The sequence below is a fragment of the Odocoileus virginianus genome, unplaced genomic scaffold (genome assembly GCF_023699985.2).
Source record: "Odocoileus virginianus isolate 20LAN1187 ecotype Illinois unplaced genomic scaffold, Ovbor_1.2 Unplaced_Contig_20, whole genome shotgun sequence".
NCBI classification, from domain to species: Eukaryota; Metazoa; Chordata; class Mammalia; order Artiodactyla; family Cervidae; genus Odocoileus; species Odocoileus virginianus.
This window is the reverse complement of record NW_027224337.1, coordinates 1,023,776-1,129,525: the sequence shown is the minus strand read 5'-3', so window position 1 is coordinate 1,129,525 and position 105,750 is coordinate 1,023,776. Positions and strand designations below refer to the sequence as shown.

The 105,750-nt window shown below is 49.8% G+C and overlaps 6 protein-coding genes, 1 long non-coding RNA gene and 1 pseudogene across 10 annotated transcripts; 5 read left to right on the top strand and 3 right to left on the bottom strand.

Annotated features, from left to right (window-relative positions):
- Positions 1–8,840: 8,840 nt before the first annotated feature.
- Positions 8,841–11,278, bottom strand: TIMM10B (translocase of inner mitochondrial membrane 10B). Its single transcript, XM_020896229.2, has 3 exons — positions 11,167–11,278; positions 10,873–10,968; positions 8,841–10,677 (listed from the first exon to the last, which is right to left on the bottom strand). The coding sequence occupies exons 1-3, from the start codon at positions 11,206–11,208 to the stop codon at positions 10,465–10,467; spliced, it is 351 nt and encodes a 116-aa protein (XP_020751888.1). The 5' UTR covers positions 11,209–11,278; the 3' UTR covers positions 8,841–10,464.
- Positions 11,279–11,382: 104 nt separating this feature from the next.
- On the top strand, positions 11,383–16,477 carry ARFIP2 (ARF interacting protein 2). The gene is made up of 8 exons (XM_020896226.2): positions 11,383–11,505; positions 12,310–12,450; positions 12,707–12,803; positions 13,764–13,882; positions 14,059–14,280; positions 14,818–14,975; positions 15,123–15,297; positions 15,741–16,477. The coding sequence occupies exons 2-8, from the start codon at positions 12,352–12,354 to the stop codon at positions 15,894–15,896; spliced, it is 1,026 nt and encodes a 341-aa protein (XP_020751885.1). The 5' UTR covers positions 11,383–11,505; positions 12,310–12,351; the 3' UTR covers positions 15,897–16,477.
- A 2,178-nt stretch (positions 16,478–18,655) lies between these two features.
- TRIM3 (tripartite motif containing 3) lies at positions 18,656–43,993 on the top strand. Its single transcript, XM_020896230.2, has 12 exons — positions 18,656–18,839; positions 27,210–27,375; positions 33,920–34,151; positions 34,377–34,528; positions 34,736–34,916; positions 35,197–35,929; positions 36,051–36,154; positions 41,305–41,472; positions 41,657–41,825; positions 42,078–42,148; positions 43,152–43,292; positions 43,416–43,993. Exons 2-12 carry the CDS (start codon positions 27,245–27,247, stop codon positions 43,566–43,568), a joined length of 2,235 nt encoding a protein of 744 aa, XP_020751889.1. The 5' UTR covers positions 18,656–18,839; positions 27,210–27,244; the 3' UTR covers positions 43,569–43,993.
- Positions 43,994–50,752: 6,759 nt separating this feature from the next.
- HPX (hemopexin) lies at positions 50,753–60,441 on the top strand. Its single transcript, XM_020896231.2, has 10 exons — positions 50,753–50,862; positions 51,232–51,302; positions 51,395–51,466; positions 51,887–52,008; positions 53,795–53,945; positions 54,646–54,858; positions 55,120–55,227; positions 59,603–59,733; positions 59,815–59,977; positions 60,098–60,441. The coding sequence occupies exons 1-10, from the start codon at positions 50,786–50,788 to the stop codon at positions 60,367–60,369; spliced, it is 1,380 nt and encodes a 459-aa protein (XP_020751890.2). The 5' UTR covers positions 50,753–50,785; the 3' UTR covers positions 60,370–60,441.
- On the bottom strand, positions 60,296–71,609 carry LOC139034035 (uncharacterized). Its single transcript, XR_011486503.1, has 3 exons — positions 71,523–71,609; positions 68,029–68,257; positions 60,296–61,980 (listed from the first exon to the last, which is right to left on the bottom strand). It is a non-coding gene; the product is annotated as an uncharacterized lncRNA (long non-coding RNA).
- On the top strand, positions 68,422–70,107 carry LOC110138843 (transcription initiation factor TFIID subunit 13 pseudogene; annotated as a pseudogene).
- Positions 71,592–94,796, top strand: APBB1 (amyloid beta precursor protein binding family B member 1). 4 transcript variants are annotated; one of them, XM_070464178.1, is made up of 14 exons: positions 71,592–71,687; positions 78,605–79,336; positions 85,823–85,998; positions 86,097–86,153; positions 86,237–86,322; positions 86,419–86,482; positions 86,901–87,050; positions 87,412–87,539; positions 87,933–88,098; positions 88,196–88,280; positions 88,713–88,796; positions 93,698–93,813; positions 93,958–94,134; positions 94,217–94,796. In XM_070464178.1, exons 2-14 carry the CDS (start codon positions 78,619–78,621, stop codon positions 94,382–94,384), a joined length of 2,175 nt encoding a protein of 724 aa, XP_070320279.1. In that variant the 5' UTR covers positions 71,592–71,687; positions 78,605–78,618; the 3' UTR covers positions 94,385–94,796. The 4 variants fall into 4 exon arrangements, with proteins under 4 accessions (XP_070320279.1, XP_020751892.1, XP_070320278.1 ...); XM_020896233.2 differs by lacking the exon at positions 71,592–71,687 and adding an exon at positions 71,857–72,055 and having other exon boundaries at positions 87,933–88,047; XM_070464177.1 differs by lacking the exon at positions 71,592–71,687 and adding an exon at positions 71,857–72,055.
- A 132-nt stretch (positions 94,797–94,928) lies between these two features.
- On the bottom strand, positions 94,929–99,488 carry SMPD1 (sphingomyelin phosphodiesterase 1). The gene is made up of 6 exons (XM_020896238.2): positions 99,008–99,488; positions 97,333–98,105; positions 96,620–96,791; positions 96,231–96,307; positions 95,877–96,022; positions 94,929–95,726 (listed from the first exon to the last, which is right to left on the bottom strand). Exons 1-6 carry the CDS (start codon positions 99,299–99,301, stop codon positions 95,317–95,319), a joined length of 1,872 nt encoding a protein of 623 aa, XP_020751897.2. The 5' UTR covers positions 99,302–99,488; the 3' UTR covers positions 94,929–95,316.
- Positions 99,489–105,750: the final 6,262 nt, after the last annotated feature.

Sequence of the window (105,750 nt, the reverse complement as noted above, 5' to 3'; positions counted from 1 at the left end):
GATGGACCTTTGTCAGCAAAGTAATGTCTTTGCTTTTTAATATGCTGTCTAGGTTGGTCATAGCTTTTCTTCCAAGGAGCAAGTGTCTTTTAATTTCATGGCTGCAGTCACCATCTGCAGTAATTTTGGAGCCCAAGAAAATAAACTCTGTCATTGTTTTCATTGTTTCCCCATCTATTTGCCATGAAGTGATGGGACTGGATGCCATGATCTTCATTTTTTGAACATTGAGTTTTAAGCCAGCTTTTTCATTCTTCTCTTTCACTTTCATCAAGAGGTTCTTTAGTTCCTCTTCACTTTCTGCATAAGAGTAGGTGTCATCTGCGTATCTGAGGTTATTTATATTTCTCCCAGCAATCTTGATTCCAGCTTGTGCTTCATCCAACCCGGCATTTTGCATGATGTACTCTATGCATAAGTTAAATAAACAGGGTGACAATATACAGCCTTGACATACTCCTTTCCCATTTTGGAACCAGTCTGTTGTTCCATGTCCAGTTCTAACTGTTGCTAACTGTTGCCTTTTGACCTGCATACAGATTTCTCAGGAGGCAAGTAAGGTGGTCTGGTATTCCCATCTCTTTAAGAATTTTCCACAGTTTGTTGTGATCCACACAGTCAAAGGCTTTGGCATAGTCAATAAAGCAGAAGTAGATGTTTTTCTGGAACTCTCTTGCTTTTTCTATGATCCAATAGATGTTGGCAATTTGATCTCTGTTCCTCTGTGTTTTCTAGATCCAGCTTGCACATCTGGAAGATCTTGGTTCAGGTACTGAGCCTGGGAGATTTGGGAAAGTAGGAATCCTGAGGGTGCCGTGGGCAGGTGTAGTCCATATGCTTGTTTATCTATTACTGAGCCTGTAAGTTGCTGTGGGCACCAACAACAGGGGTGTTTGGGACGCCCCACCCCACTCAACACGCACTTGCCTGTATCCATCTAGACTACCACACCTTTATCAAAAATTCCAAGTAAGACAAACTCCTTGATCCAAGCGAGGCTTAACTCGCTTGGAGAATTTTGAGCATTACTTTACTAGCGTGTGAGATAAGTACAATTTTGCAGTAGTTTGAACATTCTTTGGCATTGCCTTTCTTTGGGATTGGAATGAAAACTGACCTTTTCCAGTCCTGCGGCCACTGCTGAATTTTCCACATTTGCTGGCATATTGAGTGCAGCACTTTCACAGCATCATCTTTTAAAACTTGAAATAGCTCAGCTGGATTCCATCACCTCCACTAGCTTTGTTTGTAGTGATGCTTCCTAAGGCCCACTTGACTTCGCATTCCAGGATGTCTGGCTCTAGGTGAGTGATCACACACCATCGTGGTTATCTGGGTCATGAAGATCTTTTTTGTATAGTTCTTCTGTGTATTCTTGCCACCTCTTCTTAATATCTTCTGCTTCTGTTAGGTCCATACTGTTTCTGTCCTTTATTGTGCCCATCTTTGCATGAAATATTCCCTTGGTAGTTCCCCACCCCTACCCCTGCACACATCCCATGTCTAATTGTTCAGCAAAAATTCTGTGAAACTGTAATTTCAAAATATATCCAAAATCCAAGTATTTCTCACCACTAAGAGCTAAACCCAAACCCACTAAGTCACTAAGATGGTGAAGGAAAGGGAAGCCTGGCGTGCTGCAGTCCGTGGAGTCCCAAAGAATCAGACATGGCTGAGTGACTGAACAGCACCAAAGAGCTCAACCTTGGTCTAGGCCACTATCACCTCTCACCTGGATTATTCCACTATCTTCTAACTGGTCTCTTGGCTTCCACCCTTGCCCATACAATCTGCTCTTTTTAGACCTGCCAGTGACCTTTTTCAAATACAGGCAGATCATATCACTGCTCTGCTCAAACTCACTAACGCTTTATCATCTCATTCCCTCAGGAAGTCCTACAAGTTGCTATTGCTCAGCTGGCTACTACCTCTGTGAACTCTGTCCTTCTCTGCCCATTCACAGAGTCACACCCAGCATGCTGCCACCCCAGAGCCTTAGTAGAGTGCATCTCTGCCTACCGATCATTTAAGAGACAGACAAGTTTTCTGTGGCGGTATAACCAACTGCCACAAACTAAGCAGCTTGAAAGCAGCACCCATTTAGTATCTCACAGTTCTGTATGTCAGTGCCCTCAGCACAGCTTGAGTGGGTTCTCTGCTCAGGATATCATAAGCCTGAAATCTAGCTGTTGGTTGGACTGAGTTCTTGTCTGGAGTCTCTGGGGGAAAATCCTCCTCCAAGCATATTCTGTTTTTTTGTGCGTGTGTGTATGGAAATGCAGAGTCTTAACCATTGGATGGCCAGGGAAGTCCCCAAGCTCATTCTTGTTGGCACTTTTCAGTTTCTTGTGGTTGTGGGATGGGGTCCCTGATTCCTCCTGGGCATCAGGTGCCACTCTCAGCTCCACCCAAGAGGCCACTGGTCTTTCTTGCCATATGGTATCTTCATCTTCAAATCAGGCACAGTGCCTCAAACCTCTCTCATGTTTCAAATCTTTCTCATGTTCTCTTCTGCCCGCCTTTTATATATTTATTTATGTATTTGGCTGTGCCAGGTCTTTGCTGTAGCATGTGGGGTCTGGTTCCCTAACCAGGGATCAAACCTGGGCCCCTTGCATTGGGAGCGTGGTCTTAGTCACTGAACCACCAGAGAAGTCCTAAAAATTCCCTGCTTTTAAAATGTGGTTAGGCCTGGCCTATCCAGATAATCTCCTTTTCTTACAGTCAAGTATGTCATATAATACAACCTAATCAGAGAAGCAAAATCTGTCAAATTCACAGTCCTGGGGCTTATACATGGTGTGTACACAGTCGGGCGTGAAATCTTGGGCACCATGTTAACATTCTGTCTACTACACGTATGCTGTAATAACAAAAAGACCCCCCAAACACAAGGGCTTAAACAGGATAGAGGTTTACTTTTTCGCTCATAGAACTGTTCAAGTATAAGTACTCCAGGGCTTAAATGGCAGCCTTTGAGTTGTTCTGCCTTCTTCCTGGAAGTGGTCCTTGTCTTCAAAGTCCAAGAGAGTTCACCAGCATGTGTGTTGAGCCCCATCCCAAGTAGTGAGATGGGGGAAAGAGCAGGAGAAGGCATACCCTTACCCTTAAGAGCACAGTCTAGCAATGCACGCATCATTCATCACATGGATACCCCTAGCTGCAAGGAAAGCTACAGAATGTGATCTTTATTTTCAGCAACCATCTATCTGAGTTAAAGTCAGGGGTTCATTAGTAAAGAAAGAAGGGGACAATGGATGCTGGGGACAACTAGAGGATATAGTACAGTGCACACTCTTCTCCCAGATGTCCCCAAGGCCTGCTCCCTCATTTCAAGGTTTGGCTTCAAGAGACCTCATTAGTGAGTTCTTCTCTGACAACCTAGCATAAAATAGCAACAGTATCCCCATCTTCCTTGTCCTTCTTACTCTGCATTAATTTTCTCCATAGCACTTATTATCATCTCATATCAGTCCATACTTAATTGCTTATTGTCTGTTTCCCCTGACTAGAAGTCTAAGCTCCATGGTGACAGATTCTGACTGCTCTCTGCTCTCTCTAGTGCTAGGCACCATAAGTAGGTGACCAGAAAATATTTGTGGAACAAATGCATAAATGTACAGCAATCTTTATTAATGAGAAAGAGATCAGACTCTGGATATCAGACTGGACTGAAAACTTGACTCCACCAATTACTAGTTGTGAGACATTTTTCTGCAGTTTCATTTTTCTGTGTGTAAAACGAAGATAATAATAGTACTTACTTTACAGTGTTGTTGTGAGAATTAAATGAATTGTTATATAAAATGCTTAAATTAGAGCCTGGTAGATAATAAGCATGTGATATAACTGATTTGTGCAAACTATATATTTTTGTTGTTGTTTATGGCTCTCTACCAACTGCTGTGGACATAATGGTGAATGAGACATAAAAACGTTCAGTAAGGGCCATATGAGGAGAGGATAGGTTGCAATTTTAAATAGGGTAATTAGTAAAAGGTGGCATCTAAACAGGAAAGGAAAGGTGGGAAAGAGGGCAGCACTTCCCCCTGTCTATTGCCTGGTTAATTCTAATTTATCTTTCAAGTCTCAGCTTTAGAATCACTTTCCCCGGGGAAGTTCTTCATCCCACGCAGTTAAGTTAGTACTACTGTCTGTTCTCATTGCAATGCATATTTCTTCTTCATGACATACATCACAGTTGTGGTTACTTGTTCTATATTGACCTTCACCATACCCACATTAAGTTCTAAGAAAACGACTGCGTCTTTCTCATTCACCTCTGTATCTTCAGGGCCTAACAATGTTGGTAAAAGCAGTCACTCAAGTATTTGTGAATTATTATAAATATATGGAATAATGTGGGGCATACCCAGAAAAACAAAGAGACCAGAGTTAGCAGGATGTGTCTGAACACTACAAGTAAACTAATTCTTTTATAACCAAGGATAAGAGAGTCAAAAGCTGGCTCAAGATAAGGCCAGAGCCCATCAGAGAAAGCTTCAGCTGTGAGGAGTCTGAAGGTCATGGAAGGCATTAAGTAAATGAGTACCATGGTTAAATTTCTATTTTACAAGAATCACTCTTGGTTAGTATGGAAAGTGGATTGGCAGTATGTCCCAGCAGCCATTCTTTTCTTTCTTAGTAACAGAACCTCAAAGTTAAAAAAAAAAAAAAGCTTTATTTATTTATGTATTCTTATGGCTGCACTGGGTCTTTGTAGCTGCACTCAGGTCTTCTCTAGTTGCAGTGAGCCGGAGCTACTTTCTAGTTGCAGTACACAGGCCTCTCATTGCTGCGATTTCTCTTGTTGTGGAGCATGGGCTCTAGGTGCCCATGCTTCAGTAGTTGTGGCATTCAGGCTTAGTTGTCCTGTGGCATGTGGCATATTCCCAGACCAGGGATCAAACTCATGTCCCCTACATTGGCAGGCAGATTCTTCACCACTGAGCCACCAGGGAAGCCCCAGAACCTCCCACTTTTAACTGGGTAAATGACTAGTAAGATGAAAGACAACATTTCCCAGCCTCCCACATAATAAGATCTGAATAATTTGCTGCAGACAGAGGTTTTTGGGTGTTGACTTATCTCATTAAGGAAGGAAGATACAAAAAGTGAAATTTTGAATGAAAAGAACTTCAAAATCATTGGCAAAATGTCAGATTTTGCCAGACAGCAGATTCATTTCTGTCCCTTTTGATTAAAAGCCTTTCTCTTATTATATAAATAGTTGATTGAGCTAGGAAGAGACTGAAAGATACTCATTCAACAAATATTTATCAGGCACTTTTATGTGCCAGGCAAGGTGATAAGGATACAATGGTGAGCAATACAGACAAGGACTCTGACCTCATGGGGTTTATAATTACCAAGTGTACAAGCGCTACAAGCCAAAAGCAGAAGCATCTATGGGAACTGGAGTCTGGGATGAGTTATTTGAGGAAAGTGTTTGAACTAAGTACTCAAGAATGAGTAGAAATGAGGTGGGTAAAGGGGGAAAGCACTGCAAGTCAGGAAACAAGAGGTACAAAGGCAAAAGCACTGCAAGTCAGGAAACAAGAGGTACAAAGGCAAAAGCACTGCAAGTCAGGAAAAAAACAGGTACAAAGGAATCAGGTATGACAGGTTAGAGGAACTGAAAGGCCAGGGTGGTTAGAACACACAGACAGTGAGGTGTGTGGTTCATTTCAATTCAGTTCAACTCAACAAACAGTATTAACTGCCCAGTGTTTGACAGTGACTGACAAGATTAAGCTGAGGTAGGCAGGGGCTGGATCATGCAGGGCCTTGTAGGTCACATACAGAATGTGTTTTTATTCTAAAAATGGGGAGCTATTGCAAGGTCTTAAGCATCAGTTTGTGTCTTCTGGCTAACACATGGAGAATAGATTGGAGGGCTGCAAAAGTGAGTATGAGAAGCAGCAGGAATTGCAATAATCCTGGTGAGAGATTGTGATGATGAAGAGAAGCAGACAGAATCAGGGATTTTTAGAAATTTAATCTGATAGGATTTTGGCAGTTGAGTGAAGGGATGAGTGAGGTTTCTAGTTTCTGCAACTGGTTGAATACCAGGCATAGGAGGAAAAGTTTATCAGAAAACATGTTGAATTGGGATGTTTTTGAAACACCTAAGTGGAGACATCAATCAAGTAGCTCAGAGGAGAGATATGAGTCATCAGTAACTAGGGCTCAGCATGAGGATGAAACAATCCCAGAAAAATTAGACTGAGAAAGAACAGGACCTAGAGAAACTTTTAGATTTAATGGGTGGAGGCAGGTAATCCTACAAAGGAGGCTAAGAAGATGTGGCCAGAGGTAGTAGTAAAACCATGAGTGGAATCACAGATACCAGTGAGAGTGTTGATGAAGAACTAGTCAATAGTACCAGATGCCATTGAGAAATGAAGTAAGCTGGGGAAATAGCCACTGGATTCAGGGCTGTGAAGGTCACTTGGTGAGCTAGGGTGAGCTCACAAACTATCTCAATAAAGGTTGCTGTGCTGTGCTCAGTCGTGTCCAACTCTTTGCAACCCCATGGATTGTAGCCCACCAGGTTCCTCTGTCCATGGGATTCTCCAGGCAAGAATACTGGAGTGGGTTGCCATTTTCTTCTCCTCAATAAAGGTTACAGAAGTCAAAATAGAGTGGGAGAAGGAGTGGGAATAGATAGGACCTAAGTATTAATATCCAACTGTTCTGAGAAGTTCAGCTGTAAAGTGGAAAAAAGTACATGGTACCTGAGAGATAAGAGGGGTCTGTTTGTTTTAATGGGAGCCTTCAGCACGTTTAGACACTTACGATAAGAATTTAGTAAAGTGGGGACAAGACAGAGGTCTCCAAAGAAGGAAGGACTAAGACTCAGGGCCCAGGCATTGGCACTGGCCTTGAGAAGGGATGCCTGTCCTGTTTAAATGGGAGGGAAAGAGGAAAATGGTGCAGATGGAGATGGGTGACCAAGTTGAGTTGCGAGATGTTATCAGAGCTCCTAATTGATAGCTTCCATTTTTGCCTGTGAAGTAAATATATGAGTTTACTTGCAGAAAGCGGACAGACTGGTGGGGATAAGAGGCTTAAGAATATTGGTTTGAAATAGTCATTGCAGGGAACAGGAGAAATGACTAGAAGGATCTAGTGGGATTACAGGGGCAGAGACTCCATTTGAAGTTAACCATGAGCTTCCCTGGTGGCTCAGACGGTAAAGAATCCACCTGCAGTGTGGGAGACCTGGGTTCAGTCCCTGGGTTGGGAAGATCCCCTGGAGGAGGGCATGGCAACCCACTCCAGTATTCTTGCCTGGAGAATCCCCATGAACCAGAGGAGCCTGGCGGGCCACCGTCCATGGGGTAAAAAAAGGGTTGGATGCGACCGAGCGACTAAGTACACACAGCACACATGGATTCAGTGATAAAAATTTGCTCTATAGTGATTTCCTTGGGCAGTTTTTTTTCTTAAGACTCATTCTTTTGACATGAACATTATCTCTACAATTTGTCCCCAGTCTCTGTGTGTCTGCTTTTTAGTATGAAGACAGAATCCCCTATAGGTGGTAGGTAGCACAGCTGGGGTTGGAGTGTATGGGCAGGAGGTGGGGAGGGGTGACCCCATCCCATAGCTTTTCATTTGGCTGAGCTGGGTCTCAGTTGTAGTATGCAGAATCTTGGCTCTTCACTGCACTATGTGGGATTTTTCAGCTGAGGCATGCAAACTCTCAGTTGTGGCATGAAGGATCTAGCTCTCCAACCAGGGACTGAACCTGGGCCCCCTGAATCGGGAAAAAGTCCTAGCCACCAAACCACCAGGAAAGTCCCCCTTGGTCAGTTTTTAGATGTCCAAAGGCAGGCACAAATGTTTCATTTTTATCAAAGTCCAACAGAGATGAAAGGAAATTCAGCTTATTCGAAAAGAATGACTAGAATGAAAAAAAAAAATGGTAGAGGAATAGTTCATTAAACAAAGTGGAAGGAATAGTCAGTGAATAAGATGCAATAGTGTTTTGAAGATGGAGCAGTTTAGGGTGGTGACAATGGCCAGCATATAACTAAGCGTGGCTAAGACAGAGCAGAAATCATTGGAGATTGGGCCAAGAAACTAATAGACAGAAACACAGAATGGACTGTCTGTGTAACATTTAAAGTATCAAAGGATGGATAGGAAGATGAAGGTCTAACTAGAGGAAAGTAGAAGAGTGGCAGTTATTAAGGATAAGTTCTAAGAGAGGGTGGTAGAGTTGAATAGGCCCAAAGGAATTAGACTTGACAAATGAGCGGGCAGTTAAGTTCTAAAGCCACAATGGCAAGAATAACCCTGTCTCAAGTATGTTTGTGAAAAAATGATAAAGCTTGATCAATGTTTATCATTGTGTTGTGCTTGAAATGTCACATTGCTTTCATTATGCCAATGGCTAACACTTTTTATGCCAAGACCTGAGGGAGGCTTCAGTGACAATAGAAGATGGATAGTAGGAGTAAGGTTCTTTTCATAAGTACTGAACATATTTATACACAGAAGAGATTGAAAGGTTAAGGAACTAACTCATGGATCAGATTGAGAAACACTTCTTTTTCCATACCTAGGGAAAGGATGACTGCAGATGAGCAAACAAATACACACTTTGCAAGTTCGAAGAATATAGACTTGGTAATTCCTTGGTTGTCTAGTAGTTATGGTCAGGGGTTCACTGCCTGGTTAGGGAACTAAGAACCCAGCAAAGGACAAAAAAAGAACATAGGCTTTAAGAGTCAGACAGATCTGTGTTGTTAACCCTTCTACAGCAATTACTCAATTATGTGACATGGGAACTTCTACAGCAATTACTCAATTATGTGACATGGGAACACAGATAATTCACATTGGAAGTTTATTGCAACATTTATTACATAAACATTGATGTGGAAGAATCTTTCGACCATCACCACAGTACTCCAGGTCCCTGTTCTCGTCTTTGGGACTTGGGAAATTCACAAGTGGTTTCACCTGCATGTATACTTTCCAAGAGACTTTTTTGGGCAAACATTAGGCCACTCAGTAGGAAAGTTCCCGGTCAACAACTTTTTTGTTAAGAAAGGTTCTTAACAAACCTGTACAAGATTTGTTCCGATAAAGAGAGCTACTTTTCTCCACAGGTTACTGTGTATAAGGTGGGCTTCTGGTACATACTGAATTCTTGCTTCCTCACCTGTTGAGTGAGGGTAATACCTACATCAGAACCTATACAAAATGGGTACTCAAAAGATATTTTGAAAGGCAGCCTGGTGGAGTAAAGAAAACATGGATTTTAAAGTCAGATCTGCATTTTCAGACATGGTCTGTTACTAGAGAATTTCAACATCCTGATATGTACAGGGGTGAAAATATCTGCTTTGTGGGTGGTTGTACTTAAAAAAAAAAAAAAATGGCTACCGTGGGAGCCAATGTCTAAGAACTACTTCCATTTTAAAAATAAAACATGGTCACCTGATATGGAGGAACAGAAGAAAAGTTAAAACAGCTAGAATGACACTAAAAGGACACAAGAATGGCAAGAAAACTCAGTGATGGAGTGATAGGTCATTCAGATTGTTGAATACAGAAGTAAATTCCACGGAGGGCAATAATAAGGAAAGAGCAGAGGGGTTGGAATTAGAAATCGCAGAACAGGCACAGTGGGAACACGTAGGGGTGGAGGAAGAGATGGAATTAGGAGATTACAGGCAGGAAGTGAAACATAAGGTGACATTTAAGAAGTCCTGAAGATTTTTACTTTCTTCCCTTTTCTTTCCATAAGCATCACCACCTACTTCTCTCTTAGGTTTTTATCCCTCAAGTCTGAGTGTATTGCAGAATATGGTTTCACAAGTTTTCCCCTTCCTGACTGCTTCTGAAGACAAGAACACAGATTTTCTTTATTTAAAGATTTAACTGCTCATCCTAAGAAGACAGAAAATATTAAGTGAGTAACATCTTGAGGAAGTGGTTGATGTTCCAGAACACCCCTGAATTCTTACAGGTTTCATCTCTGTCTGAGGCTACTGACTTCCCAGGAGGTAATGTCTAAAAGCCCTGTGGATTCTTAATCTGTTTTCCAAGATATCTCCAAGCGAGCCATTTCAGTCAGACAGATTTAAGGACAGCTAGATAGAGTTCCCATTTTCTATCATCGGGGCAACCAACTTGTTGCTATTGCCAGTCTTAAAATTGTACCCTCAGCTCTTGCTTTAACCAGATGCCTGGTTATAGGCTTTCCTTCTACATACAGAAGGCAATTTCTCTGCTTCCAGGGCTGAAGCACTAACTGACAGAATAATAAAGATGGTGCCAACAATGCGGGCAAACCTTCCTTGCCCAGAATATAAACCAAACAGAGGAAAAGTGGGTTTATTAGCTCCAGGAAAAGGAGCAACAGTACCCATCTCTCGGACAACTCCTCACTTGCTACACACAGGCTGCACCCAGCCCTAGGTCCACTGGCTCCTTCAATTCGAGGCTTCATCCAGCGCCTCCTTTCCCGAGGTTTGCGGATGGCGAGCTGCCGGATGGTGAGGCTTCGGGTTGTTCAGCAGCAGCATGTGGCACAGCTGAGGCAGCCTCGTAGTCTGCCATGCGGCGCTGTACCAGGGCAGGCATGAGCTGCACGTAGGCGGCCATGAGGCGGTGATTAGAATGGATCAGCTTCCCGGCACAGCTGTGCAGACATGCCTCCTAGAAGGAAGACAGGATGCAAGCAGAAGTCAACGGAGTCCTGTCAGGTCCTGCCGCAACTCCAGCCTAGGGGCGAGGGTCATAGAAAGGCTGGGGCCAGAGGTAGGGGAAGCGGCGAAAGACAGAAGCAGTATACTGTTAACTCTGAGGATCGAGGGTAATTCCCCTACTCGTTAGGTTAGTTCCCCACCTAACCTCCTCAGCATCCAGAGCTCGGTGGTGCAGGCTGGGCACGCAGCGCTGGAAGCAGAGTTCCGTCATCCGATTGTAGACCAAAAGGAAGTCCCGCAGCTGAGAGGAAGGGGGACAAGGAACTCAGTGAAGAGGGGCCACATTTTAATTCAAGGCCGCGCCGCCCGAGCTTTCCCAGGACCGCGCCCCACGGCCCGACTTTCCCAGCCCTCAGATGCTTGGCTATTTGGGGTTCCCGATATGCAGACAAGATGCTAGTTGAACGCATGGCCCTAAAGCGACTTAGCTCCCACTCACGTTTCTCAATTGCTGCTGCTGCTGCTGCTGTTGCTGCTCCATCACGCCACCAGCGTGAGCTCTAGGTTATTTCCTTTTCAGCTTCTCGATAACGCCCCGGAAGTGACGTCTACTAGCTCCCTAGGGACAGAAGGGTTGGCTCCAGGATCGCCCTGCCCCAGATGTTAACGTCACTTCCGCCCTCATAATCTGCGACGTGGCCGGCTTCTTCTGCCCGGGTGGGGACGTCACTTCCGCCGAGTCCCTGACCTGCTGCTAGGATCGCGACGGGAACTGGAGCCGGAGGTCCCCGCGCTGCCCGGGCCTGGCGCCCTGAGGGGAAGAGCGGCCCGGCCCGAGGTGAGAGGGACATGCATGGGCGAGTGCAAGTTGAATGCACGAACCTGACCAGAGGGCAAGATGCCTCTGAGCCCTGGGGAAGGATGAGGACACACCTGATGCCCAGGTGTATGGGGGGAGGGCGGAGACTCACACACCTGGGGAAACTAAACTGACTTTGGAAGGGATCACCTACCTATGTCCTGTGAAAAAAGAGGTTTTTCCCAGAGGTCAAGAACTTAGACCAACTGATTCAACTAAGGCCTCGGGGGGCAGGGCCCGAGGAAGACAAGGTGCATGGGATGGAGGAGGGGAAGACCACCTGCTGGAAAGGGGAAGAAACACGAAAGGAGCGTGAACAGCCAAACAGTGGTGAACATAACTGAATGGCAGTAGACACCTGAGCTCGGGGAAAGGGGTTAATCTCCTGATGGGGAGAAACACCTGTATGGGGATGAGCTTCTTGAGAACACATACTTTCTCTCTCTTGTTCGCTGCTGTATCTCCATGGTCTGAGATAGTGTGTGACACATAGTAGGCACTCATTAAATGTATGTGGAGTGATTAAATGCATGAATAATCAGCGGAGTTCTGGTAGGGTGTGGGGTTCATGGGGATGTGACCTCAGGTCAGGCACACTTGAGGCCTGGGTTTGCCTGTGTACAAATATGCACCTTGGAGGGGAGAAATGCATAGAGTTCAGGGAAGAATGGTGGCCAAACCCCAGAACTCTGAAGCCCTGGGACAACCTCTTAAATGGTAGGGGAGACCTTCCTCTTTGGAGTACTGGCCAGTTTCCAGAGCTGTCTGTGTTGGGCTTTGCAGGGCGCTGGGGTGGAGACCTTGACTCCAGTCCCTTCGCTCGCCATGACGGACGGGATCCTAGGGAAGGCAGCCACAATGGAGATCCCCATCCATGGGAACGGTGAAGCTGGGCAGCTTCCTGAGGATGATGGGCTGGAGCAGGTGCTTCTGGTTGATTCTTCATATTGTTTCAATTGAGGAATCTCAACTCATAAACCCTGAACTCTCACCTCTGTTCCAGTAACCTTCCCCTAACTTACCTAACTCCCTTCAGCCTTTTTACAAATCTTTGTTCTGATTTTGTGCAGACTTCCCTTGTGTGCTCTTTCTGTGATGCTTCAATCCAAGCTTGTTTTCACCCCCAAAATGCTTCAGCTGCCCCTATGTTCCTGAAGCCCCCCTCTTCTCTGGCCTATAGGACCTCCAGCAGGTGATGGTGTCAGGACCCAACCTCAATGAAACCAGCATTGTGTCTGGTGGCTATGGGGGCTCTGGTGATGGACTCATCCCCACAGGTATGAATGATCAGAACAGGACAGGGTGCTTGAGCGGAGATGGGGAGAGGGATGGTTCCAGGGAGCATCAAAAGTTCAAAGTGAAGTTGCTCAGTCGTGTCCGACTCTTTGAGACCCCATGGATTGTAGCCTGCCAGGCTCCTCTGTCCATGGGATTTTCCAAGGCAAGAATACTGGAGTGGGTTGCCATTTCCTTCTCCAGGGGATCTTCCTGACCCAGGGATCGAACCCAGGTCTCCCGCACTGCAGGCAGACTCTTTACCGTCTGAGCCACCAGGGAAGCCCTAGATTATGGGAGCATAGACTATGTCTAAGAACGCTTGCATTTTGTTTGGAGATCCTTGGAACCTCTGCTAGTATGAGCCTTATGGAATCTCAGCCCAAAGCCAGCTCCCAGAGTTGGCCTTCTGCTCCCACTTGCAGTTTAGCCCCACTTGTACCTTCCCCTGCTGTCAGTACCTAAGACAAGCAAAGAACTCTGTTTCACAGCTCTCCTTCTCCCTAACCTGCTCTAGAGCCTGAATCTGATTTGGAACTTTGTGAGGCTTCTCAGAGCTTTAATTTGACTCTTAACGTTTAGAAGAACAAACAGTTGTGAATCTCACACTGACTAGAATCAACATGGGAATTGTCAACTGGGTTTTCTGTTTGCCGGACTCACCCTCCATGATCAGTCACCCATACTGGGCCTACTTCCTGCTGTTTCCTCTACCCCTGTACACATGCCACTTCCTCTTCCCCCCTTTTCCAACCCTCACTTTAAGAAGCCAACGTGTATTGGGATTTGGGTCTCAGGGCACAATATAAGTTCCTCCTAGTGACCAAGAGAATCTAATTGTCTCTAGCTTCTGCTCCTTCAGGGAAGTCATTTTCATGTGCTGGGAGGGGAGTGTGGGGGGAACCACAGAGGTGTCTGATTGTATCTGAGAGAGACTGGTGTCAGAGAACTTGGTCCTTTAGGGTCTGGCCGCCATCCACCTCACAATGCTACTCCTGCTGGCCCTGGAGATGAGGTGGCTCGGGGCATCGCTGGAGAGAAGTTCGACATCGTCAAGAAATGGGGCATCAATACATATAAGGTGGGATTCAGGCACCTCTCCCTTCCCCCAAACTGCCCTGGGTACCTTTTCCCCATCTTCCAGATCCTAATATCCCAGCTGTGGCTGAGACTCAGAAGCCTGGGGATGCTGGGGTAGGTGCCTTTTGCAGGGGCAGCATGCTAGGGTCTCTGACCTGCTCTCCCACTTCCCATTAGTGCACAAAGCAGCTGTTATCAGAGCGATTTGGCCGAGGCTCCCGGACTGTGGACCTGGAGCTGGAGCTGCAGATCGAGCTGCTGCGTGAGACGAAGCGCAAGTATGAGAGTGTCCTGCAGCTGGGCCGGGCACTGACAGCCCACCTCTACAGCCTGCTGCAGACCCAGCATGCACTGGGGGACGCCTTTGCTGACCTCAGCCAGAAGTCCCCAGAGCTCCAGGTGCCTCGGTCAGGCCAAAGAGGGTGGGGGGGACTGGGCCCAGGCCCTCCCAGGCAGTCACCCCTCAGCCTCCCTCCCTCCCTCCCTCCTGCAGCCCAGAGGGAGAACCCCTCCAGGGTGGGCCCAGCCCCGCCCCCAGCAGCACTCACCTGTGGAGGCAGCCTAAGGGTTTGTACAGAGGTCCAGAAGTGGGCGGCGGTGGGGGAGGCGGCACACTAGGTGCCTCACAAGTAACCCTTCTCTGCATTGACGAGAATGCCTTCTGTGCTCAGCCTAATCAGAGCCCCTCCCTTGCCTGCTGCACTAGCTTTCCCTATTCCAGTCCTGTGAACTTATCTGAGACCCCCCCACTCCCACATTCCTGCCCCAGGGTGGCCCCACTAACTTTCTGGCTAAGAGAGCCTTGCTGGAGGCAGTCCTGACTTGTTCCAGTGTCATTGGCTGTTTCCTCCCAGGAGAGGAGGGGGAGGAAGGGCCCTTTAGCTCCAGCCAGGTGGTGACTGTTACTCAAGGCCTGTCCCTTCCTTCTGCCCGCAGGAGGAATTTGGCTACAATGCAGAGACGCAGAAGCTGCTGTGCAAGAACGGAGAGACATTGCTAGGGGCTGTGAACTTCTTTGTCTCTAGCATCAACACATTGGTAACCAAGACCATGGAAGACACTCTCATGACTGTCAAACAGTATGAGGCTGCCAGGTGTGGGCACTGGCAGGGCCTAGGGTTCTGGGAGTTGGCTGGCATGGGTGAAAGTTTGAGCTTTAGGGGCAAGAGAATTGAGAAAACTAGGAGAGTATGTGTGGAGTGCAAAGGGGTGGAGACCAGCCCATATCACCCCCTCCCCAGGCTGGAATATGATGCCTACCGGACAGACTTAGAGGAGCTGAGCCTAGGCCCCCGGGATGCAGGGACGCGTGGTCGACTCGAGAGTGCCCAGGCCACTTTCCAGGCCCATCGGGACAAATATGAGAAGCTGCGGGGAGATGTGGCCATCAAGCTCAAGTTCCTGGAAGAAAATAAGGTGCTAACCCCACCCCTTTGACCCAGCCCACCTTTCCATCTGTACCACTGACCTTCCCCTCAAACTCCCCATCACTGAATGGGGAAATACATCCTGGCTAGGGAGTGGGAACATCCCCCAGCCCACTCAATCCCTGGACCTTTCCCTGTCACCCTCCCTCTGATCCCTGGCCCTTTTCTACTAGAGGATTTGGCTGCTGATCCCAGGAACACAACTGGGAAAAAACCACCCCTTGAGCTTAGGTGCCAGAACCCTGGCCCAGCCAGTCAAGTTAGGTTTCTCCTATTACAAGGCTTTTATCCCTTGACTCTCTTGGTGGAGTTCAGCCCCCACTCCAAAAGCAGAATCAGAGCAGTCCGTGTGCCCCTGGTCTGGGTTCAGGCTCATAGCCCCTCAGAAAGGGTGTCTGAGTCCAGTCTCAGCTGACCCTGCTGGACCCCCAGATCAAGGTGATGCACAAGCAGCTGCTGCTCTTCCACAACGCCGTGTCCGCCTACTTTGCTGGGAACCAGAAACAACTGGAACAGACCCTGCAGCAGTTCAACATCAAGCTGCGGCCTCCAGGCGCTGAGAAGCCCTCCTGGCTAGAGGAGCAGTGAGCCACTCCAGCCCAACCTGGCTATCAAGAAGGACATCGGGAGGGGTAGTCCCAGGGTGGGGGAGATTTGGACATGGGACATCCCTTGCCACCTGCACCCTGGCTTGGGTTCCCTTTCCCTGGCTGGGGCCTGACAGGGGCCCTGCAGGCCCAGCAGCTGCAGCCCTGTCCTTTATCTTCCTGGCCACTGGGCTTCATTCCCAGATCTTTTCCTTTCACTCCACAGCCAAAGGCTATGACAAAACCACTCCCTGGCCAATGGCATCACTCCTCAGGCCTATCCCCAGTTTCTGGGGTGTGCCCCCTGACCAATGGCAGAGCCTCAAAAGGCCCTGTCAGCCAATGGCAGCTCTTCTTGGGCTCCCCTGGGCCAATGATGTTGCCTCCAGTACCCTTTGTCCCTCCTCAATGCGTGCCCATTGCAGAGAAGGGGACTGGGACCAAAAGGGTGGGGATATAGGGAGCCCCATTTTTGGCCATGCATCTGAATGGGTCTCCCCTCACCTGCCCACCCAGTTTAATTGTGCTTAGAGCCCTGGAAGATTGGGACCTAGCACTAGGAATAAACCTTTCATAAAAGCAGGCCCAGTGAGGTCAATTTGTGGGGGATTCTAGGAGGGTGGTCTGGGTGAATAAATGCTCAGTCTAATCATACATCAAAATCCTACTATTTCAGGAGAGCTGGGGCCAGATAGCTGAAGTCACACCTTTCTGGAGAGCCTAGTCCCCTCCCCCAGCCCCAGTAGGAGCCAAAGCTTTATTTGCCCTTTAGGCTTGTGCCAGGATAACAATGTATCTTAAAACACAGGGCCCAGAGGGGGTTGGGCCTACCGACCTCCTTCATCTGTTCATTCATACAGCAAATATTTACTGTACTGAATGCTTTCATTTGCCAGGCACTGCACGAGACCCTGGGGAGACATCAGGGAATAAAACACGGTCCCTGCCCACAGTGCTTATGGCCTAGTGGGGGATAGAGGCAAGTAACCAGGCAACTACAATACAGTGATAAATACTAGGATACAGAAGTACCGGGAGCTGTGGGAGCACAGAGGATGATGGTGGATGGAGCCTAGATTAGGATGGAGGTGGGGATGTCAACTTGAAAGCTGAGACCTGAGGGTAACTAAATGACAGCCAGGTAAAGAGTAAGGGGAAGAGCATCTTAGGCAAAGACGCCAGTGTATGTGAAGGTCCTGAGTAGGAATTGGGAGGAATTAGCTTGGCAGACATGAAGGGGGAATGGCTAGAGGATGGCTACAGAGGCAAGGTAGCAGATCATGCTGAGCGTTTTCAGGCTGCCTAAGGACTGCCCTTTGAACAGAGAGCTGTTGAAGCCTTATCAGCAGAAATTTGATGGCATGGGGGACATTTAGGGTTGAGGAAAGAAGTCTGTGAGGCTTAAAATAGTGTTCTACAGACCCAAGTCACCTCGTATAGGGTAGTCTCCTAGCCCTGGCCCCAAATTACAGAGCAATCATGAACCCTGAGGCTCATTCACAGGCACCAGAGCACCTGTGCAGGAACTGAGGCAGGTGAAAAGTCAAGGCACTTCCCAGGGTCCCTGCTGCACCCAGGTATTGAGCCCAAACCTGAACCTTGTGTGTTGCAAGAAAGCTCCCTAACAGCATCTTCGTTTAGTCCGGGTCCAGGTACCATTGCCCTATATCTCTTGGCCAAGGAATGCTCCAGAATTAAGCATTGTCCTCTACCTCGAAAGGTGCAGTTATCTGACAAGTTCGATTATTGAGTGGGGTGGTCCACATACAGGCCCCCCTCCAGCTTATGGGTCACTGGGATACTTCAACATGAAACGTTCTGAGGCTCCTAGTGACTGGAGCCAGGACCTACAAGCAGAACTCAAACCCTGTTTCCAGCCCTTTCTACCTGAGTGATCAGGGTTACTGTCTGGGGAGCCGAGGGCCCTCAGTTCTTTCCGTTGCAAAACACGGATAATGAAAGAAGCTACCTATTAAGATGATGAGTATTAAAGAAGATAATATATTTAAGGTGATCCCTTATGTGTCTGGCACATAATAAGCAGTCCCTGCTAACAGTTACACTTATTATTTTCCACCGGGACTAGTTTTCCACAATGCGATGATTCTGAGAATCGCTCTGGTCTTGGATGATGGAAGGGAGTCGCTGGATGGCCTGAACCATAATTTCCTCGCGAGGGGCTCCTGAGGGAGAGCCAGGCACCTTGAGCCAAATCAAGCCCCATCTTTCTCGGCCGTCAGCCCCTTCTCCCAGAGCCCTGGGTGCTGCCCTTCCACTTTGGGGCTCTTCCGTCGCCCAGAGATCCGCGCCGAGGCACAGGTGATCCCTGTCTCCCCCCGCTCAGCAGAGACCACACTAGCATAGTTCGTAGGAGCCCCCCAAGACAGCCTGGAAGGGCACCTCCAGGAGGCAGCCCTTACCCGCTCCCAGAGTCCGAACACCCTGCTGCCCAGCCGCCTTTTCGTAATGGAGCGTCCGCCCAGTCCCTGAGACCGACTACGCTGCCGTTTCCTGGAACCGTCGGGAGTCAGAGGCAGCTGGCGGGGATCGAGGATCCGGGATCCGGGATCCGGGATCTGGCTCAAGGGTTGCCCAGCCCGACCGCGAAGGAACCTCCCGCAGGAACCTCAGGGGAGTCGGGGGATCTGAGCGGGTGGGGTGGGGGCGGGCGGGGCCTCCGCGGCGGCGGGCGGGGCGTGGGTGGGTCTTCGGTCTCCGAGCCGACCCCTCCCCCGGCTGGTCTGCAGCCCCGCCCCGGCCCCTCCCTCCGGCCTGTGCGGCGGGTCCGGCGGCGGCGCCGGCGCGGGGACAGGCGGAGGCGCGGGACGTGGGGCGGCGCCGCGGGCACGGCCGGGCGGACGGGCGCTGGCAGCAGGGGCAGCGCCGCGGGCTCCTCGGAGTGGCCGCAGTCCGGGTCTTGGCCCTCCTATCCTGCCTGGCCGCGGTGAGTGCGACGGGCGGCCCCCAGGGGTGCGTTTGTGTTCCTGTCTGCCCGGGTGCGGGTCTGGATCGGAGCGGTGATGTGTCTGTCCGAGTGGCTGTGGGTGGGGGCATACATGCTTTTCAAAAGCTGTGCCTGTCTCTGTCCACGTGAGGCGTGTCCCTGTCCGTGAGAGCCGTGGGGGGATTCTTCGGGCTGTGGCTGCTCACGTGAGGTCCATGTTTGAGGGGGGAGGCGCGGGTGGATGGGTGATGGTTCCTTGGAAGAGCGCAGGGTTTGGGAGCTTGTGTATATTGGCGGAGGGTGTCGAACCGTGCGGCCGAGGATGATGGGGGGTGGGGGCGCGGGTGGGGTTGCTGAGTGGGACTCTGGAATCTAGTGGCCCAGCTTGTCTGAGGGTTCCTTTCTCCCTGGTGCAGACACTTCCACCCCTTGCTACCTCCTCCGTCCTCAGGCACCTAGAGGCCCATCGGCGGGTATAGAGGACACCCTTTCCTCCTCTAGCCCTGGCCTCAGGACGGGCAGCCTCATCTGGCGGTTGTTTCTTGTAGGAAAGGACCCTTCTGTTTCCCATGCAGCCAGGGCCCCGCCTGGAGGACCCCAGGCTCCTCCCTGGTTCTGGCCTCCTCCCTTCGGGACTTGGCTTCAGATCATGGGCTGCAATCCTGCAGGGACAGATGGTTGCAGGTTGGAGGGGCAGGCTGCACCCCAGGGAGGTCGGTCCGCTAAAGGCCGGTCCTGAGCTTGTTCTTGTGCAAGGGTCTCTGATGTGGAAAGCATAAACCAGGACTGGCCCCTGAAGGGAGATGAGATCTGGGAGGCTGGAGCAGGTGCAGAGGTCTTTTCACAGGTCTCTCTCTCCCTGCCTGTCTGTCCAGCTCATCAGTGCCCATTCATCCCTAAGCAGGGCTGTGATTTGCTGCAGAATTGGAATCAGCTGCAGGCCTGACAGGTGCCCTGCCTCCCTTGGCTTGCATGCCTCCAGTGACAGAGCACTTACTACCTTCTGCTATGGGGAAGCTTCTTTATGTTGAGTGGAGGTCCTTTTCCTTGGAACTTTGTTCCCTTGTCTTGTTATTGCCTTTGATTTTGCCTCTCTGTCTGGTGAGAGGGAACTGCAGTGATTTAGACATGGCTCTCTTGTCACCAACATATACTGAGCACCTCTGCGTGCCAGGTCTGCCTCAGCCTCTGAGGGGACAAGGGCATCCTTGCTGAGAGAAAAGCCTGAGCGAAGGCCCATAGTTTGTATAGTACTTGTGTTCAGAAAAATAGAGCAAAATCATTTTGCTAGGGTCGAGGGTGTTCAGAAGGAGTGTCATTGGTGACCTCAACTCAGCAAGAGAGGTAGACAACTACAACCACTGTCTAACACACCTAGCCTTGCTGTGAAAACCAGAAATCAAATACTCAAGGTTGTACAAGGTTGGATTTGATCATGGACACATATTACAATCTGTAGAGATCTTTGGCTGGACAGAGAACCTTGGGAATCTCAGATTTGGGGAAGAAAAAGATATGCCCCCCACACACACAGAATTTGCAAGTAAGGGGATGGAGTAGGAACTTGTCCAGAGTCTTACCTTGCATTAGTGAGGTTAGTGAGAGTCAGGACTAGCCCTTGAATCTCCTGACCTTTAATCAAGACACATTTTAGGAACAGAAGCAAGGATGTAGTCATAGCGTATATCTGAAAATTGAAGGACTTGAAGGAATTGAGAAGACTCCCAGGATTCTGGCTGATGGAGCTAGATGGATGGTGGTGGCTTTTATTGAGATGAGAGATGCAGCGAGATGAATAGGTTAGGGGAAAGTGAAGTCAGTTTTAGACTAGTCTCTAGCATCATCCCTGTACAGATATCCTAGGTACAGCTAGATATACAGGTCTGGGTTCAAAAAAATTTTCTGCATAGGAGATAAGACTTTGGGAGTTGTTAGCAAGTGGATGGTAACTGAAACCATGGGAGATGGTGAGATCTCCCAGATTATGAAAGTGAGGGGGAAAAGGCCCTAGAACAAAGCCCTGAGGAATTAGACAGATAAGCAATGGACAGTGAAGGAGCAGCCAGAGAGGCAAGTAGAGAACTCACATCAGGTGGGTCGTGATAACAGCAAGTACAGCCACTGTCTTTTTGAGTCTTGCTCTCTTGCCCAATTGGTCCATGCTTCTTAATTTTTCATGCTTCTGTTCCTTGACTCACTGTTTTCCCAATGTACTTATCCTGTTTGTCCCCTAAGATCCAGTTCATATATCCCTTCTTCTGCAAGTTTTCTTTATTCTCCTCCCCTACCTTCAGAGTTAGATACTTCCTCCTCTTTACAGCCACTGTAGTTTGAATATGTTAATATCATGACATTTATCACATTGTAGGTTATATATTTACAAGTCTGATTCCCACCCTAGTCTGAGAACTTGTAAAGGACAGGGAGTGTGTCTGTTTCAGCATTGTGCCTCCAGTAACTGTTTTAAGGACCTTGTCCAAAAGTGCCCAGGAAATTTGATTGCTTGATAGGTTTATCAGCTGAATGAATGGTTCATTCACCTCTCAGTCTGGCAGTAGGGGGCGAGGAGAGTGGTACTGCAGATTTCATCACTTTCCTTCCTGGCCAATCTTACTGCAAGGGTTCCTTGGCTTTGAGGACTTTACCTCCTCCAAGGTTTCAACTGTTCCAGAGAAACCCCAGAGACAGTAACCTGCAGCATTTGTCATTTTGCTGAGGCTTCCAATGATCAAGCACACTTGGAGGCTAGTGAACAGGAGAAAGTCATTTTCAGAAGTGAGTGAACGTAACTGGCCTCTTGCAGCCACTGTTTAACAAAGCCTTGGTCACCCACCTTTACTCACAGCTGTGTAAGTAATGTATACTGGCACTCCCGTGAGGTTGTAGGGAGAAGTCCTGGAGGAAATTAGATGCTGCTTGAGAATTTGGAGAAACTGAAAAGCCTTGAAACACATCCTTTGCAGATGTCAGAGATCTAGTGGAATCAGCACTGGCTGTCCTCATTTGCTCACAATCGATTTCCTCTTCAGTCCCCTGGATCTGGCTTCCTTTCCTCCAGCCCTTAGAAACCACACTCCCTGGGGTTAATACCAGCTTCTTTAGGGCTTTAGATCATGGGAACTCTTTGCAGCATTTCACAGTGAAGACTGTTCTCTTATCCATGAAGCTCTCTTTTCCCTTTGCTTTCAGGATATCTCTCCTGGTTCTCCTGCTTCTTTGGCCACATCTTTTCAGCTTGTTTGCAGGCTTTGCTTCCTTAAATGTTGAAGTTCCTTGGGGCACAGTCACAGGCTCTCCTTTCTCATCTGGATGATGTCATCCACTTCTATGGCTTCAGGCACCATGTCTACACCAAGGACTCCAAATTCATTATCTCCAGTCCAGACCTCTTTCCTAGGCTCCAGCTTATCTTTCTGATTGCCAGCTGGATCTCTCCACTCGAAAGTCCCGTAGGCACCTCAGATTCCTTTTGCTAAACACTGAGCCTGTCACCCTTCCATTTAAACTGCTTGTCTTTCAGAGTTTTCAAGCTAGAAAACTATGAATCATCTCTAATTCTTTCTTCTCCCTCTCTTCTTCATATCTAATAACTGGTCACCAAGTTCTGTGATTTCTTGCTATGAAATCCACTTCTCTCACTTTCCCTTTGCTACTCCACTAATCAAGGTCACTCTCATCTTTCCTCTAGAATATCATGGCAGTGTCTTAACTTTCTACTTGTAACATCCTTCATCTTTTTTCCACACTGCAGTCAAAAATTTACTCTCTTCTCTCCCTCACCCTGTACTTAAACCCTCTCCACCTCCCCACCCTGCCTCTAAAAGGTTTCCTTTGCTCTTTGGATAAAGGCTTAACCCCCTACCAGTGTAGGGTAAAGTCTAAATTCCTTAATAAGACCAACAAAACATTGTGATCTAACTGCTGCATACCACTCCATCTCATTTCTTAGCCCTCCCCTGTCACAGTGCTTGTTTCAGTCTCCTGTTGCAAAAGACATGCTCTCTGTAACTCTACCCATCCTGGAGCTCTTGAATGGCCTTTTCTTCTGGAGAATTCCCTTGACCTCCAACCTTTAGTACCCTCTTCCCCTGCCCAGGATTTAGGTTAGGTGACTCTTGGCAATCTGTCCTTCCCTATCATAGCCCTCACCGTTTTGCACTGTAGTAATCTATTTATTGGGCTTCCCTGGAGGTTCAGATGGTAAAGAATCCACCTACAATGCTGGAGACCTGGGTTCGATCCCTGGGTTGGGAAGATCCACTGGAGAAAGGAATGGCTACCTACTCTTATTTATTAGATTGTGAAATCCACGAAGGCTAAGCTGTGACTATTTATCTTTGTATCCCCAGATCTAGCAGAGGTGCTGAATAAATGCTGAAAGAGGAAACCTTTAGAACCTCAATTAAAAGATGGGAAGGATAAGGGATGCAGAAATGGCAGCAGGCAGCCTGAGGAAGCAGGGTGAAATCTCAGCTCTGAGTTCAAGATCTTCCGAGTGTCTGCTGTGATAAACAGTTCATTTCAACCACGGCCTATAGGACCTTGGGGGCAGTGAGGTGGGAGTGGTGGAGTAGAAGCCCCGGAGAGGAAGAGAGCCTAGTGATTTAGGCCAGGGCGGGGGCTGGGGGTGCTGGGGAGTGGGTATGACCTAAGCAGCTGCGTGCCCAGCACGCCTGGGTGGGGAACTGAAGCAGGAAGGGGAAGGGAGGGAGGAGCTGTCAGTGCCTGGATGGAGCCCAATCCCCGCCCCTGTGTGACAGGCTGGGAGAGCCCCTTGGGCTTGGAGAGAGGCGGAGCCTGACTTCCAGCTGCCCGAGAAGGGCCCAGTGGACCACTCCTACTCTTCCTCCCAGCCCTCCCCTTTGCCAAACAGAAGCATCAGCTTGGCCCTGGCCTCCTGTTCCTTCCGCCAACCCTCAATCTGTCCTCTTCCTGCTGGGTTGTTGTCTTTGTATTAAGTCTCCAGATTCAGAACCCATCGTATCTGGAGAAGGAACCTCAGAATCCCAGTGCCACATCAGGGGAGGATGCTCACAGGGATGCCTTCCACCCTACCCATGCCCAATCTCACATAAATATGAGACACATGCAGCCAAGCCTCTCTCCTGCCCCTCCACAAACCTGGAGAGGGCTCTGGACTGGCCCCATTGCATTCATTCATTCTTCATTCACTGATTGTCTTTAGAGAGGCCCATGCTACATTGAGCTGGGCACAGAAAGGGATGGCCTGCTCCTCGTCACTGCCTATTTTGAAGTAGTCTGATTATCTTTCTGCCTCCTTTCATGGCCATGTTTCTCTCTTAAATGGTTTACATCCACTGTATTAACTTTTTCATCTCCAGTCATCCTTCCATCACTCTGACTTGGCTTCTGCCCCTTCCTTTCCACCACATCCAAATCTGTTGGATACTCTCGGTCTTTATCTTCTTTCACTGCTTCTTCTTTCTTGAGTCACCCTCCTTCCTGGATTTCCTTGATCCCATACACTCTAGCAACCCACTCCAGTACTCTTGCCTGGAAAATCCCATGGACGGAGGAGCCTGGTGGGCTGCTGTCTATGGGGTCGCACAGAGTCGGACACGACTGAAGTGACTTAGTAGCAGCAGCAGCAGCATACACTCTTGATCTTCCTCCCATCCCTCTGGGTTCTCCTTCACTCTTCACTCTCTGTCTCTAGAAGGTCCCGTCCATTATCATTGCCATGCATGCGTGCATGCTGTCACTTCAGTTGTGTCTCTTTGCGACCCTATGGACTGTAGCCCACCAGGCTCCTCTCTCCATGGGATTCTCCAGGCAAGAATACTGGAGCAGGTTGCCATGCCCTTCTTCAGGGGATCTTCCCACCCCAGGGATCGAACCCGAGTCTCTGCATCTCCTGCATTGCAGGCGGATTCTTTACCCACTGAGCCACCTGGGAAGCCCCACCATTGCCTTAAGTATCATTAATATGCCAGTGCTTCCAAGTCCCAAACCAGTCCAGACGTCTCCCTTGAGCTCCTATATTCTGTTCCTTACTTGACAACTCTACCTTGGTTATCACATCTCAGATATAGCATGGCTAAAATGGAATGGCCCAAATCAGTTCCTCAGCTTCAGTGTCTCTGGGCACAGTCCACCATCTGCTCAGGGGAGAAACCTGTGAGTCCTTATTTCCTATTCCTTTCCCCTCCACATCTGGTCAATCGTGATATCCTTTTGAGTCAACCTTATGGTTATTTCTCAGCTCAGTATACCTTTTTGCTTATAGGCTGGTGGCTTGGATGGTAAAAAGTCTGCCTGCAATGTGGGAGACCTGGGTTCGATCCCTGGGTCAGGAAGATCCCCTGGAGAAGGAAGTGGCAACCCACTCCAGTATTCTTGCCTGGAAAATCCCATGGATGGAGGAGCCTGGAGGGCTACAGTCCACAGGATCACAAAGAGTCAGACACGACTGAGCAACTAACACACTGCTAATACCCAACATCAGCCTATGTAAAGAACTGGGGTAGCCTCCCAAGGGGTCTTCCTGCTTCCACCTGGCTCTTCTTCAATCCTCGTAGCCACCAGAATGGCTTTTTATTTTTATTTTTTTGTAAATTGCATCATTTCCCTCCCAATTTGGGATAAAACCCAGATTCTTAACATCAAGGTCCTTTGTCATCTCATTCCCAGAGTTACCTCCAGTCTCTTATTCCTTTGTTCTAACCATGTGGTCCTTTTGGATTCTCAATGACCTTTTTGCCTAAGAACTTTCCTTCATGCTGTTCCTTCAGCCTGGAATAGATTCCCTCCCTCACTCCCCAATGCCTCTCCTCATCCCTGCCATTTACCTTCTAGCCCTCAGTCCTCTGCTTAAAAGTCACCTGCTTGGAAAGGCCTTCCTCAATCACCCAACTGAAACCTCATAACTTTCTCATAGCATCCTTTTCTTCTGTATAGCACTCCCCTCCCCCAGTTAGTAGTTATATATATATACATATGTATGTATATATTCATTTATTTACTTTTTAAATATCTGTCACCACCTCCCCACCACAAGGACAGTGACCATATATCATTCTATCCCCAGTGCCTGTACAAAGTAGGCACTTGGTAAATAGTTATTTAATTACTGAATTTCTTCAATAAATACAAATCATTCCTAATATCAGACTCTGTGCTAAGTGCTAGGATTAAAAATGAATAAAATATAATACCTCTCTTCAAGAACTCTGCATACAGTGGAGGAAACCAAGAAACAACAAGAAAATTACAGTGTAGTGTATAAGGGCCAAGAAGGAGGAAATATAGGGTGCAGAATGGAGCAAAGGTGGAGCACCTCATCCAGACCTCAGGAAATCAGGGAAGGCCTTCTGGAGGAAGTGACATTTACACACAGACCTGAAAGATAAGCGAGAAATTAGTCAGACAAAGTAGGGGTTAGAAGAGGATCTCAGGCAGAGGAAACAGAATGTGTGACTGCCCAGAAGCAAAAGAGAATGAGTTTTCCAGGAACTGGAAAGAAACCAGTGTGACTGCTCACAGAATCATGAGATGTGAGGTTGTAGAGGGAGGTATGGGCCAGACAAAGCGAAGCCTTGTTGGCCATGTTAAGGAGTTTGGACTTTGTCCTCTGGACAATGGAGAACCATTGAAAGACTTTAAACAGGGAGTTAGTGACAAGATGGAATCTGTGTTTAGAAGCTTCATTCTGGCTGCAAGGGGGATTGATGAGAAATAGGCGAGGAGACCAGGACACCAGTTAGGTTGTTGCTGTATCCTTGGAGAGAATGGGTGGCAGCGTGAATTGAGGGTGGTATCTGTGCATTTGGAGTAAAGGGAATAAGTTACTTGGGAGGCAGAATCCATGAGACCTGGATACTGATTGGATGTGGAGAAGAATGCGACCCTGGGCAGTTGTGCTGGGAGGTGGGTCAGAGAACAGCTAGAAGGGCTGCGGGTGGCCAGAGGAGAGACACTCTATCAGAAAAGTCTCCTGGGGGAGGGTTTAGGGAAGGCAAAGGAGATAAAGGTGGGTGTGTCAGTGAAAATGCACATCCTTGTACGTGCACTTGATGGACGCAAGTGTGAATCCTCAAAACAACCATTTGAAGTAGGGATTAATATACCCATAACTGTAAATTATGGAAACTGAAGCTCAAAGAGGATATATGATTGTCCAAGGTCTCATAGCAGGGAAGAGGCTGAGCTGGGTTTGAAGTCCTGTCTAACCTGATGCCTGTGCTTTTGACCAGAGCAGCAGGCTCGGAGGGCCCCCAGTCCACCTACTTCACCTTGCTCCATTCCTGGCAGGGAAGAGACGGGGCTAGTACTTTTCAGGGACTGTGGGTGGTGGCAATCAGGTGGGGGGAGTGCTGGCTTCCCTGGTGCTGACCATCTCTCTGGGTATAGGCTGGTGTGAGTGGCAGGAGCCACCCGTGGGCACCATGGCGAAGAGGGAGGACAGCCCTGGCCCGGAGGTCCAGCCGATGGACAAGCAGTTCCTGGTGTGCAGCATCTGCCTGGATCGGTACCGGTGCCCCAAGGTGCTGCCCTGTCTGCACACCTTCTGTGAAAGGTGAGGGGGTGTGTACTGGGGAGGGATGAGGACCTTGCATGCCCTCTGGAGAAGGGAGTGGTATGTATAAACCTGTAAGAGGTGAGGGAGATGTGTACACATGTGGAGGGGAGCAGATGAGTCCCGACCTACAGGAGATGAAGGTTTGGGCCTGCGAGAAGACCAGTGGTTTCCTAACACTGGGCCGCGCCTCCTGCCTAGAACAGGGCCTTCTGTTCCCCTGCCCAAACCCTGAGGCAGCCTTCGACATCACCAGAGAAATCAAACAGAGCTGAGGCTCTCAACCAGCTCTGGCACCAGAAATTTCTGACCAGTGGGAGCTAAACAAAGCTAGGTTTATCCTCCCTGCCCATCCTCATAGTCCTCTGGAGAAACTGAGTGAAAGGCAACCCCTCCCAGCCTCTGGGCTTCTGTCTATTATTCATTCACTCAACAAATATTTATTTATCAAGCAACTACTACAACCAGACCTGTCCCGGGTGCTGGGCAAGCAGCGATAAGCAAAAACAGATATGATCCTTGCTCTTAAAGGGCTGACAGTATAGTGAAGGAGGAAGATAGTAATCAAATCATCATACAGCTGGACCAGAGATAAATGTAATATTGCAGATAAATGTAATATTGATACAGATAAATGTAATATTGATACAGATAAATGTAATATTGCACCCTGAATGAGTGCTGCAAATAAAGTGCTAAGATGGGATCTGTTAGAATTTAGAGAATCAAGAAGGCTTCCCTGAGGTCGGATCCAGAGGCTGGATGGGAGTTAACTGAGTGAAGGGAGTGGTCAGAGCCTTCCAGGCAGAAGGCAGAACACGGGGAGGCCACGTGGCATGAGGAGCTGCATCGGATGAGAGGCTCGAGAGGAAGCCCGGCGAGACTGGAGCATAGCGAGTGCAGTTGAGAGTGGCCTGGGACAGAGCTGGAGCTCAGACCGAGAGGGGCTTTGCGGATCTCTTGGGGAATTTTGTTCTTACCCTGAGAGCCACGTGAAGCCTTTGAAGGGTTTCATGCATGATCACATCTATATTTTGACAGTATTCTCTCTCCAGCCGCATCCCTTATTGCTCTGCGGTAAGTTACCAGATCCCTGGGTCTTGTCTCCACCCAACCCCGCCCTACCAACCCCTTCACTGAACCTGGCTCTGCCCCAGGGATGCTCTTCCCTTTCAGTCCTTCTCTTTCACGTTCCAGCTCTACTGCTCTGTCTCCTCTTCATCAGCTGGAAACAGTCTCAGCCTTCCTGTCTGTTCTTACATCAGCCTGGCTGACTTCACTACCTACCTATGCCCCTTAGTTCTTGACTGTTTCTCCAGGGATGCCCTCCATACCACTTCAGTCAGACATCCTCCCAAAGACACCCTGGATCTTGCCATCACCCAAAATAATGCCACTTCTGTGGCCACAAGCTCCAGCATCCCACTCTTGGCTCCCATCACTCCACTTTCAATACACCAGCTTTGACTGGATGTAGCTATCTAATGCCTTCGACAGCTCCCTCTTCTCCCAATCACCCACTCCTTCCTGGACTCCCTGTCTTTTCTACCCATTCTGAATCCTATGCAGACCATACACCTTTGTCCTCTTCCAAACCCATGTGGCAGAAGCCTAATCCTGGATCTGAGCTGTAATTAGATGTCTCCACACCTTCTCCTACACCCAGATCACTGAGCACTCCTGGAAGAAGATCAGTGCCTGAGAATTTATAACAATAGCTACCATGTATTGATTGCTTACTATTTGCCAGGGACTGGCTAAGTGATTTACATGTATTGATTTACTTAATCCTTTCAACAGATACTTTATTATCCCCATTTTTAGAGAAGAGGAAACTAGGGTTCAGAGTCCTTAAGTAATTAAGAAATATTTCCAAGGCTGTGCAGCAAGTTAAATAGTCAAGGTCTGAATCCAGGTTTGACTGCAGAACCTTCTCTCCCAACTACCACTCATTCACTTTTCCCTTGGTCCCTGCTCTCAAAGACTTATGCTCTAGTGAGAAGTGATGGACAGTAGGCAAGCAAATAATCAAACAGGAGAGTCACAGTTTGGACTGTTTTCCATGAAATAAATAGGGAGCAGGTGAAGGTGGTTGGGCCAGGGGCTAGTCTACATAGAGTCATCAGGGAAGGTTTTCCCAAGGAAGTGACATTTGATCTGAGACCCGAGGATGAGCAGGAAACAGGCATGTGCAGGTTGTTCCAGGCATGTGGATCATCTTTGCACTGTTTCATCCAAAAGCCTTAAGGAAGGAGTAATTGGGGCATGTTCAGAGACCGGAGGAGAATGCATGAGTAAGGAGAAAAGTGGGGTGAAGTGAGGTAGGGAAGAGTCAGAACAGTTCATGGGGGAGCTTGGCAGTTTTAGGAAAGTGTTTGAAGTTTGTTCTAAAGGCAGTGGGAAACCCTGGAGGATTTTCTTTAGCAGGGAAGTAATGTGACATAAATTGGGTTTTTCAAAGCTCATTCTGGCTGCTGTGGAAGAGTGGGTTCCACAGAAGCAAGAATGGAAACAGGAATCCAGTTAGGAAGCCATCGTAAGCCAAGCATAAGCATCACGTAGGATGGGGTTCTTGATGAGTTCAAAGGTATTCTGCAGGGTAAACCCCAGATTCAGCGAGCTTGGGAGAAAGCTACAGGGGAAACTAAACGGAATGGTTGAAATGCAGGCTTCAGAGTTGAGGAGACATAGGTGGTACTGGGAACATGGGAGTAGATAGCTGAGGTTAAGTAGAGGAAAAAATCCTGGGTGTAAGGGGGTAAAGAGGCTTAGGAACTAAGAAATCTTTTTTTTTTTTTTTTTGTTTCTCACATCATGCATAAATAAGTGATCTTAGTTCTCTGACCAGGGATTGAACTCATGCTTCCTACATTGGGAATGCATAGTCATAACTGCTGGACCACCAGGGAAGTCCCTGGAACTAAGAAATCTTGATGGTGGGTGAGTTACTCTGTGGATGTCAGGGTCATTGAGAATAAGGGCAGGAGTGTGTGTTGGGGTGGGAGGGGAGTAACAGAAGAAGAGAGTGAGCCAGGAGAAAGACTTCAGCCAATGGGGAAGCAACCATTAAGTCAGCAGAGACAACAGCAAGGTGGGGTGTTGTAGACAGAAGGCCTGAGCTTCCAAGGAGCTGAAGAAGGAGAATTTAGAAATGTTCCATTTGGGGGTGGGGAGGACTCAACCCCACCTTCTGGCCCCGAGGAATGTGGAGTATGAGACCAAAACCACCCTCAACTTGAGAAGACTGAAGGGGAAGCTACGTCACAAATAAGTTAATATTTGTGAAGCACTTAGAACTGTGCCTGGCACATAGTGTTTGTTAAATAAATAAGATAATTAATTCAGATCAAGAGGTGTAGACAACATTAAGAGGGGAGATTGAGGATATGGGAAACTTTGCACCAGTCAGATCTTCCCTCCACAAATTGGCGGTCTCCAAACACGGTGGCTCTAGTGGTAAAGAGACTGCCTGCCAATGTAGGAGACTTAAAAGACACAGGTTCAATCCCTGGGTCGGGAAGATGCCCTGGAGGAGGATACTGCAACTCACTCCAGCATTCTTGCCTGGAGAATTCTATGGACAGAGGAGCCCGGCAGGCTATGGTCCATAGAGTCTCAAACAGTTGGACTTAGCACACAAGCAAACACAGCTGCTATAAGCCTGTTTCTAGTAAGACCCCTCCCCTCCTCCCTTCAATGCTGAATCCTAGCCTCCTTGTCCTCCTGGACCTGCCTTCGCCCACTCATTTGTTTTCAGCCGTTAACCTTACCTGAGGCAAGTTAGGCATCCTAATTTAGGCCCCTGGTGCTCAAGTACAGCCACCTCCATTTCCCCCTTCTCCATCCATCCAGTCCTCCTCTTCAAGCCAACCTAAGCCACTCTCCCATCCCCAGACCTTGTCCCATGTCTTCTAGTCTTCCCTCCCTCCTCTGCGGGCTTTGAGCATTTATAAACATGCTCAAGCCCCCCATTACAGATAAGAACTCTCCTTTGTCCCTCTGTCCTTCCCAGGTGCCATCCAACCCCTCAACCTCCTTTTTACTCAAACTTCCAACCTCCCATTCACTCTTCAGTGGGCAACATTTTCCCATCCTTGCCTTCCCTGACTCAGCTGCTTTTGACACTGGTGACTACTCATTCCCTGCTTCTGGAATTGCTCCTCTCACTTGGCTGCCCTGACACCATCTTTCCTTCTATTTCTCTGCCTGTTCCTCTTTGCTCTCCTCATTCAGTATTTGCTGGGTCCTCCTCTTGGCACAGTAATCCCCTTCTTGGTGATCACATCCTCTGCCATGGCTACAGAAGCCATCTGAAGGTGGGTGGCCTCCCTCTCTCTCTAACCTGCCTTCTCCCCAGCTGTCTACGGATCCCCTCTGCCTGCATGTCCCAGGGTTACAGTAAACTCAATCAGGCCAAGGCTGAACCTCTCTGTAAACTAGGCCTCTTTCTGTGTTTCTCATCGTGGTGAATGGCACCACCATCCACTTAGTCATCTAAGCTAGGATCCTGGGAGTCAACCCAGGCTCATCTTTCACTCCCCATATCTAATCAGACAACACCTCCCACTGGCTGCACTTCTTAAACACTTCTCAAATTTGTTCCATTTTGGTCTACATTGTTACTGTTCAGTTGCTCAGTCATGTCTGACTCTTTGCGACCCCATGGACTGCAGCATACCAGGCTTCCTGTCCTTCACCATCTCCTGGAGCTTGCTCAAACTCACGTCCATTGAGTTGGTGATGTCATCCAACCATCTCATCCTCTGTTGTCCTTTGGTCTACATTGCTCGTGCCTAAATCCAGGTCTTCCTCACCTCTTGCCTAGACTATTACAAGAGTATCTTGCATAAGCACGTGCATTACCTTGGATCTGCCTCTCGTGTTCACTCGCTTTGTTATCTTGGAGCACTTAACCTTTCTGAGTCTGTTAACAAGCATCAGGTGTACCGTACGTGGCACATTGCACCTAATAAATGGTAACTGGGTGCTAAGGAGGAAGATGCTACCACCCCTTATCTGCTGTCTCATCATATTCACAGTCACCTTCCACACGGAGAGAGTGAAGAGGAGCTTGATAAAGTGTAAACCTGACTCGGTCATGCTCCTGCAACTCCCTCCTGCTGTTGGGATAACTTCTAAGCTCCTTGGTGTGGCCCAGGAGCCCTCCGTGAGCTGGCCCCTGCCCCTCTCTCCAGACTTCCCTTACTATTCCTTGCCTTGGAATCCTCTCCAGCCACCTCGAACTGCTTATAATGTCCTAGTCACACTACGCTGTTTCTGGTCACCTTCTGTATCTGGACCCCACTTCCTCCTCTCCTTGCTTCCTCTGGTCAGACGAACAATTATTTGTCCCTGAAGATTTTGCATATGTCACCTCCTCTTCTGCCCTTCCTGGCTACCCGCTCTATCCACCCTTGGCCAGATGCCCCTTCTGTGAATTTCTTTATTACTACATCTTCTGTGTTCCTTATGTTTATTTATTTGCTTTAAGTGTGCTGGGTCTTTGGCACATGGCTTCTCCAGTTGTGGCGTGCAGGCTTTAGAGCATGCAGGTTCAGTAGCTGTAGTCCCCCTGTTTAGCTGCAGTATATGGGGTCTTAGTTCCCTTACTAGGGATTGAACCCTGACTCCCTGCAGTGAGGGGGATTAACCACTGAACCACCAGGGAAGTCCCTGTGTGCCTTATATTAATGATCAGTAATACTAATACCCGTACATGAATTTGAGCAGACTCTGGGAGATAATGGAGGACAGAGAAGCCTGGTATGATACAGTCAATGGGGACACAAAGAGTCGGGCACGACTTAGTGACTGAACAACAACAAATACTAATAGTCTACAATATATAGCACTTTCTGTGAGTCCGGCGTTGTCAGCACTTTACATTTAAGCCTCCATACTCTGTGAAGCCTGTCCAGTCTCCATCTTACAAAGGAGGGGTCCTTAGTACATAAAAAGTTAAGTAACTTGTCAGGGGTCACATAGCATAATAGGTGATGGACCTGGGAATTGAACCCAGGCAGCCTAACTTCAGGACCCATGTTTTTAATCATCACACTATTTACTACTACAAACTCTAATTTTGTTACTTTTTTTTTCTCTATAGACTGAAAGTATTTTAGAGGTAGGCACTGTGCTTTATCTTTGTATTCCCAGAGCTTGGCACAAATTTGGCAAGAGTAGGCAGTCAATAAATGTTTAATGAATTAATGGCAGGGGGGTGGGGACAGGCAGCGCACATTTTCTGTGAGAAGGGTTTGTAAACACCTGTGAAAGGTGAGCCTGTGTTTGTGCACACTGTGAGGAATGCGGATAGTCTGCCCTTCTGAGAGACGTCAGGGGTGTGTTCCCACTCAGTTGTGAGAGAGGAGGCCTCTTAGCCCTGCTGGCAGGACAGGATGCGTGTGCCAACCAGAGCGGTTTCCAAATGAATGTAAAGCACACCTGTGAGGAGAGGGACTGGCACCCATAGCAGGTGAGAGGAGGGGTGTGAGGACACCACCTCAGCCCTTCATTCCTCTGACGCCCCCTCCTCCCTGGCCAGATGCCTCCAGAACTACATCCCTGCCCAGAGCCTGACACTGTCCTGTCCCGTGTGCCGGCAGACGTCCATCCTTCCCGAGCAGGGCGTCTCCGCGTTGCAGAACAACTTCTTCATCAGCAGCCTCATGGAGGCCATGCAGCAGGCACCTGATGGGGCCCACGACCCCGAGGACCCCCACCCCCTCAGCGCAGTGGCTGGCCGCCCCCTCTCCTGCCCCAACCATGAAGGCAAGGTGGGCCCAAGCAGGCCCAGTGAGGCCAGGACTTGGGGTGGAGGGGCAGGAGAGGTCGGGGGAGGGGGCTGAGAGGCTGTGGGTGAGAGGGTATTTCTCTGGGTAAAGTGGTCCAGGTAAGGGGATGCACCTGGAAGGTGAGAGGCAAGGAGGGCAGGTGGGGGAGGGGAGGGGACAAAAGTCTGGTGTCTAGTGGATGCCTGACTGGAGTCCTTATGCCACCAGACGATGGAGTTTTACTGTGAGGCCTGTGAGACGGCCATGTGCGGGGAGTGCCGCGCCGGCGAGCACCGGGAGCATGGCACGGTGCTGCTGCGTGACGTGGTGGAGCAGCACAAGGCGGCCCTGCAGCGCCAGCTCGAGGCGGTGCGCGGCCGGTAGGCGCCTGGCGGGAAGCGGGCTGGTGGCGCCATCTGGGGTGGTGCTTTCACAGGGGCAGAGAGAGACCCTGGGGATGGTGGAGATTCAGGGAGGTGGCAGGGAGGGGAATTCGCCCAGGGCAGCGGTAGGCTCCCCAGGGAGAAGGAATGGGTTGGCGCGGGCACCCTCAAGCAGCCCCAGTATGAGATGTTCCCCCTCCCCAGACTGCCACAGCTGTCCGCAGCTATCGCCTTAGTCGGGGGCATCAGCCAGCAGCTGCAGGAGCGCAAGGCAGAGGCCCTGGCCCAGATCAGCTCAGCCTTCGAGGACCTGGAGCAAGCGTTGCAGCAGCGCAAGCAGGCTCTGGTCAGCGACCTGGAGGCCATCTGTGGGGCCAAGCAGAAGGTGCGTCTGCTCACCGTTTCCCACCTCCGTCCATCCTGAGACGGCCTGCTGCCTTCCCCGCCTTTCCACACCTGTGCACACCTTCCCCTGGCCTCTGCTTGCCACCTCCTCACTTGGTCAGTAGGTGCTGCGGGCATCTGTCCTTTGTCCATACTCACCCTCTGGTATTTGTTTCATGCCATAGTACAAGCTCATCAGGAATCACAAGAAACATCCCCTCCCTAGCCGTCCCCCCACCACACCAGTCTGCTCACCCAAACCTCCCGGAACCCCTCCTCAGGTGTTGCAGACCCAGCTAGACACACTGCGTCAGGGTCAGGAACACATCGGCAGCAGCTGCAGCTTCGCGGAGCAGGCACTGCGCCTGGGCTCGGCCCCGGAGGTGCTGCTGGTGCGCAAGCACATGCGAGAGCGGCTGGCGGCTTTGGCGGCGCAGGCCTTCCCGGAGCGGCCCCACGAGAACGCGCAGCTGGAACTAGTCCTCGAGGTCGATGGGCTGCGGAGATCGGTGCTCAATCTGGGCGCACTGCTCACTACCAGTGCCACTGCCCACGAGACGGTGGCCACGGGCGAGGGCTTGCGCCAGGCGCTGGTGGGCCAGCCCGCCTCGCTCACCGTCACTACCAAAGACAAGGATGGGCGGCTGGTGCGCACAGGCAGCGCCGAGCTGCGTGCGGAGATCACGGGCCCGGATGGCACGCGCCTGCCGGTGCCCGTGGTGGACCACAAGAATGGCACGTACGAGCTGGTGTACACGGCGCGTACGGAAGGCGAGCTGCTCCTCTCGGTGCTGCTCTATGGACAGCCGGTGCGCGGTAGCCCCTTCCGCGTGCGTGCCCTGCGCCCTGGGGACCTGCCACCTTCCCCGGACGACGTCAAGCGCCGCGTCAAGTCTCCTGGCGGCCCGGGCAGCCACGTGCGCCAGAAGGCTGTGCGAAGGCCCAGCTCCATGTACAGCACGGGCGGCAAACGAAAGGACAACCCCATCGAGGATGAGCTAGTCTTCCGAGTTGGTACAGCGGGGCGGAGGGCTGAGCCAGAAGGGGCGGGGCGGGGTGTGATGGGTGGGGCCACAGGCTCCAAATGACCTCAGTGAGAATTTTTGTCTGTTTCCATTCCATCTGTTCCCCACAGGGAGTCGTGGAAGGGAGAAGGGTGAATTCACCAATTTACAGGGTGTGTCCGCAGCCAGCAGCGGCCGCATAGTGGTAGCAGACAGCAACAACCAATGTATCCAGGTAAGCTCTTCCGTAACACCAAAATAGAGGTTCTCAGGCTATGGTCTACTCAAAAAAGAAACAGTATCTACAGAAGGAAAGATGAAATCCTGCAGATAGTACCTTTCCTTAAAGAACAATGAATCATAGCACACCCCTCACCTAGCCACTTGCCACCCCAACCTCACTGACCACAACAGTAACCAGCAACTTTACAGTTAGGCACCAGGGTTTACTGAGCTGGCAGCCTCTACCTGCCAGGCTGTGGTCAGGCCAAACCAGCTCCTGGACCCCAAAGATCTGGCTCATTCTTCCTTCCCCTCTGCCTCCCCTTGAGTCTCTACTTGGCTGGCTTACATCCTGCCCTTTCCACCACTGTGTGGTCAGGATGCAGGCTCCGCACCTCCCCTACTATCTCAACATGCCTGTGTGTCATCTATGCTAGTCTCTGCAAATGTCCAGTTGACTAGACAGTCAAACAAGGGTAACTTGTGAAAGCTGTGCCTTCCAGTGGCTAGAACATAATGCATTTCATAGGTGGTCCTGCCCCTGGCCCTCCTAGTGCCTCACACACCTAGGTGGAGCATCCACCACTCAAGGGGACTTGGTCTCTGCTGCACTCTGGGCTCCAGAAAGCTAGAAAATGTGGTTTTCTTTCTCTATTCCTTGTAGTGAGCCTAGGAGCGGGCAGAGCCTGGTGGCAATCACCAGCGTGCTAGACGCAGCAGTGCAGTTCAAAGCTCAAGGTCTGAAACCAGACACCTGGGCTTGAATCCTAGTTCTGCCACTTACTGACAAGTCATGTGACCCCTCTGAGCTTTGGTTAACTCATGTGTAAAATTAGGAAAAGAATACCTCAGAGGGCTGCCTGACATAATGTACTGTGCTTGACACTGAGTGAACCTTCTAACGTTAGCTGCTGTTAACAATATCATTGTCCAGGTGGGGGCTGTAAACAAAAGCCAGGAGGTGGGAAGGTGCTGGAGGAGGCTGTTCAGGGAGCTGGAGAGAGGGGCTGCAGGGAGACTATATTAGGAGTGAAGTATCTGAGGTCACGCTGTAAGTGGTTTGGGAGCAGAAGCTATGGGATTTTGATTTTGATACTGCACAGGCTTGCTTCTAACTACTATAAACTTTCAGTTCTTGGAAACATGTTGTCAGACAGCAAAACTTTTCCTTGAGCCTTACTTCACACCTGTGCGTTTAAACTTCTTCCCGACCCTCTGCCTGAGTACCCCGTCACAGATACGGCTCTCCCAAAGGTCTGTCACCTGAGGCTCAGCTCCACCTGGCCCTTGCTTTCCTCCTAGCAGACTGAAGGAGCCAGGGACTCTTGCATGAGTGTATTCCCCAGCCTGTCTAGCCTGCCTTTATTCCCAGCCTGTTGCTAAGTGCAGAGGAAAGGAGAGAGGCTCAGGTCAGCACAGGAAAGCATTTGGGTCCATCCTGCATAGCGTGGAGTAGAACAGGTGGATGAAGCCTGCTGTTGTACCCTCCACCCTCCAACTCGGTTCCTCCTCCATATGCCAAGGGTGCTTTTTGGCACAAAAGTTGAGGTTGGGGTGTCTCCTGGGGTGGACACACATGTCACTTTGTCTCCCCAACAAGGGACTGTGCTTGTTCATTGTTTCCAGGTGGGAACTTAAGAGGGAGGGCCTAGTCCAGCCCCCTCCTCACTCCAAGTACTTCCCCTGCAGCAATCCTCCTGGCCCCTGCCCTCCTCGCCCCCCACCCCCACCCCCACCCCAGCCACCTCATAGCTGCTAGGAGCCTGGCTGTCAGTTCTAAAGCTGGGTTTCTGCTGCTTTCACTCTGGGGTCCTCAGGTCTGGTACGGGCCAGGCTTCCAGATGAACTGTGACCCCCCCACCTTGGTTCATGATGATTGGAGTCCTTGTGAACTTTTCCTCCTTTGGAGCTGGCTATGGTGGCAGCCAAGACAAATCTTCTCCTTGTGTTAAATCTGCATCAGCTGACCGAAGAGAAAAAACATTTTGTGATTTTTGAATGAAGGATTTGACTTGGCTGTATTACCTCCTTGTGTAATTAATTGTCTAAGTCCAGAAATTTTATCAGCTCTTTTGTGAAAGCACCCTCATTTCTTTCAGGCAGAATGTTAATCACATTGTCCTCTGAGCTCCCTCAGCCTTTTGCCATGGCCCTTTTCACTCTTTACTAGAATCACTTGTTTGTTTTATTTTTAGTCTCTCACCCAAGTAGACTTAGGTCCTGAAGTTGCTTACTGCTACTATGGCATAAGAGAGAGATGTTAAGGGTCAAATTAGGGCACTGGTAGATTCTAGAGATAAGGAAGCAAATATGGCAGGTTTTGATGAGCCATCAGATATCAAAGGAGAAGGAGGGATAAAGAATTGCGGCGCTTGGTGCCCTGGGTAGGTGATGTTGGTGTTAAGGAGCGGGCCTGGGAATAAGTTGATGAATTCACACTTTCATGTGTGGTGAGTTTGAGACAACTGCAGTACCCAAGGAGAGGTGTCCAGTTCTGGTCTGGGAGTGAGCTGATGGATTCATTCATTTGTTGAATGTCTGCTGTGCGCCAGTTGCTATATCAGTGCTGCAATGCAGCAGCGAACAAAACAGACATGGTCCATGCCCCACCTAGGGCTTACACCCTTAGAAGGGAACAAGGCTACTTAGCAGTTATTTAGTTACAGAAGTGACAGTTGTTATGAAAAGAGATAAAAAGTGTGTATCATGGAGACCTAACTTTTTATGTATGTATTGATTCAGGTAGTAGAATTGATCATTAAAAGCTTCTCTGAAGAAGTGACCTGGGAATTCTGAGAACTGGAAGATGAACTGGAGTTGGCCAGTTGTAAGGTGTAGGATAGGACAGGATGAGAAGAGTAAGACCCCCTGTAAAGCCTCAGTGTTGAGATAGAAGCAAAGCTGCTCGGAGGGAAGGACGCAGAGGTGTTGCCTCACTGCTGATCTGGCTGTACCTTTCTGCCTCTTTCGCAGCAGCTTTTCAGCCCATAGTGCCCGTCTCCTTGTGCTGCGAGTGCTGTCCAAACACAGGACCAGGGCAGAGCCCAGCGGCTGTTCTGATCAAACAGGGAGGGCATGATGGAAGGTCCATCTCAGGAAGAAGTGATGTCCATAGGTGGGACCAATTCAAACATCCCAGCAGGCCTGAAAAATGGCGATGACACAGGCTTGGGGACCTCGGTCCACTAAAGAGGGAAGAAGTCTGGATCAAGAGCAAGGCCAAGGCCTATAACTTGTGTTCTACAAGGTTGCTCGTGGCTCTGATTTACTTTGTGTCCCTAGAGTTATAACAAAGACTTAGGCAGAGAGAGATGTTTTGGCTGTGAGGAATAAGCAAGAGGCTTAGCTATAGAGAAGAGGAGCATTAAAATAGTGTTTTAAGGATGGGGACACCTGACCATGTTGCTAAGGTGGGGGAAGTAGAAGCAGGGGTGAGAGGTTGAAAGGTTTATTCTGTCCAGATTACTTTACAGCCTCATAACCTGGAGGGGCTAATCCTTGTCACTTCCCCCAACCCTCACCTAACCCTTTCTTGTCTGCTACCAAGTCCTGTTGAGTCTTCCTCCGTATGTCTCTTGAGTCCATCTACTTCCCTCCAGCAAGTGCCCTGGTCCAAGCCAGCATTAGTTCTCCCCTGGATCACTGCAGCACCTCTGTCTAGTCAGCAATTTCCAGTTTCGACTTCTCCCTGCAACCAGAGTGCTCTTTTTTTTTTTTGACTCCTTTTAAAATAAATTTTTGGCCATGCCATATGGTGTATGAGATCTTAGTTCTCCAGTCAGGGATCAGGCTCTCACCCCCTGCAGTGGAAGCACAGCATCTTAACCACTGGACTGTCAGGGAAATCACTAGTGTGCTCTTTCTTAAAAAACTCCCATGGGCTTTTTCCAGCACTACTAAGCAATTCTCCAGTTCTCAGTGGACACTGACCAGCGATCCTATGAATTTAACTCAATTCGGATACTACCTGAAGGTGGCATCACACCCCACAGGTTAAAGGCTTAGCCCCATAAGATGGCCCTCTTCAGAGGCTAATCGGCAGTTCAGGTTGTCACCTATACTCTGCCCCACCAGCTGTAAATTGGAAGTTCCTACATCCCACTCCTTGGGTTCAAATAATTAGATACAGCAGCTCACAGAATTTAGAGAAACATGAATTATGTTTATCAGATCCTTTATTAGTATAAAGGGTATTATAAAAGATATAGGTGAACAGACAGAAAAGAGGTACATAGGGTGAGGTCTCCTAGTGTAGGAGCTTTGGTCCTTGTGGAACTGGAGAACACACCTTCCTGGCACCAACCCGGAAGCTCATCGAATCTTGTTGTTCAAGAGGATTTTTAGAGCTTAATGTGTGCTCCCCACCCCTTCTCCTCTCCAGAGGTTGGTGGGCAAAGCTGAAAGTTCTGATCCTTTAATCAGATGGTCTTTCTGGTGATCAGCTTCATCCTGAAGCTATCTAGGGGTCCCACTCTAAGTCCCTCGTTAGCATAAACTCACAAGGGGCTCCTTGTGAATGACAAAAGACACTGCTACTGATCAGGAAATTCTTTCAGGGTTTGAAGAGCTCTGTGCCAGGCACTGGGGACAAAGACCAAAAAAAAAAAACCCAAACCCAAATATATTTCATATTATAGCACAGAGTCAGATCTTGTCATTCTCCTGCCCAGAACTTTTCAGTGACCCCTCATCATATCCAGAATAAAGCCTTCTTCTGTTCTTTACGGAAATGCCCATTGCAGTCCAGCCACACTGGACAAGTAATGCCCAGGCTGGACTCAAGTACTGCACATATTGCACTCTGCCTTTTACATACTGTTGACTCAGCTTAAACACCTTTCTTCCTCCTCCTTTACTTGCCAACTCTGGCTCATCTCTTGGCATCCTTATGAGGCTGTTAACTCAGATTGCCCCTGCTCTTGGAGCCTTTCCTGACCCCCCTCACCCCGTTCACATCCTCACAATCCCAGTCACACCTCTGCTGCATGTCCCCTAAGGTCTGCCCTGTCTGATTCTGCCCTGAACCCCCAGCAGGGTGTCAGGAAGTGCTGGTTGAGTGATGAATGAATGGGGGGGTCTCCTCCCTCAGGATCCTGCTCCCTTCCCTCTGTGCCCACAGTCTCTCCCCTCCTGCCCTCTCCCTCCCTCGCTCCTCTGCTCCAGGTTTTCTCCAATGAAGGCCAGTTCAAGTTCCGCTTCGGGGTCCGCGGGCGCTCGCCTGGGCAGCTGCAGCGCCCCACGGGTGTGGCCGTGGACACCAATGGAGACATTATCGTGGCAGACTATGACAACCGTTGGGTCAGCATCTTCTCCCCTGAGGGCAAGTTCAAGGTGAGAGGCCTACGGTCACTCTACTCTGCAGCCTTGGCGGCCAGCCGCGCTGACCTTTCTGGTGCCTCCTGGTGGTCAGGGCCTGGACCGGCCGATCCATCCTCAGCCTCAGGTTCTGTTTTGGCGCCAGACTGGGACTGCTCTCCCCACCAGGCAGCCCCTAACGGGTAACCCCTTCCTCCAGACCAAGATAGGAGCTGGCCGCCTCATGGGCCCCAAGGGAGTGGCTGTAGACCGGAACGGACATATCATTGTGGTCGACAACAAGTCCTGCTGCGTCTTCACCTTCCAGCCCAATGGCAAGCTGGTGGGCCGTTTTGGGGGCCGCGGGGCCACTGACCGCCACTTTGCAGGTATTGGAGGAGGATTTAGAGACCTCATTTCCGAAACCCCAGCCCCAGAGAACTCCCCTATATGCTGCAGTTCTACAGACCCCTTCTCCTGTATTCTAGCCCTAGGGGACCCCATCCCTGCACTGTACCCTAGCACCATCATCCCAGAGACCCCACCATCTCCTCACAGCCCAGCTTTGTCATCACAGATGTTCTTCCCCACTCCGCTCAGCCTCCTGGCTTACTGCCAGAGAGCCCACTTTGTATTTTCAGGGCCCCATTTTGTGGCTGTGAACAACAAGAATGAGATTGTAGTGACGGATTTCCATAACCATTCAGTGAAGGTCAGTGTCCTCCCTCCCTCCATGACCACTGTCCCAGCATCCTTTCCTCCTCCGCAAGACCCCTCTCTCCCTCACCTCCCTGCTTTCTCCCCCAAGATCATTCCTTTGCTCAATAAACATTTGTGATACGGCTGCATTGTCCCAGGACCTGTGCTCAAAGCTGGGAATAATCACTATGTTAAAGCAAATATGGTCCCTATCTTCTTGATTTTGGTCTAGTGGGGTTGAGAAAAAGGTGCCAGGATATTGTAATGTGATGTGACAGATGCTGCGCTATGGGAGTGCAGGGAGACTAGGTGAGGGCATTGCAGGAGCACGTGACTTAGTGAGACTGAAAATGACCTAAAGCACAAGTGGGAATTAACCAGAAGACAGGGACAGGAGAAGCCAAGGAGGTGGAAACTCTTACCATGTAGTTCAGGTAGTTCAGATGAGGTTTGAAGAGGGGGGAGTGGTGCCAGGTGAAAAACGAGGCTTGCTCACTCCCTGCAGGGGCTTGCTCTTCCTGAGAGTTATGGGGAGTCACTGAAGGATTGCAGGCAGGAACGTGATGCAATCTTGTGTGTCTTAGGAAGAGCGCTCTGGCTGGGGAGAGATTGGAGGCAGAAAGATCAGTTTTTTGCAGTAATCCAGCTGAGCACCATTGCAGTGGCAGTGTATGCATAGGGTACAGATTTGACACAGACTTAGCGGCTTATGGTAATTCACTGGAGGTCAGGCCCAGGAGAAGGCGGAGTTGAGAGTGACTTGTGGCCTCCAGCGTGTTGCCAGTCACTGGGAAGGAGAATGAACTGCCTTCCCGGGGAAGATGAGCTGCCCAAGGGACGTCAGCAGGGGTGTCCAGTAGGCAGTGGGATGCGTGGACGTGAAGCCTAGGGAGAAGAAACTGGTTTCCAGCTGCAGATCCGGGGTCCTCAGCCCTGGGCCTTCACCCCGTCCCCCTCCGAGGCCCTGCCTCCTGCCTGAGGCCGGGTCCCCAGCCCCCAGGCCTTTCCTCTGCCAGGTTTACAGTGCCGACGGGGAGTTCCTCTTCAAGTTTGGCTCCCATGGCGAGGGCAACGGGCAGTTCAACGCTCCCACGGGGGTAGCCGTGGACTCCAATGGGAACATCATCGTGGCCGACTGGGGCAATAGCCGCATCCAGGTGAGGAAGGCCCAGGGGTGGCATGAGGTGGAGGTTTCCCGCTGGGCCCTGTGCAGCCCCCTCCCCAGATGCCGCTCATCTGCCTGATCTCGCCTCTCCCTCTGATCTCCACTCCCTCCCCAGGTATTCGACAGCTCTGGCTCCTTCCTGTCCTATATCAACACATCTGCAGAGCCACTGTATGGCCCCCAGGGCCTGGCACTGACCTCGGATGGCCATGTGGTGGTGGCTGACGCTGGCAACCACTGCTTTAAGGCCTATCGCTACCTCCAGTAGCTGCACAAGGGCCCTGCCTGGCTCATGGAGGGACGGACATAGGGGTGATTGGACAAGATGGTCTGGCCGGGAGGTGGGCCAGACCTGGCAGCACTGAATGTGGGCTGCGGGCGTGGGTGCGCCCGGTGCCCTCCCTCTCCCCCCTCCCAACCCCCCACGGTTGCACTTTATTTATTCGGTTCTTGCTTTGGTGACTGGGTGGGCCTGGACCATGGTCCCAAGGATGTGTGCAGAGCTTCACCCTCCCCGCCCCACCTTACACACCTCCCCGTCTCCTCAGTCTGCTCCCCACCCCCCAGCCTGGGGCCAGAACAGCCTCTTACTCCAGGGCGAAAGTCCCTCTGGTTGTCTCCCTACCACCCTATACACACTGACAGAGGCAGCAATACCCCACCCCCCATATTAAATAAATGTGTTCACCACGATGGTTTTGTTGCTTTCATGTGGGATGGGGCTTGGAAGGGGAGATGAGGGTACAACCAGCTCTTGATGAAAAGAGGGGCAAGCAGCTGGCTTAGGGGACCCAGATTCCAAATGTGCCCTGATGTTTTGAAGCTTCAGGGGAAGAGAACAGAGAGGCAGAGCCCCTGGAACTCAGCCACCTCTAAATGCCTGTCCCCAGGCCCATATCTCCTGCAGAAGTAGGAAGGTCTTTGGTTCTCTGCTCTAGGGCTGAGAAAGGACCCTTACCCAAACACAACCAGCAGCTGTGGGGAGAACAGTTGTAAGGATGACAGCAATCCTTGAGGCGCAGGCCTGGGTTAGGGATCTGGGGCAAGCCAAGGCTATGGGAAACTCGGGGCATTGGAAAACTCAGCCCCGAAGACTTTGAGCTCTGCTTCATCCGACTTCTCTTCGAGCCAAGACTGCTGCCCTTTCCCTACAATGGAACAAGGGTCCTAGCACCCCCTCCTGAGCTCTATTGTGCCAAGGTTTGGCTGCCAATTCCGAAGATAATTGCCAGCAGCCCTCAGTGATTTGGGAAGTAGGGTCTATGATTTCTCCCCCTCTACAAAAGGCTGAAGCTGCTCTTTATTGCTAAGTTAGAGCAGAACCCAGTCCTGAATCTGGAGCTGTCACACCCCTAACTGGTAAGTGGTAGCACCTCATCCATTCCCGGGCCCTTTGCACCCAGCATGGTAACTGGCAGAGAATGTGCACTCGGCAGTGTTTGGGGAATGATGGGTCTGGGAAGGTTGGGTAGAAGAGGTCACGGGGAAGCTCAAGACTTTGCCCTAGTGTAGCACCACCCTATGGCAGAAAGCGAAGAGGAACTAAAGAGCCTCTTGATGAAAGTGAAAGAGGAGAGTGAAAAAGCTGGCTTAAAACTCAACATTCAGAAAACTAAGATCATGGCATCCGGTCCTATCACTTCATGGCAAATAGATGGGGAAACAATGGAAACAGTGACAGACTATTTTCTTGGGCTCCAAAATCACTGCAGATGGTGACTGCAGCCATGAAATTAAAAGACGCTTGCTCCTTGGAAGAAAAGTTATGACAAACCCAGCATATTGAAAAGCAGAGGCATTACTTTGCCGACAAAGTTTCACCTAGTCAAAGTTATGGTTTTTCCAGTAGTCACATATGGTTATGACAGTTGGATCATAAAGAAAGCTGAGTGCTGAAGAATTGATGTTTTTGAACTGTGGTGTTAGAGAAGACTCTTGAGAGTCCTTTGGACTGCAAGGAGATCAAACCAGTCCATCCTAAAGGAAATCAGTACTGAATATTCATTGGAAGGACTGATGCTGAAGCTGAAGTTCCAAAACTTTGGCCACCTGATGCGAAGAACTGACTCACTGGAAAAGACCCTGATACTGGGAAAGATTGAAGGCAGGAGTAGAAGAGGGATGACAGAGAATGAGATGGTTGGATGGCATCACCGACTCGATGGACATGAGTTTGAGCAAGCTCCTGGAGTTGGTGATGGACAGGGAAGCCTGGCATGCTGTTGTCCATGGGGTTGCAAAGAGTCGGAGATGACTGAGCGACTGAACTGAACTGAACTGAGCACAATTCCTGGGTCTCGGGTGGGAGGGCCTGTTCATGGACCTCTGGAAGACAATAGGGGCTTTTCAGAAATCAAAGGGACACCTTGTGGACCATAGGGAACTTTCATGTATGATTTGATATAATCAAATTAAGTGTTTAGCACAATGCCGGGCACATACTTGTGCCCAATAAATACAAGCAAATTATTATAATCATTCATAGGGAGGGACCAGAGGTGGCTCAGTGGTAAAGAACCTGCCAGCCAATGCAGGAGACTTGGGTTTTATCCCTGGTGGGGAAGATCCCCTGGAAGAGGAAATGGCAACCCACTCCAGTATACCTGCCTGGGAAATCCCACGGACGGAGGAGACTGGCGGGCTGCAGTCCATTGTGTCGCAAAAGTTGGATATGACTGAGCACACACACAGACACACATTCGGAGGGAAGTAAGAATGGACTATGCAGGAAGGCCCATTATAGGCAGGGAAAATCTTGAAGGAGTTGGTTGACAGCAGTGAGCACTTTGGGTACCTGGAGCTGCATCCCAATTCTTCTAAGCCCAGAGAAGAGAGAATCCTGTCTCTGCTGCCTGGAGTGCTCAGCACACACAACATTTATGGAAGTGAGAAGTAAACGGGATGAGAGAACTCAGTGGCAGAGCAGGCTGCACACAGCCAGTCCAAGGGACAAGTAGGGCAGTGTCCAGCTTAACTGCAGCCCTTGGCGACGCCAGAGGAAGCTCTGTCCATGAAGATATTTGCAGGCACACATTCACACTCCCTTAGGGGGAAGTCAGAGAGCTGCTGGTCAGGAGGGTTGGGAAGAAAGACTACATGGTAAGTGGGATGGTTGGATAATTCTGGGCTTGACTTCCCCAAGAAATCAAGCAAGGGACCAAGGTCCCTACACCTGCTCGGGGCAGCGGAGATTTTCAGAGGGAGGGGACATGGCGCTAGGGCCCCACAGCGAGGCTGAGAAGAGTGAAAGGGAAAAACTGCGGGGAATTGGTTTCAGAGAGGAAATCTCTGGGGCTGTGGTTGCAGAGTGGGCGTGCACTGATCCCCGAAACCTCCAGGGGGCGCTCAGGCCCAAGTTTGGACATGCGCTTTGTCCACAGCCCAGGACACAGAGCTGGGAATAACTCAGGAAAAGCAGAAATGGCTAACATATCCACACCTGGGTTCTCAAGTGGCCTCTCAGCCCCTGCTCAGGAGGTGAACTTTCATGCGAGCTGCCTTCTGTGCAGAAGACTCTGCTGGCCTAGTCCCTGAGCGGTTGAGGGGGGTAGGGGGGCCTGGGGGCGGTGGAGGCTGAGGCGGTTGGGTCGGGGGTGGACGGGAGGAGAGGAAGGCTGCCAATAATGCCATCTAAACCACCTTAGAGTAGACAAATTAGGAAACAATAGTGGAAGAGTGCCACAGATCAGTCTTCCGTGATAGGTAGATCCAGGGGTGCTGTGATGCGGACCAGAGCTGTGTGGGAAAGAAGAGGCCAAGCTGACAAACCACCGTCCAGGGTAATGTGTTGCCTCCCAGCAGAGGCCCTTGCTAGGCCACAGGGGAGGCTGCTCCTGGACCAGAAGGTCCACGCAGGGCCCTGTCAGAACTAGTGAAGACCCTCATGGTGGCTTTTCCAGGGGGTGTTCCCGCTCGGTGTGAACACTTCAGTCTCCCCAGGCAGGCTCAGTGAAACCTGTAGGACACGTGGACACAGTTCTGGAACTAGAGATGACTGTTGAGGGGTTGGCGATGAAAGGTCACTGGCTGCTCTAGGAGGGCTAATCCCAGGAAGGTTATATAAGATTTTAGAGGCTGAAGACAAGGAGAAAGGGGGAGTCTGGGAGTAGCAGCCCCCAGTGCCCAGCAGCTGGGAGGAAGCGGGCCCAGTCAGAGATACCCTGCAGTGGGAGAAATGGGTGTCGGGTATCTGCTGAGGGAGTCGAGGTGCTACCCATGCTGCTGAGGGCCTGAGGAGTCCAGCTTTGTCCGCTAACCTCAGGGGAGGAACAGTGTTAACATGACAGGTTTTCATGGTGAGTCAGGAGAGGACGCTAAACCTGATGGCAGAGGCCTGGTAACACGTTCCAGGGGTCCCAGAAATCTCTGTCTTCTTGTCAGAAGGAACCTTTGCAGAGTAGATAAGGGATCTGAGGCCTTTGCTGAGGTTATTTAAGGGGATGTCAAGGGCATCTGAGAGGGATCAGGGGCCCTTCAGGCTGGGTTGGGGAACAGGGATCCTGAAACCGCAGCCTGGCCCAGAGCTGACTGTTCATATTTGTCTCCTGCAGCTACGTCTCCGATAGAAACAGGTAGACCCCAGTGAGTGCTGAAGATAGCAGATACTAGAGATAGCAGAGCTGAGAGGAGGAGAGGAATGTAGGGCTGGACACTGGAGAATGAAACAAGACCACAAGATGAAGGTCAGTGCCATGGAGACCTATGACCCCTAGATCACAGTATGTCTCCAAAATAAAACACCCCCAATCCTGATGTTCTCCTTACCTGGGAAGGAGACAAACTGTCAGAAATTTGGCAACATTAGTAACACTATTCAGTACTTGAATGTTTTTCATTCAATAAATATTTATTTAACATCTATTACAGGCATACCATGTTTATTGCACTTTGCTTTATTGTACTTCACAGATACTACTTTTTTTTGCTGTTGTTACAAATTGAAGGTTTGTTGCAACCCTGGGTTGAGCAAGTCTTTTAGCACATTTTTTCCAACAGCATTTGCTCAGTTCACGTTGCTGTGTCACATTTTGGTAATTCTTGAAATATTTCAAACTTTTTCAGTTTTATTATATTTGTTCCAGTAATCTATAATGTTACTATTGCAAAAAGATACAACCCCTTGAAGGCTCAGATGATGGCTAGCATTTTTAGCAATCAAGTGTTTTTAAATTAAGGTATAGAGGCTTCCCTGGTGGCTCAGTGGTAAAGAATCCACCTGCCAATGCAGGAGACACTGGTTCTGATCCCTGGTCTGGGAAGATCCCACATGCTGTGGAGCAACTAAGCCCTTGCCCACAACTACTGAGCCTGTGCTCTGGAGCCTGGCAACTACTGAGCCCTTGAGCCACAACTACTGAAGCCCACACGCTCTAGGGCCCGTGCTCCACAACAAGAGAGTAGCTCCTACTCTCTGCAACTAGAGAAAAACCCACACAGCAACAAAGACCCAGCACAGCCAAAGATAAAAAAATAAAATTATTTTAAAAAATTAAGATATGTACTTTTTTGATCTGATGCTATTACATACTTAATAGACTACAATATAGTGTCATTATAACTGAAACTCCAATACTTTTGCCACCTGATGTGAAGAACTGACTCATTGGAAAAGACCCTGATGCTGGGAAAGATTGAAGGCAGGAGGAGAAGGGGACGACAGAGGATGGCATCACCAACTCGATGGACATGAGTTTGAGCAAGCTTCGGGAGTTGGTGATGGACAGGGAAGCCTAGCATGCTGCAGTCCATGGGGTCGCAAAGAGCTGGACACGACGAAGCGACTGAACTAAACTGAACTTCTAAAAAACTAATTTACTTATTTTTAGATGCTCTGGGTCTTCATTGCAGCACACTGGCTTTCCTTAGTTGTGGTGAATGGGGGCCACTCTCTAGGGGTGGTGTGCAGGCTTCTCATTGCAGTGACTTCTCTTTTATTTGCACTGAGAAACCAAAAAATGTGTGTTACTCACTTTATTGCGATATTCACTGTATTGCAAGGGTCTAGAAACAAACTCGAGGTATCTTTGAGGTATGCCTGTACATGCCTGGTACTAGTTTAGGTAGAGAAAATAGGAACTTCCCTGCGGTCCAGTGGTTAAGGCCCTACCCTTCCAATGTCTGGTCAGGGAGCTCAGATTCTACACACTCCATGGCGCAGCCAAAAAACATTTTAAAAATTAAAAAAATACATAATGGTACATAAGACAGGCAAATCAAAATTAGCAAAGAAAAAAAAACAGAAACAAGCAGAAGCTAAAGCATAAACAAACAAAATAATTTTAAGTTTTATTAAGTAATGTAAAGGAAACCAGTGAGATTCAGAAATAGCTAGATGAGGTGGACAAGAAAAGCTTCATTGAAAAGACAGCATTTAAGCAAGAATCAGCTATAAATATTGTGAAACCCCAGTACAGTTTTATTTATTCTATGATAGGTAAACAAAGCACTTTCCCCTTAAGATAGAAACTATGAAGAAAGTCTAATTACTAGTAGGTCTCTCTGAAAGAGACACCTCCTCCAGCCCTTCCATCCCAGGTGATTTTTGCAAAGCCTGTGGGGGTGGGGGCAAAGGTGGAACTTGGACTTTCAGCAATGGTGAAATATTATTGACCAGCCAAGGGCAAAGATAAAGAGACTTGGGAATGCCCCCCAACAGGTCCCTGATGGAGCTTGGAAGAAACTGTTCTCTGAGTAGTTCTAAGTGTGTTTGTATGTGTATGTGGTTACTAAGTATATGTAAGTGTTAGTGTTAAGAGTCTCAGAACTGGGCTTGGCACAGTTTACAAAAATGTTACTTTCCTCTTCTCTCCTCCTGCGTTCTTTCATCAGGTAAGTCCAATCACAGCCAGGTGGTCCTCAATCAATCTACCCCCTTCTTACCCTTTATGGGTACGCAGACCCATCAACAAGGTGAAGAGTTGAACATCAATGGCCTGGGACAGTCACTGCTCAAAAGTCACTGAAGGGCTTTGCTTTCGACATGAAACGATCACAACATTGTTAATTGGCTATGGTGAAAGTCACTCAGTCGTGTCCGACTCTGTGACCCCATGGACTGTAGCCTACCAGGCTCTTCCTCCATGGGATTTTCCAGGCAAGAATACTGGAGTGGGTTGCCATTTCCTTCTCCAGGAGATCTTCCCAACCCAGGGATTGAACCCGGGTCTCCCGCATTGTAGGCTTTACCGCTTTACCGTCTGAGCCACCAGGGAAGTTTTAATTGGCTATACTCCAATATAAAATTAAAAGTTTAAAAAAAAAGTCACTGAAGGGGGATGGGGCCTCCTGCCGGGAAGAGTTAGTATTGGACTCAGATTTCTGTTCAGACCCTGACCTTATTTGCACTGATGTAATCAGCCAATATTGGCATAGTCTTGAGAGATCTCGTTCCCAGCAAGCCTGGAGGTGGGGGTAGTGCTGCTGCCTTCTCTATATAGAGGGTTCAGCCAGGTGCCCAACACTGTCCTGGGGCCTCTCCAGCTCACCATGGCTCGGGCATTGGGAGCGCCAGCTGCACTGTGGCTGTTGGGCTTGTGCTGGTCTTTGGCTAAAGCCCACCCTCTGTGAGTGAAGCTGAGGCTGGGGAAGGAGGACCGGGGTTGGGGTTAGAGTGGGATAGGGCCAACTTTTACGTCTGGCGTCTTGGGGACTTCCCTGGTGGCTAAGATGGTAAAGCATCTGCCTACAATGCAGAAGACCTGGGTTTGATCCCTGGGTTGGGAAGATCCTCTGGAGAAGGAAATGGCAACCCACTCCAGTATTCTTGCCTGGAAAATCCCATGGACAGAGGAGCTTGGTAGGCTACAGTCCATGGGGTTGCAGAGTCAGACACAACTGAGTGACTTCACTTCACTTCTTCAAGTCTGGGGTCAGGAGCTAAGGGAGAGCGGTTAGCTCCTGTGGAGCCAGACAGCTCCTTGTCTTCTCTCTAGGGCTAAAGCTCCTGAGCTGGGGCACGGAGTTGAAGGTGGGAATGTGGCCAAGCCGGATCCAGACGTGATAGGTGAGGCCCTGACTCTCTGTGTCTGTCTCTCTGCTTCTGCATTGTATCCCCTTACTGGTCTTTCACCTGCTGTCTCCCTACCTCCTCCCCAGAACGCTGCTCGGATGGCTGGGGCTTTGATGCTACCACCCTGGATGAGCATGGGAACATGCTGTTTTTAAAAGGTAGGAGGGGACCCAAGATGGGTTCTTGGGTATTTGATTTGTTTTTCTAGGTAATAGATGTAATGTTTGACTGAAAAGGCTTGGACTCAGGTAACTTTCTTCAGTTGGAACTGAACTTTCTTATCAGAGAATGGACCGCAGAAGAAATGTACCCAAACGTAATTGGTTCAGTGTAGATTTAGAAAAATTCAGAGTCTGAAAAAAGGGGGGAGAAAAACCCCTCAAACAGGAAAAAAAAAAAAATAAAAGGTAGGAGGGGCTGGGATTGGGGCATTTAGGACCTCAGACTTGGTCCCTTTCACGAGGATGTATCCTGGTGGTCTTAAGAATTATTTAAGAGTATCACCCACGGCTTCCTTGTAACTATCTCAGTAGGCCCAAAGTTTGCTCTGGGTCCCTCAGTGACTGTGTGTTTTGCAGGGGAGTTTGTGTGGAAGGGTCATGCCTGGGCCCGGCAGTTAATCTCAGAGAGGTGGAAGGATGCCCCCAGTCCCGTGGATGCTGCATTCCGCTATGATCAAAACAGTGTCCTTCTGATCAAGGTACGACTGGACCCAGGTCAGGGCCAGGCCAGGAGTGCTGGAGTCAACACAAGAAACCCTCCCCCAGGTGGCCCTTGCCAACAGGTTCCAGGTTTCCTCCTCCTGGGCCTTCCTTTCTTGAGAAAGGTCAGGCTAGGGGTGTGTGTGTGTGTGTGTGCATGCAGGCCTGACAGGTACCACATCCAGTGGCTCTTCTTCAGTCCTAATCTGCGTCCACACCTCTCTGCTACTCCTCAAGCTGTTGACCATCCTTTCCTTCCTAGATATTCTTCCTTGGCTTCCATGACCCCACATCTGGTCTTCTTCCTGTGGTTGCCAGGTTGTTCACCGCACAATGGTACCTGGCTGAGGGGTGAGTGGAGGGTGAAATCCAGCCTACTGTGCTCATCAGGTCCCATGCCCTGGCCCAACTTGTGTCTGCTCCTTCTGGCACCTTCTCCTGACTCACACAAAGATGCCGTGTGGCTGGGTGGCCCTCACTGCCGGCCTTGTTTTCCCTCCTGCCTCCTTTCCTGCTCTTCTCAGCTTCTCATCCTGGGCCACTTCCTGAATGTTCCTTGGGGATCCTTCCCAGACTTTCCATTCACCCTCCCTGGGTGATCTCAACCACTGCCATGGCTCTGAGACTCTCCACGTTGTGGACACCAGATATGGATCTCTCCCCAGAGCTCCAGACTTTTCTTTGCAATTTCCTGGCTGACATCTTCAACTGAGATGTTCTGTAGACACCTCAAATGCAGCAATCCCCAAACGGAATGCAGTATCTTCTGTACAAATCCCTCTCCTCCCAAGTGCCCCTATTTCAGCAAATGGCACAACCACGCGCTGCATCCTGTAAGCCAGGTACACACAGGTCATGAGACCTGGCCCTTGCTTATCTTTTCAGGTTGATCTCTTCCCCCGCCACATTCACTGTGTGCCAGCCAGATGAGTATACTGTGTACGTGCTACTCCCTCTGCTAGGGAGGAGGGGCTGGGTTTGGGGCATTTGGGACCTCAGGCTTGGTCCTTTTCACCAGGGATGTATCCTGGTGGTCTTAGGAATTATATAAGAGCATCACCCATGGCTTCTTTGTAACTATCTCAGTAGGCCAAAAGTTTGCTCTGGATCCCTCAGTGACTGTGTGTTTTGCAGGGGAGTTTCCACACTTGTCTACCTGGAAAATTCCTGCTCAGTTTTGCACACCTGGCCCAAATCTTCTCTCCTCTGTGCAGCCTTCTAGGAATTCTCTAGGTTGACTTAGGCACCTCTCCTTTATTCCCAATGCACTTCACATGCCTCCTCCTTGGGGCTCACATGGCTAGGACTCACTAGGGGCTCACTTTCTGCTTTTATACAGTGAAAAAAAAAATGAAGTCCTTGAAGGCAGAGATAGAGTCTTGTCACCCCTTCATGACTAGTGCTTCTCACAATACCTGGCATATGGTAGTCATTCAACAACTGTTTCTTGAGTGAATAAATGAACAAATGAATGTTTGAATGGATGGATGATTGCAGGATGACTGTGGATGTGTTTGCCAAAACCAACAGTGTTGCAGATAATTGTACCATGGGAGTGCTAGTTGTACATAGTCAGATGTGTGTGTGTAATAACAATGATTGGATTTGCACAAACTGAAGGTGTATATTTGTGCAAGGGGTCAGCACATTGTTGTCCACAGATGGATTGAGGGTATGGGGGACTGCAGAAGAATATTATGTTAAGTGCAATAGATCAAAGGTGTCGTGTGAGCAGAGTGGCGGTGTCTGGCGTACATATTAAAAATAGCGTGCTTTTGTGTGTAGGGGGACAGATTCTGGGTATATCCTCCTGAGGAGGGGCAGGAATACCCAAAGTTGCTCCAAGAGAAGTTTCCTGGAACCCCATTTCCACTGGATGCAGCTGTGGAATGTCACCATGGAGAATGCGCTAATGAGGGTGTCTTCTTCTTCCAAGGTCAGTGCAGGCTGGAATAAGAGAGTGTGGAATAGTGGTGGGATGGTGGTGAGGGAGGTTGTGGTAGGGAGGGTGGTGCTGGTAGAACCATGATATGGTTTCCCAAGAAAGAGAAATAGAGAAGCTAATTAAGGTCTACACAGTTTAAGTTGGGGAAGTAAGAGGAAGTCATTCTGGGGAAGTTAACTGGATATAATTCTGCTAAAAGGCCCTCATTGTCCTCCATGACCCTTAGGACAAATCTATGTTCTTTAGTTTCACAGAAAGGTTCTTCATGACCTTACATACAAGGTTCTCCAAGTCCCTCCAGCCTATTGACCCTCCAGCCTTTAGTCTCTCAATCCCTTCCCTTGAATATGAAGTCCCCCAAACTCTCTGCTATTCCCTAGACACCCAATTTGCTTCATGCTTTAGGCTTCCATCTCCCACTCTTATCTGCTTTGTAATTCCTTCAGATTTTAGTTTAAGTGTAACTTTCTCTGGGAAGTTTTCCCAGACTCTCCCCACTGCCCTTGCTGAACTGATCATGTGTGCTTTGCTGCTGAATTTTGTCATATGACTACTTGCCTTAATTCTTTCCCTGCTGGGCTGTGATCTCCATGTGATGGGGACCACATCTGGTCCATCCTGGGGCCCAGTGCAAGCACAAGGGAGGGCACAGTCTGGCCTCACCAAATGCTTGTTGGTTGATTGGACAAAGGCAACCACACGTGGTTCTGGGACTTCTCTACAAAAACCATAAAGGAGCGTCCCTGGCCGGCCGTTGGGAACTGCTCTTCGGCCATACGATGGCTCAACCGCTACTACTGCTTCCGGGGTAACAAATTCCTGCGCTTCAACCCTATCAACGGAGAAGTGAATTCCAGTTATCCTCGGGATGTCCGAGATTACTTTATGCCCTGCCCTAATAGAGGTGAGAAAGCCCCAGCCCTGGGACCTCTGGAGACATGCCCACCTTTCCTGAGTCTGCAAACGCCATACACCCCAGCTCCTACCCTCACCTATGTAATGATACCTTGGCCCTTGCCCCAGCCCCACTTCCATTCTGGCTCTTCCCAATTGTCTTCATATGGGGAAGACCTGCACCCCCAATACTCCCAGTGGTTTCTTCCACCTCAGACCTCATTCTGACCTTTTGCCTTCATGTGTTCTCCTTGCTTATTTCTCCCCCAAGGCCATGCACATAGGAATGCAACCCAGCATGTGGATAAGCGCTGTAGCCCACATTTAGTCTTGTCTGCATTGCTGTCTGACAATCATGGTGCCACCTATGCTTTCAGTGGTAAGAGATGCCCTCCAATCCCCCATCTCTGTCCTCCATACCTCCCAACTCTTTTGTGCATGCCTCTCATCTTTGAGATATTTCCTCCATTTTCATCATTGTGCCCCATATGAACGGCTCCCATCCTTTCACCCTAGCATGCTCCTTTTCACCTCTCATTCCCTCAGATGCATATGGTCCAACCTATCTCATTGTCCAGGCCTCTAACTTCTTCCACCTGTCTGCCTCTCAGTACTATCCATGCCGGGTCTGTGTCTTTCTGGACCTCCTGAGCCTATGACTCCTCATATTCCCTTTGTTCCTGCATATCTCTGACCCTCTCCCCACCCCCCTACCTCAAGCTTATCCCCAAGAGCTCCATCTTTTTTCCAGGTGCCTGGTTCCTATGTCCAGGCCTCTGGGCACAGCATTACCTGGAAATAAGATGTTCCCGTTGCTGAGAATCAGCCAAAAAGTGTTCAGTTCCTTAGATCTTTAGGCAATAGCTTCACTAGCCTGATGAGATTTCTTCCCTGAGTGACCAGGGGAGACCCCTCTCCCCAGACCTGTGCCATTAATTAGTAAAAGCCGTCTAATGCTACCTAAGGATAAGTCTCGATCTATACTTGAGGACAGCTCTAAGAGAAAGAGTGACCTACCACATTACACTCTGCCTAAGACATATGTATGACAGGCTACAAGTGTGAAACCATGGTTTAGACTACAGCAGAGTGAAAAATCCTTCCTTACTCCTAACCCCTGAACAAATCTGATCAGATGTGACTACCAAGCTATAATGAAAAATACATAGCCGCAAGCAGAGCATATCCCCATAACAAGGGGGATATATAACATAACAGCATATCCTCATGCTATAATAAGAACATAGATCTGTGATGAAACACACGCCTACAGTGAACAAGTAGACCTGTCCTGAGAATACGTGCCAGAGTAAGAACACATACATATCAGGAGAATACGCAGCTATGGTGACAGCAAGGCACCACTGGGAGAACACACACACAAAGTGAGATCGATAGAAAGACATGGAGATAGAAACACTAAGAAAATAGGGCTACAGGGACCCCACAGAGATAGAGAACACTCACCCATGGGGAGATCGTGGAATCTCAAGGCCATGTGCGCATAAACAGAATGCAGCTGAAATCCTAAATCAAGAGTATTAGAGATGTTCCATAGCTGTTGAGAGAACACCGTTATGTTAAAAATACCCAGCCAAAGTGGGAACTCACTATGTTGGCAAAAACACGAGCCGTTTTTGACCCAGCCGCTCAGCAAAGGGCCAGTTCTCCCCTCTCCCTTACTGATAAATCTCTTGTCTCTCCCTCATGGTTTCTAATCCATTCTTTCTGCTTTTCCAACTTTGGCTCACACATGGACCATCATGTCCTCTCAATTTTCTCTCTGGTTATGATCTTTTAGCCTCAGATACAACTGATAACTGCCTCGGTTGCTCTTTTTCCTATTGGCTTTCCAGAGAGGGAATGGGACTGGCCTAGCCCCATAGTTTTATTCCAGACCACATTAAAGTGGCTGCTGGTTGGCCTCTGCATTGGCCATTGATGGACTGGGGGCTCAGCACTTATTTCCTCTGCCCAAAGAGCAGCATAGCTCTGATTCTCAAAATAGGAGCCATGAGCAGGGTAGATTCATCAGGAGGGAAAGGTGGACATGTGGTCACTGAGACTTGCCTGGTTAATACACACAAAGAGAGCTTGTGGCTGCATGGGGAACACCAGCTATTTATCAAGCACCTGATAGGCACTGGGCATTGTTCTAGCCACTGGGATACAGTGATCAACATGGCAGACAAGACAATTACCCACATAGAGCCTGCTGGAGAGAGAGAAGATGATAAAAAGAGAGAGAGAGAAAATAAAACAGAGTACTTTCAGGCAGTGTTAATAGCTGTGAAATGTCCTGGGAACATTAGAATATTTCTTATTCCCAAAGACCATTTGAAGCTAGTATAAATGGATTTGTGAGTTGTTGATATTTTAAAATATAAAATAAAAAATGTTAAGTGTCAAAAAGCTGTGAAGGAAATAGGACAGAATAATTGGATACAGGTGAAGAGTATGATGGGCCCCTTCTCTGAGAGATGATTTTTTAAAAATATTTATTCTATTTATTATTTGTCTGCACCAACCTTAGTTGCAGCAAGTAAGATCTTATTCCCTGACCAGGGATCAATTAAACCCGGGTTCCTGCATAGGCAGATGGAGTCTTAGCTACCAGACTACCAGGGAAATCCTGAAGAGATGACCTTTGAGCTGAGATTTCAGTGATAAAGAGAAATTAGCCCCATAAAGCAATGGAGAAGAAACATTTTAGGGAAGGTGAACAGCAAATACTTCGAGGAGTCAAGAAAGGAGGCTAGTGTGACTCGTGTGTTGGGAAAGAGCAGATGAGTGGCTTGAAAAGAAGGAGAAAGGAGCCAGATCACATGGGTCTGGGAATTCCCTGGTGGTCCAGTGGTTAGGACTCTATGTGTTTCACTGCTGAGGGCCCAGGGTTCTGTCATTGGTCGGAGAACTAAGATCCTGCAAGCCATGCATGGACCAACTAAAAAAGTAAAAAGATTATATCATGAGCCTGGTAAGGATTTTCAACTGTAAAAGGAAGCCAGGAGGGGATCTTGAGCTGGGCCATGATCTGTTCTTAGTTTTTTAAAAGATCATCCTGGTTTCTTGTGGAATGTAAGTCACAGAGCTATAATTGTATAAGCAGGGAATCAGGCAAAGAGTTTTCGTAGCTGTCTGGATTAGAGGTTATGACAACTTGGACTGGGATAACAGCACAGAGGTGGTAAGCAGTCATCATGATATATTCTGGAAGTCGAGTCCATAGCATTAACCAATGCCTTGGATATTGGTCAGAGTGGGGAAGGGAAAAGAGAGGTTTCAAGAATGACTTAGTTTTGGGGGACTGGGAAACTAGGTGACAAGTGGTCCCTTTTACTAAGATTAGAAAAGACTAGGGTAGAAGGTATGTGTGTTTGGTGGGAGCAGAAATGAGTTTGGACACATTAGGGTATTGGTATCTAGTAGCCCGAAATGGACATGTCAGGTAGGCAGCTGAGTTTGAGCCTGACACTCAAAGAAAAGGTCCATCAGAGGTGGAGAGAACAGATCAAAAGTCGTCAGTATGCAGATGGGGTTTAAAACCCTGGGCTAGGTAAAATCACCTAGAGAGTGAGGGCAGATAGAGTGGAGGCCCAAACTAGGGGATTCTAATGTGAGATACCAGGCTGAAGAGGCATCAAAAAGGTAAGAACACTGCAAGGGTCTGGAATAACAGGAGCCAAAATTAAAAAAAAAAAAAATTAAAGGAGGGAGCTGTGAGCAGTCAAATGCTGCTAAGAGGTACAGTAAGAAGAAGACATTAGATTTCGCAAGTTGGAGGATACTTAACCCTGAAGAGAGAAATTTCAATGGCAGAGGGAAACAGGAATGTAAGTGAAGTGAACTGAGGAAGGAAAGGTAAATAAAAGTTTAGACAATTTCTTTAGGAAGTTTTTATGAAAAGGGGAGAGGAAAATTAGGGGGCTGGTCTGGCTATTCCCTCTGTCTCTGGCCATCTCCAGGGATTAGAGAACAGAGCCCGTGTGAGAACATCCAGGGGGAGCTTGCTGGGGTCTTACCTTTTTTTTCGAACTTTTTATTTTGTATTGGGGTTTAGATTCTATGTTGTGATAGTTTCAGGTGAACAGCGAAGGGACTCAGCCATACATATACATGTATCCATTCTCCCCCAAACTCCCCTCCCATCCAGGCTGCCACATAACATTGAGCAGAGTTCCATGTGCTATACAATAGGTCCTTGTTGGTTATCCATTTTAAATATAGCAGTGTTTTAGGTTATAGGTCCTTGTTGGTTATCCCTTTTAAATACAGCATTTCTAAAAAGAAATGACGCAAATGAACTTACAAAACAGAGAGAGACTCACGGACATAGAAAATGGACTTATGGTTGCCAGGGGAAAGGGACAGTTAGTGAGTCTGGGATGGTCACACATGCTGCTTCCCTTTTAACTTCTGGTCACCGTCTCATTGTAGCACCTCCTCACATGGATATCTGAGATGCATAAGGAGCCCCCACCAAACCTCATAACATTGGCCTGATCTAGCAACCTGGCCACTCTTCTCCAAGCTTGCCCTTCCATCAGGCCCGCTGCTGCCTCCAGTTCCATCAGGTCACAATGCCTAACTTTTCCAACCACCTGCTTGCTCTACTTTCTCACCTAGCCTCTTCTCTCTTGGCCTCTGGATGCACTCTCTCCTCCCTCTTGGGACTCACCCCTGCATCTGTCACTTGCCTCTTCACGGCCTGACCTTTTACCATAAGCACTAGAGCTCCCTCTGCTACCCCACAGAGAACCACTACTGGCGTCTGGACAGCAGCCGGGATGGGTGGCATAGCTGGCTCATTGAGCATCTGTGGCCCCAAGGTCCCTCAACAGTGGATGCTGCCTTTCTCTGGGAAAATAAGCTCTATCTGATCCAGGTGTGTGATGGGAGAGAGGCCTGAGGTGGAGACTGGGGAGAATACCCTGCTCTGTGCTGATTAATGTCCTTTGTCCTCCAGGGTACCCAGGTATATATCTTCCTGACAAGGGCAGGCTACACTCTCGTACAAGATTATCCAAAGCAGCTGGAGAAGGAATTCGGGAGCCCTCACGGGGTCAGCCTTCATTCCGTGGATGCAGCCTTCATCTGTCCTGGATCTTCTCGGCTCCACATCATGGCAGGTGAGGGGCGTCGGGTGCCGAGGGGTGGCTGGTTCTGTGCTTCTCCATCAGGGCATGAGAAAGGTCAGGTGCAGATCCCTGTGATGTGGAAGCCATGTTACATCCGGTGTCTCTTCCCAGGCCAGAAGCTGTGGTGGTTGGATCTGAATTTAGGAGCTCAAGCCACGTGGACAGAGCTTCCTTGGCCCCATACGAAGGTCGATGCGGCCCTGTGTACGGAGAAGTCTCTGGGCCCCCACTCGTGTTCCGCCAATGGTCTGGGCTTGTACCTTGTCCAAGGCCCCAATCTGTACTGCTACAAAGACGTGGAGGAACTGAGCAAGACCAAGAACCTTCCCCAGGCCCAGAGGATGAACAGCCTCCTGGGCTGCGCTCCCCCCCAGCACTCCTGATGCGAGTCTGGTCCAGTTCCTCCTCCCCATCTCCTCACAGTAAAGCCACAGTGCTTCTTCACTTGAATCAAAGGGCCCTGTTTGTGGAACAATCTCACTTCTTTGAGTTGAGAAGCTTTTAACCTCTCTTTTTGAGACTCTTAAAGCTACAGGAGGTAAGGGAGGGGAGGACTGAAGGACAAACCTCATTTCTTTACAGGTGATTCCTGAATCCCAGTCATAAACTGGCTCCAGACCATCATCACAGACAGGGAAACAGAGGGGAGGGAGATTTCAGAGGGAGGGGATATATGTATGTATATATATATATATATATATATCATTATGACTGATCCATGTTGTTGTACAGCAGAAATCAACACAACATGGTAAAGCAATTATCCTCCAATTGAAAAACAATATTAGAAAAAAAAAAGAGGGGAACAGAGAAAAAATGTAGAGAAAGGAGCCCATGTGTTGGCACAGCAAGTAAGAAGCAGAGCAGGGACTCTGCCCTGCTAATAACGGACCACACTTTGGCCCCAGGACATCAGGAAAATAGGGCTGGAAGTGGCTACGCTTGCACCAAGTGGACTGGCCCAGTGCTGCCATGAAGGGCTGTAGGAGTCCTCAAATTGTAGATCCAGGGGATTCAGGCAGCATCACAGCAGAAGATGAGGCTTGGTTGCTGTGAGTCAGGCACAACAAGCGGAACGAAAAATGAGTGTTTTCACCTGCCTGAAGCAAGCTGGGAAAATGGAAGAAGGACTGACTCTGGGGCCTGGCACTATGGAACACATTTTCAGAATGTTACACAGCCTCGTGGGCATCCTGTTGGCTGCCTATCAGTCCCCTGGATGTTTGCACCATCTAGTCCAGCAGTGTCATCTGGGTGGAGGTTACAGTGGTTTGTTCTTTTCTGGTCATAAGCTGACCAAGACTTTAGGGTCCAAACTTACTGACAACCGTTTGATTGGGGATTGGCCTGGACTATAGGCAACTGGGTCTCGAGGTGAGACCATTTTCTTCCTCTACCTTTCCAAGTCACCTGAGGTTGAAAACTTGCTTTAGGCTCAAAAAAACAGCCTCAGACTCTAGCAAGGGGCCCTCACTCTGAGCTTCCATATGCTAGCCTCAGTGACCTCTTTCATTAAATGGGCACAATACTAGACAGTTCTCTCTGACAATGAGTATGGACTCAAACCCACCTCTTGGATTCACTCCAGAGGATCCTTGGAAGGATAACCACACTCTGGTCCATGGTTCCTCCTGACCTGGTGGCCCCATCCTCTGTGGGGCTTTGGAGTCTAAGAAGAGAAGACAGACAAACCTGGCACTGGGAGGCCAGGCCATAGCGTGGTTCCCAGCAGGCACCAGGCCCTTGTTGTTCAGGAGAACTGCCTCAGGTTCCTTTCCCAGGCTCAATGGCTGGGAAGAGAAGCAGGTGATGAACCCAGGCCCCTTAGATCGTGGTCCATCCAGGACTCGAGTTTGGCTGGGACTGGAAACAGAGGAAGGGGCCAGGCACCAGGGCTGCGGGATCCACTTCCAAGAAGTGTCTTGAGTTTTCCCTTCCATCCTTGAAGATGTCTGGATGGTTCTCCTCATGGGGTTGACTTATTCTCCTTCAGCCTGAGGGGTGAAGACAAGGCCAGAGTCTTAGTTCTGGGTCTCGTCCAGTCCATGTGCCACATCTGGGGCCAACACTGCATCATGTCAGGATGCCTAGAGGTGTTCTAAATAGTTATCCAGCAACTCTGGTATTGCAGGCTAACTTCCTCCTCTACTGAGAAAGGAAGACTAAGTGTCCTCTTTCTTCTCTTCTCCCATCTGCTCTATTGAAGGGAAGCCTCTAAGCTTGTGTCCAAGGATCTTTCAGAAAAGGTCAACTCATGATTCTTCCATCCACCCTCTTAGCACCTCCTATGCTCAGGGCATTGTGTCAGGCAGTAGAAAAAGAGATGGGTTGGACAGTTCCTGCCCCCAAGGTCTGCCACTCTACACAGTTGGGGCAGGTGGGGGAGGTTGAGGGGGAACACAGACAAGGCATCAGATAAATGCAATAGAGTGAGACAGACATTAAGATGGAAGACTATATATGAAAATGAAATCAGAGCCAGTAATACCTGGATGGGGAGCAAGTTAGGAAAGCCTTTATAGCTGAATTTTAAAAGATGAGTAGAATGTATGCAGTCCTTTCAGTTCAGTTCAGTTCAGTTCAGTTGCTCAGTCGTGTCTGACTCTTTGTGACCCCATGAATCGCAGCATGCCAGGCCTCCCTGTCCATCACAAACTCCCGGAGTTTACTCAAACTCATGTCCATCGAGTTGGTGATGCCATCCAGCCATCTCATCCTCTGTCATCCCCTTCTCCTCCTGCCCCCAATCCCTCCCAGCATCAGGGTCTTTTTCCAGAGTCAACTCTTCGCATGAGGTGACCAAAGTATTGGAGTTTCAGCTTCAGCATCAGTCCTTCCAATGAACACCCAGGGCTGATCTCCTTTAGAATGGACTGGTTGGATCTCCTTGCAGTCCAAGGGACTCTCAAGAGTCTTCTCCAACACCACAGTTCAAAAGCATCAATTTTTTGGCACTCAGCTTTCTTCACAGTCCAACTCTCACATCCATACATGACTACTGGAAAAACCATAGCCTTGACTAGACAGACCTTTGTTGGCAAAGTAATGTCTCTGCTTTTTAATATGTTATCTAGGTTGGTCATAACTTTCCTCCCAAGGAGTAAGTGTCTTTTAATTTCATGGCTGCAATCACCATCTGGCAAATATATATTCACTGCCTGCTATGCACTACCATGCCCAGTGCACTACAGGCAGAAGAGGCAACACAAGCAAAGAAGAGCCAGGAGTGGAAACCACAACTACTCAGCAGGGCTGCGTACAGGAGATGAGTGAGAGGCTGGTTGGAGGTGAGGCTGGAGAAGGAGCCAGGGGCTTCTCAGGCTTGCCTATCAGGCTAGGAAGCTTGGATTTTGTCTATCTTTGGGGCAATGGAGACCTACTGAGGGATTTTAGACCAAGGAGTCCTCACACTTGATGAGATTTACATTTTAGAAAGATGACTCTGACTGTTGCAGAGTGGATTCTGGGTGAAAGGAGATCGCTGTGGATGTCAGAAAGTCACTGAGGAGGTCAGTGCTATGGTCCAGGTATAAATCATAGAGGCCCGGACACTGGTGCAATGGAGATGAAGAGAAGCAGGCAGATTAAAAATCATTTGGGGGATTTCCCTGATGGACCACTGGCTGAGACTCCACACTCCCAAGGCAGGGGGACTGAGTTCGATCCCTGGTCAGGGAGGTAGATCCCACATGCTACAACTAAGAGTTCGCATGCAACTAAGTCCAACTAACACCTTGTGCAGCCAAATAAATTACTTAATTAAAAAGAAGACATTCTGTAGGACTTGCTGAGAGACAGGATAGGAGGGTGACAGAGTGAGAATTTCACTGCCAAACTCCTCCAGGGCCCCTTTTCCTGCTCATCATTGTGCCGCTTCTTCCCAAATTTTCCATGGTGCCCTCTCAAATGCACACTCCATGGTCAATAAGCTTCTCTATATTCTTTACACACTCCGTGGTTAATATGCTTCTCTCTTTCTCTCCAATGAAGAGATCGGGCTCTGCCCCAGGGACTTCTTCCTTCCCCTAGAGCTGTCCCAGTGGAAGGGAAGCAGCTCAGCATTGGCAAGACTCCCATACACGCTTATGCTATTTTCTTCCTCTTTCTATGCATGTTAAATTCTTTTCTTTGGCATCAAGCAAATGAGCCATAGTATCCTTATGGCTCTCATCTACTAACCTCCTGACTATGTCCTCACTTGCTGAAGACCCTACTTCAGTCACCCAAACTCAGACCCTAGTCGTCATTCACAACTGCTCCACCTGTGAAGAAATTCCTTAAATTCCAGCACCCTCCTTGTGACCACAACCTCCTACCTTTATCCTTCTTCATTCTCTCTCACTGCTCTCTGACATTTTTCCCATCTAAATTGAACATCAAGGTTGACCAACTGAACAATTTTCTTAACAATGGCTTTATTTCTCTGTTCCCTTTAACTTCTATTTAATCTAACCATGGAAAAGAAACAAAAACAACAACAAAAGCCAAATTTAGGGCAGAGAAAGAGTGTGAGCTTGAGTCAGACATGTTTGAACTCCAGTTCTAGTTGGCCCACTTCCTAACTCTGTAGATTTGAGAAACTCAGCTTTTCTGAGCCTTGTGTGTGGCGTATGCAAAATAGGAAAATATGTATCAATTACTGTTCCATAAAGATAGAGAGAGCGCTCTAGATATGCCAAGTAGAGGAGGATTCTTTTTTTTTTTTGCATTTAAAAAATTACTTATTTTTAATTGGAGGATAATTGTTTTACAATGTTGTGCTGGTTTCTGCCACACATCAACCTTAGAGGAGGATTTAACAGCAAGGAATTTGTTAGAAAATTGTGGGGGAGGTCTGAAGAAGCATAAGAAGGAAAACAGAGTTACCCAGAGACCAGGACACTACCACTGGTCTTGACTTAAAGGAACAAAAGGCAGAAAAGGTATTTCCCAAAGAACAAGGAGGTGGAACCCACAAATCTGCACTGGGTGCTAATGCAGCTAGAGTCTGTATTGCTGATGCTGCTGTAACAGCCTCCCTGTTTGCTAGGGTGGAGCCACTGCTCCTGAATTTCCTCCTGAAGAGGCCCTGCCAAAAGCAGAGTGACTCTTTCCTTCCTCCCACCTTCTTCAAGCGAGGGTTCCCATTGGCACAATCTAACTGGAACAAAGCGACAAACAAACCTGAGAAATGTGGTTTTCAGATCTCCAGCCTTGTTGGTACAAGGGAGATTACAGAACAATGGATGTAGGGCTGAGTACCAATAGGCAATATTGACCTCATATATGTGTCATAACTCTTGGTTGTAAGCTATAAAACCCAGCTCAAAGTGGTGTAAACAAAAAATATTGATCAACTTATGTGACTTCAGGAAAAGGTAAACAAAGGTGTTAAATGGAATTATCAAGCATCTGTATCTCTCCATCCTTTAGCTCTGTTTTTTTTACATTGGTTTCATTCTCAGGCAGGCTTATCCCTTCTGGTGGCAGGCAAGATAAAGACCAGGCTTATATTCTACCAGCACTGCTAGCCCAAAAGTTGAAGGAAAATTCCTGGAACTGAGTTTAACTGGCTCAGATTAGTCATGTGCCTATCTCTGAAGTGATCATTTTGACTTGATCCTGGATAAGAGCCCAGCACTGAAATGGGTTGTCGAATTCGAATGATTCCCATCTGAACCCCACAGATTAAGAGTGGGGAGGAGATGGGTCTTCAAAGAAAACTGATGTGCTGTTACCAGTCAGAGGAGGAAAAGATGCTGCACTGGTAACAACAAAGGCAACAATAACTCGTTCGTGACAGGACAATACTTAAAAGGTTTTCCATCTTCTCCATCCAATCCTCCTTCCGTTCCTCAGCTAGAGACTTCAGAAATATTGATATCACTAGGCGTGAAATACCTTAATCTCTTGCCTGGTTCCCACCTTATTAATTATCCTATCTACCCTCTATCCTCACCCCAACCCTTCAGCCTATAAAGCTCAGGTGTCCAATTCTATCTGAGCCCTTGATCCCACCTCCTCTCATCACCTCTAGGATCTCAATCTATCTTTCATTTTTTTCCCTTTCCTTTCAAATCTATCTTCTCTCCTTGGTATCTTTCTGTAGTTTATACCTAGGTGGAACTAGTAGTAAAGAACGCTGCCAATGTAGGAAATATAAGAGATGCAGGCTTGATCCCTGGGTTAGGAAGATCCTCTGGAAAAGGGCATGGTAACCCACTCCAGCATTCTGGCCTGGAGAATTCCATGGAGAGAGGAGCCTGGCAGGCTATAGTCCATAGGGTCACAAAGAGTTGGACATGACTGAAGCGACTTAGTATATATGCAGGCACACAGACCATATTCAAGTCTCCGTCATCTTTAAGGGAAAAAAAAAAGATAAAACCAGAATCTTCAACTTTGTACCACTTTTCAGCTACTGTCTACTCTTTCTTCCAACTTTCTTAAAGAGGGATCTGCACTTACTTATCCTACTTCCTCATTTTCACTTGCTTAAGTACTATTGTGGCATTGTGGCTTCTGCCTCTATTTTCTGCTAATATAGATCATACAGGGATCCATGACCTCCATATTGCCAAATTCAAAGTATACATTTTTTGACCTTGACCTGTTGGAAATCTTTGCTGCATTCGATGCTGTTGATCACATCTTCCTCCTTGAAAATCTTTCCTCCCTTGGATTTCTTCCATGATATTGCTGCTGCTAAGTCGCTTCAGTCGTGTCCAACTCTGTGTGACCCCATAGACGGCAGCCCACTAGGTTCCTCTGTCCCTGGGATTCTCTAGGCAAGAATACCTGGGTGAGTTGCCATTTCCTTCTCCAATGCATGAAAGTGAAAAGAGAAAATGAAGTCGCTCAGTCGTGTCCGACTCTTCGCGACCCCATGGACGGCAGCCCACCAGGCTCCTCCGCCCATCTCTCCTAATCTTCTCTTATTCTCTGTTTCTTCTCCTCTTTCCTCGGGCCTTGTTTTCCTCTGCTGGCTCCCAAATGCTAGCATTCCCAGAGTTCAGTCCTCCATCCTTTTCTCATTCTCTACTTGGTCTTCCTAGGAATGTACTAGAACAGTCCTGTTGAAGAATGGTGCTGAGGAAGTCCTTTCTAGACCTAGCAATTGACTTTTGAGATCCACTGCATATAATATGTAGTAAGATTTTATTCATGGATTTCCCAAATGATAACAACCAATCTGAAGAAAGAGGGTTTATTGTATCAACTACAAGAAAAATTACAATATTAAAGCAATATTTACATGTATTAGTAGAAAAGATCATCTTTGCTCCAAAAGTGTCTTTGCTGCTAATAGGGCTGCAAGCTCTATTCTTCCCTATAGGTGACTTGGTTGCCAAGTCACCTATAGGTGATACAGATGTTCATCAGGCTGATCTATTAAACCAAACAGCATAAAGTCAGTACTCCTGGTAAATGAGTCTGGATGGATTTGCTTCTAATTAGTTTTTCCTGGTAAGTTCAAGGTAATAATTTGAAAAATTTGCTGCCTCAGAGGGACCCACATTGGTCAAAACCACACAGAGTATCTGAGATGGCTCATAAGCTACTGGTTGTTCTGGAAACCATCAGAAGGGGGATGAGAGACAACATAGAAAGGATGGATGAAGGGTACAGGTTGACTCCCCACCAGTCAGGAGGCTTTGCAGAACTAGGAGAGCAGGGTTTCAGGAAAACTGTGTGGATCAAATGGCACTGTATGTATATCTTTTTTTTTTTTTTTTTAACAGCTTGGTTACAGCTCAAAGTTTTATTCAGTAAACAAAGGATAGTACACCCCCCAGGTGTGAGGGTGAACAGAGTGGAGATCCCAAAGGAGAGGCCCATATGTACATCTTAACTGCACTGTTGTTTGCATCTTAACTAATTAGATGCCTCTCCCCATCTTCACCATCTACCTGTGACTACCTGAAGAGACATCCCTGGATATTATAGCCATCCTACTTAATGGAATTGGCAAGACAAGTACATAAAACAGAAGCAATATTGTAACAAATTTAATAAAGACTTTAAAAATGGTTCACATCAAAAAAATCTTTTAAAAAACTTACCTCTTAAAAAAAGAGGATTGACGCTGAAGCTGAAGCTCCAATACTGCCACCTGATGCTGGGAAAGATTGAAGGCAAAAGGAGAAGGGGGCAGCAGAGGATGAGATGGTTAGACAGCATCACCGACTCAATGGACATGAATCTGAGCAAACTCCAGGAGATAGTGAAGGATAGGGAAGCCTGGTGTGCTGCAGTCCATGGGGTTGCAGAGAATCGGATACAACTGAGTGACTGAACAATGATAACGATGTAAAAAAAAAAAAATGCAAAGGTGAATGAACATGTCCCTCCCCTGCCCCAAACCTTTTGATGATTTCCCACTGCCCTAAATTAAAGTCTCAAACCCTAAGCCTAACGCCTTGATTTGGCACCTGTCTACCTTTCCAGCTCACCTCATGCCATTCTTCTACATTATCACACCCATCCTGGCCTTCTTGTACTTCTCCTTTGACTTGGAATCATTTTCTCTTCTCCTGGATGACCTCTTTTTCACCCTTTCCCCTCACCTAAGTGCCACTTCCTTGTGAAAGTCTTTCCAAATGTCCCCAGGCGAAATTTAGTCCACTCACATAGTATTCTGTAGATTTCCTTCAAAACACTCATCACAATTCTAATCATGAGATGAAGAAGAGGATCCCACCTTTGAGGAAGAAAGTGAAGAAATTGGAGGAGGTGCAGAAGGTGGACAGGGTAAAAGAAAGAGACTTTTTTCTAAAGAATTACGGTGTATGATGTATGGGTTTGGAGATGACCAGAATCCTTATACTGAATCAGTAGATATTCTTGAAGACCTTGTCATAGAGTTCATCACTGAAATGACTCATAAGGCAATGTCAATTGGAAGACAAGGTCGGGTACAAGTTGAAGATATCGTCTTCTTGATTCGAAAGGACCCAAGAAAGTTTGCTAGGGTTAAAGACTTGCTTACTATGAATGAAGAATTGAAACGCGCTAGAAAAGCATTTGATGAAGCAAACTATGGATCTTGACACCTTTTGTACTTTCTGAAGCTTCATTATCTTCTGGGGAAACCATACTTCATAACTATATTTTCCACAGTAAGGCCCTAATACCTAACCATGTGAATGAAAAATGGAGAACCACAAAGTTTTCAGGCTTTATTTTCACGTTTTCAATTTTAGAGTGATATATGAGCCTTTAATTGCCTGCCATTATATTACCCTACTTGAATTACATATTAGATTTTAATGACTACATGTAAGTCAAAGTACCTTTGGTTTGCAAACCATTCAGTTTCTTCTGACTCTTGACCATCTCAATGATGAATTAATATTTGTGTACTTGTGCCATTGTAGGTTGTACTGTAGCTGTTTAATATGTGAAATCTAAATGGCACCTTTGACTTTGATAGCTAAGATGTGTTTCATGTATTTCTAAAGCTTTTAGACCACAGTAGTGTAAGTTATTAAAAGATGGTGAACTGGTTTGTGTTTCTTTTAAAGAGGAAATGATATTAGAAAATACAGCCTTTTGTAGGAGTGTTTATTTGTCTTAAGATAATTTGTTTTAATATTCTTCTTTAGATAACAAGAGTGATTTAATTTTCTAACAAGAGTGATTTAATTTTCTATTTTTTCAGAAACTAAGAATTTCCTATGAATGGTTCTGTGTTGGAAGACATACTGGACATAAAAATCTTTGGGGTTTATAATACACTGTTTGTCAGGTTTTATTTTTATTTTTTCCATTTATTTTTATTAGTTGGAGGCTAATTACTTTACAACATTGCAGTGGTCTTTTGTCATACATTGACATGAATCAGCCATGTTTGTCAGGTTTTAAAAGAACTCATTTCCCCAGGTCAGATTAAAACTTCTGAAAGTGCTTTCAGTAGCAGGAATGGCATTGCTGAAAAAGTTGATGGCAGATAAGCATTTGGGGTAGTGTTTTATTAACATATTTGTTAGTATTTATTTATTGTGAAAATGTATACTTGACTAAAACCATGTGTGGCTATGGAAACCACTTTTGTAGTTCAGGATATACAAGTTTTGTGTGTATTTAGCTTATTGTATTAGTCTTGCATTTAGCTAAAAGGATTAAAGTTGCATTTAAAGGGATCACTGGATATTACTCTTTGTGAAACTGAATGTTTTGTGTGTTGCTTATAAGCATTATCTATGAATCAGTACTTAGGAAGATTTCACTTTCTTAACCTATCAATATAGAGAATAAAGTATAAAAAATTAAAAAGAAAAAAAACAATTCTAATCATATATTTAGTATCACTTTCCTTTGTTATTCAAGCTTCATGAGGGCAGGGACTGAATCTTGTGTCTTGACACGTTTCTAGCACCAAGGACAGTGCCTCCCACACTATAATTATTTATTGAGAGATAATTATCAAATGAATGAGGACATCTTTCTTCTTCTGAGTAACTCTTACTCATCTTTGAGAGACAAAAGTCATAGGTTATACTCTCCAAGTTGGGTAACAGTCAAATCTGGTTCATCTTTGGGACCCTAGGACCTAGCCTGAGGCTTGGTACGTGGTTGGTATATAGTAGAAGTTTGTCAAATCATAATAAACTCTTGGCCAGGAGTTGATAATTTCCGATGGGTATATGAGAGTTCATTATACTATTCTGTTATCTTTCTGTATATATTAGAAAATCTCCATAACAAAACGTTAAAAACATTTATATTCGCCTCAAGTCAAGTGAAAGTGTAGTCAAATATGATCTTGAGACTTCTGGCTTAGGCAAGCAGTAGATGGTGATGCCATTCACTGGGATGGATGAAGTGGGGCTGGGTCTAGTCGTGTGTGTGTGTGTGTGTGTGTGTTCTCAGATACATGTACTGGAGAGAATTGTTTTTCATCCCAGCGAAACTTCTTAAAAGGCAAAAAAAAGGGGTGGGGTGAGACAATGAGTTTAGATTTGGACATTTTTAGTTTTAGGCACCCCAAAGGCATCTTCAGTCAGTTGCTCAATAGTTCGCAGGTACGATAAATTAAACCTCTGCCTTAGAGGAATGAGTCAGGGGAGGGTTTCTGGATGGTGACACTCCCTCTCACTGGCTTTGATGGCCTCTGGGCCACTGACCTGACTAGTGGGACTACCCCACTATCCAGGGAGTCTGCAGTGTTGAGCTCCACCATTCCTTCCTTCATACTTTTCATCTGCATTCTCCGCTTCTTCTGGCCCGTCTGGGAATTTCTGCCAGGGAGCTATTCGTTCTTCACGTCTGCAAGGCCTTGGAGTCACAGTCTCACGTCCAGCCGCAGGGGTAGGGTGTGAAGAAACATCTGGGTTCCAGTTTGTCTCCCCCACTTACCTGTGACCGCAGACAAGTCGCTTTGCCTTTCTGAACCTCAGCATCTTGTCTGCAAACTGAGGATAATCAGAGCGGCGACTTCACAGGGCTGGTGTGAGCACGAATGCGTACAAAGGGTTTAACACTGAGCCTGGCACCGTGAAAGCGGTCAATAAATACGAGCTATTATTATCACCAGCGCTGTGTCCTCATCGCTTACCACCAGGACGTCAGGGAGTGCTGCCGCAAGAGCCGAGCAGGCGGCCTCCTCCAGCCCCTCCCCGCGCGGCCGCGGCCCGGGCACCGCCACCTCCGCTCCCGCTCCAACCTCGTCGGAGCGTCGCCCCGCGGCGGCGCGGGGCCAGGGCCCTGCGGGGCGCGCAGGGTGAGTCCGGGGTCCCCTGGCGGAGGGCGGTGCCGGGCTGCGCGGGGGTCGGCGGATGCTGAGGCCGCCCTCTGGGACCTGGGGACCCACCCGGGCGCAGGGACGGCGGTCGGCGAGGGGGCTGGCGGCGCGGGGCTCCCCGAGGCCGCAGGGCGCCGTAGGGAGGGGCCCTCCGCTCGGCCGCCGAGGGGCCCAAGATGGCGCCCCTCCCCCACCCCTGCCCCGCGCGCGCCTCCGCCGCTCCGGGCGCGGCCCCGCGGCCCGCGCGCTCCTGGGCGGGGGATGTTGTGATGGAGAAGCTGCCGCTGAGCCCGAGCCCCGCAGCCTGAGCCACCTCCGCCACCTGGGCCTGGGGCCTCCCCGCGCAGGTAGGAGCTGCCCCTGACGGCGCCCAACCTGGGCTGTCGGATCCCTGTCCCCAGCGGCCCGCGGATCCTGCAGCCCGAACCTCGGGGCGGCCTGCGTCCCCCCGGCCAGGCCCCATCCCTGCGGGCGGCCCTCCCACCGCGTATTCCGACCGCCCTCCTGTCCCCTCCTTCCAAGGTCCGACTCTGCTAAGGTCCTCACGCCGTTCCCTCCCCGACCTTTACCTGCTGCCCCTCCGGAATGAATAGGGAGCGAGAATAAGGAACGGGCAGCTGGGGGCGGTGGGGGATGGGGAAGGGGAATTAGGGGATGGGGGAGGGGTGGTCAAGGACTGGGAAGGGGACTGGGGTGAGGTGGGCCAGCAGGCCGCATGAATTCCTGCAGGGACCCAGGCCTGAAATCTGTCAAGCCGCATTCTGTTGCCCTCGGCGACCGAGGGGTGTGCCCTGGGGCCGGCTGGCCCCAGCTCAGCCTGGAGGCCTAGCGCTGGCTGGAGCACTCATTAGAAGCAGTTTTCCTATTGTCGATTCAGAGGATATTTCGAATCTATTTTGAACCTGCCTGTGTGTTTCTTGCTTTCCCAGCCCCTCGGAGCCTCAGCTGGCTACACTCCTTAAAGCCAGAACCTCCTCTACGCTTTGATATCTTTATTTCCTCGCTTCCCATTCATTCTTAAAACCACTTCACTCCATCTTCTGTCTCTGGCGCCTATGGAAACTGCTCAAGCCAAGGTCACTGGAGACGTCCATGTGGCCAAATCTAATGGACACTTTTCCTGCACCTCCTTGCCATTTCTTGGTGTCAGTGGTGTGGGTCGACTCTTCCTGAAACATTTTCTGAGTTTCTCTCCTGCAGCCTTGTCTGCTCCTTCTCAGTCTCGTTTGCTACCTCCTCCCCTTTCTTTAGTTGCTGGTGATGCTTTTGGTTCTTTCCTAGACTGTCTCCTCTCATTCTGCACTTTCTTCTCATATTTTATTCACTCTCAAGTCTCCAAATTTCAACTCTCAGAAATGGATACTTTCCAATCAGCTACCCAAGCTGGAACCCTGGGCAACATTCTAGATTAAAATCTGTCTCTCACCCTATATCTTATGTCAGCAAGTTCTGCCACATCCCCTACCTAAGTATTTTTCAAATTCATTCATTTCACTCCATCTCACCCACTGCTGCCAAACTTAATCTAGGCCACACACCCCCTTTTTTCCTTGATTGCTTTGATAACATACCCTCTTGCTTACTTCCCCTTAATACTCTAACATAATTTTTCTTTACTAAAAAAAAAAATCTATCCAATCATTTATTTATTCAGCAAGTGTGCTTTGAGCACCTAGTATATACCAGGTACTGTTAGGCACTGAAGATTAATGATGAGCAAAATACACTATGCCCTTGTTTCCATGGAGCTGATGGTCTAAGGGGAAAGTCAGATAAGAATAAAATTACAGTTATAATAAATACGATGAAGGGAAAGGTGAATGGTGTCTTGAGAACACACAGGAGCACAAGCTAAACTGTACTGGAGGGTAGGGAGAGAGGACCGAGGAAGGCTAAGAACATGACATTTGAACTAAGCGGTAAAGGATGAGTAGGAGTTAAGCTGGGAGGGTAGGGAAAGGGAGTTCTGGGCAGATGGGGAATCGTGTGTAAATACCTTATGGAAGGAGAGAGCATGATGTCTTCAAGGAATCAAAAGAAGACCAGTGATGCTGGATGGCAAAGTGCCAAATGTGGAAGGAAGGTGGAGGCCAGGCTGAGCTGGATAATTTAGGGCGTGTTAAGAATTTTGATCATAAAGCCTTTGTCCTTGGTGTGGACTGTTGATGGTGGTAGATGTAGAACGTCAATCAAATCCAGAAATTTTTCTTGGATAAAAGATCGTCGGTACTTGGGGATAGATTGAATATGGGGAGAGATGGAGAAGGTGGTGTCAAGGATGGAATTCCTACTTCTGGTTTATAGAACAGGTTGGATGGTCATGTTATTCCATGAGCCATGATCCTGAAAGAGGACCAGTTAGGGTGTGGGAGAGAAACATGAGTGAGTATGTTGGTTTGAGAGGCCTTTGAGACATCTAGCTAGAGATATTGAGTAGAAAGTTGAATGTATCCGTCTGGAGCTCAGATGAAGGTTCCGAAATGGAGGTATACTTTTGGAAATCATCAGTTTGTAGGGGGCAACTGAAGTTATGGGCATGAATGAATACTTGTATTGAATATTGGGTGAGAATGGGGAAACAGCATGAGAATAAGCCATGAGAAGCTCCAGCAGAGGAATATGAGCCAGCAAAGGAGTATAAGATACCATCGGACAGTATCAAGAGTGTAGGAAGAAAACCAGGAGATACGGTGTGTGGAAGCCTTGGCTGAAAGCTGGATGAGAGGCCGTGGTGTCAGATGCTGCTGAAAATACAACCAGGATGAGGACTCCAAGTGTCTTTGGAGTAAATGACACTGGGGTCATGTTGACCTTGGAAGGAGCTGTTACCGAGGTGTGTTGGGAGTGGAAGCAGGACTGGAAAGAGTTGAAGAGTGAGACCCAGGTGAGGAAATGGCAACTGTGAGAAAAGCCGGCTCTTTCAAGAAGTTCATGGTGTCAGGTCAGGAAAGGTTCTGTGTTTAAGTTGGGAGAGAGTGGATCTCATTGAGGAACCATTGACTACATGGAAGAAAAAATGGATCAACAGTGGTTTAAAAAAAATTCCTAGAAAGGCATCAAAGGAATTTAAATGACAGGTGAAGCAATTGGTTTTGGAGAAAAGGAGAGAAATGAATAGATGCTGAGTCAGTATGTTTTTGGGCCTGAGGATGTTTTCTGGCTGATGACTCCCCTTTCCTCAATGAATTAGGAGTGGGGGAGGGTGGCGTTATCCTCTGAGAGGGAGGGGTGGTGAAAGGGTTGGTCCAAGGAGAGCCATGTTCTTGTCTCAGGCAGGTCTTCGCTGATGTCTTGGCTAAAGTAAACCTTGGGATCCTATAGTACCCTGTTCTTTTCCCATCCTAATCCTCAATCATTTATTCAACAAATACAGAATGCTTAGAGGGTTAGATACTGTCATGATACTGCAGTGTAATGAGCTCTTCAGCGATTGATTCCCAATAGACTGTGAGCTCCATCAAGGAGGAGCCATTTCTTTATTATTCATCTCTCTCTCCCCCATGCCTAACATGGTGCCTGGCATACAATAAGCTGAAAAACCATTGACCTTGAGCAGGATTCACCCCCTACCCCTGTGGTCTCCTGTCAGCCCCTTCAGGTTTAGTGGCCACTCTTCTTTCCTCCCCTGCGGAGCCTGCCTGCTCCCTGCCTTGAGCCGGAATCCATGTGGCTCCTTCCATCCTTGGAGAGGTCCCAGGCGTGAGTAGCACCAGTAGGAGGGGAGAGGTTGGGTTGTGTCCCATCTTGAAGATACTGAGCAACTGGCCATTCTTTGACCTTAAGAAATGAAGTGAAGGTGATGGCACTTTCTTGGGACAGGCACTCAGGCTTCAGCCGTCACGGCAGAACACCCGCTTCCCTCCCCCAGTGCTTTCTGCCCCCGTGAGCAGATGGGCAGGGCTGTCCTGAAGTCACCCTGACTCCTCAGAGTCCCAGCCTCACAGGCCACGTGCCCTTCTCAGACCACACCTCCAGATGCCAAGGAGGTCGCTGCCGAGTGCTGAGAAATCTGGCTCCACACACTCCTGCTTTAGAGGAGGGCACGTCATCCCTGTGATGCTCCGAGCGTGGCGCAGTCATGGGGTCTTCCATCTCCTGAAACTCAGAGGAACAGCCTTTGAGCCAGGATGTCAGTTTAAGCCAACCTCCCCCCTTTTTCCTTGATCTCAGACCTTGCTTGCCTGGGACCCCATACTACTTCCTTCTCAGGGACCCTTCAGCATTCTCCAGCACCCTCCCTGATTCTCCTTCCCCAGCCCATGGGACCACACAAGCCTGTCTCAGTATCTATTCCCAATTAGTTCTGAGCTACCTAGTTCTTTGTTCCTCTTACCCCTCCATCCTGACCAGGGGCCCACTCTGCAGACGCACGGCACACACTCTTTGGTCATGGAGTGTGAAGTTGAGTAGGACACGGTCTCAGATGTTCCACTGGAATGCGGTGGTGCTGGGCATGGTGAGACGCAGAGGAGGGAATGGGCACGTGAGGAGGGGAGAGGGGCCCAACCAGGAAAGACTTACTGCTTAGGAGCTGCGATGGCTAAGCCAGGGTTTGAAACCTGATCAGAGGTCCTCACAAAGGGAGACAGGATTCCAAGCCGAGGGATCAGTGTAAACAAAGAGCCCGGGCTCTAGAGTCCACCATTCTTCCTGTGGCTGGGGCATAAGCTGAGGAGGAGGCAGGATGGGGAGGGGGTTCGAGGGGTCCCAAGGATTGGCTCAAGGAGGCTCTTGGTGATCTGCTAACGAGCGCAGACTTTTTCCTAAAGGCAGCAGTGAGCCATCTAATTTTTTGAGCTGGAGGGTGACACAATCTGGTTTCCATTTTTGGAAGATTACTGTGGTTCTGGATAGAGGCAGAGCCGTTTATTTTTCTCATTGGTGCCAGTGGCCATGAGATTTTTCATCGCCCAGGGGAAGCCATACTGAGCAGACCAGCAGTCAGTTACGTGGGAGGCAGACATGTGGACAGGAACCGTTCCTCATTTCTTTCACAGATGTGTGCATGGCATCGTGCTAGGGTCTGAGGAGCTAGAAATGACGGAGAGGTGAGCTATGGCACCCGCCTCACAAGCGGGGCACTGCACCCAGGAGATGGCCAAGCCTTGCCAGGCAGCCTAAACACCTCCCTACAGCCAGCGCTCAGGGTTCAGGGCTCTGCCAAGGAGGCAGGAAGAACTGAGGCCGTGGGTTCAGGGAGACAAAGAGCTCGGGGTGAACAGGGAGCTAGAGAGCTCTCAGGTGAGAAATTGAGGAGAAAGAACTGCAGTGAGAATCACAGGGGAAGGCGTGCATTGGGGGCAAACAGTGGGGTCAGTTGCCTGTTGGGGGAGGTCAGGTAGGAAGAGAGAACTCTGAGTGAGGCTATCGGGGAGGGGAGGAGAGTGTGATGGGGCCATCTAAGAGGGTCAGGATGCGAGAAAATTGAGTAGTTTGGTGAGGGAGGACAAATTGTGAGGGGGGCATCCAGGGAGTGAGCACATTATAGTGGGGGTCCGAGCAGGGGAGAAGCCTCGAGTGGAAGGTCAGGGAGATGGGGAGGGTGGAATGGGGCTCTGAGGGTGGGATCAATCATTAGGGTGATCGGGTGGGAAGCCTGATAGGTGGAGAAGGTGATCCACAAAGAGCTTCTGAGGATGCAGGAGGGGGTTCAGGGGGCCAGGAGGGGTGGACTGTCGTTGAGGAACAGGTGAGCCCATCACCAGAAGGGCCAGTGGAGTTTGGTTGGGGCACCATGAGCAGTGGCTGACACATGGTAACGTGACCACTGTGTGTTTTCTGAAACTGGCAGAGGGGATGCTCAGTGGGGCCAGGGGAGATGGGAGGGCAGATTCATACATTGATTCAACAAGTATTTATTGAGTTCTTGCTTTGTGTCAGCACTGAGCTAAGCTGTAGGCATACTGCATTGAATAAAAAAAGGCAAAATCCTCACCACCATGAAACTCAATACAGTCATGAGAAGACAGTCATTAAACCAAGTAAATAATAAATTAGCTTGTTAGACAGTACTGGTGCTGGGGAGAGTTTGGGGACGGCTGGGAGGGGGCATGGTGGCCTACAGTTTTAGGGTATTCAGGGAAGGCCTCCCTGAAAAGGTGACATTTAGGCAAAAACCTAAGGGGCTGATGGTCCAGATCAAAGGCTCTTGCAGTGACCGTGCTGGCAGAGGAACTGGTACCCGAGGTGAGATACTTTATAGAAACAGTTACCAAAATGCAGCTTCAACTGGTCAAAGGAGCCATGAATTGGAGCTCGAGGCCCTTGTTTTGTGACCTGAGGGCTCAGGACCTTGCCCTTGGGGTCTTGGTCTGCAGTTCGTTCTCTCTTGTCTTCCCAGTCCCTCGTACGGGGTGGACTTGGGGCCCATTTGGGCCCAGTGATTTATGATGAGAGCAGCGGAGCCCGGGGAACTCACAGTGCTGGGGCTGTGGGTAGCGGTGTGGCAGGAGGCAGGGAGCAGGCAGTGTCCAGCGTCTAGAACACAGGAGCTAGCTCCTCACCAGCCGCATTCCTGGTACAATAAGCCCCAGTTGGATGAGTTGGGGGTGGGGATGCACAGAGAGCCATTGTTATGGAGTCTCTGCCGTTGGGAGCAAGGGCAAAGCAGGGGCTGGCTGTGCTAGCCCTGGAAGCTCGGGGCTGGGGGTTTGGGGAGGGGGTGGACCTGGCCTGGGCCTGGCTGCTGCAGGTGGTGGTGGAGTGGGTGTGGTGGATGACGGGCAGGGTGGAGCCCAGTTACTCTCCTGGGATGAGAGCTCACAGGACACAGTGGTATGTGCTGGCCTCCTGAGGGCAGGGAGGTGAGGAGGTGCAGGGCACAGGCCTGGGGCTGAAGCAGGGGTGTTGCTCTGCTGACCTGGAGGCTCAGCGTGGTCTCCTCTTCCCACTTGCAGGATCTGCTGAGGCCATGTCTGTTCCATCATCCCTGAGCCAGTCGGCCATTAATGCCAACAGCCACGGAGGCCCCGCACTGAGCCTGCCCCTGCCCCTGCACGCTGCCCACAACCAGCTGCTCAACGCCAAGCTGCAGGCCACGGCCGTGGGACCCAAGGATCTGCGCAGCGCCATGGGGGAGGGTGGTGGGCCCGAGCCGGGCCCTGCCAATGCCAAGTGGCTAAAGGAGGGCCAGAACCAGCTCCGGCGGGCCGCCACAGCCCACCGCGACCAGAACCGCAATGTGACCTTGACCCTGGCTGAGGAGGCCAGCCAGGAACCCGAGATGGCACCGCTGGGCCCCAAAGGCCTGATGCACCTGTACTCTGAGCTGGAGCTCTCCGCCCACAATGCGGCCAACAGAGGGCCGCGAGGACCCGGCCTGATCATCAGCACCCAAGAGCAGGGCCCGGACGAGGGAGAGGAGAAGGCGGCGGGGGAGGCCGAGGAGGATGATGAGGAAGAGGAGGAGGAAGAGGAGGAGGACTTATCTTCTCCCCCAGGGCTGCCGGAGCCCCTGGAGAGTGCAGAGGTGCCCCCTGGGCCCCAGGCCCTGGCAGATGGCCCCCGAGAGCACAGCAAGAGCGCCAGCCTCCTGTTTGGCATGCGGAACAGCGCAGCCAGCGACGAGGACTCGAGCTGGGCCACCTTATCCCAGGGCAGCCCCTCTTATGGCTCCCCGGAGGACACAGGTATCTTGTGCAGCTTGACGTGGGGAACATGGGAGGGGGAGAGGGCAGAGGGTGGGTCCCTCCGTACAGAGGCCGGGGTCCGCCTGGGTGGGGGTCACCGAGCCCGTGTCCTCAGTCCTCAGCAGGCCATGCCCTGCTTTTCCGGAAAGAAATGTCCCTACATACTGAGAGTGCTTGAACAAGTGGATAGACCTTACTGTCACACACCCCCGATGAATGATGGACTGGTCTGTTTATGAGGCACTTACCAAGTACTGGCTCTCTGCTCAGTATTGTGGTATTAAATCTGCATGCCAATAGGAGGTAGATGTCATTAGTATGCCCATAGTACAAGTGACAAAAAATGGGCCTGGAGAGATTTAGTCGTCTCCCAAGGTCACACACGGGCTTCCCTGGTGGTTCAGATGGTAAAGAATCCTCCTGCAATGCAGGAGACCTGGGTTCCATGCCCTGGGTTGGGAAGATTCCCTGGAGAAGGGAATGGCTACCCACTCCAGTATTCTGGCCTGGAGAATTCCATAGACAGAGGAGCCTGGCAGGCTACAGTCCATGGGTCGCAAAGAGTCAGACATGACCGAGCGACTTCCACTTTCAAGGTCACCCACAGTCTGAGGTCACAGTTGAACTGGGATCGAAACCAGGTCCGAGTGCAGACCCGAGCTCTTGGCCCTTATGCTGTCACCGATGCCTACAGCCGGACAAACCTAGGTGCCCTCCAGGCAGTTTTGAACAGGCGGCAGCTCCCCACAGAGGTCTATTTGGAAGGATTGGAGTGTTATGTACAGAGCACCACACTGGATGTTGCAAGAGTAATGTTTTGTCAGGAAGAGGATATTGACTAAAAGGAAACAAAGGAAGAATAAGAGAATGCTTTGTTGGGATGGGGGGATAGATATTAGGACTCCAAGGATTGATCCTTCAGTGGGTCCCATTTAAAGAAGTTGAGTCTCTGCATTTGCTAGTGTCACATGGAGATGCAGATAGAGCTGAGGAGCAAAGGGCAGAGATAATGGGCTGCAGCCACAAGCCTGTGCTGGATGGTAGTGTAAGGAAAGACTCTTCCCACTCCAGGCAGCAGGCACCTTACCCCAGACTGGGGAACCTTGGCAGGGAGCAGGCTGTTCAGATGAACGAAGGGCAGCATGCCATCCCCTTTCAAAAAACTTACTATGGACATTTTCAGACATATACAAAAATAACAGAATAATGAACCTGACTTACTCATGACCCGGTTTCAACAATTATCAACACATGTCTAGCCTTGTTGCATCCATACCCCCACCTACTACTCCTGGGCCCCAGCCTGGGCTATTTTGAAGCAAATAGATCTGTAAATGTTCACTCATGCATTTTTTTTTTTTTTAATTCTTGATTGATTTTTGGCTGCACTTGGTCTTAGCTGCTGCGGTGGGCGTTCTCTAGTTGAGGCAAGTGGGGGCTACTCTCTCGTTACGGTGCTCCGTCTTCTCATTGCTGTGGCCTCTTTTGTTGTGGAGCACGGGCTCTTAGACGCTCGGGCGTTAGTAGTTGTGGCACATGGGCCTAGTTGCCCTGTGGTGTGTGGAATCTTCTCAGACCAGGGATCGAACCCGTGTCCCCTGCATTGGCAGGCGGATTCTTAACCACTGGACCACCAGAGAAGTCTCCCAACTCATGCATGTGTAAAATATGAAACACTTTTTAAAAATCCAAGGACTTCTCTGGTGGTGCAGTGGTTAAGCTCTGTGTTTCCATTCCAAGGGGGCACAGTTTCCATCCCTACTTGGGAGCTAAGATGCTATGTGCATGCTCCTGCCCGCCCCCCACGCCTGTCAAAAAAAATCCGAACTACTAAAATCACGCGCACAGAAATTTAACAGTACTTCCTCAATATCACTGAATATCTAGTCAGTGTTGACATTTCCCAGTTGTCTAATGAATGTGCTCCCTGCCCTTTTAAAATTTGATTCATTTCATCAGTATCCAAATAGGAACAGACCTTTTGATGGTACGTCTCAAAGTTTCTTTTGATCTGTACCTTATCCCTCCATTTCTATTTTTGCTCAAAATTTTGTTGTTTCAATTGAAGCCACTGTGTTGTTTGCCCTGGGTTTTCCATGTTCTGGATTTGAACAAGTTCCACTTCCCCTGGATTTCCCATAAACTGGCAGTGAGTTCGAGAGCCTTCATCAAATTCAGAGTTTTTGTTTTTGTTTGTGTTTTGTTTGAAAGGACACTTTACAGGTGGTATTGAGTACTTCTACCAAAGACAAAATCTAATTGCCTGTCTTTAGAGGGATGTTAGCGACCGTCAGTGATCATTGCCCAGATCCCCTTTATAGGGAACTGCTGCTACTCCACTCTAGCTGGTTACTCATAGGGTTAGGTATGGGGAAATGTTGTCTCAGTGGAGCCAGTTCTTCAAGGGAAACTGAAAACTAGATATCGATGTGAAACATCCCAATTTCTAAATGTTAGCAACCAAGTTTGTTTTTTAAAAAAGTACCACACAGGCCAAACAAAATCTATCTGAGGCTTACACCAGTCTGCACACAGCTTGTTTGCAATCTCTGCCTTAGGGGGTGTCAATCAAGGGGCCAAACAGCGGAGACCCTGGTTGCTCTGGGGTCCCTGGAGGGGCACTATGGTGGTTGCTCCTATGAGCCTTCTGAGAGTGGGAGGACAGAACTGCTCAAGAGCTGGGAAGAGTGTGCTGGGTGTGGGCAGTGACCTCAGCAAGGGAGCTGGTGTGGTGAGAGGATGGGCAAGGATCAAGGTCTGCTGGAGGCAGTGGAGATCGAGAATCTAAGAATAGGCTGCGTCACTGCCTACTCTCATGACTGTTGCTATGATCAGGAAGACCACAGAGGAGGTCTGGTCTCCTGTAGGAATGTGGTAGAACTGAGCAAACATTATTTTCTCCTTCCCACCCTAGGATCTCCACAAGGTTGTTAATTGAATGCCGAAGTATATGAATGAATGGATGGATGGATGAATGATGAGCGAATGATGAATGAATGAACTTTCCTACCTGTGTTGGGTTCATACTCAGTGCCAGGTATTGTCCTAAATGCTGAGAATACATACTACAAGTATGTACAGTGCCAGGTCTTGTCCTAAATGCTGAGAATACATACTACAAGACAGATATTCCTGCCCTCATAGCACTCAGTCTAGTATTTTGACAGAAGTAAATAGGTAGTTTGAGCCCTGGGGTTGGTGAGGTGCAGGAAGAGCATGGTAATAGACAGGAGGTGGGTCAGTTTTGAGAAGGGACCTTTACACTGATGCCCAGTAGGTGGTGCCAGGTGAAGTTTGAGGGAATGGAGGCTGGGATCAGAGAGGATAAGGGGCATGTCCCAGGCAGGGGGAGAGACCAGGGCTGTGGGGAGTGGTCAAAGGTAAGGCTGAGAGGCAGGCAAATAGGGGCTCATAAGGTCCAACAAACCTGGTGGAGGAACTGGGTTCTGTCCCGGGGGCAAAGAGAAAACAATTAGAGTATTCAACTGGAGAGAAGGTTGTTAGCATTTTAGAACAGTCATTTGGGCTGTAGCATGCAGTTCAGATTCAGTTCAGTTCAGTTCAGTCGCTCAGTCGTGTCCGACTCTTTGTGACCCCATGAATCGCAGCACGCCAGGCCTCCCTGTCCATCACCAACTCCCGGAGTTTACTCAAACTCATGCCCATCGAGTCGGTGATGCCATCCAGCCATCTCATCCTCTGTTGTCCCCTTCTCCTCCTGCCCCCAATCCCTCCCAGCATCAGGGTCTTTTCCAATGAGTCAACTCTTCGCATGAGGTGGCCAAAGTATTGGAGTTTCAGCTTCAGCATCAGTCCTTCCAATGAACACCCAGGACTGATCTCCTTTAGGATGGACTGGTTGGATCTCCTTGCAGTCCAAGGGACTCTCAAGAGTCTTCTCCAACCCCACAAAAGCATCAATTTTTCGGCGCTCAGCTTTCTTCACAGTCCAACTCTCACATCCATACACGACCACTGCATTTCAGTGCATTGGAAAGGGCTAAATAGGAAGAGGGAGACCAACTTGGGAGGCCGTTGCAGTGACCTAGCTGGACTTCGGGAGTGAGTAGGGGTGGGGAAAGGGAGAGCAGGTGACTACATCTGGCTTAGTCAAGGAGGCCTGTGTGGATGAGTGAATTATACATGAACCTTTGAGTGCGTGGGGGGAGCGCCTGAATGAACTGGTGCAGGAGTGAAAGTGTGCATTTCTAAATAAATGTGTGTTTGTGGAAGCAAGGGCCAGGGTGGGGCTGTGCTCAGAGAGAGATGTGCCAAGCTCCAGAAGGGCCTCCCAGATGGTCCGGGGGGAGAGCGGCCCCTCCAGGACAGATCGGAAGGATGAAGCTCTTTGAGGCAGGAAGGTGCCGACTGACAGGGATGGCAGATGGATTGGTGTATGTGACTCAGTCAGGAGATGGTGACCTGGTCCTCAGATTCAGGGGTATATGACCCTTCCGGAAGAAGGGTGTGGCTCTGGGGGACACGGTTGCCCTGGGTGTGGTGTTCCTGGAAGGTTTGGCGGGAAAGCCCTGAAGACGGTGGAGGGTCTCGGGGAAAGGCGGGCATTCTAATTCCCTAGGGCCTGAGGGGAGAGGAGGCTGGGGGGAGGGAGGCAGTAACGGGTACCTGGAGGCTGCATGGGCAAGAAGAGCCCCTCCTCTGTGAGGCCACTTCATGGGAAGCTGAGGGCGGTGAGGCGCCTTGCCAGAGTGACTCTCGCATCAGGTACAGTCACCTTGGTGTGGCCACGCCCACTTCCAGCCCTCCTCGCCTGGTTGCCCAGCAGCCTGGGTCTGGGGACTGACTGCCTGTCCCTCAGTGCTGCCTCTTGGACCAGTCAGGATTCCTGGTTTCCCTGGTAACGGGAAGCACGTCAGCAGTCTGGGCGCTCCCAGCCGGTCCTGGTGCTGCGGTTGCCGAGGAGACGCTGCAGCCTAGCTGGGCCCTGGCAGGTGAGGGGGGTTGGTTCTGGGAAACCCCAAGCCCAGCCTCAAGCTTGCTGGGGCCCAGCCCCTGAAGCCCACTCTCCCGCTTGAACTGCTTGGCAGATTATGGGCAGGGGCGGGATCCCTGGGAGCCTGGAAGCCACACCCTGTTTGCACGGAGAGCTCTAGGCTTTGCAGGGCCCCAGGTGGCTGGGGTGTTCCCACGAGGTTGAGCCTCCTGTCATCCCTAAGGCTGGGCTTGACTGTGGCACTGAGGTGACCGCTGCGGGGGGGTGGGATGGAGATTCAGGATTGGGGGAGGGGATCTAGGATCAGAAAGAAGAGATGTGGGCAGGGAAGGCTGGGGTCTCACGAGCCGCACCCTCCATCCCCACTCCAAGGGGATTCCCTCCCCTTGTGGTCCCGGCCCCTCCATGGAGAGCTCCAGGTGGGGGAGGATCCTGCCTGGCAGGCGCTCTGCCCTGGTGAGAAGTGGGCGGGATGAGCTGCTCTCCGCAGCCCAGCACCAGGCTGTGAGCCCAGCTGGCCGGGCTGGAGAGGCTGTGAGGAGGCAGGGTGGAGCAGGAGGGGCTGGGAAGGAGTGCCATGTTCTCCCAGGACTTTTTCCTGGCCATCCTCCTGCAGGACAGTAGCCCAGGTGAGGGACAGCACCATGTGGGGCGGGGCTGGCCGGGAGCACGGAGGTGGTGGAGGCGGGAGCTGGGCTGCGGGGCTGGAATGGTGTGGCTCTGCTCGGGGAGGGGAGGGCATGTCACAGGTGTGTGGTGTGCGCGTGTGCATGAAATGTCTGCACGTGTGTGTGGCTAGGGTCAAGGTGTCTGTGGTATCTGCACACATGTGGCAGAGGTTGACATATGTTGCGTGTCTGAACGTGCATTCACTGTGGGTGTGGTACCCACACATGTTTTGGGGGGCATCGTGGATGTGGTCTCTGCACACGTGTGTGGCAGGGGCTAGAATATACATCTGTGTGTGCGCACGCCTTTGTGGATGGTGGCTGCATTAGTGGGTGGATGGAGTTGGGGTGTGTGTGTGTGTGTGTGTGTGTGTGTGTCCCTGCACTTGTGTGTGCACCTGAACGCAATCCCTGCCATCTGTGCGGGTGTCTCCTGTGTGTGCACACCCTTGTGTTTGTGGGGGCTACACAGGTGTGTAGCAGAGCTTGTATATGTTGTGTGTCTGTGTGCATGTGTGTGTGAGGGCGCTGGTAAGTGTGTGCACTTGAGATGTGGATATGTATGACCGGTCATTTGGGGTCACTCAACCTCCTTGCCCTCTCTCCACCTTCCTCCTTCCCTCTGTGTGGCCACATTAGCCAGGAGCAGGGCCCAGGAGGAGACCTGAGTCACATCCCCTGCTGGTGGCCCCCCCATGCTGTGACTCCAGACTTCAGGCTCTAGGCGGAAGCAGGAATCTTGCGTTGGAGCCCTTCCCTCGCCCCTTCTCCACCACTGGGTCTTGGGACCGAACTGGGCATAGCACCCATGATTCTCTTGTTAGGTAGGCAGACCCTCACCGAGAACCCCCCCCAATCTGGCAGATTCCTTTTGGAACCCCAACGCCTTCGAGACGGATTCCGACCTGCCGGCTGGATGGATGAGGGTCCAGGACACCTCAGGGACCTACTACTGGCACATCCCAACGGGGACCACTCAGTGGGAGCCCCCGGGCCGGGCCTCACCATCACAGGGGAGCAGCCCCCGAGAGGAGTCTCAGGTGAAGCCCACAGGCCTGATGGTTCTGACCTGGGGTGGAGGGGGGTGCTGCTGGAGCAAGATGAGCCAGCCACTCCTTGCTCCCATCCCTGTTCCTAGCTCACCTGGACCGGCTTCACTCATGGAGAACGCTTTGAGGATGGAGAATTTTGGAAAGTGAGTGAGGGGACCTCCTTCACGATGGGGGAGCTGCAGACAGGTCATCGTTTGGGTCCTGATTTCTCTCTCCCCTTCCTCAGGATGAGCCCAGTGAGGAGGCCCCGATGGATTTGGGGCTGAAGGACCCCGAGGAGGGGATGTTGCCTTTCCCAGCTCAGAGCCTCAGGTGAGTGGGCTGGCAGTGGGATGGGTCTGTCTGGAAGGGGCCTTGGGACAGCTCCCTCTTCGGGGGCCTGTACCAAGTGTTACCATCTGCCTCCAGCCCGGAGCCATTGCCCCAAGAGGAGGAGAAGCTGCCCCCACGGAATGCCAACCCAGGGATCAAGGTGTGTTCAAGGCAATGCCTCTTCCCAAGTTGGGCCCCCGTGACCAGGAGAGCCCTCGTGTCAGGTTCTGGGGTCTCTCTGGTCTTACAGCTCCCCAGGTCCTGAGCTCTTGCACTCTCAGCACAGACCCTTGTGTCTGAGCAGGAGGCACTTCAGTTTATAACTCAGGCAGCCCTGTGGCTTGGCAGGGGGTCCTTCCTGGCTGGGCTCAGGTGCTTCCTGCCTAGGGGTCTCCTCTGAGACCATCAGCTCTCCTGCCATTCTGTCCTGTTTGCAGAGCCTCTAATGTCCTCCCACCTGCCGTGCTCTGAGTCGGGAACTCCTCTGGTCTCAGCAGAGTGCCCTGTGTCCTGGCTGGGGGCTCTTCTGTGTTTAGACCAGACCCTCTATCTCCCACCACCTCTTTTGTGTCTGGCAGTGTTTCGCCGTGCGCTCCCTAGGCTGGGTGGAGATGACCGAGGAGGAGCTGGCCCCTGGCCGCAGCAGCGTGGCAGTCAACAATTGCATCCGTCAGCTCTCCTACCACAAAAATAATCTGCACGACCCCATGTCTGGGGGCTGGGGGGAGGTGAGCTGGCAGGGTGTCAGGGTGGCGGTGAAGTGCAGAAACTGGGAGAGCTGGGAGAACCAAGCTGCCCCTCTGCCAGGGCTGGGGAGGGAGGTGCAGACCCACCAGGCAACAGTCTGCGAGATGGAAGTGTGACTCTTGATTGGGAGGTGGTTATCTAACAGTGATGGGGTTGATAAAAGGAGTCACGTTGGAGATGAAAGATGTGAGCTTTGTTAGAGCGAAGCCTGCAGAGTAAGCTGGTCGCACACCAAAGCGAGGGCCCCAGAGCAGTGGCTCACCTGCCTCGAGCTGGAAGTGGCAAAGATCAGCCAACTTCCCTGCTGGGGCACCGCTCAGCATCTGCTTCCTGGGCCTTCAGGGAAAGGATCTGCTGCTGCAGCTGGAAGATGAGACGCTGAAGCTGGTGGAGCCACACAGTCAGGCCCTGCTGCACGCCCAGCCCATCGTCAGCATCCGCGTGTGGGGCGTCGGGCGGGACAGCGGAAGGTGGGAGCAGGGCCGGGGCTCCGGGGTGGGGGCTCAGCCAGCAGTCAGAGCGAGGCTCTCCTCCCTAACTCTGTTGTTTGACTCTCTTGTGCTGCCGGACCCAGAGAGAGGTACTATGCCTAATTTACCCTGACTGTTCCTCTCCCCACCCCTGGACCAGATGCAGCAAAGCGCCCAAGTCTCCCTAGTCCGCCGCGCCCCTCCCTGCGCGCTGTGCTCGCCCACCCTCCCCGACCTCGGCATGCTCGCCTGTCTACCCTCCGGCCAGAGAGCAGTGCCCGCAGGACAGCGACCCGACCCGAGGGCAGACGGATGCGGAGGGCGTGGGTGGGTGGGAGTGAGGCTCCGGACTGAAAGTCACTGGGAGACACTGAGGCGCCCCTACCCCAACAGGGACTTTGCCTACGTAGCTCGCGATAAGCTGACCCAGATGCTCAAGTGCCACGTGTTTCGCTGTGAGGCACCCGCCAAGAACATCGCCACCAGCCTGCATGAGATCTGCTCTAAGGCACGGCCCCCTTCGCACCCTGGAGTAGCTGCCACCTTTGCTCGACAGGACGTGGGTGGGGTCTTTGAGTAGGGGGAGGGTGGGCTCCAGGGCTACGAAGCCCTGACTGACCCGCCCTCCCTCTTCCCCCATCCCCTCCCTTCCTCAGATCATGGCGGAAAGGCGCAACGCCCGCTGCTTGGTAAACGGACTCTCCCTGGACCACTCGAAACTTGTGGACGTCCCTTTCCAAGGTCAGTGTCACAACCCTGCCAGGCCTGTCTCAGTTTTGTTGGCAAAGTTGGGGGGACCCAAGAAGAGGCACAAGTTCCTGGGCAGAGTAAAAATAGTTCATGGGCAGAGTCTGCATAGTAAAATGGAGACTCGGCACTTAACCTGGTGGTCCAGTGGTTAAGACTCCATACTTCCAATGAGGGGCGTGTGGGTTCTACCCCTGGTCAGGGAACTAAGATCCCGCATGCCATGCAGAGTGGCCAAAAAAAAAAAAAAAAAGTGGAGATTCAATTTTTGGAGTCAAGTAAGTGGAGGGATTTTGGTTAAAGGGAGGCAGGGGAGGGGTGGAGGTAGGGCCTTGGCTGGGTCAGTGTTCAGCTCATGTCCTGGTGGTGGGGACTGGGAGAAGCACCATCTGTCCCTGTGATTGATCCTCTTCTTTCCTCCTGCAGTGGAATTCCCAGCACCTAAGAATGAATTGGTACAAAAGTTCCAAGTCTATTACCTGGGGAATGTGCCTGTTGCTAAACCTGTTGGTATGTGTGTCCGTTGTCACCCAGGGGGCCACCACCTTGATCTCAAAGCCCTTCCCCCACCCCCCGCCTCCTAGTACCTCTTTTACCAGACCTTCCTCATGCTTGATGTCACCCTGCTCTTCAGAGCGTATCCCACCTTCTGTACCTCTGTCCCAGCTTCACGCTGTGTCCTGGCTTCCCTGAGTGTGAACCAGTGAATCAGGCATGTAGGGAGACCTATTCTTGAATCCCCTGGAAAAGCTTTGGTTAGGTTGGGAGGTAGGTCTTCAGTGACTAAAACGCTGGAGCAGCCAGGAGCTGTGTTTGGTTTTACAACACCAACTATGGACTGTGATCATCTAGAAAGGAAGCAGTGAGCATATTTATCAACATGCTTTGTGTTGGTAAAGTACTGCCTTATATGTCATTTAGTTCTTGAGGATCCTGAGTTTTGGATTATGATGATAGCCATTTTATAGTTAAGCAAACTGAGGGTAGAGACTGTTAGGTTCACTCTGATATTTCTAATACTTTCACAGTACCTGTTATTTACTTGTTCATCCACTTAGCAAATAACTATGAGGCCTACCATCTACCAGGTCCTGAGAGAACAATGGCCCCAGCCCTACTTTCATGGAGGTTAGAGGAGATAGCGGTAGAAAAAAAGAGGATTAAATCAAACAGTCACACAAATAAATGTATAATTACAATTTGAGTCATTTTACTGAAAGAAAGTAGCAAGATGCTGTGGAACTGTGTGACAGAGGAGCTTCCTTTAGTCTGGGAAGTCAGAAAAGATTTGAGAAAGTGACATTTGAACTGAGATAAAAAATAAATAGGATCTAATGTGCCCAAATGGGATGGAGACAGGAATAAAGTGGGGAAGGATCACTCCAGGCAGAGTGAAGATTGGGTGTGAAGATCCATCATGAAGGACACTTTAGTATTTCAAAGGCACTGAGAAAAGCGGTGCCAGGTGAGGCCAGGAGCTCATAGGCCATGTTTATGATTTGTTCTTCATCCTCAAGTGTTAAGAAGCTATCAGAGAGTTTTCTGGAGCGCACTTGGAATAATCATTTTAATTTTGTAAGGGCTTCCCTGGTGGCTCAGCTGGTAAAGAACTCTCCGGCCAAGGCGGGAGATGCTGGAGATACAGGTTTGATCCCTAGGTTGGGAAGATCCCCTGGAGAAGGAAATGGCAACCCACTCCAGTATTCTGGCCTGGAAAATTCTGTGGATTGAGGAGCCTGGTGGCTACAGTCCCTGGGGTCATAGAGTTGGATATGACTAAGCACACATGCACGCACCTTGGTGATACCATGGAGAAGGATGTTCAGCAGGTGGAGGCGGATGTGGGGACCTCAGGAGGACCTTGCAGTAGCTGTGGCTGGTGTTGAGAGTATCTTGCACTATACTGGGGCTGAAGAGGAGTGTGTGGATTCAAAAGGTTATTAGATGATTGAAGTCAACATGCCTTGGTTGGATGTGGGGTGAGGGACAGAGGCCTTAAGGTTGACTCCTGGCATCCTGGCTTTTGGCACTAACGGGATAGTGGTGCCATTCTCTAAAGGTAGTAGGTACTGGAAGAGGCCAGTTTTGGTTTGAAGATTTGAATTCAATTTTAGGCATGCTCAGTTTGGTGTGTCTTTTTTTTGGGAAGGTGCGTAGCAAACTCAAATTGGCAGCTGGATTCACAGAGGAGAGGACTGGGCTAGAGATACAAATGTGGGCATTGCTGGGTTAGAGAGGTAATCAAATCCATGAGTCTGAAGAAGATTGACCCTGGAACATGGCCAGCCACTGTGAGAAGGGATATTAGGCTAGGCCTGGCTGTAAGCCCCTCCAACATTTAGTGGACAGGGGAGGAGCAGGTGTGAGGTCAGAGGAAAAGAGACAGCTTCAAGAAATGGTCAGGTGTCCTGCCAAAAGACACTCGGGAAGAACTCAACAGTATTTGGTGAATGGATAAACAAACACACAAACGAAAGAACGCTCAGGTGAGAGCCCAAGAGATGCTGGGCTGAGGACTCTAACCCTGGTCATCTTCAGTTCTCTGCTCTTCCCCTTACACCATGCTGACCGATGATCAGCACCATCACATTCAGTGAGGGAACCCTTCTTAGGGTGGGGATTGAGCTGGGGTGGAAGGAAGGCCTGGATTTGCAGAGAGGAGTAGACTGGATTCAGAGGCACTGCCACAGCTGTGGAGCTGGAGGTGAGAAGATGCTTGTGGGAGAGCAGGAAGGCCTTGTGACTCCGTCCTCCCCTTTGTGCTGCTTTCTCCTCCCTTTCACCCTCAAGTTCATGACTCTTCCAGTTATTGCATCACTCCCCTATCTATCTGCCATTCACGTAGCCTCTCAGTATGGTAAAGAAACTGTCTGCTGCCCCTGACGGATCCTCTGCCGTCCATCAGCTTAGTAGGTCTTCTCTGTAGAAGCCAAGAGTTTCACACGGTAGTCCCTAAACTCACTTTATTATGCTTTATGCTCCATTTTTAACCTGCGCAAGTTTAACACTGACCCCTCCTGAAGCTGCAATATTCACTCATCAATCATCTATCCATCAATAAATGATTACCCAGTGCTTGATTTGTGCCAGGCACTGGTCTGGGTTCTTGGTATATGTTAATGAACAAAACTGCCTTTAAACCAAAATTCCTGCCTTTAAGTAGCTGACATTCTATTCAGAATAGATGGGCAGTAAGTAAATTATATAGTATGTTGGAAGGCTACAGTTGAGACCTGAAGCGAAGAGCCTACTCATCAGAAAAGACCATGATGCTGGGAAAGACTGAGGGCAGGGAGAAGGAGGCAACAGAGGATGAGATGGTTGGATAGCATCACCAACTCAATGGACATCAGTTTGAGCAAACTCCGGGAGATAGTGAAGGACTTAGCAATTGAACAAGGGTAACGGGGGTTGGGAGTTTGGGGCTGGGATCAGGGTGTAGGTTTCAGTCCTGAGCTGTTACCAAATACTACAGACTCTTTCCAGGTCACCTAGTTCCACTGTTGGCCCCGCCTCCATGGTGATCCTCCCCACTCTGGGGCCAGGTGCCACCCCCACAGCTCCATCTGCTTATTAGGCAGTCTGACTTTGATGTCTGGTCTCCACATGACTGGCATCAGTGTCATTCACATCTGAGCCCTCTGCGGGCTGCCCTCACCCACCCACTCCTTCCTGTGTCATCACCCTTCTGTACCTTCTGGGTTGCTGGGTTATTATACCAGTTTGGGTACGTTTGCCCATTTGCCTTTCTCAGACATCTGGAATTCCTTCAGTTGATAAGCCCTGTGCTAGGACTGGGGACACAGACAATGAAACTTGATTTCTGTCCTTGAGATGGCCATAGCCTAGTGTAAAGAAGTTCCTAGCAGTTACAAGATGTGCCAAGAGTTGTCTCAGCAGCACCCTGTCTGCCTGCGGCAGGGAAGGCTTCCCAGACAGGAGGGCCTAGGTGAACCCTGATGCATGAGAACTGAGAGTTTTGCAGACAGTCAAGAGGGGAGGAGCCCTCTGGAGGGACGCTTTCCCTCAGTTACAGTCTGTCCCTCGAGGGCATTCTCTTCTTTTACTTTGTATTTCCCATCTGCCTAGCTGGGCATTTGCCAAGATTAGATGTTAATAATGCTACATAAATCATTTGAAGCTCAGGGAGCAGTAAAATATGAAGCTTGACAGGTCAGATGAGGCCAGTTTTTGGAGGATTTCATGCTTAGGAGAGAAGTTTGGCTTTGATCCAGTCAGAGGTAAGATGAGCAAGGCCAAGGTGAGGGAGGACTTTTGGGGAAGGCAAGTTTTCTGCCCTTAGAGGGTCCACATGTTCTGTTCCTAGTGAGAGTCCAGAGGCACTGACAGGGGCAAGCGGGCCTGAGAGCAGACCACAGTGTGTGCTTTTGCATTGGCATCAGTCACTCTAATGTCTTCACTACAACCATACACAGATGACACAGCCAGCTCATGAATAGTGCAGGGAGCAGAACCTATGCCCCATGCCATGTGCTCCTGCCCTGGTTCTCTGCTGAGTACCAGTGGCAGTAGGATGCATGGGTGGAAATGTTATGGGTGGAAGTGTTTAATGGCAGTTAACATTGGGAGGTAACGGAAACATTGTTACAAGGGAAAGTTGATTGATCTAAAAGCCAGGAACCTTGGATTCCTTGGCTTTTGCGTAAATCATAGAAATTACTGAGTGCGGAAAGATTTTGACAGCCCCTCTGGTTCTGAGACTAGGACTATAGACAAGAGGCAGGGGAAGGCCTGGCTGAGAACCCAGGCTCTGGAATCAGACTGCCTGTCTTCAGATCCTCATTTCTCAGTTGTGACCTAATGTCAATTATCTGATTTCACAATATAAGCTTCAGTTTCCTTGGCTGTAAAATGGTGATAAAGGGATCTATTGTGAGATTGTGTATGACAGTACACTCTAATGTCATAACATGGCGTGACACATGAGATAACATTGCTCAAATGGAAATCTTAAAAAAAAAAAAAAACAAAGCCAAAAGCAAAGCTTGCATCTTGGGGTCTTAAAGACTGGCAAGAATTGGCCTATAGGGGCTGATTTAGGAGTTGTATGAAGCACTGCAGTGTGTGAATGTGGAGAGCAAGGTATGGGGAGGATAGAGCTTTGGGGGTCAGTCTGCTTAGAAGGCTGGAGGAAGGGACAGAGTCAGTGAAGCAAAGCAAGCTTAGGATTCAAGATGGAAGAGACTAGAAAAGTACCAGGTCACTGAAACCATGGAGGAGTGCACCAAAGAAGGGTATCTGTGCCACCTAGTCCAGGGCTGTGGGCAGGTGAAGTAGGGGATGGGGCAGAAACCCTGGGCTTGGCTGGGCAGAGCCGGACAGTCTAGCGTAGAGCTGGGGTATTCTCTGTCCACCACCAGCAGTGCCATGCTCATGTCCTTATCTTTCAGGGGTAGACGTGATAAATGGGGCGCTGGAATCCGTCCTGTCCTCCAGTAGCCGTGAGCAGTGGACCCCAAGTCACGTCAGCGTGGCCCCTGCCACCCTCACCATCTTGCACCAGCAGGTAAAGATGTGGGTGGAGCAGGTATGGCAGGGCCCTGCCGTGGAGGGGAAGGCCGGGAATGAGGGGAAGGGCCGCCAGGAAGATGGACGCACCCAGTGGAAGAGGGTCTGGCCATCCCTTTCTAACTCGTGCCTCTCCCCGCAGACGGAGGCAGTGCTGGGGGAGTGCCGGGTGCGCTTCCTGTCCTTCCTGGCCGTGGGCAGAGATGTCCACACGTTTGCATTCATCATGGCTGCCGGCCCAGCCTCCTTCTGCTGCCACATGTTCTGGTGCGAGCCCAATGCTGCCAGCCTCTCGGAGGCCGTGCAGGCTGCGTGCATGGTAAGTGGGGAGGGAGGTGGAGCGGTGGCGCCCAGCCCACTTGAGGCAGGCTGCGGCGTGACTGCGCCTCCTGCCTCTGCAGCTCCGCTACCAGAAGTGTCTGGACGCCCGCTCCCAAGCCTCCACCTCCTGCCTCCCAGCGCCCCCAGCCGAGTCCGTTGCCCGGCGTGTGGGGTGGACCGTCCGCCGGGGCGTTCAGTCGCTGTGGGGCTCCCTCAAGCCTAAACGGCTGGGGGCCCACACTCCCTGAAGCCGTCCATGCTCCCTCCACCTGCTTGCATCGGGCCCCAGGGAACTCAAGAGTGTGGGGTGGGGAGGGGCCCTGCAGTCTATTATTGGACTTCAGGTCCCCCACCCAAGAGCTGCCCTCCCCAGTAGCTGGGGTTCCTCACCTGGGGGCTGGGAAGGGAGATCTAATTCTGCAAGTGACAATATTGGATTGAGAGAAGAGGAGCAGGAAGAGGAAGCAAGGCCAGCCCCAGCTCTCCATCCCCACGTTTCAGGTGGAGCAGGAGGAACCGGTCGAGGCCAGGCCCCATCTTCATAGGATCCTGCTGGGTCAGAAGTGGGAGGGGGGGGGCTGGTCCAGGCATGGGTCCTCTGCCCTCTGCCCTGCGGGCACCTCTGCTGTACTGATATCACTAATAAAGTCTCCCTGCTGAGCCGTGTGCTTTTCTGTGCCCGCAACACACCATCACTCCAAGAACCCACCTCCTTCCGTTAGGATCTTGTTCCTGGGGCCCCCTTGCCCTCCCCGCCTCAAAAAAAGAAACTGGGACAGTCACAGCAGGGTCTCGAGTCCAAGTCCCTGGTATTTATTTTAACAGCCTGGCAACCAGGCAGCAGCAGCAGCGCAGGGTTCCCGGCTGACCAGCACAGGCCTGGGGCAACAGCTTCTGTCCGCTCTGCCCAGGTCAGTGCCAACAGCTTCTGTCCGCTCTGCTCAGGTCAGTGCCAACTAAGACCTCTGCTCCCTGGCCGCAGAAGGACAGCAGTCTCAGAGCAGCCAACCCCCCTCCCGTATTTTGCTGAACCAGCTCCAGGAAGGGAGGTCTTGTTTTCAAGGTGTGCTTGGGCCCAGAGATGGGCCCTTCCATCAGACGTTCTTCTCCTCGCAGTGGTCCTCTGGGTTTTCACTCCTTTCCTTCGACAAGCCCTCTCCCGCTCTGGGCCCCAGGGGTGTTAGCACAGCAGGGGCCTGGACCACAGGCCCTGGACATCGGGGAGGCTCGCATCCGGCACCAGGTGGCGACACAGGGCGGGGCTGTCTGCGCGGGCGGAGAGCTGCGCGCAGAGGGTAGCGAGGCGGCAGGGTGCGCCGCAGGGCTCCGAGGGCGGGTGGCCTTTATGGTAGAGAAACCAGAAGGTCTGGAAGAGCTGTGTGTCCCTCCGCATGCGGTACACCAGGTCGTGCCAGGCGGTGGGCAGCGCGTTGGGCAGCCCATAGGTTTCCCGAGCCCGATAGAGGAGGCGCCAGCGCGGCGTGGCTCCGGGCTCGTTGGCCTCCGTCAGGTTCAGGATGTAGGTCTCGTGGTCCAGGACCACGTGAGAACTCCCGGAGTAGTTGCCGTCTATTTGGTAGACGCGGTACCCTGCAAGGAGGGAGGGCTGACTGCACGGAGACGGCAAGGCCACTCCAGCAGGGAGGGGCAGCCTGTCCCCCGGGGGGCCCTGGCTCCAGCTCGCCTTCCTCTCTCCCGACCACCTCTTTCATCCCAGCAGTTTGCTTCCGCCTCACTCACCAGGATTCAGGCCGATGTAGGTGGTGGCACTGGGCGCCAGGAAGGCTACAGACAGCGGCCGGCTGAGGGTCTCTTCGTCATAGAAGACCTCAAACTCATCCACGTGGGTGTGACCGAAGAACTGACCAGCTAAGGTGTTCTCATACCTGGCCAGAAGACACAAATCACATTCAGAAGATTCTAGTGAGGGGGAGAAGAGGATCTGACAGGAGAGGGTGCTTTCTTTGTCCATCCAGTTCAAGGATGTAGCCTCCCCACCCCATGGGGCAGTGGGTGATGGTGAGATGCCCGAGGGAATTTCTGACCTTTAGACTCTTGAAAACCACTCCTGCCTGTAACACACCTCCCTCCTACCTCTCCACAATTCTGTAATAATTCCAGCTCCAGCTCTTCAGGCAGTGCCCTGGGGGAATGTGGCCAATTATGTGCACCTGTGGGGAGGGTTAAGGAAGGTTTTCAGGAGAAGAGGGGTCCAGGCAGCTCTAGCTAGGATAGCAAATATTCATGTCTCCAACAAGGGCTGGCATTCCTGGCCAGAGAGAGGGGGAACAAGTGAAAGGACTTTCTAAGGGTGACAGTTGAGCTGAACCCCCAGGGAACACTGTTGTTGTGAGTGCCAGAAAAACAGAGCTTCTCTGCCTGCTAGTACTCCAGCACCAGACAGGAGTCTGCTTGGGAAGGGCCTGCTCTTCCCTCCCACCCCCGGCACCTGCCCACCGGCTGGGTTCCCACCGCCCTCTCACTTTGTCTCCCCGGTCCTCAGCAGCCTGAAGCTCCCCCACCAGCCACTGGAGCTGTCCAGCAGGATCTGTGGAGTTGATCAAGAGCCAGAAGTTCTCACGGGAACAAAAATTCATGTTGAGAGAGATGAGGCGGAGGCCAGGGCGTGGGGAAAGGGCATAGAACCCTCCAATTCTGAAACAAAGTGAATATGGGTCAGCATGCATTCATATGGCCCTATGTGCCTAGTCCTGTGCAGGAACCTGGGTGAAAGAAAGAGGCACCCAGGATGATCCCTACCCTCATGCTCACATTCTGGTGGAAGGTCAGACTAGACGGCCCGTGAGACCGGAGAGTGGCTCAGAGGACTAGAGGCTCTAGGAGCTCAGAGGAGACAGAAAGTGGGCTAGAACAGGAAGCCAAGGTTGTCCAGAGAGAAGAGGGCCCAGACCTACCTAGGTGAGCTGGAAAAATTGGGATGTTAAAGGGGGAAGGCATCTTAGAGAGGGCCAACATGAGCAAACACGTAGACTGCCATGCAGAAAGGGAGCTGCTAGCCCTGTGAAGGAGGGTGCCTGGAGATAAGGGTGGACATGGAAAGTGGGGTCAGACTGGGAGGGGAGTGAAGTGAGCTGAGGGCTCAGGCAGAGCACTCACGCATAATGCCAGTTCCCCACTCCCTTCGCTTTCATCCATCTTTCTCCTCCCTCCCTGGGTTTCCGTGGGTCTCAAATACCTGAGGGTGTAAAGGGCTTCAGCCGGCAGCCAGGGCTCCCATGCCTTGGCCATCGCCTCATAGAGCCAGTGGGAAGACTGGTTGCCCTTTATGAAGGGAGGAGGGAAGCCATTGACGGGTGTGCTCTCGTGGTTGCCCACAGCAGGGTACACCGGCACAGGCCCCAAGAACTTCTTCACAAGGGCTGTGATGGTGGTCAGCGCCCGCAGCTGGTCCTGACGAGACTGCTGCCAGACGTTGTGAGCAGGGATGTCGCCTGTCCAGTACACCATATCAAAAGGGCCGGCGGGGCCCAGCCCAGCCAACAGGCTCTCCAGGGTTCGCAGGGGCAGGTCACACTTGCTGTATTCGCCCCAGTACCCAGCACCGCGCTGGGAGGCAGGCGGTGGGCCAGAATCCCGGCGGCAACACAGTGGGTTCTCACAGTTGGGGTCTGTGCCCTCCAGGTAGTCGTGATCCCAGTGCAGGTCAGTGAGGAATAGGATGCGGCTGACAGGGGAGCCTGGGGCTGGGGGCTTGGGCGGCTGGGGGGGCGGCTTTGGCATGGCCGGCAGAGAGATGTTCCAAGAGGAGAAGATGTCCCAGTGCCCACAGGAAGAGCCCAGCAGAAGACCACAGGCCTCTGACGGGCTCAGCACTGAGCGTGTCCACACCTCCACCATGTCGTCCTCGAAGAGCTGGACAGCTGACTGGCACACGGCAGGCGGCGCGATCTTCAGCAGCATGCACAGCTTGATGGCCACGGAGCCCACCCAGGCCACACTGGCCTGAGTCTGCCATGGGAAAACCAGTGGTGAGGAGTCAGAAACAGAGTTGAGGGACCAGGCCAACCCTGGATATGAGAGACCCTTTGGGCTTCCATACCCACAGTGGGGCTGGAACAGACTCCACCATGCTGAAGAGACAGCAGTTCACACCTGTCTCCCACAGACATTGCCCTGTGACTCAAGTAGCACCAGGCCAGCACTTCCTTTTAAGCTCAGTGGCAGTTCAGGCCTTTGCTTGCCCGGCTGACTTTCTCAGACACTGTCTGCTGAGTGCCCTGAAATTTGGACTGGACAGAATGACAGACTGACTAGGATTTGGGGACACATGTGAGGATATGGTCTTGATTCCCAAGGAAACCACCCCCCCACCACCACTACCAACCAGCGCTCATCATAACCCCATGAGGGACAGTCAAGGCAGCCCAGACCCAACTAGTCCCACATCTCTGGGTATTCCTTAATTCAGGTTCCCTTTTGGGTAACAGCTAGCCCTAGGCATAGTGGTGCTAGGTGGAAGGTGGAAGGGATTCAGTCAGGCACACCAAACTGGGAGAGCCGCCCTCACCAGCTGCTGGCCCTTCTACAAGAGACTTCAGCTCTGGGGCCTCTATTCATTTGTAAAGCAGACAGAACAGTAATGAAACCACCTAGCAGGCTACATTTAACCTGTATAAAAGGGCTAGCACAGTGCCCAGCATTAAACTTGCACTGTTTCCTTATTTCACAAGGTCACAGTGGAAGTGGAGGTGGTGGTGTGCAGCCAAAGGGTAAATTCAGCAAAGTCTTGTGGAAGACAGCCTCTCCGTCAGGGATGCTCTTGGAAACCCCAGAGCACCGGCCTTAGCCCCAGCTCCCACCCCCAGCTACGCCTTTCTGGCCTGTCTCCCAGCAGCCCCTGTAGCGCTCACCCTCAGCCCGAAGTCGATGGCGGTGAACAGTCCTTTGCAGGTTGGGCAGGTGAGGTTCCACCAGCCAAAGGCCTCCTGGAGCTGGGGCGCTAAGCGAATGAACTTGGCGGGATGGCCTTGGGCAGGAAGAGGGTGGGCCTCCACAGGGGACCAGAGGACCAGGGAGTCGGGCAGCGCCAGCGCCAAGGCCAGCCACAGGAAACTCGGGCAGCGGCCCCCCAAGGACCAGTCCGATGCCCGCTCCCGGCCCGACCTGGGGCGGCCCTGGCCGGGAGACACTCCAGGGCGGGGCATCGCCCGGCTTCTTAGACCAGGCTGGTTCGCCTGCCCGGCCCCGGCTGGTGTAGGCCCCAGTAGGCTCTCGGGATCCCAGGCGGTGCCAGGGACACCGATTACCCCCCCGCGCAGTCGGCTGACTGCTCGGAGAAAAGCCACAAAGCAGCTCCACCCCTTCCTCTTTCTGGGTTCCGCAGCAGCTGATCGCGGTGGCTGGAAGCCAGGGCGCAGCTAGGGAGGCGGAGTAGACGCGGAGTGGGCGGGGCGCGCCTGGGACCTGCCCAGGCTCCCGCCTGCGATCCCACCCCGGTCCGGACTGCGGCGGGAGGCCGCTGTCGCCGCCCAGCCCTTGCTGGAGCCCACCTAATGTGGCTGCTGAGAGGCTCCTCCGAGGCCCCTTAGGCAACTCCTCTCACTCAAATTCCTGGAATAGCTAACTGCCAGGCCCACCGGGCTTTAAACTCGAAGCGGAGAGGGCAAGAGCTGGTGTTGGTGGCGGGGAGCACAGTGAGGCAGGGATGCTTACACTGTGTCTGTTACCCCTCCGCCCAGAAGGTGCCAGTCCTCAATTTCCTGTGTTCTGCCACTAGTCCCTGCACCCGTGAGTCGCCCCGTCTTCACCCGCCCTATCTCAGACTTCTCTAAGCGGAAGGGACCCTAGGCTTACCCATGCCTTCATTATATGTTTGAGGAAAGGCAAGCTCAGAGATGGTGAAGTGGCTAGTTGAGTTGAGTCGAGTCGCTCAGTCGTGTCTGACTCATTTTCAGTAACATGGATGCATCTAGAGATTATTATACGAAATGAAGTAGCTCAGAAAGACACGACAATCTGTGGTTAAGAACAGATTAAAGACCATACACCCAGGAACATGAATTAGAACTTGGGTCTTCCACCTTTCTGTATCCTTCATGGTGAAAGCGATCATTTACCGAGTGCTATAGGATGTCCCAGGCACTGAAACAGGCATTTTATAATGACTAATCCTTAGTTCTAGCAACAACTCTAAAAAGTTAGTATAATACTGTTATTATCTCCATTTTACAGATGGGGAAACTGAGGCACGGGGTAGTTAAGTGGCAGAATAGTGATTAAAACCTGAACTGTATCTCAGTGCTTCTCCAGATCCACAGAACTATCAAGTTCCTGTCAGTTCTTGCCTTTGAGAAATTTTTCTTTAAAAAAAAATTCATTTATTTTTATTTTTGGTTGTGCTGGGCTTTCTTTAGTTGTGGCAAGTTGGGGCTACTCTTTGATGTGGTGCTCAGGCTCTAGGCCCACCGGCTTCAGTAGTTGCAGCACACAGATTCGGTAGTTTTGGCTCACGGACCCTAGAGAATAGGTTCGGTAGTTGTGGCCCTTTAGCCCAGTTGCTCTGCGGCATGTGGAATCCTTCTGGACCAGGGATTGAACCCGTGTCCCCTGCATTGGCAGGTGGATTCCTATCCACTGTACCACCAGGGAAGTCCTGAGAATTTTTTTCCAAGTGACCCTTGCCCCCAAGTTCTATGAGCATCATATCAGATAGAGTAATTATAGTAGGAAATATATTTGGTCTTGTGTCCAGTTTCTGGCACAGAGCTCCTAAAACTTTTTGAATTTTTTGATAGGAGTGTCTTTTGTTATTTTTACAAGCCCTTTTCAATCACACCTGAATTTATGTTAATAGGTGAATTAAGGTGGGGTCCCTAATTAGACTCAGGATGGGGCTGATCACTGGGAAGAACTAGTGATCAGAGTGAGATGTTTTGGTCTCACTCTCAGTCTCCAGGTTGGGGAAGAGGGCTGGGGATTGAGCTCTGTAAAAACTCTCAGAGCGCTTCTGGGTTGGTGAACAATCGAGGTGTTGAGAGGATGGTATACCTGCAGAGGGCACGGAAGTTCTGTGGCGGCCCCCTCACATGCTTTGCCCTGTGCGTCTCTTTCATTTGGCCATTCCTCCATTGTACCCTCAGTATTAATCAGAACACGTAAGAAGGTATTTTGCTGAGTTCTGGAAACTGTTCTAGCAAATTATCAAACCTGAGTAGAGGGTCATAGAATCCTAGAATTCACAGCTGGTTGGTCATAAGTGGCTATCTGAGACATTTTGTAAGCAGGTAGGGAAGGGGGTCCCCAGAAGGAAAGAATCAGATATAGCTTTTAGACATAAGAGAAGCCATTTTAGGCCTAAGGCATTTTGTGCTCGAGTCTGACACAACGGCTGCCCTTGAACGGGCTTGTGCTGTGTGCTCAGTTGTGTCCAACTGTTTGTGACCCCATGGACTGTAGTCCACCAGGCTCCTCTGTCCATGGGGATTCTCCAGGCAAGAATACTGGAGTAGATTGCCATTTCCTTCTCCAGGGCATCTTCTTGACCCAGGGATTGAATGCATGTCTCCAGCATTGACAGGCGGATTCTTTACCTGCTTAGCCACCTGGGAAACCTCCAATAAAGATCTTAAGGAAAAAAAAAGAACAAGACTTTTTAAGCAAGAGAAGTAACCAAAGCAAAGATAATAAATCAGTTGTAAAGACTCCCAGTTCTGTTTCAATGGTAAATAGCCTGAAGCACTTTCTTGAGCTGTTTTTCAGAATTTAAACCCTTTCTCTGAGTGAGTACCCAATTCCTAGATGAACTGGAACCTAAAGGATGCTGCTGCTGACTTTTTCTGACCCTTGGGACTTCAATCAACTAAAGCTGGAACTCTGTCATGCTCTGCTTCTATTCCCTGCAGAATTCTCCTGCTCAAGCCCCTTCTTGTATATGTGTGCATCCTTAGCTTAAACTTCCCCAATTTTGCTGTTTAGGGAGATACTACTTTGGGAATGATTCCTGATGTTCATCTTACTTGTTACAAGTAATAATTTTTTTTTTCTCCTAATCTCTTTCTCCTTTGCATCTTTTGGCTTGACACCAACAAAGAGCTGAACTGAGTTTTCTGGTAACATTGTGACTGGCTATGTTGCAGGAAGGACTTGAGAGTGGGCTCTTGTTTAACACTCTGAAAAGAACTGTTGGAGGAAACACATGTACTGAGGAAACAAGAAGGGCTGGGGAAGGGGTGGGACGGGGTGGAGAGCAGCAGGATAAGGGAACCCAGGAGAACTGCTCTGCCACGTGGCCCACCATCTCATTTTATGGTAATTGGGTTACTTTCCAGGTTGTCTCTGCCCAATCATTCTCACTCAGGGTCTTTTCTGGTGGCATGCGCATCCCTGAGCCAAGATGGGTTCCATTGAGAAGAATTTTGGGAGATCGGTAGGACATTTGGACTGGGGTCTCTTCCCTCCCTTTGACCTTTCTTGAATTCTTCTAATGGGTGGTAGCTTGTTAGTTCTGCATTCCTTACCAGTATCTCTTATTGTTAAGATAACTCCTGCAAGTGGCTACTATCTTGCCTGGCCAGGGCAGGTGATTTCAGTCAGTGTTTCCCTAACATCTGGAGTGGGGACAAGCTTGTGGGACTGACCCGTTTAATTTGTGGGATCTGATCCTAACTCCAGGTAGATAGTACCATAATTTAGTTGAATTGTCAAATTAGTTGGTGTTGGAGAATTGGTTGGTGTCAGAGAAAACTCTTCCAGAATTGGTGTCAGAAGTACAATTTGCTAGCTTGGCCCTAGCTCATGGAATCTTGTGATCCAGGAAGAGATAGAATGGAAGAGCAGGGGACGAGGAACCTTGATGAGGAACTAGGGGACAAGGGTGGCCACATAGTCACCCATGGTATGAAAGAGCAGCTGTGCTGTAATCAATTACCAAAGGTAAATTTTACCAATGGAATTTAGAGAGAGATCCAACTCCTGGGGCATTGTTCACTAGAATCTCGAGGAAATGGAAACTAGTAAGAAAAAAGCAAACTACACAATCTCTTGGTTATTGATATCTGTAGTAGCTAAACAGAAATAAGAGAGAGTGCTGGATTGGTTTGAGCTTCAGCTACTAGCCCCAAAGCCACCGGCAAAGGGAAAATATTATATGGGGACAACAGAGAGTAAGACTCTGGTTATTGATATCTGTAGTAGCTAAACAGAAATAAGAGAGAGTGCTGGATTGGTTTGAGTTTCAGCTACTAGCCCCAAAGCCACCAGCAAAGGGAAACTATTATGTGGGGATAACAGAGAGTAAGACTCTGATCACCAAAAAGATAGTCTGTGCTGGGAGGAGACAAAGCCAAGAAACTACTAAAACCAGGGAATATAATGTGAAGGAATTGCTTTATTTTATAGATTAGTATCATCAACTTCTTAAATAGCCTTCAATAAAATGCATTGTGAAAAAAAAATGCATTGTGAGAATGACTAATTTGGGGATAGTATTTTTTAAATACTACAGAATGGAAGAGCATGTTTAGGTTGATACAGGACCTATAGCTTACTATGGAACAATCAACAGTGGTTATACATGATCCAGACACATAGTAAGTTGTTCCTGAGGAAATGGCCAGCCTGCTGGATTAGATAAAAACCACTGTAATGTTTGTTTACCCTGGTAAGTTTAACTATTCAGCAACCCCCATTAAATGTCAAATGGAACACTTCAGATAAAGAAGCTGATCTGCTTCATGTGCAGGCCATGTGGAATGGATTTTACGATGACCAGGATATTCACTCCCTTGATCTTGAGTGACCTCGGCCTGCGGCAGCTTAAAGTAGGCCTTTGGTTCCCAGCTAGAGATTGAGGTCAGGTCGCAGTGATAAGAGCACTGAATCCTAACCACTAGACCAGTGATCAGTGACAAGGCCCTGGCTCTTCAGCTTGGCAGAGAAGAATTCCCACAAAAGTGGAAAGTAGTGAAACCAGTAAAGTATTTATTAGGGGGGAAAAGTACAGTACATGAGGATAGACACCTGAGAGGACTTGCAGAGAGAGTCTCTGAGTTGCACCCTTGTGGCAGTTTGAATTACTTTTATGGGGCATTTCTTCTGGGTTTCCTTTGGCCAATCATTTTGATTTGCCTGGTTCTGAGTCCATATTTGGTATATCTCAGGATCTCCCATATGTGCATGTTCATCTCTTAGCCAAGATGGATTCTAGTAAAGAGACTTATGGGTAATTGGCATTACTTACTATGAAGTGACGTCCCCTTCCTTTTTGACCTCTAAGCAGCCTTTCTGTGCATATGTAGTTGGGGAGGTCTCCTTGACTTCGAGAATGAGGAATATATGGTCTTTTATCTCTTACCTGGGCAGGGCCCAGATTCCTCCATCATCCTGTTTTCATGGAGCTTCTGTCCACAGAAGATAAGGTATTCAACCATCAGCCCATCCATGCCCTACCCCACCCTGACTATGCCCAGTACCCAGGACACGGTAAATGCTATGGTTAAGCAGGCTCCTTTTGCATGGACACCACTGTTGCATTGATGCCCCATGTAACTTTATTGCTACATAATCAATCACCAGTCCAAGAATTCTTATTGGATCCGTTGTCTTCCCTTCTCATCCATCTTACAGATGCTAATAAAAACATTTATTAATTAACAGAATGGGGAGATGCAGATGGGAGAATCGAGGGACTCATCCTAACGGGATGGATATCTTTAGATGGTTATCAAGAAAGGGAGTTCAAGTAGCCCCAGTTCTCCTTACCTGTTTCTGCTCTGAGTCTCTGTCCTTACTTACAGAAGACACTGATGACCCTTAGGGCCCACATTCTATCTGTTCTCCAAGACTTTATTTTCTAAGGTCTTGTAAGCAAAAAATGTTTATATATATATATATATATATATATATATATATATAAAATTCCAGATCTACAAGGTTCATGTATTGCAGTTGCCTGCATAGTTAAAAAGCAGATCTAAAGAATAATTTCAATGAGTCCAGATTCTTGCATCTTTCCATACATGGAAAAGAATGAAAATAACTTGAAATACCTGTTCTTTGTGATTAGCAGCAACATTTGATGTTCAACCAAATGTTTGTTTTCCCAGCAAAAGCCTCATATATATTCTTATTCCTCCCTACCTCTTTGGAGCAGTTCCTCAGAACTTTTGAGACGCTAACTCCTGCACTATAGCTCTCAGTTTAGTCAGTTCAGTCACTCAGTCGTGTCCGACTCTTTGTGACCCCATGGGCTGTAGCACACCAGGCTTCCCTGTCCATCACCAACTCCTGGAGCTTACTCAAACTCATGTCCATCTAATCAGTGATGCCATCCAACCATCTCATCCTCTGTCTCCCCCTTCTCCTCCTGCCTTCAATCTTCCCCAGCATCAGGATCTTTTCCAATGAGTCTGTTCTTCACATCAGATGGCCAAAGTATTGGCGTTTCAGCTTCAGCATCAGTCCTTCCAATGAACACCCAGGACTGATCTCCTTTAGGATGGACTGGTTGGATCTCCTTGCAGTCCAAGGGACTCAAAGATACTCAAGAATACTCTCAAGAGTATTCTCCCATACCTCAGTTCAAAAGCATCAATTCTTCGGTGCATGGTTCTCTTTATAGTCCAACTCTCACATCCATACATGACCTCTGGAAAAA

Excerpts from the sequence above, each read along its gene's own strand:
- TIMM10B (XM_020896229.2), bottom strand. The coding sequence starts at position 11,208 with ATGGAGCAGCAACAGCAGCAGCAGCAGCAGCAATTGAGAAAC. Across the intron at positions 10,969-11,166 it reads AGCAGCAGCAATTGAGAAAC|CTGCGGGACTTCCTTTTGGT; the intron begins GTGAGTGGGAGC and ends CCTTCCTCTCAG. Across the intron at positions 10,678-10,872 it reads GAGCTCTGGATGCTGAGGAG|GAGGCATGTCTGCACAGCTG; the intron begins GTTAGGTGGGGA and ends TCTTCCTTCTAG.
- ARFIP2 (XM_020896226.2), top strand. The coding sequence starts at position 12,352 with ATGACGGACGGGATCCTAGGGAAGGCAGCCACAATGGAGATCCCCATC. Across the intron at positions 12,804-13,763 it reads TGATGGACTCATCCCCACAG|GGTCTGGCCGCCATCCACCT; the intron begins GTATGAATGATC and ends TTGGTCCTTTAG. Across the intron at positions 13,883-14,058 it reads GGGGCATCAATACATATAAG|TGCACAAAGCAGCTGTTATC; the intron begins GTGGGATTCAGG and ends ACTTCCCATTAG.
- TRIM3 (XM_020896230.2), top strand. The coding sequence starts at position 27,245 with ATGGCGAAGAGGGAGGACAGCCCTGGCCCGGAGGTCCAGCCGATGGAC. Across the intron at positions 41,826-42,077 it reads CACTGACCGCCACTTTGCAG|GGCCCCATTTTGTGGCTGTG; the intron begins GTATTGGAGGAG and ends TTGTATTTTCAG. Across the intron at positions 43,293-43,415 it reads GGGGCAATAGCCGCATCCAG|GTATTCGACAGCTCTGGCTC; the intron begins GTGAGGAAGGCC and ends CTCCCTCCCCAG.
- HPX (XM_020896231.2), top strand. The coding sequence starts at position 50,786 with ATGGCTCGGGCATTGGGAGCGCCAGCTGCACTGTGGCTGTTGGGCTTG. Across the intron at positions 50,863-51,231 it reads TTGGCTAAAGCCCACCCTCT|GGCTAAAGCTCCTGAGCTGG; the intron begins GTGAGTGAAGCT and ends TCTTCTCTCTAG. Across the intron at positions 54,859-55,119 it reads TATGCCCTGCCCTAATAGAG|GCCATGCACATAGGAATGCA; the intron begins GTGAGAAAGCCC and ends TTCTCCCCCAAG.
- APBB1 (XM_070464178.1), top strand. The coding sequence starts at position 78,619 with ATGTCTGTTCCATCATCCCTGAGCCAGTCGGCCATTAATGCCAACAGC. Across the intron at positions 88,797-93,697 it reads GCCTGTTGCTAAACCTGTTG|GGGTAGACGTGATAAATGGG; the intron begins GTATGTGTGTCC and ends CTTATCTTTCAG. Across the intron at positions 94,135-94,216 it reads CCGTGCAGGCTGCGTGCATG|CTCCGCTACCAGAAGTGTCT; the intron begins GTAAGTGGGGAG and ends CTGCCTCTGCAG.
- SMPD1 (XM_020896238.2), bottom strand. The coding sequence starts at position 99,301 with ATGCCCCGCCCTGGAGTGTCTCCCGGCCAGGGCCGCCCCAGGTCGGGC. Across the intron at positions 98,106-99,007 it reads CCATCGACTTCGGGCTGAGG|ACTCAGGCCAGTGTGGCCTG; the intron begins GTGAGCGCTACA and ends TTCCCATGGCAG. Across the intron at positions 96,792-97,332 it reads GAAGCCCTTTACACCCTCAG|AATTGGAGGGTTCTATGCCC; the intron begins GTATTTGAGACC and ends ACTTTGTTTCAG.